General features: G+C 36.6%; 1 protein-coding gene across 1 annotated transcript; it reads left to right on the top strand.

Moving 5' to 3' along the window:
• Positions 1 to 34,493: 34,493 nt before the first annotated feature.
• Positions 34,494 to 89,016, top strand: LOC101712253 (zinc finger protein 705B-like). Its single transcript, XM_087216727.1, has 5 exons — positions 34,494 to 34,616; positions 35,330 to 35,389; positions 54,651 to 54,733; positions 78,737 to 78,787; positions 88,939 to 89,016. The coding sequence occupies exons 1-5, from the start codon at positions 34,502 to 34,504 to the stop codon at positions 89,014 to 89,016; spliced, it is 387 nt and encodes a 128-aa protein (XP_087072853.1). The 5' UTR covers positions 34,494 to 34,501.
• The last annotated feature ends 48,438 nt before the right edge of the window (positions 89,017 to 137,454 follow it).

The raw sequence follows: 137,454 nt of genomic DNA, 5'->3' as shown, positions 1-137,454 counted from the left end.
CAATGATGATATTAAATACAGTTCTTTGAAAGATGAGAAAACTAATCTTACAATTCATCAGCAAAAGACACACATGCACACACACACCCAGATGCAAGCCTAAGCAAAACAATCATCAGAAAGTTGAGGAAAGCTAAAAATCAGTGCAATATTAAATATCCTTGTATTAAAATGAAAGTACAAATACTGACAGAATATTGCCATAAACAGAGACAGAAGCAATAGACTGGAGGACACTGAAAGAAAATTACATACTAACAGCTATCATTTTCCTGAAAAGAAGACAAGCATATGTATTGAATAAAAACTAGTGTGATAAATATTTTCAGAAAACTGGACCTTCATAAATAGATAATTAGAAGTGGATTCCAAACTTTCACAATGTAAAAAATGTCCACTGAAAGTATATCAAATACCCAAGTATATTGCCACATTTATTTGAACAAGAAGATAGGAGAAGGAATTGGTTTACTCTGCAAGCAAATGTAAAAGTTTCCTGAAAAGGACTCCATTAGAAAATAAACAGGATAAATAATCAACAAATGGGGTAATATCAAACAAAAAGCTATTGCACTGCAATAAAAACAATGCCAAATGAAGACATGAACTATACAACAGAAAAAACTCTTTGAGAACAATCCTTAGTACAGAGCAGTACAATCATATATCTATATACATATGAATACATAAGCAAAATTAAAATAAAATACATATGCATCAATAGAAAAGAAAATGATGTACATAGTCATTTCTCCAAAGAAGAAATGAAAAGAGAAGAAATTAAGTGAAAATAATTTCCACATCATTACTTATCTTTGAATTACAAATCTAAACTCCCTTGAGATTTCATCTCACCAATGAGAATGAGGATCATATAAAAGCAATAATAAATTCTCTTGAGTATTTGAAGTAAAACTAGATATAAATTTCTCTTGTAAATGATTAAAGTCATTATTAAAATCACTGTGAAGATTCCTGAAAAGACTAAATTATGACCTACCATTTTATCCTACTTCTTAAAAAGTTGATACATTTCCTAAAGAATTCCTAAAGTATTCCTACTCTTTAAATATCTTTATTCCAGAAAAATACTTATCTTCCTAGCTATGAAAACTTCTTAGGTGCACAAAGGAAAATGGAGGAAGGCAGGGAATGTGTATTTATGCATAATGAAGTATTTGTTCGACACACAAACTAAACAAAACCAAATATGCTATGATTAAACCTGAGATCATGTTGCATAAAATGAGTCAGATTAGTAAGGTAAAATACCATGTTTTGTCTCATAAACAGAATGTGGAAGAAAATCTGAGATCGGATTGGCATGTTAGTAAAGGGAAAATCATTAGAGAAGTAGAGGATGAGAGGAAGGAGAGAGGAAAAGGCAAATATCTAAGGGGAAAGAGAAAAGAATCAAAATGTGTTGTATGCATATGCAGGTTTTATAAAATGAAATGTATTAGTGCCTCAAATTAACATACAACTAATAAAAACACCAAAGATTGTCACTGAAATTGAGTAAAAATGGCAAGTGTCAAATTATATGCTCTAGGCATTAGTCAAATTATAGGTTGCAGGTATTTGTCCAATTATAGTTCATAGGCATTTGATATTGTAGAATTCGGTAAAAATTAATCACACAAATTAAAATGGAAACAAAAATCTGTGCTGGTACACAGGGAAAATCTTTAGTGAGTCCTATAACAAAATCAGATATACACAAAATTAATTTCAATACATACATATTGTTGTCTCCCAAATCTGAAACAATGATAGGAAAGCACATCACTTGTGATGTTTCACTAAATTAAATGATAACACTTGTGACATTTTTCACAGGGTCCTCAGTTACATTTTAGGAAACATCATTCCCTTCACCAAAGCCACATCTCACACATGCCCTGGCCAGGCTCCCATCTGTATTGAAGCATGAGTCTGTGGTTCTCACCTGGACTGAAAATTTGGGCAAATCTTTCTCATCCCATCACCCACAGCAATGGAGATGCCTTGAAAGGGATTTGGGAGAATATTGGGGAAGAGGAGGTTGAGGGGAAGGAGAGAGGAAATGTTAAGGAGGAAATGAGGGGCATGAGAAGGAAAATTTGTGATATATGCATTTACAAATAGGGTTAAATGAAACATAATTTTCTGTATGAGTAATACAAATCAATTACAAAGAAACAAGTGATAACAAAGTCTGTCACTTAAACTGAGTACATACGTAAACAGAGGTCCAATGATAAATTGTACAAATATAGAGCAATGGATACTATAGAAGTTTGTAAAGATTAAATTATGGAAAATTAAAATGGTGACAAGAGCCTGTTCAGGCACAGAGAGAAAAATCTTTAATGGAATCTCTGAGGACAATAGCCCCTATATGAAATGGTAACTCCAGTGTATACATAAATCTTCTATCCAACTGCAGCAAAAGAAAAGATAGATACACATTCTGGAGATGGTCATGTAAAATAAATCCTGAGAAAACTTGAAAAGCTCATGCATGTCCTCTCCCACAGTGTACACAGCATCACTCACTTTAAAAGCCTTCACTTTGCATACTGACCATGCTGCCACCTGCACTGAAGCACCACTCAGTGGTTCTTACCTGGACTCTGAAGTTGAGGAATAACTCTTCTTTCCACCATCCACAGCATTTCTTTGTCCACTGAAAGAAAATTTAGATCTGATTCACAGAGCTGGTATCCTGTTCAGGGAAAAGCAAGGAAGCACATTTTTATTTTTGTGTCAACAAAAATATTTTGATCAGTACATGAAATGCAATTGAGAAGAAATAAGGAACTAGAGGTTAGACCTAGGAAATATGTTCAGAAAATGTCATTGAGTGAATTTTTGAATATTAAAAGGAAATCTAGCCTGTTGCAGACAGACAGGTCTGTGCAAGCCCTACCGAGGTCCCAAGTCATGCAAAAGGTGCCAAATCACCCTGCTGAAGACAGGCAGCCACCTGGTTCCACACTTCAAAGATGCAGAGGGCACCAGACCACCAGACCACAGTACTGAGTCCTGCTGCTCCCGGCCCAGAGGTAAGGGCTTCTGAGCCGCCATCCCAATGCTCCTGGTCCAGAGGAAGGGGTATCCCAGTCACCATCCCTCTAGCTGCTCCCAGCCCAGAGGAAAGGGCTTTTGGGTCACCTTCTGTCCCACTGCTCCTGGCCCAGAGGAAGGGGCTTCCCGGTCACCATCCCTCATGCTGCTCCCAGGCCACAGGAAAGGGCTTTTGGGCCACCATCCCTACCACTGCTCCTGGCCCCTGTACCACCTCTCCCAGCTCAGAGGAGGTATTTCATGCAGGTGCTAACAGCCCCCCGCCCCAGTCAAAATGAGAAAACATATAAATAAGTCTCAAAACCAGACTTCCAGATCACCTACAGCAACCCCAAAGGGAAATGAGATGGAACACTCTGATACTCAACCACCTGGACCCACTGAACTGGCAACAAAAGAGGATCTGGAAAAAATGAAATCAGAAATAATATCTCAGATAACAGGAGAAACTGTGCCCCTAGTGCAAGACATGATAAATAAATCTAGAGAGGAGCTAAGGAACATGATGGAATCCCAACATAAGAAACAAATGGAATCCATAAAACAGATGCAAATAGATTTCCAGGGCATGAAAAACTCCATTGAAAGTCTACACAGCAGAATGAGCCAATGTGAGGACAGAATTTCACATATAGAAGATAAGATTGCAATTAGTGACCAGGAAAAGAAAAATTGCTTCAAAATTATATGGGAACATGAGAAATCAATCCAGCAGCTGCTATATGATGCAAAGAAGAATAACATAAGACTGATTGGGCTCAGTGAAGAAACAGGAGAGAGTGGAGATGACATAAAAAATATCTTCACAGAAATAATGGCAGAAAACTGCCCAAGCAGGGGAAAAGAGCTTGACATACAGATAAGTGAGGCACATAGGACTCCAACCTTGATCCAAAAAAATCTACACATAGGCATATAATTGTTAAGATTCCAGAAACACAACAGAAGAACAAAGTTCTCCAGGCAGTCAGAGAAAAGAAACAAGTCACATACAAAGGAAAGCCCATCAGAATCACAGCAGACTTCTCAACACAAACCATCAAGGCAAGAAGAGCTTGGAGTGACATATTCCAAGCCCTAAAAGAAAACAGCCTCCAACCCAGATTGATGTACCCTGCAAAACTATCTTTCAAAATGGATGGAGAAATAAGATACTTTCATGACAAAGAGCACCTTAGGAATTTTGTGAATATCAAACCAGCACTCCAAAGAATTTTACACAATATCCTAGGAGCAGACATTGAGCATTACAACCCCAGGAAGCAAAGCAGAATGAACCCATCTGGCATGACAAGAAATTAAATGTAAAGGGGGAGAATCCAACAAAAAGAAAAAGTCATGGCAATGACAAAACACGTTTCAGTTATAACCATCAATGTTAATGGTCTCAATTCACCAATCAAAAGAAATAGACTGACAGAATGGGTCAAGGATCAAAATCCAACAATATGCTGCATATAAGAAACACACTTAATTCAAAAGGAAACTCATAGACTGAAAGTTAAAGGGTGGAAAACAATACTGTATATGACAGGAACCTGAAAAAAAGCAGGAGTAGCTATCCTCTTTGCAGATCAAGTAGATTTCAAACCAACACTGATTAAGAGAGACAAAGAAGGACACTACATCCTTGTGAAGGGGAGAATCCAAGAGGAAGAGATGACAATCATAAATATCTATGCACCAAACACTACTGCACCCAACTATATAAAACAAATACTAAAGGACATGAAAAGTCATATATGCACTAATACAATTGTAGTGGGGGACCTCAACACCCCACTGTCACAAATAGATAGATCAACTAGACTAAAAATAAGTAATGAAATACTAGAACTCAATTGAACTCTTGAACAAATGAACTTAACAGATGTTTGTAAACATCAGAATACACATTCTTCTCAGCTGCACATGGGTCATTCTCCAAAATAGACCACATACTTACACATAGAACGTGTTTAAGTGCAAAGGAATTGAAGTTATCCCCTGTATATTATCAGACCATAGTGCCATGAAATTGGAGATCCATAGCAAAAGAATCTCAAAAAATTTCATAAACACGTGGAAATTGAACAACACACTTCTGAATAACCAATGGGTCACAGAGGAAATTAAAGAAGAAATCAGACTGTTCCTTCAATTAAATGACAATGACAATGCAACATATCGGAATCTATGGGACACAATGAAAGCAGCCTTATGAGGGAAATTCACAGCACTGAATACGCATATTAGGAAAACAGAACGAGCCCAATTAAACAACCTGATGCTGAACCTCAAGCTTCTAGAAAAAGAAGAGCAGGGCAACCCCAAAACTCATAGAAGGGAGGAAATTATAATGATCAGAGGAGAAATCAATGCAATGGAGACTAAGAGAATGACACAAAAAAATCAATGAAGCCAAGAGTTGGTTCTTTGAAAGAATCAACAAAATTGACAAACCCTGAGCCAACCTTGTCAGAAAAAGCAAATAAAAGGCCCAAATCCACGCAATTAGGAATGAAAATGGTGAAATGACAACAGACCCAGCAGAAATCCAGAGGATCATCAATACCTACTTCCACAACCTATACGCCAATAAGATGGACAACACAGAAGAAATGGACAGATTCCTAGATACATATGAATTACCAAAGTTGAACGAAGAAGACCTAAAAATTCTGAACAACCCAATATCAACCAATGAAATTGGAAATGCAAATTAAAAACTTATCAACTAAGAAAAGCCCGGGCCATGATGGCTTCACTGCTGAATTCTACAAGATATTTAGAGAGGAACTGCTGCTACTACTATTTAAACTCTTCAGTGAAATTTAAAGGGAAGCAGTACTCCCAAATTCATTCCTGGAAGCAAGCATCACCTTGATCCCCAAAGCAGAGAAAGACCCAAATGAAAAAGAGAACTATAGGCCAATCTCACTAATGAACATAGATGCAAAAATCCTTAATAAGATAATGGCAAACAGAATGCAGAAGATCATCAAGAAGGTCATACACCCGGATCAAGTGGGATTCATCCCAGGGATGCAGGGATGATTCAATATATGAAAATCAATCAATGTAATACACTATATCAATAGAGCCAAGGACAAAAACCATATGATTATCTCCATAGACACAGAAAAAGCATTTGACAAAATCCAACATGCATTTATGATAAAAACCCTACACAAAATTGGAATAGATGGTCTCTACCTCAAACTGATAGAAACCATCTACGAAAACCCAACAGCCAATATCATACTAAATGGTCAAAAACTGATATCCTTCACACTAAAATCAGAAACAAGACAAGGATGTCCACTATCACCACCCTTGTTCAATATAGTTCTGGAAACATTAGCCACCACAATTAGACAAGAGAAAGAAATAAAAGGAATAAAGATAGGTAATGAAGAAGTCAAATTGTCATTATTTGCAGATGACATGATACTCTATATAGAAGACCCCAAGAACTCCACCAAAAGTCTTCTAGACTTAATAGCCAAATTCAGTCAAGTAGCTGGTTATAAGGTCAACACACAAAAATCAATACTTTCCTCTACACCAATGACAGACTCACTGAGAGAGAAATAGGGCAAATAATTCCTTTCACAATAGCATCCAAAAAACTGAAATACCTAGGAATCAACCTAATGAAAGAAATCAAAGACCTCTTCTCTGAAAACTATGGCACTCTGAAAGGAGAGATTGAAGATGATATCAGAAAATGCACAGACATCCCCTGCTCCTGGGTAGGAAGGATTAATATAGTGAAAATGGCCATACTTCCAAAACTGCTATATAGATTTAATGCAATTCCAGTTGAGATCCCAGCAGCATACTCCATGGATCTTGAGAAAACAATCCAAAAATTCATTTGGAACAAGAAGAGACCCAGAATAGCAAAAGCAATTCTAGGTAACAGAGACATAGCGGGCGGCATCACAATCCCCAATGTGCAACTCTCCTACAATCTACTGTGATAAAAACAGCATGGTACCGGCACAGAAACAGACCTGAGGACCAGTGGAACAGATTAGAAGATGCAGAAACAATGCCAGACACACTCAGCCATCTCATCAACAGAGCCAAACACCCTCACTGGAGGAAAGATAGCCTCTTTAATAAATGGTGCTAGAAAAATTGGGCGTCAACTTGCCAAAGATTAAAACTGGACCTATATGTCTCACCATGCACTAAACTAAAATCAAAATGGATTAAATATCTAAATATTAAAATAGAAACTCTGAACCAGTTGGAACAGAAGTTAGGTAGAACCCTTGAAGACATCGGTGTAGGATAAGATTTTATGAACAAAACCTCATTTGCCCATGAACTACCACAAACAATCAACAAGTGGGATCTCTTCTTATTAAAAGTCTTCTGCATAGCAAGAGAAACCACCAGCAGTGTGAGGAGACAACCCACAATGTGGGAAAAATTCTTCACCTGCTCTTCCTCAGACAAAGGTCTACTATCTCGAATCTATAAAGAACTTAAAAAGATCAGACCTCCCAAATTTAAAGACCCAATCCAAAAATGGGCATCTGAAATGAACAGACATTTCTCAGACAAAGAAGTAGAAATAGCAAATAAATACACGGAAAAATGTTCAGCATCACCTGTCATTGGAGAGATGCAAATGAATCAACTCTGAGATTCCACTTCATTCCAGAAAGAATGGATGCTATCATGAAATCAACCATTAACAAATGCTGGCAGGTCTGTGTGGAAAGAGGAACCCTGCTCCACTGCTGGTGGGAGTGTAGACTGGTGCAAGCACTGTGGAAATCAGTATGGAGATACCTCAAAGAACTAGGACTGGAAGTCCCATTTGACCCCGCTATTCCACTGCTGAGTATCTTCCCCAAAGAATTAAAAGAATCATACCACAGTGATATATGTGCACCCATGTTCATAGAAGCACAGTTTGTAACAGCTAAAACTTGGAAACAGCCCAAATGCCCATCAACTGGAGACTGGATAAAGAAAATGTGGTTTTTAAAATAAAATGGAGTACTACCCAGCCATAAAAAATGAGAAATTGGAGACATTTATAGCTAAGTGGATGCACATTGAGGTGATACACTTAAGTGAAATAAATAGGACACATATTTATAAATACCAAATGGTTTCTCTGATTTGAGAAACTGAAAGTGTAAATGAGGACTAAAATGTATGATAGGTAATGTGAAATAGGAAGAAAAGGGGCAAAGGGGAAGGAGGTGGGAAGGGTAGGGGAAAGGAAAGAAGGGAATGGAATTAATATGAGAAAATGGGAAAATAGGAACAAAATCTTTGTAAATAGGGAGGAATGGAAGGGTTGAAGGGAGGGGTGGGCAAGGGTGAAAGATCGGAACCAAGAGAGATTACGTAAAGGTGCAAATTTCCAATGATGAATGTCACTAAAATGTATACCTAAAGTGTACCAATGATTAGAATGAATAATAGATAATGCAAAATAGGAAGAAAAGGGCCAAAGGGATAGGGGTAGTGGGAGGGGTGGGGAAAGAAAAGAAGGGAAAGGAAAAATGATGAGAAATGGAAAAAATGGAAATAAAGTCTTTGTAAATAGATAAGGGTTGAGGGGGTGAAGGGAGAGCTAGGAATGGGAAAAAATAAGAACCAAGATACCTAATGTAAAGTTACAAGTTTCCAATGAGAAATGTAATTGTGTTGTACACTTAAAATGTACCAATAGAAGAATTTAAGAAAAAAAATATAAATAGATGGAAATCTAGAATGTGTGCCAAAAGAGGATTCTTTGTCAGGATTCTTATATTCATTCTTGTATTTTAAATAAAATGCAGAATTATCAATATTTCAAAAATAATAAAATACATATGTCCATTGTAAAATGAATACTATTTAAATAGAATCTAACACAAACCGTTCAAGGATACTCACATTTACTTTCATGTCTGGGTCAAAATTCAACATGCTGAGTTGAGTATAATACGTTTCCCATTATTTAGTGAATTTATAATTTTGAAAACATGCATTCAATACACAGTTTTACTCTGCGTTTTGCACAAAATAGTGATCAAGTCAACATTCAAGGTTGTTAAAAACATCTTGTAAATGAATATGATTGAAAACTTTCTTTCATGAAGGTGTATGGTTTATAAACAAATTCAGACAGAGGTTGATTTGGGTATGCATCACACATTCTAGAAAACTAATGGTAGAATACTTGCATGACTGAATATAGATAGAGACAATGGTGGACTCACCAAGGGATAGGAGATGATTAATGTTCTCAACCATCACATCTCTGTAAAGCTCTCTCTGAGGTGTGTCCAGTAGGGCCCATTCCTCTGAGGTGAATTTTATGCTCACATCTTCAATGGTCAGTAACTTCTAGAAGATCATAGACACTACACTTTAGATAGAGGAATAGCGACAAAGTTCTTTGCATGAAAATTCAGATAATAGCCCAGAGGCAGAGGAAAGCCTGGATACAGAGAAATTGAATTGTTTAGGGCAACAGTATTGTTTCTCTTTACAAACCCACTCTGAACTCATAAATTCATTGTTATGAAGGATAATAATTACATTATGAGAAATTTTACATATGTGGTATTGAAAACCTTTGACATTTGTCAATAGAATGGTAGTTATAACTTTTATGAAGGTTGCTATGAAATATTCATTTTCACAATTTCACAGAAAAATATCTGCCCTGATCATTTTGATTAACATTCTTACATAAAGAATTGAATTATTGTTATCACTGTTTTGGTTTCCATTAGTGAGAGTGACTATGGTTGTTTCATTTTCATTCCTATACCTCACATCCCTCATCTATTTAACCAATTTTATACTGATGTGAATGTGGAACAATCCACAGAATGTTTGTCCTATCTCAAAGACAGTTATTATAATTGTTGTTTGTATTATTCATAAGAAGGTCAAGGACAGTGAAAGGATTAACCACCATCCCTGATCACTGGCTGAATTGCATGACTGTCACCATCTGTGGCTGTGTTCTGTCTGTACTGGAATGGAATCAAATTTGCAGAGTGAGGTTCAGGACAAATGCCAAGCAGGACTCATCAGAAATCCTCCTGTTTGGGGTATTGTCCTTTGTTCTAGATGAACTTTCCTGAGCTGTGAGGATTCTCACTCTTCTCTGAAAACTCCCAATATTATTCTTGAAGGTCTCCTTTATGAATGTTGTCACTATATTCACATGTTCAAGAAGCTTAGGTGAGGTACCACATGTTCAGTTCTTCAAAAAATTTCCAGAGCCTTTATTTTCATTCTATTAATTCCCTTACTACACTATTGAGTTAAGATTACAACCAATTAAGTTAATAATAATATCTAATAATAACATGCCTCCATCAAATATAAAAAATTCTGCATTATTGACATGAAAGTACTATGACTTTGGTCCAGAACAATAAATTATTTTAGGTTATACTTTGAAGACTTTTCCACACTGAAGTAGGTACTATTCAATTTATTAAGTGTAAAATTACTTAAATGATTGGCAATTGCAAACCTTCCTAAACATCTTTCATTATTTTTACAGAGCTTACAGACTTGATATCAAAATGTTTGCCTCCCTTTTGATTGAATTCACCTGGAGAAATATTTAACTCCCTCACTGCCATGGGCTGCAGTGCCCTACTTCTCACAGATATCTATGCCCTGCATTCAGCACAATTCTAACAGCACTACAGTTAGCAGCACAGGCAAGGAAGTCAATAGTTCTATAAAAAGCAGAAGGAATTCAATTAGGGAGGAAATATCTTACATTTCTTCTATAAGTACAAAGCCATAGTGTAGATTCACATACACAAAGATACTGAAACCCATAAGCAAACATGTTTATATAATAGCATTGTATGCATATTATATAGTAAATAAGGCATTATAAGTTTACAACCATTAAAATTACCTCAGTGGGAAGAAAATCGTGCCTGAAATATAGATGCCTTAATCCCACCTACTTGGACTTTAGACTTAGTATCTGCTCTCAATGAGCTTGTAATACCAGTAGAAAAACACATTCTTATGCACCTGCACGTTCAATGCCATTCACAGAGTTGTCAGATGCCTTCCAGTACAGATTCTGTCACAGGCTAAAACCTAAGCGTTGAATCTGTGGATAGAGATAAAAGTTATTAAGACAGCAGTCTGTGCTGAGGATTTAAACTCTTCTGTTAGGAAGTCACAGATATTCATGGAAATGTGAGGCTACTGCCAAGCAGCAGAAAATGCAGTGCACTTGGACAAAAGAACATGGGTCTCAGCTTTTCTGAAGTAAAATTTGAGTGTGTAGTTCTGGTTAAAAAATAAGGTACAAATGCAGTCATCTCATAGATTGGAACATGAAAAGCATTGTGTCTATTGTTCATTAGCCTATTCAGCCTTTTACTTTAAATGGAAGGAATTCCTTCCCTCATCACAAAACAGAGATAGCTATGAGCCATCCCCATGTGGGACTTAGTTTCCATCTTTAGATAAATATGGTAGAATTTTTCAAACTACACTAGATTTGCATCATTTGGTAGCAATGATCCCTCGACCTCCACCATATTTCCCAGATGTCTCTCTGCATTCTCAGCCATGAAGTTAAACCTTGCTCTCCAGGAATGGATGCCAATCTTGGTAAGATGTTGTATAAAGGGAGGAATTGACACAGACTCTTATTCACCTGGGGGCTCATTCACTGACACCCAACCTACATAGGTGACCCTTAAAATCTTCTGCTTCAGAAAGTAACAGAACTACACATTTTTCAGTCTGCTGGCACTTACTCCCACAATTACTTAAGACAATACTGCTCAGAAGTAGTGCACATGTAAATTATGAGGATCATCCCTAAAACTCCTGGCTTAATGGGACATTTCATTTAAGGTTTCGCTGTAGCCCATGCAGTTCAGTTTTGTGTTACTCATCACTTCCATAACACACCTACCTTACATTTATATGCAGACCTTTGCTTGTATGTGAGAAAAACTTTAGCAATTGTAACATCTCTCCAAAACCCTCCATAATAAGTGTACTGGCAACTGTATTTCATTTATAAATAATATTTGTTGTGAATAAAATTATAATCAATTGACATGTTTATATGGGTATTTGAATAAAATAAGACATTACAATATATGAAACTGTGTTTCCAAATATACAGACATAAAGTTTTATCAGTTTAATCTTTACAAAATATCTGATCTTTTAGACCTTTAACCAATTTATCTCATAACAAATATAAGTAGGCAAAAATTTAATACAACCAAGTACTGCACCTTGGTAGTAAGTTTGTTACATGTTCTGCCTGGGTTTTGATTCATATTTTATAAAATGGACACATGATTTAAATTCAGAATGACATTTCTAATGTTAATAATAGAAACAAACATTGCAAGTACAATGTCTTCTAGTTTTTGCTTTATCAAGAAATTACTAGCCCAGCCTCTGAGCACAGAGTGGATGCGTGAGGAGCTGAGCTGTGTGGAGCTGGGCTGCTACACCACCCCTACCACAGCCTCTGAGTAGCCTGCAGCATCACCCCAAAACTGAACCCGATGGACTTTGGCCTCCTGTCAACTCTGCTAGCTGGACCAACACCACAGAGGCATAGGGAGTCCTAAAGGCCATTGTCCTGAGCTTCAGAAGATAGAGTGGAAGGGAAAAAGAGGACGAGGGCCTTTCTCAAGCCCCTTGATAAAAATTAAAGCCCACTAGAAAAGTGAAGGGAATCTCTGCAATGAAGGCACTCCAGACCATTTTAGTTAGTAAGTCAGAGGGATCACCATCTCCTATCAAAACCTGGACTATTTTCAGGGTAAGGGCATCTGGAACCTGCAGTAGAAACTTGCAGAGTTCAACCCTGAAGGAGGTCAGGGAGCTCAACTAGGGACACACAGCCAAAAATCAGCCTGAATATCAGGGGTTTGCTGCTGGCTTCCTGAGCCTAATTGACTTAGAGCTGCCTACTGCTGCCCATGTTGTCTATTGTGACAGCAGAGACATACCCTGAAGAAAGCCCTTCATTTTTATTTTTTATTTGTTAAATTACTTTTATCTCTTATATTTAATTTTTATTTTTTTCTACTCTTTCCAAACTTTTCTTTGTTTCTCTCTTCTTTTTCTCTCTGTCTCACTCTCTCATTCTCCCACATTGTTCTTCATGTCCCCTTTATTCCTGCCCTGATTCAGATTTATTCTTTCTCTTTTCTTCTTTTTCCTCCTTCAATTCTCATTAGTTTTAAAGAAAAATGAATACAATTTCTAGCCTCTCTATTAGTTAAGTTGTTCTGTTCTTGTCTTTTTTCTTTCATTCTGTCTTTTCTTTTTGTCTTCAACAGTTTCCTAGAGTTTGCATGATCTTCCTGTGTTCTCTGGCCTCACTGTAAATATTTGTCTGTACTTCTACCAATTTATCCCTTCATCCCCAACTCTTTCTGAGGGTAAATTTGCAATACTGAAGAGGTTATTCACTATAAGTATATTTTGGGCTGGTCCTCGATTTTGATTTAATTCACATGGTTAAAGGTGATAGGTTAATAACTAACACACACACACACACACAAAAATAACTAACACAAATTGTCATTTCCTAACATGTGCTTGATGCTATCTTGTTGCTAACTGTATCACTTGGGCTAAGGTGTTGTGATTGATCTAATCAGTTTTCCTTCCTGGTATAATGAAAATATGATTGCCTCAGAGTTATTAGAGACTCAAATCCTAACAACTGGCTATATCTGGAAGACACTCTGAGAAGCATTCATGCCATAAAGGTTCTAAATACAAGCAACAAATGTACTTACAATAAGCAATATTGAAGTATCAACTCAGGAATTAAAACAAGGATAGTACAACAACAAAATTAAGAATGATGAGATATTTAAGCAGGGCACAAACCCACACTTCCAGCTCAGCAAAGGCAGATTGTGTGTGTGGGGGGAATTGAGGTGGAAAAGTCTGATAATCAACCACCTATTCATCTTGAATTGATGGCACAGGAATTAATGAAACAGATGAAGGAGGCTCTAGAAAAATTCAAGACAGAAATAATATCGCAGATAAATACAGAGATGGTGAGCAGAGTGAAAGGCATGAGTAGAGACTCTAGAATAGAAAGAGATAAAAAATAGATGAGTTCAGGACCATGATGGAAGCCATGAATACCCAGAACACAAAAGAAATGGAAACCATGAATGCCCAACATAGGAAAGAAATGGAATCCATGAAACAGATTCAAACAAATATCCAGGAGATTAAAAACTCTATTGAAAGTATACACAGCAGACAGAGCCAATCTGAAAATAGCATATCAGATATAGAAGATAGGATGGTGGTCAGTGACCATAAAAATGGAGATCTCTTAAAAACAGTAAGAGACCCTGAGAAATCAATCCAACGGTTCCTGGGTGATGCAATGAAGAATAATATAAAACTGATAGAATTCCAGGAAAAAGCAGGAGAAAGTACAAATTACATAAAAAATATTGTTCACAGAATTAATGACAGAAAACTTCCCGAATTGAGCAAAACAATTTGACATACAGATAAGTGAGGCATAGAGGATTCCAACTAGCCATGATAAAAAAACCCTTTACATAGACACATAATAATCAAGACCCCAGTAACCCAACGAAACAACAAAACAGTACAAGCAGTTAAGCAAAGAAATAAATCACATGCAAAGGAAAGTCCAGTAGAATCACAACAGAATTTTCAAAACAAACCCCCAAATCAAGGAGAGCCTGGAGTGTGGTATTTCAAGCCCTAAAAGTAAACAACCTCCAACCAAGACTGATGTATCCTGCAAAACTATCTTTCAAAATTGATGGAAGCATAAGATAGTTCCATGACAAATATACCTGAGAAACTTCATGAATAGCAAACTAGCACTCCAAAAATTCTAAAAAATATCCTAGAAAAAGAAAATGAAGGTCACAACTCCATGAGGTCCAACAGAGCAAATCCATCAGGCAAGGCAGCAAATCAAGGGGTGAGGGGGAAAATAAAAAAGAACCAACAACAGGAAAATAACACGACAATGAGAAGTCAATACATATCAGTTATAACCATCAATGTTGGTGGCCTCACTTTACCAATCAAAAGAAACAGACTGGTGGAAGGTTTAAGAAGCAAAATAAAAAAATATGCTGTGTAAAAGAAACACACCTATTTCAAGAAGAAACTCATAGAATGAAAGTAAAATGATGGAAAACAGTTCTCTATGGAATAGGAATCTGGAAAAAAGTAGCGGTACCTATCTTACCACAAAGTAAATTTCAAACCCAAACTAATTAAGAATGACAAAGATGGTTACTACATCTTTGTAAATGGAACAATTCAAGAGGAAGAGACAACAATCATAAATATATATGTACCAAATACTAATGCCCCCAATTATACAAAACAAATATTAAGGGATATGAAAAAGCAAATAACCCCTAATTCAATTGTAGTGGGGGAACTCAATATTGCAGTGTCACAAATAGACAGATCATCTAGACAAAAAATCAACAATGAAATTCTAGAACAGAACCAAGGTTTTTAACAAATAGACTTAAAGACATCCTCAGAGTGTTCTGCCCACAAAATTAGAATGTACATTCTTTTCAACAGCACACAGGTCATTCTCCAAAATAGACCAAATACTAGTTCTTAGAACATGTTTAGGTAAATGCAAGGGAATTGAAGTTATCCCATGCATATTATCAGACAACTGTGAAATTAAACTGGAGACCAATATCATAAGAATACGCAAGAACTTCACAAACACATGGAAATTGAATAAAACTTTCCAGAATAACCAATGGGTAACAGAGGCAATTAAAGAAGAAATTAGATAGTTTTTATAAATAAATGATAATCCCAATACAACATACAGGAATCTATGGGCCAAAATGAAAGAAATTCTGGGTCAAGGATTTACCTCAGTGGTTTCACCACATGCTGTGCAAGTGCAAGGACCTGAGTTCAATCCCTGGTACCAAAAAAAAGAAAAAAAGAAAAAAACAACAAAAAAAAAATAAAATAAAAAAAGAGAAAGCTGTTCTATGAGGGAAATTCATAGAAGTGAATGCCCACAGTAGGAAAACCGAGTGAGTGCAAATAAACAACCTAATGCTCAATCTTAAGCTCCTAGAAACAGCAGAGTAAGACAAACACAAAGCTTGCCCAAGGAAGAAAATTATAAATATCAGAGCAGAAATCACTGCAATGGAAACCATGAGAATGATACAAAAAAAATCAATGAAACAAAGAGTTGGTTTTTCAAAAGTATAAATAAAATTGATAAACCTTTAGCCAACCTTATTAAAAAATAAAGAAAAGGCTCAATTAAGAATAAAAAAGGTGAAGTCACAACAGATGGAGCAGAAATCAGAGGATCATCAATACCTTCTTTGAGAAACTGTACTCTAATAAAATGTAAAACACAAGCAAAATGGGTAGATTTCTACATATATATAAATTTCCAAAGTTAAATGAAGAAGATATAAAAATTCTAAACACTCCAATTACAATCATTGAAATTGAAAATTTAATTAAAAATTTACCAACAATGAAATGTCCAAGTCCTAATGGCTTCACTGCTGAATTCTACAAGACATTTAGAGAAAATCTATCATCACTACTCTTTAAACTTTTCAATGAAAATGAAAGGAAAGCAATACTTTCAAATTCATTCCTGGAAGAAAGTGTTACTTTGATTCCAAAACCAGGGAGAGACCCAACCTAAAAAGAGAACTACAGGTCAATCTCCCTAATGAACATAGATGCAAAAATCCTCAACAAGATACTGGAAAACAGAACACAGAGGGTCATCAAGTAGATCATACACCCTGACCAAGTCAGATTTATCCCAGGGAAGCAAGGATGCTTCAACATTAATAAATCAATAAATGTAATACACTATATAAACATAGTCAAGGAAAAACCATATGATCATCTCAATAGATGCAGAGAAAGCATTTAACAAAATCCAACCCCCATTTATGATAATAACTCTACTGAAAATTGGAACAGGAGGTCTTTATCTCATCCTGATTAAGGATATATATGAAAAACCAACAGCAAAAAGCATTGTAAATGGTCAAAAACTGAAAACCTTCATGCTACAAATCAGGAACAAGACAAGAATGTCCACTATCACCATTCCTATTCAATGTAATTCTGGAAACATTAGCCACAGCAATTACACAAGAGAAAGAAATAAATGCAATAATGATAGGAAAGAAGAAGTCAAAATGTCATTATTTGCTGATGATATGATACTCTACACAGAAAAGCCAAAAAACTGCCAAAAGAAATCTAGACTTAATTGGCAGTTTCAGGAGAGTACCTGGATAAAGGTCAACTCTCAAAAAACAATAGCCTTCTTGCACACAAATGACAGACTCACTGAGAGAGAAATTAGGGAAATAGTTCCTTTCACAAGAGCAGGCAAATAAAGAAATATCTTGTAATCAGTCTAACAAAGAAAGCAAAAGAACTCTACACTGAAAACTACAGCACTCTGAAAAAAGAGATCAAAGAGGATATAAGAAAAAGGAAAGACATCCTTTGTTCCTGGGTAGGAAGAACAAATATAGTGAAAATGGCCATAATTCCAAAATTGCTATACAGATTCAATGCAATCCCAATGGAAATTTCAACAATATATTTCACAGAAGTAAAGAAAATAATCCAAAAACTCATTTGGAACCAGAAGAGACCTAGAATAGCAAAAGCAATTCTAGACAAGAGAGACATGGCAGGGCATATCACCATCCCCAACTTAACACTATACTACAAAGCTACTGTGATAAAAAGAGCAAGGTACTGGCAAAGAAACAGACCCAAGGATCAGTGGAATAGATTAGAAGATGTAAAAACAACTCCAGTGATACTCAGCCACTTCAAAGTTGACAAAGGATCCAACCATCATCATTGGAGGAAAGATAGCCTATTTAATAAATGGTGTTGGAAGAACTGGATTTCAACCTGACAAAGATTAAAACTTAACCAGTATCTATCACCGTGCACTAAACTAAGATCAAAGGGGATTAAAGATATAAGTATTAAAAGAGACACACTAAACTTGCTGGAAGATAACTTAAGTAGAACTCTTGAAGACATTTGTATAGGAAAAGTCTATGAAAAAACCTCAGTAGCATAGGAACTAACACAAACAATCAACAAGTAGTATCTCGTCTTATTAAAAAGCTTCTGCACTGCAAGAGAAATCATCAACAGAGCTAAGACATAACGTACAATGTGGAAAAATTTTTTAGCAGCTGTGCCTCAGACAAAGTAGTACTATCTAAATATATAATGTGCTTTTAAAAATCAGATCCAATAATTTAAAGACCCAATTCAAAAATGGGCATCTGAAATGAAGAGACATTTCTCAGACAAAGAAGTAAAGTAGCAAAAAAAGAAAAGGGCAAAGGCAGCAAATAAAAGTAGGAGAAAATGTTCAACATCACCCATTATTTGAGAGATGCAGATGAAAACAACACTGAGATCCCACCTCACCCTAGAAAGAATGTCTGCTATCAAGAAATCAACCAATAACAAATGCTGGTGGGGTTGTGGGGAGATAGGAACACTTCTCCATTGTTGGTGGGAGTTCAGACTGGTACAACCATTGTGGAGTTCAGTATGGAGATACCTCAAAGATCTAGGAATATAGGTCCCATTTGACCAAGTTATTCCTCTGCTGAGAATCTTCCACAAATAACTGAAAGAATCATACTACAGTGATATATGTGACCTATGTTTATAGTAGCACAGTTTGTAATAGAGAAAGCTTGGAAACAGCCCAAGTGCCAATTAACTGGAAACTGGATAAAGATGTGATATTTTTATAAAAAGGAGTACTACTCAGCTATAAAGAATGAGAAACTAGAGATATTTATAGCTAAATTGATGCATATTGAGGACAGACTCCTAAATGAAATAAATAGGACAAACAAGTGTAATTAACAAATAGTTTCTCTAGTGTGAGAAACTGAAAGTGTAAATAATGATTAAAATGATTAATTAATAATGAGAAATAGGAAGAAGTCCAAAGGTGTTAGGGAAATTGGGAGGGGTTGGGGAAATGATAGAAGGGAATGGAAAAATTATGAGAAAAGGAAAAAAATGGAAAAAGTCTTCGTAAATAGGGAAGGGTGGAAGGGGTGAAGGGGAGACAGGAAATGGGGAAAAAATAAGAACCAAGATACATCATGTACAGGTACAAGTACCCAATTATAAATGTAAATGTATGGTATACGTATAACATATGAATAAAAAATCCAAGGAAGAACAAATAATTTACCAACAAGCAAAGCCCACATCCTGATGGCTTCTGCCACTAATCTTTAAACTTTTCAATTTAATTAAAAGGAAAACAATACTTCTAAATTCATTCCTGGATGCAAGTTTCACTTTGATTCCAAAACCAGGGAAAGACCCAACCCAAAAAGGAGAATTACAGGCCAATATCTCTAATGAAAATAGATGGAAAAATCCTCAACAAGATACTGGTAAACAAAATACAGAGGGTCATCAAGAAGATCATACACCCTGATCAGGTATTATTTTTCCAGGGATGCAAGGATGGTTCAACATACACAAATCAATAAATGTAATACACTATATTAACAGAGTCAAGGACAAAATCCATATGATCATCACAATAGATGCATAAAAATCATTTGACAAAATTCAACACCCACTCATGATAAAAAACCCAGCAGAAAATTGAAACAGATGGTCTTTATCTCAATAGTTTCTCTGGTGTGAAAAACTAACAATGTAAACAAGAATCAACATGTATAATTCATATTGTGAAATAGGAAGAAAAGGTCTAAAGGAGTAGGGTAAGTGGGAGGGGTAGGGGAAAGGAAAGAAGGGAAAAGAAAATATATGAGAAAAGCAAAAAAATGGAAACAAAGTATTTGTAAATATGGAAGGGTGGAGGGGGTGAAGGCAGGGCTAGGGAATAGGGAAAAAATTAAGAACCAAGATACATCATGTAAAGGTACAAAATCCCAATAATGAATGCAACTGTACTGTGTACCTAAAATGCACCAATAAATTTAATGGAAAAAAAGATATTATTAAGCACATGAAATTTGTACCATTTGGCAAATAACTGGATATTCTCCCCATTTCCTAAGAATGAAACCCTCTCTCCTCATTTTGCTGCCCATTTGAATACACAATAACCAATTCAAACACTCATAGAGATTTGCATTTTTATATTTTCTTGGACATTTTTTACATATTTTCCTAAGCATCAGCAATGGAGGATCCTCCAAGGAACCCTTCTCTTGATGCTTGCATCTGCTAGCACAGGATCATGATCCTGATCTTTGTCAAACTACATGATCGCTAGTGACAGATCCTGTCCATGTGTTCAGCAATTTCATTATGTCTTTTTCAATGAGATTCTTCCTTTTTCCATAAATATTACAAACTTTAAACTTGTCTCTTAAATTTCATACTTTTTCTTTTGCGCTATCAAAGATAATTGGATATAGTTTTAACAATATTGTTCTAATATACAATTATTCAAATGCCAGCAGGGCTGCCATGTCAAAGTGTAAGAGTGAGTGCATAGAAACTAGAACTATTTTTTACAATTCTGAGATGAAAAGTTCTATAGACCTTGTTTGTCTAGGAACTGGCTGACTGGCTCCTGCATGCTGGTTTCTCCTTCTGTTGCTATGTGGTCTTCCCTGAGTACATGGGAGTGCTCTCCTCTCCTTTTCTCAAAAGGACACCAGTCACACTGGACTAGCACCATGTTAATGACTCCATTTCACTTTATCTCTTCAAAGATGGCAAAACAAAGGAAATCACATGAACACTTTTGGGGTAAAGGAGTGGTTATTCATGTATTTCAAATATCAAGTATAAGATCATAGTCATTGTCACCCAAATGATTACAAACAACGTTTTTAAAGTGATGAAGTAACTCAGTTTAATACACCATCTAGAAATATGCCTGCATTATTATCCCATGGGATACCTCACTGCAATTGATCTATAGTCATTCCACAGTCTCCCTTGTCCAGAGATTCTAAGGAAATCTTCTATACTTCTTATGAACAACAGATTCTTTACTAGGACTTTCCATTTCTCAAAATTCAATGCTCTAATCATTGAAGCTCATGAATTCTCTTCTGTTTTAAAGGTGAAATTCCTTGGAATTGATACCCCTGGCTTTCTTGATCCTCACTGTACAATTTACAGTAGAGAAAAGTTGACTTATCCTATTTCATCTACCAAAATGGGAAGATGAACAGTGATGTGAAAGTCTGCTCACTGGGGACATGTATAAGGCTATTTGGAATCTGAGAATCCTTATATATATGTGACACAGAAGATGTTGAGTAGAAAGGAAGGTTCTATTCCTGACAGCTGTAGAAATACCTATATAAAATACTTCCAGAACCATGATTGCCAAATTTAAGATTCAAAGTATTTCTCAGAGTGAATGTGAGGTAGCCCAGCAGGACTTTCCCTTCCTAGAAATACCCATACATGGCTTACAAAACCTGCACCTATTCAAAATTTATAGTTGTTAGTGAGCCAGGAAGACTTCTTTTATCACATGACACATACATGAAGTTTTCTTGAAATGATACATTGGCTGAAGAGAAGTCAAGTAAATGGGCATAAAGAAAAACACAGTCATAACTGTTGAGAAGCTAAAGTAAAAAATGTGAAGTTGTGAAACTTTTAGAAGATTGATCAGAAAGCCATTATACTGAATCAAATTTCTAAAATTCCATTTCCAAATTTTAGAATGAATTATAAGTTAATAAAATTGTGAAATAGAATATGAAAATGTTTTCAAAATGTAATTCAATATTTAAAAAATTAAATACAATTCAACAGAACAAAATCTATTTTCTTCCATTTTCTAATATCTTCATTTTATTTTTTCAGAGTGCTATATTTTTCAGAGTAGAAGTCTTTGATTTCTTTTCTTAGGTTGATTCCTAGGTAATTCAGTGTTTTGGATGCTATTGTGAAAGGAATTGTTTGCCCCACTTCTCTCTCAGTGAGTCTGTTTTTTGTGTATAGGAAAGCTACTGATTCTTGTGTGTTGAACTTGTATCCCACTCCTGCACTAAATTTGGTTATTAAGTCTAGAATACTTTAGCTGGAATTTTGGGAGTCTTCTATATAGAACATCATGTTATCTGTAAATAACAACAATTTAACTTTGTTTTGTCCTCTCTTTATTCTTTTTCTTTCTCTTGTCTAATTGCTGTGGCTAGCGCATACAATCAACAAGTGGGATCTCTTCTTATTAAAAAGCTTCTGAAAAACAAAAGAATTCAGCACACTGGGAAGAGACAATGCACAAGGTGAGAAAATTTTTATCAGCAGTTCTGCAGACAAAGATCTACTATTTAGAGTATATAAAGAACTTAAAATAATCAGACCTCCCAAACTTAAAGACCCAATCCAAAAATGAGCACCTGAAATGAAGAGACATTTCTCAGACAATGAAGTAAAAGCAGCAAATAAACATATGAAAGAATGTTCAACATCACTGGTCATTTGAGAGGTGCAAATCAAAACAACCCTGAGATTCCAACACACCACAGGAAGTATAGCTGGTATCAAGAAATCAACCAATAACAAAGGCTGGTGGGCTTCTGTGGAGAAAGGAACCCCTCTCCATTATCGGGAACGCACACTGGTGCAACCACTGTGGAAATCAGTATGGAGGTACCTCAGAGAGCTAGGATTGGAAACCCCTTTTGACCCAGCTATTCCCTTGCTAGGTATCTTCCCAAAGAATTAAAAGAATCATATCACAGTGATATATGTGCACCCATGTTCATTTAAGTCCAATTTGTAATAGCTAAAACTTGGACTAGCCCAAGTGCCCATCAGCTGGAGACTGGAAAAAAAATGTGGTTTAAAAAAAATAAAATGGAGTAGTTTTCCAGCCCAGAGGAAGAGGCTTCTGGGCCGCCATCTGTCCCACTGCTCCTGGCCCATAGGAAGGGTCTTCTGGGCTGCCATCCATCTTGCTGATCCTGGCCCAGAGGAAGGGGCTTCTGGGCCATGATCTGTGCCACCACTCCCAGACCATGGGAAGGGGCTTTTGGGCTGCTATCCATCTCATTGCTCCCAGCCCTCAGGAGGTGATCCATGCAAGCTCCAACAGCACACCTCCTGCTAACCAGAGTTGAAATAAGACTCATAAACAGTCTCAAAACCAAACTTCCAGATCACCTACAGCAACCCCAAAGGGAAAAGAGATGGAACACTCTGATATTCAATCACCTGGACTCCCTGAACTGGCGAAAAAAGAGGATCTGGAAAAAATGAAATCAGGAATAATTTCTCAGATAACAGCAGAGGTTGTGCTCATAGGGCAGGACATGATTAATAAATCTATAGAGGAGCCGAGGAACAGGATGGAATACCAACATAGGAAACAAATGGAATCTATAAAGCAGATACAAATAGATTTCCAGGAGATCAAAAACTCCATTGAAAGTCTACACAGAAGAATGAGCCAATATGAGGACAGAATTTCAGGTATAGAAGATAAGATTGCAATTAGTGATCAGGAAAAGAAAAATTGCTTCAAAATTGTAAGGGACCATGAGAAAGCAATCCAGCAGCTGCTAGATGATGCAAAGAAGAATAACATAAGATTGATTGAAGTCAGTGAAGAAACAGGAGAGAGTGCAGATGACATAAAAATATGTTCACAGAAGTACTGGCAGAAAAGTTCCCAAGCAGGGGTAAAGAACTTAATGTACAAATAAGTAAGGCATATAGGAATCCAACTAGCCTTGATAAAAAATATCTACACCTTGGCATATAATTGTTAGGATTCCAGAAACCCAATTGAACAAAATTCTACAAGCAGTGAGAGAAAAGAAACAAATCACAAACAAAGGAAAGTCCATCAGAATCACAGCATTCTTCTCAACACAAACCCTCAAGGCAAGAAGAGCTTGGAGTGATGTGTTTCAAGCCCTAAAGGAAAACAATCTCCAACCTAGATTGATGTACCCTACAAAACTATCTTTGAAAGTTGATGGAGAAATAAGATACTTTCATGATAAAGAGCACCTTAGGAACTTCATGAATACCAACCTAGCACTCCCAAAAATTCTAGACAACATCCTAGGAAAAGACAATGAGCATCACAATGTGAGGAAGCCCAGCAGAATGAATCTGTTGGGTGTGACAAATTAAATGCAAAGGGGGAGAATCCAACAAAAAGAAAAAGTCATGACAAAGCTTTTAAAACTTTTAACTTCATCTCCCTAGTGAGTGTGTAATTCAGTCTTGTTATTGCACTGATTAGTATTTTTCTGATTCTAATGTTGCACACCATTCCTTGTGCTGTTCTGGCTATTTATCATCTTGTTGTGTCTACTTTTTAATTGGGTTGTCTATGAATGAGCTGTAAGTGTTCTTTTTATATTCTGGTCGTAAGTTATATGCATTGTGAAAATGGTCTGTTTAAGGACTACTTTTCATTTTAACAATGTCATTTAAAGGTCTAAATTTTGATGGAATCTCTTTTATCAATTTTTTTATACATCATGTTTTTTACCCTAGGAAGTTCTTGCCTATCCTAAATTCATAAACATTTTCTCTTATAATTTCTTCCTAAAGTTTTATAGTTTCAATCTTTCATTTTTAGGTTCATAGATCCTTTCAAGTTATTTTTATGTATGTTAATAAATGGTCAAGGTTAATTTTGTATATACCGACAGCAGGTGTTCTAGTGCCATTTGCTAAAAACACTGTCTTTTCCTCAGCTCTTGAATTCAGCTTATATTCTATAAAATGTTAATGTTTAATAATCTTTCAAAACTCAGTGGACCATATATGTGTGGTTCTATTTGTAGATTATCTGTCTTATTCCAGTGAGCTACATGTCTTTCCTTATACCAACAATGCCTTGATTACTGTAGCTTTAGAGAAAGTCTTAAAATTAGGTACTTTTACAACATTTTTTCTTTTTCTTTTTAGTTTTCTAGGTCTTTGTACTCTTACATAACTTTTATTTTTTTCCTCCATAACTTTTAAATTTCAATGTCCAATTCTTCATTTATAGCAAGTATACATAGACCTGAATTTTTATATATACCTTGTGTTTTCTAATCCTGCTAAATTCAGATATAAGTTTTAGGGGCTCCTAGAGATTTCTTAGTATTTTCTCTGTACATGATCATTTCATCTACATATACAGATTTTGCTTCTACCTTGCCAATCCTATCCTAATTCTGTCATTTTATTGCCAGGCTATTTTGATTTAGGCCTATGTTTCAAAATTTAATGGACAGATGAAGAGTAGACATATCTGCCCTTGTTCCCCAATTTAGGGAGAAAGCATTGTATCTTCTCAATTCATATAAGGCATTTTTGCTGGAAGTATGGAGAACAAGTCTTTGATCTGTTGAGAAAGTTCTTTTCTACTTCTAGTTTCCTGATACCTTTTACCATGAACAGGCGTAGAAATTAGTCTGATACTTTTTCTCCAACTACTGACAGGATCGTATGGCTTTTTCCTTTACTCTGTTAAAAGGATGACTTTTGGGGGTGGATCTTCCAATGCTGAACCAACACTGCCAACCCTATAAGAAAACCACTTTCTACATACTACCAGTACTACTTCTATGTATTACTATATGGTAGTATACTGTCTATGTTCATATTTTTTCATCTATTATCTTTATCCATTTTTAGGATTTGAACAATGATAATTTCCTAAAATGTGGGTAGAAGTATTCCTTTTTTTCTGCTTTAAATGTTTGATATACTTTATCAGTTAAAATGTATATGAGCCTATTGTTTGCATATAGGTAGATTTTCAAGCTAGGACTATACTTTAATAGGTGCTTTTCAAATTTTATATTTCCTCCAGAGTTAGTTTCATTAATTTTTCTTCCAAGGTAGTTCTTAGAAGTTGTCAAATTTATTTCCAAAAAGATTTTTGTAATATGTTTTCTATATCCTTTTAAATTCTGTGAAATCTGTGGTAATGTCTCCTAGATCTTGATATTGTAATTTTCAAAATGTATAATTGATATTGTATAATATGAAGAAACGTTCTAAAGGAGTAGGGGAAGTGGGAGGGGTAGGGGAAAGGAAAGAAGGGAAAACAAAAAATATGAGAAAAGAAAAAAATAGAAACAAATTCTTTGCAAATAGGGAAGGGTGGAGTGGGTGAAGGGAGGGCAGGGGAAGGGGAAAAAAATAAGAACCAAGATACTCATGTAATGGAACAAGATCCCAATGATGACTGTAACTGTATTTTATACCTAAAATGTACCAATAAACAATGGTGGGGGAAAATAAAAAAGACAAATGAGACTAAAAGAAAAAAAAGATTACAAATCAACACAAACATGGCATGAATTTCCAACTCCAAATTTTTCAAAGCAATTCATGATGAGTGAAAGCAATATTATGCTCATATTACAGAAATTTATATGTAAAATTCCCTTACCTAGAAAAAAAATCTAGTTTTCAATGTTTAAATTATTCTCTGTATAACAGATGTGGTTACAAGCTTGGAGGAAAAACTCATCTTCATAAGAATGCTGATATGCAATACAGAAACACATCATAAAACAACCCTAGTAAATTATTTTTGTGATACAGGACAAAAACTTTCAAATAATACATTGTATAAAAAATAACCAGGAAAATATTTTTAAACAAATTTCAAAACAGAAATTATCACTTTGTATTACATTATATTAATACTTAAATGAAGCAAAACTCACACAGTCTTCTGAGAAAAAAATCTATGCCTTTATCAGATTAATATTAATAAAGCCCTTAAATATGTTATAGGAGCACTTATACCCAAAAGGTAAAGTAATAATCAAGAATCACAATAATACACATAAAAATAACGAATGCAAAGAAGGAAAGACATTATTGCAAGCACAAATTAGAAAAGTGACAGAAGGTGTAGATCACAGAAACGCAGGACATTTTAAGATAAAGAAAATGTGCTCTCTACATGCTATTTAGTACAGCAGCTGCCAGATATGTGTGCATAAGGAAACCTTGAAATTGAACATCCCAATTGAGGGCTTGAAACTTAGTCATAAAAATTTAAGTATTATGAAACCTTATTAATGTTAAATACTCTAGAGGACAAAATGCATCCACAATCATGGAGGAAGCAAATTCTTGATATACATTTGAGACAGTGAAAGAAGAGGGACAAAACCATCAAATTTAAATTAGAGTCCTTTGTAAGAAAATGCATGCAACTTGAGACCATTATGCTAAAGAAAATAAGTCAGACACACAAACTGAAATATCAAACTATAAAATAAGAGCAAAAGAAAGAGGAGACACTGGGAAGTAGAGAGAAACTCTCCAGAGATGGAGGAAGGGTGAGGGAAGGCAGGGGTAGGGGATGAAAATGGTGCCCAGCTGTGCTGTGCATGGCCAACTCCACACAGGGAACCAAACATGATGATCTGCAAACATGGACTCATAAACATTTTAAAAATTTAAACAGATAGGGAATGGGACTGGCAAGAACTGCTGATAAAATAAATTTACCATAAAACTTAAGCACCAGAAGAGAGTGATTCATCTAACAAGAGGCAGGAGCTGCTATAAGCGGGGCTCACATCTAATTGTTTGGTGACCTCACCAGGAGCCAAGGCTGCAGACAGTGAAGCCCTCTAGCTTCTCAGGAGCTTTCACAGGCAGGCAGCAAGTCACTCTTCTCCCAAAGTGGTGAGCACTGCAGCTCCTCCTTCCTGGGAAAATGCTTCTTCTGCCTGAGCTCCCTTTATATAGAGACCACTGTGCCAACTCAATCAGGGCCACAGGCCAGGGGATGCATCCTGATTGCACACACTCTGCACCTCATCAGGGCTTCCTTTCTGAGTGCACAGGGTTCACTTTGACTGCATCCTCCAGACACATAAAAGCTATAACCTCACACAATGGAGAACAAAGAGGAAAGACCAGCAGAATCTTACATGAGCAAGACACAATCTGCCTGCTATTGTTTTCCAATAATCTCAATTGTTTTCTATGTTCCAGGAAAGATTGTACATTTTGAAGTTGTTGTAGAGAATCATACACTCAGGAACACATGCACAGGTAAATGAAATTTGAGGGAGGCCACAGATTTGGAGCATGTGAGCTGAGTTCCACAGTCCATGTCAAAATAGAGTTGATCACAGGGACTGAGTTGTAATTAGTTTCAGGAGCCCAAATACCTAGTGAGCAACTGCAGGTGGACTGCATTAATTAAATCAGCTGCACCCACTTCATAGGTTCTTTAACTATTATTTGTCCAATCAAATCATATTTTATGTCTCCATTTTGTAAAAGATGAAGGATTACAATCCTTTTAGTATCTCTCTGGACCTTCTTTGGTTATGAGGGTTTCCTGAATCTCAAATTTTTTTTGTACATCCTTTAAATTCTGTTACAATTCATTGGTCAAAGGTAATTTCCTTTTTTGAAAGGACTTAGAGTTGGAATAGTGTGTAGTAAAGGTGAGTTAATATTGAAAGTTAGAGAAATGTAAAAAAGACAGTTCGAATGATTACTTCAGAGGAATGAAAGGTAATTAAGTAAACAATAATGAAAGTAATAAATCATGATGTTGCTGTATGAGGAGCAGATGATGGAATATACCTGGGGCTGAATCCAGATTGGATCAGGAACGAAAATGGTGCAGTCTGGGATAATGTAGAGCATGCAGGAATGGACTGAGTCTGGGTGTGATCTCTCGTGTGGATGTTGGAGGTCAATACTAGCCATCTGGGGTAGGGAGATTCTGGGTCATTTGGTTGACACCTTTGTTAAAATTCCACTTCTACTTGGAGCAGCCTGCAGAGATTGGAAAGCTCCCCATTCAGGTCCCCTGTGCTTCCCTGGAAAGGTTGGAGGGGGCTGAGCTTCTTTTCTGTGGGGATTCAGCCAAGTGAGGTCGAGGACCAGCACAGGTCTCCTCCTGCCTCCTGGAAGCTGAGTTTGAGTCTTGCCTCTTTCTCTGTGTCATAGGCTCAGGCAGAGCTGTGTGTTTCCAGTAGACTTCTTGCCTGGTGCTTGAGGAATGGACACATGTCACAAGTTATGGATTTAGACACAGTTTGGAGAAATTGTAGGGAGAAATCCTGTGACTTTGCTTTGTCAGCCTCTCAAGGAGGGAAGTGACCTGATCAGAGCACTGTAATGATGAGCAGGTGCCAAGGGTTAGCCTGGAAGAAAAACTCAGCATTGAGTCAGGGAGAAGCCTTCCCATGGGACAGACACCAGAGGCTATGAAATCCTGCAGTGTAGCTGTGTCTCTGGGGCCCTATCAGGATAATCCTGCATGAGAGAGAGCCTTCCTCTGCTGCTCTTCTTGCCTGAAGAACAGATGGGGCTAAGAAGACACATGGATGCCTGCTTGGAACTGGAGAACAATGTAGACTGACCCCACCCCCCACTGTGCCATGATGTGGGCCCTGAAGCTCTGTGACCCTGACCTGGTCTGTCCCCTCCTCAGTGCAGCCTTTCCCAGCCCAAAGCAGCCCTTCTCCTCTCCCTCAGAACCTTAACCCAGACCCACTGCTTTCCTTCCTTTCCTGTGCAAAGTTGCTAGATGGGCCCTGAATCCTCCTCTAAAGTGACCCACCAAGACTGGAAGGAGGTCTCAGGCTGACCTGGAGGGAGAAGGAACTGGAGCCAATTTCTCTCCAGTTCCCTGTGGTTGCCTGAACATGACCTGGGTACAGGGCACAGACACAGAGAGAATCTCCTGATCCTCAGAGTGAAGTGTTCAGTTTCTTCCCAGAGCTCCCCATTGCCACTGCTCCTTGCTCTCTAGTCATTAAAATGAACTCTGCTCTGAAGACTTAGGGTCTTATTTGATGCCACTTCTCTTCCTCCTTATTTAAGTGGAAGACTGTGGGGAGAAGGCTTCACCACTGCAGCATAGTGAACACCTCTTGTTGCTGCTTCTGTGATTGAATTTCCCGCAGTCCTTCAACATGAGCTGTGTGGGGGAGTAGACTCCTGAGTGATCAGCAGAAACTAATTAAGCCTTCAACTATCATAAGCACAGAATTTTAATTTAGTCCATTATTTAAGATATTAGTGCAGATTTTGCCAATTAACAGTTAAAATGTGCAAGATGACATGGTTTTAATTAACATGATTATTAGAGGCCATACATGCATGACTCTCCCATTGGGCTGCCTGTGCCACACTGTGCGATGGTCACGTGCCACTCACTGGAGAGTCATGGATGAGAAACAGATGGTACGAGCTCCCTGATGGAAACTGGTTGATCCTGCTGTGGGGGTAGGCTGGCTCTCCCCTCCCTTCAGTCCCAAAGAGAGTTCGACCTAGGCTTGGGTCTCAAACCTAGTTAACCAAAACCAACAGTAGTTAAGCCAGTGGCCATGTATTTAAAGGTCACAAAAGAGAAACCAAAGTGTGAATATATTCATTAAAATATTAGAAGAAGAAGGATTCCAGGAATTAGCCTAAAATGATTAAAGTACTTTTTTTTTACTTTATTTTATTTATTTTTTGGTACCGGGGATCGAACTCGGGTCCTTGAGCTTGCTAGGCAGGCAGCAAATCCACTGAGCTTAATTCCCCAGCCCTAAAATGATTAAAGTATATTGGTTACTTTAAGAAAAAAATATTAAACCTAAACACAAAAGCCAGAATACAAACACACACAAGCCATTGAGGAAAAGTTGGGTGACTCACTACACACAGAAGAGTAATTTCATCATAGTCCAAATACTTCTAACTTGCAAATTAAAGCCCAAATAACAAAAGAGTAATGGGCTAATGCCAAGGAGAAATATGCACAAATAAGAGAAAGGCTGCCTACTGCACTGATAATTCCCAATTTCATAAAAACAACACAAGAAGTACAAAACTCTGACTTCTCTTCCAATTTTGGGGGGTTTTTTTGGTACCAGGTATCAAACTCAGGTCCTTGCACTTATGCAGCAGGTGGTGAAACAACTGAGCTTAATCCCTGGCTGATCTTTTCTCATTTCTCAGAGACAAATCTTACTTCTTTGCTCAATACATTTCTGTACGGAGCCAAATGTGGTGGAAAGGGCCCTTTCACATCCTTGGACCAATTAAATGTAATGGAATTTAAAGAGTGTACAAAAGAAACTTTGAGATTCAGGAACCCCTCATAACCAAAGAAGTCTAGGGAGATCCTACCAGTGCTGTGATCCTGCATCATGTATAAAATGGAGACACACAATACAATTTCATTGCACAAATATTAATCAAACAACCTGTCACTTAGGTACAGGAGAATTAATTAAAAATTTCCCCTGGATTTACTCATTAGCTATTTGGGCTCCTGCAACTAATCAAAACCCAGTCCCTGTGATTAACTCTACACTGCTGTGGTCTGTGGACCCAGCTCACATGCTCCAAATCTGTGGCCTCCCTCAAATTTCATTTACCTGTGCATGTGTTCCCTGTGTGTGTGGTTCTCTACTATAACTTCAAAACCTAGAATATTTCCTGGAACATGGAAAGCTATTGAGATAATTTGGAAAAGAATAGCAGGCAGATTGTGCCTTGCTAATATAAATTTCTACTGGTCTTTCCTGTTTGATCTCCATTGTGTGAGGTTATAGCTTTATATCTGTCTGGAGGATGCAGTCAAAGTGAACCCCGTGTGCTCAGAAAGGAAGCCCTGATGAGGTCCAGAGTGTGTGCAATCAGCATGCAATCCCTGGCCTGTGGCCCCAATTGGGTTTGCTCAGTGGTTTCCTCTATATAAAGGGAGCTCAGGCAGAGGAAGCAAAGCATTTTCCCAGGAAGGAGGAGATGCAGTGCTCACCACTTTGGGAGAAGAGTGACTTGCTGCCTGCCTGTGAAAGCTCCTGAGAAGCTAGAGGGCTTCACTGTCTGCAACCTTGGCTCCTGGTGAGCTCGCCAAACAATTAGATGTGAGCCCTGCTTAAAGCAGGTCCTGCCCATTGTTGGATGAATCGCTATCTTCTGATGCTTAAATTTCATTGTAATTTTCTTTTATCAGCATTTCTTATCAGTCCCATTCCCTACCTTTTTGAATTATTCACAAGGTTTATGAATACGTGTCTGCACATCGTCATGTCTCCCTTCCTGTGTGGAGTTGGCCATGCACAGCATAGCTGAGTGCCTTTTCTGCCTCCTTCCCTCCCAATGATGATGACAATGACATGCTCATTAATATAGTATTTGGAAATGCATTAATGTCCACTCCTCTGCCCAAAAGCTGTACATGTGACTGCCTTTGGCATTTAGTCTTGAAGAGGCAAAGAGAAGCAGACTCATCCTGGTGGCCCTGACCCAGTATGAGGGGCATCCCTATGAGAAGGGGGTTAGAGCACTCACATGGCCTCAGGGAAGGCCAGGTTGGAACACAGGGGGAAAGCAGCACGCAGGAGCTGGCAGCCAGTGACCTGACAGGCAGTGCCTGCAGGACTTTTCCTCTCAGAATTGTGAGAAAGTCATCTTTATTTTAATGCACCTACTCTGAACCAATTTGATAAGGCAGCCCTGCTGCCATTTTAAAGACTGTATGTTAAAACAATATTTTTAGAATAATGTACAATTGTCTTTTATAGTTAGAATCAATGAGATAGTAAGAATTTTCAAGGTCATGTCTAAACTTTGTAATATTTATGGAGCAAGGATGTAAGTTCACTTAAAAGCACATGAGAAAATTACCAGCACATTGCAAGGATCTGTGAGCCGTGATCATGTAGTTTGACAAAGGTCAGCATTGTGATCCTGTGTCTGCAGATGCAGTCACGGCAGGCAAGTGTTCCTTGGAGGATCCTCCTTTGCTGATGTTTAGGAAAAGATATAAAAATTGTCCAAGCAATAAGAAAAATATAAATCTCTCTGAGTGTTTGTTTAAATTGGTCCCTATGTATTAAAATGGGAAGTGAAATGAAGACTGTTTCAAGCTTTAGAAATGAGAATAAAAAAGAAAAGAAATGAGATTATCCTGTTATTTGCCAAGTAGTATACAATTTCATGTGATTCATAATTTCTTGATAAAGTAAAAACTAGAAGACACTGTAGTTGCAATGTTGACTTCTTTTTCTATGCACAGATTCATTGCTTACTTCTCAGCCTGAGAGACAATCTGTACTGGAAGACAACTGACAGCTCTGTGAATGGCACTGAATGCTCAGGTGAGTAAGGATGTGTTTTTCTACTGGTATTACAAGCTTATTGAGAGCAGAGAGTAAGTCTTAAGTGCAAGTAGGAGGGATGAAGGCATCTAAATTTCAGGGAGGATTTTCTTTTTTAAAAAACTTTATATTTTATTGGTACATTTTAGGTATACAATATAAATGACATTCATCTTTGGAAATTTGCAACTTCACATAATCTCTCTTGGTTCTTATTTTTCCCCCTTACCCTGCCCTCCCTTCACCCCTTCCATCCCTCCCTATTTTCAAAGACTTTGTTTCCATTTTTCCATTTTCTCATATTAATTCCATTCTCTTCTTTTCTTTCCCCTACCCCTCCCACTTTCCCTTCCCCTTTGCCCCTTTCCTTCCTATTTCACATTATCTATTATACTAGGCAGGATTTTCTTGACACTGAGGTAAATTTAATGGGATGTACACTCACCATATCTCATTTAGTATATAGTATGTAAATATATATGTTTTCATATGCATGCAGGTGTCATTGTCCATATGTATGTATGCAAGTCTACACTATGGCAAGGACAACACACCAGTCAGAGTTCTTTGATAAGTTCTGCTTGACCTTTGTCCTGAACCTTGTTCTGCAAATTTGGTTCCTTTCTAGTGGACAGACCACACCCACAGATGGTGAGAGTCATGCAATTCAGCCAGTGATCAGGCATGGAGGTTAGTCCTTCCAGGGTCTGTGGCCTTCTCATGAATAATATAAAGGACAATTCTAATAAATATCTTTGAGATAAAAAATATTCCTTGGATCATTCCACATTCACATCAGCATATAAAATGGTTTAATAGACGAGGAACGTGAGGTATATACATGAAAATGAAATAATCATAGTCATTCTAAATAACAGAAATCAAAAAACTGATAAAATAGTTTCCTTATTTTATATAAGACAGTTCCTTAGAATGAAGAGGGAAGACATTTTTACTTAAAACTTTGAAACTGAGTGTTTCATAACAACCTGTATAAAGGTCATAATGACAATTTTGTCAAAAATTTTCAGATTTTCTATACCATATATCATGTAAAATTCCTCATAATATAATTATTCTTCATAATAATGAATTTATGAATTCAGAGTGAGTTTCTACTGGAAAGTTTCTGAAATTTAAATCTCTGGTTTGTGATGAGAATGAAGAGTGTTGCCCTAAACAATTAAATCTGTCTATCCTGAGTTTCCTCTGCCTGACAGCTTTAATCTGAGTTTTAATAAGAGGAGCTTTGTCACTATTCCTGTGTCTAACCTGTCGTGTCCATGACCTTCTAGGATTTACTGACCATGGAAGATGTGACCATAAAATTCACCCCAGAGGAATGGGCCCTACTGGACACACCTCAGAGAAAGCTGTACAGGAATGTGATGGTGGAGAACATTAATCATCTCCTATCCCTTGGTGAGTCCGCCATTGTCTCTATCTATATTCAGTCATGCAAGTTTTCTAGCATCAGGTTTCTAGAATACCTGACCCATATCCCAATCAATCTGTCTGAATTTATTCATAAACCTTACACCTTTGTGAAAGAAAGTTTTGAATTACATTCATTTACAATTTTCTAACAACCTTGAACTTTGACTTGATCAATATTTCATGCCTTTATTGCAAACATATCTTCAAAACCCAGAACAAAACTGTGTATTGAATGAATGTTTTCAAAATTATAAATTCACTAAATAATTGGAAAAGTATTACTTTAAAGTCAGCATGTTGAGTTTTGACCCAGACATGAAAATAAATGTAATGTGAGTATTCTTAAGGGATTTGTCTTAGATTCTATTTAAATAGAATTCATTGTCCTTTGGAATATTCATTATTTTTGAAATATTGATAATTCTGCACTTTCTTTAAAAAGAGTAATATATATAAGAATACTGATGGCTGTACTTTTTTGATATACATTCTAGATTCCCTATTTATGTAGAAAATACACAGTATTTGTTTTCTGAATTTATTTCATAGGTCTAACCTCTGGTTCTTTACCTCTTCTAAGTTGCATCCCATGTATTTGATCAAAATCTGGGTTTGACACCACAAAAATAAAAATATGCTTGCTTATTTTCCCTAAGCAGAATACCAGCTCTGTGAATCAGATCTAAATTTTCTTTCAGTGGACAAAGAAATGCTGTGGACGGTGGAAGGAAGAGTTATTCCCCAACTTCAGCATCCAGGTAAGAACCACTGAGTGGTGCTTCAGTACAGATGGGAGCATGGTCAGTATGCAAAGTGAAGGCTTTTAAAGTGAGTGATGCTGTGTACAATGTAGGAGAGGACATGGGCGGTTTTGTCACTATTTCTTTTATATGAACATCTCCAGTCATGTGCATTTATCTTTGCTTTTGCTGTGGTTGAACAGATGTATGTATACACTGGAGTTACCATTTCATATAGAGGTCATTTTCCTCTGAGATTCCATTAAAGATTTTCTCTCTACACATGAACAGTATCTTTTCACCATTTTAATTTTTCATAATTGAATTTTTATGAACTTCTATAGTAGTCAATGTTCTATATTTCTACAACATATAATTGGACCTCTGTTAAAATATCTGCTCTGTTTAAGTGACAGTCTTTGTTATTATTTCTTTCTTTTTAATAACTTTGTATTGCTTATAGAGAAAAGCATTTCATTTAACCCAATTTGTACCTGCATATATCACACATTGGCCCTTCACATGCCCCTCATTTCCTCCTTAACATTTCCTCTCTCCTTCCCCTCATCCTCCTCTTCTCCAGTATTATTCCAAATCCCTTTCATGGCATCTCCATTGCTGTGGGTGATGGGATGAGAAAGGTTTGCCCAAATTTGCAGTCCAGGTGAGAACCACAGACTCGTGCTTCAATACAGATGGGAGCCTGACCAGGGCATATGTGAGATGTGGCTTTGGTGAAGGGAATGATGTTTCCTAAAATGTAGCCTAAGACCCTGTGAAAAATGTCACAAGTGCTATCATTTTATTTATTTGAACATCACACATCATGTTTTCCTTTCATTGTTTCAGATTTGGGAGAGAAGAATGTGTGTGTATTGAAATTAATTCTGCATAGAATCCTTGTTGTCTTCATAGAACTCACTGAAGATTTTCTCTCTGTACTACCACAGATTTTCATTTTCATTTAAATTTTTTGTAATTAATTCTTACAAACTTCTTCAATATCAAATGCCTACAACCTCTAATTTGACAAAGGCCTACAAACTACAATTTGACACTTGCCATTTCTGCTCAATTTGAGTGACAATATTTGGTGTTTTTTATTAGTTGCATGTTAATTTTAGAGACTAATATCTTTCATTTTATAAAGCCTGCACATGTATAGAACAAATTTTTTCTTTTCACACCCCCTTAGCAATTTATTATTTTGCTCTTTCCTTTCCCTCATCCTCTTCTCTAAAAGTTTTCTTTTACTAACATGTCAAGCCTATGTTGGATTTTCTTCCACACTGCACATATGATAGAAAACATGCTATTTGACTTTATTAATCAGGCCTATTTTACAGAAAATGACCTCATGTTTAATCATGCATATATGTTTTGCAAAAAATACTTCATTGTGCATAAGTTCACATTTTTTCACCTATTCATTTTTCCATGGTCACTAGGAAGTTTTCATAGCTAAGAATACATGTAATGTGCTGCAATAAATTACAAGAATGAACATATCTCAAGAGTACATACTCTTTAATTTTTTATAAAGTCAATCAATTATTTGAAAGTTGAATAAAATAGTAGATCGAAATTTACTCTTTTTTTGGTACTGGGGATCAAACTCGGGTCCTTGTGCTTGCAAGGCAAGTAGCAGAACCACTGAGCTAAATCCCCAGTTCTAAATTTACTCTTTTGAGTAACCTTCACAAAGATTTTCATACTGTATTTAATAAATTACAAGAAAAAAATATATAGTTTTTTCTCACATCCTCGAAAGAAATTATTATTCTTTGTATATGATAGTCCTGATAGGTGAGATGAAATCTCAAATAAGTTTAGATTTGCATTTCACAGATAAGTAATGGTGTGGAAAATATTTTCATTTACTTTCCTCCATTTCCATTTCTTTTTTGGAGCAATGACTACTGAATTCATTTTCTCATGCATTGAGGTGTATGTATATCTAGGCTTAATTTTGGATATATGTATACATATGTGTATATACATATATGATATTAATGCCCTATCTTCAGCATTGCTGTCAGAGAATTCCTTCTGTTGTGTAAGTCGTGTCTTCAGTCTGTTGATAACCCCTTTGCTGTGCAGTAGATTTTCTGTTTGATATCATTCCATCTGTTGATCATTTCTGTCATTTATTTTCTATTGGAGTCCTCCTCAGAAAATTTTTACCTCTGCTTGTGAAGTGATATATTTCTGTAGAGTATCTTCCAGTTCAAATAAAATTGAGAAATACACCTGGGTATTTGATATATTCTTAGTGGACATTTTTCACAGTGTGACATTTTGAGATCTACTTCTAATAATCTATTTACAGATGTCCAGATTTCTGAAAACATTTGTTGATGAGACTGTTTTATTCAATATATATTTTTGTTTCCTTTTCAGAAAAAAAATGAGCTGTTATTGTGTTTTTGTTTTAGTGCCCTCCAGTTTATTGATGTTGTCTCTATGCTAATAACATGCAAATTTTTGTTTTACTACAGAGATATCTAATGATGCACTGATTTTAGCTTTCTTCAGATTTCTGAATATTGCTTTAATTATTATTGGATTGTTTCTGTGTGTGTGTGTGTGTGTGATTTGCTGATGAATTTGGGGGTTGTTTTTCTCATCTTAGAAAGAACCATTTTTAATATCTTTATTGGAATTCACTGAATATATAGATCTATTTTCATAACAAGATCATTAAAACAATATCAATCCTGTAGCCTCATGAACATGGAAGACGGCATTAGTCACTGTTCCTGTGCCAAAGTATTTAAGGCCAACAATTTAGAGAAAGAAGTTTTACTATAATAGACAATTTCTGAGGTTGCACTTTATTATTGGCCAATCCAATGCAGAACAGCATAACAGAATGGCCTGATAAGCTGCACACATCATGGAAGGTCGGGTTCAAAAAGAGAAAAGAGGTGAGAAGAGAGGGTCAGGTGGAGAGGAGAGCTTTCCCAGTCATGTCCACATGGCCTCCACATTCTAATCAGGCCCTGTGTCCAAAATTCTATTAAAAATATCTTTTAAATGATTTAATCCAATAATGTCAAATTTCATGTCATTATCACCTCACTTTACCATATACACCCCTCTTTCCATGTAGGAATAGTAGGTGACATTTTAATCTGAATTATAATGGAGTTCTTTCTATCATATAGTATCTTTTTTGATGTCTAAGCCATGCTCGTAATTGTAATTATAGAAATAACAATATTTGTTTGAAGTAATATTTTGATAATGGTGGGAAAATACTATGGGTCAGAGAGAAAATCCCTGAGGTCACAACAGAACAAAATAAAAATCTTTAAAAAATTTCAGCAAGGCTTTACTTCTCCATATGGGAGAATGGCTAGGATAGACACTCCCAGGCAGCACACTGAGCAATCACTCCACATAGCTTTATTTCTTGATGCACCCTTGTCACTGTGCCGTGCTCTATTAGTGGAAACATGACCTCACATGTTAACCTGATTCCATAGTTCTTAAGGAGTTGTAGTGCTGGGGAGAACAGATGCTGTGACCCAGAAGAACCTTTGTTACAAAGTTTCATGCAGGTGGACTAGCATAAGGCCACTTTGTCACAGGTCATTGTCCTAAGGAGTGGTGAAACATTTACAAAATGAACCTTTTACAAAATAGCATTTAAATTTTATAAAATTTATAAAATTTTGTCATATAGAGATTCTTATAAAATGAAGTTATCCTAAATATCTCCTTTGATAGAAAAAACTAATTTTCCCTTTCTTTATGATACACTGTTATTCTTTTATTCAAACTGGACAAACATTCCTTGACTCTCATCATCTGGGTCTGAGGTTTATAATAGAAGTAGATTGGTTTCATAGGTAAGTGGGGATGGCTTAGTAAGGGCTGCCTCTATCAGGCTTTGCACTAATCATCTTACACAGGGAACAAGGCAACATCCCACTGGAGTCACTGCCCTGAACCCAGTGATAGGAAGACTCAAGACTGAGGTTATTATCCCTTCCTTTTCCAAACCATTGTTCCATTAGGTTAGAGAAAGGGTCATCTACTCCTGAATTTTTCTACTAACTGATTAGGCAGTGTTGTTAGACCCTCTAGCACAGTGCTAATAATACAACCTGGAGCTGTATTAATTGGAATTCAAGTACAGCATTGGCTGCCTGTCACCACACATGCTCCTCCTTTTTGCCAAGATCATGTCTAAAGCCAGAATATTTTCCTAGGCCATTTTACTTTTGGGGCCTATTTCTTTGCCAATTCTTTAACAGCATCTTTAGTAGAGTTAACGAAATTCAGCTAGAGTAGATCTAGTTTGGCCAATTTTTGTTGATGGTGCATCACCAGAACAATATTGATGCCAATGCTGCTGCTATTTAATTTCTAGCCTTATATTCTCTGGGAACTCCCTTAGGGACTGCTCTGGTATCAATGTAAAGTGAGAATCAAATAATCCCTCCTGTGGTGAGTTTTCTCCCTTGGTGCATTATAGATTTTGGATGGGTTAGGGTGTCCAAATGCACGGTGAAAGGGGTGGCCAAATGAACTAATGCACAGGTTCTACTCCAGTTGGCTGTAAAGGTCTCAAATATTGGAGTCTCCAAATACCAGCAGAGAACTTTGTGCCCCACAGTCCATGATGCCTCATTGCCTAGATTCTCAAAAGACCATCCTTCAGTACATCTCCATGCACTTCCTAGGAATTCTAATTGCCCCCTGCACCAGGAGAGACATGAGGAATATTAGTCCTCCAGGACTGAGTCCTTATGATTCTTATAGGCTTAGTCCAATGATCTCTCATCATGGGAATAGTAGTGGCAAAGTCATGCAGGACTCATTGGCCCCAACCATCTGGTCTTGAAAGATGGCTATCTTACATTCCACCATGACAGAGTCTGAGGTCCATCCTAGTGCAAACAAGACTGAGCCACTGGCTGACCTGCTGCACATGCATAACAGTTCTTTTTCTTTTAATTAAGTGTGTGAACAGGATACTTAATCCATTTCAGGCAGACATTTGTTTCCATGTATCCAGTCTAAATTGCCACAGGTGGTTGAAAGGATTTATCTTCTGCCAGTGACCTTAGCAGGGTCATTGCTGGCCATAGATGTGGCATTAAGCTGATCTATAGGGGCACAGCTACTAGAGTGGAAGGAGAGTGTGTGTTTGGGGCATTTTTGACCAGCTTTATATTGAAGGAACCCAGCAGGTAATATCCCCAGACTGAAGCACCCAATCCATAAGTTCTTACAACTCTAGGATCTTGATTCATGGTTCAAGGATTATCAGTAACCAGGAGTAGGGGATTATACCCCAGGGGCTGGCACTGGTAAGAACGGTTTCCTCATATTATATTATTATTCCTCATATTATCTGTAATTATTAAGGCTTGGGGTGAATTTGAAGATGGTAGATTTTCAGTCCACCCCTTATACAGAGTAGTCCACCACATGTCATTCCAATCATTAGAGGGACCCTTTTAAGCACTATATTTTTGTGTCTTTTTGCTCTAGGGGCAGAGATATTTCTCAGCTCCAGGATGCTGCCTTTGGTGGTGGAAGTTTCTACAGGAAGGGAGAAGATGTGCAGCAAACACAGTTAGAGGAGAGGGAACACAATTACATTGATAGTGAAGCTACCATGGGGATCTCAGCTGAATGGTCCAAGTCCCACTATAGTATTTTAAAGTTTACTTTGGTATATCTGGAACTTGGAATTGACCTCTACTTTCCTTAGTTTCATATTTGGGTGTGTGCTTAAGTGGAGTGTGTGAGTCCAATCTTTTCCAGCCTTGGGAACAGTGCTGTCAATTATAAATAGCAGTGCATAGGGTTCTTCCCAAGTTGGTCTGATGTTTTCTTCTTTCCAGGTCTTGATCAGGGTATAATCACTGGGCCCATGGGGGTGTACAGAGAACTCAACACATGGAGTCTGTACAAGAAAAGCTTGTTAAAGGAGAGAAAGCAGAGTATAGGGGAGGCTGAGAGCATGGTTTCTATGGAATTGGTCTTTTGTTTCAAAGATGAAGATGTCTGTTGCTGGCCTAGGTAGGGAAGACCATAGAGGATCTCATAAGGGGACAGACCAATATCTTCTCATGAAGCAGCTCTGATTTTTAAGAGCATAGTGGGAAGCCTCTTTTTCTCCAGGGTAGGCTAGTTTCTAGTATGAGTTTAGTTAAGTGACATTTTGGAGTTTGATTCATCCTGACTTCTTTATCACAGGATGTCATGGTGTTTGAAATTCCCACATGATTTTTACTCAACTCTTGTGTGCTCTAAGCATGTTAGCAGTAAAATAGCACCTGCTGTCTGAATCTGTGTGTTCAGTTAGCCCAAATCAGGGAATAATGATTTCCAATATTTCTTTTCCCAACACTGTTGGCTCTCATGCTAGGCAATGGGATGGCCTAGACTCAGTGGGTTGAATGATCTAGCACAACAGGCAAATGTTTCAGACACCCTAATTTGGATGTTTCTGTACAATTTAGATACTCTGGAATGGCCTTAGTGCAGGGTTACTTCCCCCCAAAACTGTTTTCTTAGTGTCTGTTGATCTTTTTGCAGATCTGACAGCCTTCCATAATGTGTTTGACTGTGGTTATATACTCATGCACCCCTAGGTCCTAGGAACCATGTCACACACAGTCTGGAGGTCCCCAGGTCTTTGCTGTAACTGGGCTACAAGTTCTTTCATGAAGGGCTTTGAAAGCATCTTTATGCCATCTAGTAGGAGACATCTTCCTTCAGTGGATTTAGAAGGCCCTGATCTAATTAGATTTTCTTCCTCCCAGGAGTGAATTTTGAGGTAATTCATGTTGAAATCAGAATAAGATGAGGTATAAAAACAGAGGGATGTGATTGGAGGGCTGCCTTTTTATCACCCACCTGCTAGCCTGTTTCCCTGGCTTCCATTGAACATACTCTGGTGTCCTGGTACATGTGTTACAGTGATCTCTTCAGGCACCATTAAACTTTCTAAAACATGAATGATTAATTCTTTATGGGCTAGGTGAGGTGTGTCCTTTGCTATTAATCAGCCTGTGCAGCCCAGATTTTTCACAGTATGGAGTCAGTGTAAACAGTTGCTTCCCTGCCCTTTAAGAAGTTCAACACCTGATTTAGTGGGAATAACTCAAATGTTTGAGCCAACTAATTTTGGGGAAGTCTTCTTGATTTGACAACTGTGAGGTGTTCCCTATTTATAACAGAGTACCCATTATGCCTCTTTCTTTTCTTTTCTTTTTATTCATTGGTACATTTTAGGTATACAATACATTTACATTTCTCATTGGGAACTTGTACCTTTTCATGAGCATCTTGGTTCTTATTTTTTCCCCATTCCCAGCCCTCCCTTCACCCCCTCCACCCCTCCCTATTTACAAAGACTTTGTTTCCATTTTTTCCATTTCTCATAATTTTCCTTTCTCTTCTTTCCTTTCCCCTGCCTCTCCCACTTCCCCTAACCCTTTGGACCTTTTCTTCCTATTTTGCAATATCAATTATTCATTCTAATGATTGGTGCAATTTAGGTATACAATATAATGGCATTGATCATTGGAAATTTGCACCTTTACATAATCTCTCTTGGTTCTTATTTTCCCCCTTCCCCTGCCCTCCCTTCAACCGCTCCATCCCTCCCTTTTTACAGAGTTTGTTTCCATTTTTGCATTGGCTCATATTAATTCCATTCCCTTCTTTCCTTTCCCCTATTCCTCCCATTTCCCCTTCCTCTTTGTCTCTTTTCTTCCTATTTCACCTTATCTATTATAACTTTTAGTCCTTATTTACACTTTCAGTTTCTCACACTAGAGAAACTATTCAGTATTTATGCATGTGTGTCTTATTTATTTTACTTAATAGTATCACCTCAATGTGCATCCATTTAGCTATAAATGTCTCTGATCTCTCATTTTTTATGGCTCAGTAGTACTCCATTTTATTAAAAAACTACATTTTCTTTATCCAGTCTCCAGTTGATGGGCATTTGGGCTGTTTCCAAGTTTTAGCTATTACAAATTGTGCTGATATGAACATGGGTGCACAAATATCACTGTGGTATGATTCTTTTAATTCTTTGAGGAAGATACTCAGCAGGGGAATAGCTGGGTCAAATGGGACCTGTAGTCCTAGTTCTTTGAGGTATCTCCATACTGATTTCCACAGTGATTGCACCATCTACACACCCACCAGCAGTGGATCAGTGTTCTTCTTTCCCCACAGCCCTGCCAACAATCGTTGATTTCATGATAGCAGCCATTCTTTCTGGTGTGAGGTGGAATCTCAGTGTTGTTTTCATTTGCACCTCTCCAATGACTAGTGATGTTGAACACTTTTTCATGTATTTATTTGCTATTTTTATTTCTTTGAGAAATTGTTCACTTCAGATACCCAATTTTGGATTGGGTCTTTAAATTTGGGAGGTCTGATCTTTTCAACTTCTTTATAGATTTGAGATAGTAGGCCTTTGTCTGAGGAACAGCAGGTGAAGATATTTTCCCACATTGTGGGTTGTCTCTTCACACAGCTGGTGGTTTCTCTTGCTGTGCAGACGCTTTTTAATAAGAAGAGATCCCACTTGTTGATTGTGCTAGTTCACGGGAAAATGAGGTTTTGTTCATAAAATCTTTTCCTACACCAATGTCTTCAAGAGTTCTGCCTAACCTCTGTTCCAACTGGTTCAGAGTTTCTATTTAAATATTTAGATCTTTAATGCATTTTGATTTTAGTTTAGTGCATGGTGAGAGTTATAGGTCTAGTTTTTAATCTTTGGGAGGTTGAAACCCAATTTTTTCAGCACCAGTTGTTAAAGAGGCTATCGTTCCTCCAGTGAGAGTGTTTGCCTCCTTTATCGAAGATGAGATGGCTGAGTGTTTCTGGAGTTATTTCTGCATCTTCTAATCTGGTCTACTGGTCCTCATGTCTGTTTCTTTGCCAGTCCCATGCTGTTTTTAACATGGTAGATTTGTAGTATACTTTCAAGTTGGGTATTGTGATACCCCCTGCCTTGTCTCTGTTTCCTAGAATTGCTTTTGCTATTCTGGGTCTCTTCTTGTTCCAAAGGAATTTTGGGATTGTTTTCTCAAGGTCTGTGAAGTATTCTGTTGGGATCTCAACTGGAATTGCATTGGATCTATATAGCAGTTTTGGAAGTATGCCCGTTTTCACTATATTGATCGTTTCTACCTAGGAACAGGGGATGTCTGTCCATTTTCTGATATCATCTTCAATCTCTCTTTTCAGAGTGCTATATTTTTCAGAGAAGAGGTGTTTGATTTCTTTTGTTAGGTTGATTCCTAGGTATTTCAGTTTTTTGGATGCTATTGTGCAAAGAGTTGATTGGCCTATTTCTCTCTCAGTGAGTCTTTTGTGCATGTAGAGGAAAGCTACTGATTTTTCTGCATTGACCTTGTATCCAGCTACTTTACTGAATTTGGTTATTAAGTCTAGAAGACTTTTGGTGGAGTTCTTGGGGTTTTCTATATAGAGTGTCATGTCATCTGCAAATAATGACAATTTGAGTTCTTCATTTCCTATCTTTATTCCTTTTATTTCTTTGTCTTGTCTAATTGCTGTGGTTAATATTTCCAAATGTATATTGAACAAGGGTGGTGACAGTGGACATCCTTGTCTTGTTCCTGATTTTAGTGTGAAGGAGTTCAGTTTTCGACCAGTTAGTATGAGACTGGCTGTTGGTTTTTTATGGGTGGATTTATCAGTTTGAGGTAGAGACCATCTATTCCAATTTTTTGAAGGGTTTTTATCATAAATGCATGTTGGATTTTGTCAAATGCTTTTTCTGTGTCTATAGACATAATCACATGAATTTATGTTCTTGGCTCTATTGATATAGTGTACTACATTGATTGATTTGCATATGTTGAACCATCCCCACATCCCTGGGATGAATCCCACTTGATCAGGGTGTATGATCTTCTGGATGATCTTCTGCACTCTATTTGCTACTATCTTATTAAGGATTTTTGCATTTATGTTCATTAGTGAGATTGGCCTATAATTCTCTTTTTCAGTTGGGTCTTTCTCTGCTTTATGGATCAAAGTGATGCTTGCTTCCAGAAATGAATTTGGGAGTATTTCTCTTTCAATTTCATTGAAGAGTTTAAACAGTAGTGGCAGTTGTCCCTCTCCAAATGTCTTGTAGAATTCAGCAGTGAAGCCATCAGGACCTGGGGTTTCTTTGTTGGTAAATTTTTAATTATGATTTTTATTTCATTGGTTGATATTGGGTTGTTTAGAATTTTTTGTTCTTCTTCTTTCAACTTTGGTAATTCATATGTATCAAGGAATCTGTCCATTTCTTCTCTGTTGTCCATCTTATTGGCATATAGATTCTCAAAGTAGGTATTGATGATCCTCTGGATTTCTGCTGAATGTGTTGTAATTTCATCCTTTTCATTCCTAATTACATGGATTTGGGCCTTTACTTTCCTTTTTCTGATCAGGTTGGCAAAGGGTTGATTCTTTGGAAGAACCAACTCTTGGCTTCATTGATTCATTTGTATCATTCTCAGTCTCCATTGAAACGATTTGTGCTCTGATCTTTATACTTTTTCCATTGTATGAGCTTCGGGGTTGTCCTGATCTTCTTTTTCTAGAAGCTTGAGTTTCAGCATCAGGTTGTTTAATTGGACTTGTTCTGTTTTCCTAATATGCATATTCACTGCTATGAATTTCCCTCATAATACTGATTTCTTGTGTCCCACAGGTTCTAATATGTTTTATTGCAATTGTCATTTAATTGAAGGAACTGTCAGATTTCTTCTTTAATTTCCTCTGTGACTCTGGTTATTCAGAAGTGTGTTGTTAAATTTCCAAGTGTTTATGAAATTTTTTGAGTTTCTTTTGCTATGGATCTCCAATTTCATCGCACTACAGTCTGATAATCTACAGGGGATAACTTCAATTCCTTTGCAGTTACTTAAACATGTTCTATGTGTGAGTATGTAGTTTATTATGGAGAGCATCCCATGTACAGCTGAGAAGAATAAGTATTCTGATTTTGTGGGGTGGAACACTCTGTAAACATCTGTTCAGTTCATTGATTCAAGAGTTCAAATGAGTTCTAGTATTTCATTACTTATTTTTTTCTAGTTGATCTATCTATTTATTATAGTGGAGTATTGAGGTCCCCCACTACAATTGTATTAGTGCATATATGACTTTTCATGTCTGTTAGTCTTTGTTTTTTATTATTGAGCACACTAGTGTTTGGTGCATAGAAATTTATCACTGTCTTTTCTTCCTGTTGGATTGTTCCCTTTATAAGGATTATAGTGTCTTTCTTTGTCTCTCTTAATCAGTGTTGGTTTGAAATCTACTTGATCTGCCAAGAGGATAGCTACTCCTGCTTTTTTGTGGTTCCTGTCACATGGAGTATTGTTTTCCATCCTTCAACTTTCAGTCTATGAGTTTCATTTTGAATTAAGTGTGTTTCTTGTATGGAGCATATTGTTGGATTTTGCTTCGTGACCCATTCTGCCAGTCTATTTCTTTTGATTGGTGAATTGAGACCATTAAAGTTGATGGTTATAAATGATATATATTGACTTATCATTCTCATAACTTTTTCTTTTTGTTGGGTGCTCTCCCTTCACATTTAATTTCTTGTTGTGCCCAATGGGTTCATTCTGCTTTGCTTCCTGGGGTTGTGTTCCTCATTGTCTGTTCCTAGGATATTGTCTAAAATGTTTTGGAGTGCTTGTTTTGTATTCATGAAGTTCCTAAGGTGCTCTTTTCCATGAAAGTGTCTTATTTCTCCATCAATTTTGAAAGCTCACTTTGCAGGGTACATTAATCTGGGTTGGAGACTGTTTTCCTTTATGGCATGGAATACATCACTCCAAGTTCTTCTTGTCTTGATGGTTTGTGTTGAGAAGACTGGTGTGATTTTGGTGGGCTTTCCTTTGTATGTGATTTGTTTCTTTTCTCTAACTGCTTATAGAACTTTGTTCTTCTGTTGAGTTTCTGGAATCTTAACAATTATATGCCTTAATCTTAACAATTAGATTTTTTTTGATCAAGTCTATTTGGAGTTGTATATGCCTCACTTATGTGTACGTCAAGTTCTTTCCCTGCTTGGGATGTTTTCTGCCATTACTTCTCTGCATTTATTTTTTATGTCATCTGCACTCTCTTCTGTTTCTTCTTTGACTCTAATCAGTCTTATGTTATTTTTCTTTGCATCGTCTAGCAGCTGCTGGATTGATTTCTCATAGTCCCTTACAATTTTAAAGCAATTTTTCTTTTCCTGGTCACTAATTGAAATCTTCTATATCTGAAATTCTGTCCTCACATTGGTTCATTTTGCTGCATAGACTCTTAATGGAGTGTTTGATCTCCTGGAAATTTATTTGCATCTGATTTAAAGATTCCATTTGTTTCCTATGTTCATATTCTATCCTGTTCCTCAGCTCCTCTCTAGATTAATCATGTCTTGCACTTTGAGCACAATCTCTGCCATTATCTGAGATATTATTTCTGACTTCATTTTTTCCAGATCCTCTTTTGTTGCCAGTTCAGGGAGTCCAGGTGTTTGTGTATCAGTTTTCCATGTCATTTCCCTTTGGGCTTGCTGTAGGTGATCTGAAAGTTTGGTTTTGAGATTTGTTTACATATCTTCTCATTGTGACCAGGTGGGGGCAGTGCTGTTGGCACCTACATGGCTCACCTCCTCTGAGGTGGGAGTGGTGGGATGGTGGCTCAGAAGCCCCTTCCTCTGGGGTGGGAGTGGTGGAATGGCAGCTCAGAAGTCCCTTGCTCTGGGCCAGGAGCAGCAGGATGGATGGAGGCCTGGAAGCCCCTACCTCTGAGCTGGGAACAGTAGGATGGTGGTTCAGAAGCCCCTTCCTCTGGACCAGGAGTGGCAGGACCCATTATGTCTCTTTCTCTGGAGGAACCACCTATGAAAACCTTAAATATGGAAGAAAAGGAATTTCTCTAAGACAAGCTCTAACCTTTGTCTGATCATCTCTTAAGTCCATACAGCAGTGATCCACAGCACTTTGGGTGTTAGCACCAGGGAGAATTCAGCAAGGTTTAGGAAGCTAACAGAGGTAAGGCTGATATCATCTTTCTTCAACAAGGTGGATTCATGCTTTAAATTTCAGGAGTCCTTTAGCCATCTTCCCACCTTTTGGTAAAGAATCATCCAGACTTGATGTTGTTTGCTGACCATCAAGGCCCCGTCAAAGTCAGTTTTCTGTTTTCTTTAGTCAGTATGGTGACTGTGGCAAATGACTGGATACATTCTGGCCAGTCCCAGGTTAGTGAGTCCAGTAACTTGGCCAAGTAAGCCACTGGTTGCCTTTTTCCTTCATGTTCCTGAGTTAGAATGCTAAGGGCCATTCCCTTTTTTACAGTGACAAACAGATGGAAGGGTTTTTTGAGCATGGGCAACATCAGTACTGGTGCAATGACGAGAGGCCTTTTAAGGTTTTCTATGTATTGGATTTCCTTTTAATTCTGGAGCAGTGGGCCAGGTTCCTCTTCTAACAGTTTAAGATTTAAAATTTTGGTTTTTAGGGCTTATGAATCTATCTATAGAAAGTTATACTCAACCAGTTCCTGAAACTCTCCAAGTTCCCTTGTAGTGCTGGGTAGAGGCATACTGGTAATTTCCTCCACTGACTTGGGAACTAGTTTCCATCTCCCATCACTAATTAAGTGTCCCACATGTATAACTTCATGTTCATTTTCAAGAAATTGTACTTTAGTGCTAGTGACTCTGAAGTTCTGCCAGCCCATGAAATTAAGTAGGTTGATAGTGGCATCTGTCACTTCCTCTTTCAGAACACAGGAATATAATAACAAATCCACGTATTGAATTAACTTAATCTGGGGAGGGAGAGTGAGTTATTTAAGGACTTGTTCTAAGATCTGTCCAAATAATATAGGTGAGTCAATGAATCCTTGTGGGAGAACAGTATATTCATATTGTTTCTTTGCATCTGGTGACCCTTACACTAAAAAGCAAATATGTCTCTATTGTCTTTGGCCAAATTCATTTATTAGATCTCTAACACTGAATCACTTGCAGTCATTTGTGACCATATAATGTCTACTCTGGACTTTCTAATTTACTGTTCTCCACTCCTGTATTAATCAGTAAGTGCTGTCATGTTTCTTTGTTGTTGTGGTTTTATTTTATTTTTTAGCAGTGTCAGAGTATTAAAAGGTGACATAAGATTCAAGGACCCTGTCTTTTATGAGTCCCTCTATGTTGGGGTTGAATTGTAGTCTCCCTTCTAGGGATACTGGATATTGGTTTCTCCTGAATAATTATCTGCTCTCCTTTAATTCATTAGGAACTGGGGCAATATCTAATCCTCTCCAATTCCCATCTATAGTCCAGACTTCAGAGAGAATGCTGTGTTCAACCTGAGAATTCAAGAGGATAAGCAAGACTTGCAACATCTTTTTGATAGTGTTTAGGCCTCTCCATAACTTAGACATTATATCTAGTCCTAGCAGATTTCTTCCTCAGGGACAATGAAGAATTTTACCCGAACTGTTTAATTTTTAAATTTGACCTATGTTTCTTCAAAAATAGGAGCCATAAGTCCTTCCCATTCTATTTCTGATATTCAAAGGCTCTCTGAAGATCAGAGTAATCCGGGAAGATGATCATAAAATGAGGTTTGAGTTATTCCAATGTACACTAAAGTAAATTTTTCACCCTTGTTGGTCCTACATCTACATTTAGCAGGGGCTCTTGGTAGGACACATCAACATGAAAGATCCCCTGACCCTCAGTCCCCAGTAGCTGGTCAACAGTTGTGAGGGGTATCACCTTTTCATTCCTCTTTCATCTGGGCTTTCCTCATTTTAAAGTTTTTCCCCATGTTTATAACACTCATTCTGCCCTTTTCCTTTTGATGTCCTTTGGCCCTGGAGCCACTTCAGATGGCCTTGCTGAAGAGGCTTTCACCTTTGGGCTGCAGGATCAGCCTGTTCCTTTTATCCATTCTATGGTAGAAAGCACTGTCTTAGCCTTTTGTTTTTATTTTTCTCAGCCCTCTTTACACATATTGTTGTGCTTCTCTCAGCAATATATCTGGTTATTTATCTTTCAAATCCTCAATCTTTTGGAGTTTTTTAGAGATATCTGGTCAACGGTGTTTAACAAAGTGGGGCTTTAACATGTCTTGATGTACAGGATCCTTAAGATTTAGTCCAGAGCACGTTCTCACAGTATATTACTCTGTTATGAAAGTCAGCTGCTCCCTATTTTCCAAGTTGGATGTTAAAATCTCTAGCTATGGTTTGGGACCAGGGAACTGACTCCCTTATTCCTTTTACAATCCAGTTTCTGAGGTCTCTCATGTGCTCCCACTGGGTCCCATTATTACCCCATCAGGGTTCCTGATTAGGAAATTTAACATCTGCAGTGAGGATGTCAGGGGAAGCCAGAGGTTCTCACTCCCAAAGGCCATGTCCACTCTCTGGACCATTATTCTCACACTAGGAAATAGAATTCCTAGTACAGACAGTAGTTAATTCAAGTGTACAATTGTGGCTCCAAACATTGTATTAATTGTTCATCCACCTTATGCAGATCCTTTAGTATGGGCATTAGTTCCCTTTTTAAACTCCATACTTTTGAACTGGATACAGCAGCAGTGAGGAATCTTACCCACACACCAGAGGAACCTCCATGATGGGGTAAAATAACTATGGTTTCTCTTCATCTAGAGAAGAAAAGGGTCAGTTTGAACACCCTTTTCTCCTTGCTCCAGCTCCTCTTTCAGTCCAGGCACAGATGGTTAATGAGACAGGCGGGGGTTGAGGTTGCTGCCAGTGGCTCAGATTGTGGAGCAGACAATGAGAACTGAGTGGTTATGTCATCTTAGGGCTCACATGTGAAAGGGGAGAGAAAGAAGCTGCAACCAGGGACTTAGGCCATGGTAGAGATAGAGGAATCCTAGCAGTTATGTCATCCTTTGGGCATGAATATGAGAGGAGGATGGATATAAGCAGCTGATGCTGTGGTGGCCTGCTCCACCTCATTCAGAGCTGAGTCCTCCCTACTTGACTTGCCTGCTCTGGTAGGGTTGGCCCCTGCTTAGAGGAAGGAGGTAAGCAAGTTGGAAGATTAGTTACTCCTTTTCTCAGTTTTTAAGGGATAGAGCCTCGCTGAGTCCCTCCTCCAACCTAGGACGTTATCAACCTCTTCCCTGGAGACAGAGCTCTTATCATTAAATTACCCATCAAAGTTGACAGAGCCAGTCTTCATTGCACTCAGAGTTGGACCTGAAGAGAGAGGGGCTGAGGACAGGTTCTTGAGTCCATTGAAAGCACATTTTATCATTTCTTGTTTATTTTTACTTTTAGTTTTCTCACTGTCATTCCAGTGATGGGCCATTTGGTCCGGGACTACCTGGGGGAAATTTATTATTAGTTTTTTTCTTGATAGCTGTTTTTAACTTGTTTATTACCCATTTTGGCTTTTTAAGTAGAAGAAGTTCCCTAGAGACTCAGCCTCCTTGAAACTGAAGAATTCTTGCTCTCTAGCCCAAATGCTTTGTCCATCTCCACCCTGCTCTCATGGGGGAACTGCAGATCAGGTTTCTGCATTTGTTTTGTGTCTGAGACATGTCTTACCCTCACACAACCTCCCCAAGGATGACCTGATCAACAAGAAATAAGTTGTCCTCATCCCTGACATTTCTTATCTTGATCTGTGCACAGAGCTGCCTGGTCAACTGAAGCAGTTGGGCCTTTCCCACATTGCTGAGAACTTTCCTACCCTGGGGGCTGCTTGCAGAATCCAGCACTGGCCACCTGCTATCTTGGAATTCACTACATAGTATATGTAGGCCTAGGATATGTCTCCTTCCAAGGGGGAGGGCGCAGGAGCCTTCCCAAGCTGATTGAGGGCTGTATGTTGGGGAGCAAGTTGCCAGACAAAAATTATCCAGTGTTGCTAATGGACCTTGATACTATCTCAGCAAGGCTTTACTTGTTCAGAAGGGTGTGTTGCTAGGCCACACAAAGCCAGCCACACACCAAGTGTCCAGTCAGCTCTGCTTTTATTTATTGATGCTGTCACCACTGTACAATGCTCTGTTAGTGGGATCATGGCCTCACATTGTAACCCAGTTGGCTAGTTCTTCAGAAGTCATACTTGCTGGGCAGAACAGATCATGTAACCCAGAAGTATCTTGTTTTCAAAGTCTTATTACAGGTGGACTGGCATGTAGCCACTTTGTCTCAAGTTGTTCTTCTAAGGAATGGTGACACAAGTATGTATGCATTTAACTAAAACACAAGTTTTCAAAAGCAGGCATTCATATAAAATGGACTATGCTCTACATTCTCCTTGAGAGAAAAGACTACATTTACTCACATTGTGAAAAGAATGATTAACTGGGCCAGGTGTGTTGGTGTACACCTATGATCCGAGCACAGTGGAGGCTGAGGAGGAATGTTTGTGTCTCAAAAAAAAATAATTTTCAGTCAATTGTTTGTGTATAGAAAACCTGATTAAGGTATTTTAATATTTGGATCCTGTCATTTTAATAAATTTGTTTTCAAATTCAAATTTTTCTGGTGTTGATTTTAGGGTCTTCTAAGGAAAGAATCATAACATCTTCACAGATGAATAATTTGACTTAATTTTATATTGGACATCTTCCATTATTCCTATTCCTATTTTTATTACTTTGAATTTCCTAATTAACTTAGATAAATATTTCAGTAAAATATTCAACAGAAGTTTTGAGGAAAATCTAAATTTTTTGTTATTGATTGTGCAATAAATGTTTTTATTAATTTTTTCATTTACTTTGATTTTGTGTATTTACTGAAATTTACTGTTATTAATACTGACATTTGATTTTCTTTATGTAGTTTTTGCATGTGTTTTAAAGATTAAAACAGTTTTAATTGTGAGGAAGGCTTTCTGTGTATCAAATGACATCTTTCTGGGATTTTTGTTATTGACTCTATTTATGTGGAGAATTATATTTTATTTGTGATATATTGCACCATTCTTGCGTACCATGAGTGAATGAATGGTTATGATATACCTGTGTTCTTGAACTCTGAATTCTGATTCTAAGAATTTTATTCAATAATTTTGCATCTATATTTGGGAAAATATTGCCCTATAATTTTCTATTCTTGAATTCTATGTGCTTGTTGTTAGTATGATACTGGGTCTATAAAATAAATTAAGAAGTATTCCTTCCTTTTCTATTTTGTGCAAATCTTTAGCAACATTATTGTCCATAGTTCCTGTGCAATCTGCTAAATTTCAGCACAAGTTCCACACTAATGGGCTTCCTTGGGGGGAGAGATTTTCAAATGCTTTGATGTTATTATTTGTCATGGATTTGCATATATTTTCCATATCTTGTAGATCCAGTTTTGGTAGATCATATGTGTCAAGACATGTATCATTTTTTTTTTCGTATGTTGCTGTTTTCTTTCTTTCTTTTTTTTTGTTACCAGAGATCAAACTCGGGACCTTGAGCTTATGAGGCAGGTGCTGGAACCACTGAGCTAAATCCCCAGCCCTCCTTACAGTTTTCTTATGTTGGTGTTTAAAATGTTTCATTGTGATCTTCGGTATTTCAATGATTTCAGTTTGAACATTTACTTTTTCATCTAAATTTGAATAAATAAGGCTTGAGAATTCTTTATGTATGTCATGGTTTCACAGTCTAACTTTTCTAAGAAAATTACTTTTAAATGATTATTTTATTGCTATTTGTATCTAATTAATTTCAGCTTTTCAGGCTATTATGTATTTTCTGGGTTTTGGAATTGCATTTTCTTTGTTTTTGTTATTTCAAAGCATTGACAATATACAATTGTAGAGTTTGTTGAGATCTCTTCAATTTTTAATCCAGTCACTTATATCTATGGATTTCTGTTTACAAGTTCCTGCAAGATACCAGAGATACAGAATTTTTTTTGTTTCAGATTACATTTGATTCCAGGAATATTACAATGTATTCCTTGATATTTTGAATAATTCACTGATCAATCAATACCTTATATTTCAATCTTCATAAGTTTTTCTAAGGATTTGGATTTTTCTGTTCAGTGAAATCTAATTTTATTACACAGAAGTAACTGACATTTGAAGAGCAACAAATCTTCATAAGTTTTTCTAAGGATTTTGATTTTTCTGTTTGGTGAAATATAATTTTATTGCACAGAAATAACTGCCATTTGAAGAGCAACAGCTACTGAGCCATGGTGCACTTTATCATTTCCATTTTCTTAAAATACTGTTAATTCTTTGTTATTTTAAATACCACAGAAAGAAAGATTGCTCCTAACATACAAGAAAGGATAAGGACTCAGCCTATTGGAAAAAGTGACACACCCACCATCAAGGTAATGGTAAGTTTATATACAGGAACACTTGTTATCTAATTGAAAGAAGTTTTATTTGGATAAATTAATAATTGAGCTCAATGGCCTGACTGCAATTTAGAGGAGATTAACCTCTCTCTGTGGTAGAGGTGCTGAGAATTTTGTACTTAGTTACAATTAACATGAGTTTAGAACCAAATACAAACTCAGGAAAAGATAAAACCATTGCAGATACACTTGCAAATGTATTCAAGATCCCAAATGAAGTGAAAAGGTGATCATACAAATAGAAAATACTTTACATAACTGATAGAAATATTGCATGCACATTCAAGGAAAAATAAAAATCCTTTTCTCTAGATTTCAATGTTTATTTGGGAATACTCATATAGAGAAAATAGCATAGAAATATACCTGGTTATATTATAAACAATAAGGAATTTTCTCTCAAAAGATAAGATTTTATCAAAAAGTCCTTTCAATTGGTATAATTGAAAAATTTTAATCACTGCTTGGCCTTGATTCCTCACTTCTTAATTCTCACTATAAATAAACATTTCATAAACATACTGTAAGAATATCCTCATAGTACTCATACATTGACAGAAAAATGAAAAATTCATTTTGTCATATTTATATAAATATCTATATGAGAAATATATTAAAATCTATTCACATATAAGAACAAAGTGGAGAGTAGTGATATGATTTTTATCTATTTGAGAAAGTGCATACTCCAAGTTCTGGTCTTATGAATCATGACCTATACACACTAGAAAACAAATGTTCTTATGTAATTTATGTGCCAAAGACATTAATCAAACTCTAAAACTTATACTACAGGAATGGAAAAATATTCAGAAAAATACCTGTGAAAATCATCTGTGTTGCAAAACCTGCAACCAGGAATCCCTGCATAGAAGAAACAAAATGACTGAATATGGAAAAGGTTCAAACAAATGCCATCAATGTGGTAAAGGCTTTAGAAGTTGTGCTGAGCTTAGAGGTCACACACAAAGTAATATAACTGAGAAGCCATATGAAGGTTGCATGTGCAGAAAAACTTTCAGTCCATTTCTTAAACATCAGCATGAGAGAACACAGACACATGAGAAACAGTATGAATACCAGCAGTGTGGGAATACTTTCACCCATTTTTCTAACTTCAGAAGGCATAATTGCACACACACAGGAGAGAAACCATATGCATGTCATCTATGTGGGAAAGCCTTCACTGATTCATCTAACCTTAAAAATCATAAGCGAACACACACAGGAGGGAAACCCTATCGATGTGATTTGTATAGGAAAGCTTTCACACAGTCAAATCACTTGAGTGGACATAAGAGAACACACACAGGAGAGAAACCATATGAATGTCATCTGTGTGGGAAAGCCTTCACTCATTTATCTAAACTTAAAAATTATAAGCGAACACACACAGGAGAGCAATCATATGAATGTCATCTGTTTGGGAAAGCTTTCTCTGATTCATCTAACCTTAAACAGCATAAGAGAATGCACACAGGAGAGAAACCATATGAATGTCATCTATGTGGGAAAGCCTTCACTTTTTCATGTAACCTTAAGAGGCATAAGAGAACCACACAGAAGAGAAAAACCATAGGAATGTCATCTGTGTGGGAAAGCTTTCACTCAATCCAGTCACCCTTAGTAAACACGAGTGAAAACACAAAGGATAGAAACCATATAAATCTCAATGCTATTGGAAACCCTTCACTCATTTATCCAGCCTTGGGCAACATGAGAAAACACACTCTAGAGAGAAATCTTCCATATTCCCTGTGTTGGAAAGCTGTCAGTAAATTATGTCACTTAGTCTTCCTGAGAGAACTCACACAAGAGAGAAAACACATGAATATACTAAGTGTGGGAATGACTTCAGTGTTTTAGACTTAATATTCATATGGGATAGTGTGATTACCTAGAAATTTTAAATAAGGATATGTGCAAAAAATTCATTAACTTTCCCAAAACCAAATTCAATACAATTTATGTACAGAATAACAACTGTGATTTTAATTAAACTAATAAAACATTAGGAAAAAATCTGAGAGTTCTTTTGTAATACTTAATGCAATTTTAATGCATGAATTTAGGTGTATAAACCTTCTGATGAGCATAGATTTTCAGGGTCGCTTAAAAGTCTTAATTTTTAGAGAATTTCTTCCACCCAGGTGGCTTTGTCTCTCTCAATGGCTTCCTACCAATTTTAGCAGATTACATACATGCCATGGGATGATATGGGAAGGAGCTTGACTTTCCTCTCCATTTTTATCAGGTTACCAAGGCACAAGGTCCAGGGTCAATTACTTAATTACTATTATTTGAAGTGTTTTTGCTGTCCTGTGACCCTTGCCTTTTCCTACAAGTGCAGTATGAGGATAGATGGAGGGATCTCTCACTTTTTATCTCATAGGATACCTGATATTTCCATCAAAATGTACAGAATTGAATTAAGCTTGTTCAAAGGCACATTCACAACAATTTTTATCATCTATTTTTTTTTTTGGTGCCCAGGATCAAACTGGGTGCATTGCACTTGTAAGGCTGGCAACAGCACCACTGACCTAAATCCTCAGCTCTATTTTTATCATCTAAATAGAGCCAGTTCTTTGATTACAGATACTCAATATGTCACAACATTTTCTTTATTACAAGAAGAACAATCAGTATGTAAATAACTTACAAAACTTGTTAGAGTGAATATCTGGTATAATATTTTTTAAAAATGGAAAATAAACCCTTTAATGAATCAATGTTCTGTTTTTAAAAATGTCATGTTTATTAGAGTTCTGTAACCAATGTTATAACAAATAATAATTAAATTGAAAGATTTCATTAAATGCAGTGTGCTTTCTATATTCAAAGAATCCTAGTTTTCGTCACATTTGAATATATAAATATGAAATACAATTTTAAGCCATCTGTGAATAAAAGCACAATTTAATTTTTTGAAGGGACATTAAATTATCAAATTTCATAATAGAGAAAAGCAAATATATATGGATATATATTGGCCAGGATTCTGATAGAGGCAACAAAGAAATACATAAATAATTTGAGAGAATTTTAGTTTTTATCATGAATTCAAATATTTCACTTCAAGATCAACTGGGTTCAAGGAAGAAATTTCACAATGACACTGTGTGGTGGATCAAATGTGCTCACTTATAGCAGAAGGGAACAGAAGTGGGGAATCACAGCCATGAGGATTTCTCCACTAATCACATGCAGTACACAAAGCCATGACACAATCATTGACTCGTATACACTGAGCCATATGCTCTCTGATCCCCTCAGCAAGTATCTCACAAACCAATTTCACATTTCTACTTAGCCACCATATTTTATAACTGGTCTTTCACATCCAAATCCATCTCCCTAAAACACAAAGTAAAAACAATCATATGTTCATCCATTCATCTTAAATGATAAAAAATTATGCACACTATCATAGAATCAAAACTTCTAATTGTGATGGGTCACCTTCCCCTTCCCCCTTGGGAGTTCCCTCAATTAATGTATAACAGACCAGTGCATCCTGTGTGAGTCTGGTAATATATGTTACAACAATCTTCGTGATTTTTTTTTAGAGTAGTCTCCAACTATGTTATCTTTGCTATCTTGTAAACAGAGGACTACTGCACCTGTGGGACGTTTTTTAACTAAAGTTTGTGGAACTTCCCCAACCCCCACTAGCTTAGCAAAGTTCTGCTCCTGTGAATCTCTGCTTGTGCTCCCCTCTCCCTGAGCCCTCCCCAAATAGAAGAGCCCTTCAAAGGACCCTGCAAACTGCCTTTCCTTTGTCCAGAGTTTTTGGAGGCCCGAGCCCACTCTGAGTCAGCCTGGTTATAATAAAGGATTCCATTTAATTCAGAGTGTGGTGCATCTCTATAGTTCCAACTTGCCTGGCCCTGTTATATAATTATGCTCAATATAACAAGCACAATGTGTCCTCTGAGAATCAACAGAAAGTCAGTTGTAAACAACTGAAACTAAAGAACTAAGTTGTGCTCATGTACACACTCCACACAATGTATCTAAGCATTTTGTAATACCCCTACATAATAACCCAAATTTTAAAAGTATACTATATATGTAGATATAACTTGGTAATCATTAGCATTTCTTAAGTAGAGCAAAGAAAGTCTTATCAATGAGAAGTACCAATCGAGCTTATAAATCTTTAGATTTTATAGTCCTGTGTGCAGTCCCTGGATAGATCTAGGTGATGAGTACAGCAGTGTTGGCCTCTTCACTATGGCTTTCCCAGATGCAGCGTACATTGCCGGACTTGGACACAATCTCCTCTCTGTTTCCTGCTTTCCTTATGGCACACACCATGTTCCTTGCAGCTTTGACTTCCCCCATTAACTTTAAATGTATTCTCAACCACCTTTAATCAGAACATCTCCTTTCATCGCAGACCTTGTTTAGGAATATGCTGGAATCATCTATCATCTCACAACTCTTTCATTCTTTGTGTCAGTAAACCCAGCATCACATGGTAAATACATAGCTCTGCTGCTAGTTCCACCAAGAGCCAGACACTGCCGACCTCCCCTGTGAAGTCTGTGCCTGACCTGATGAGTAAACACAGTAGAACAAATCCTATGGAATCAGGACTGTACTCAGCTGTCACAGTTCATCTCTTGTCTATATAGAGAACCAGTTTTCTCCATGTTCCATCTGAGCTGGGCCCTCACTGACATTATTCCTAAATGAATTATAATTTTGCATAGTTGAGTGTGGAACTTGTGGGACCTATAGTGTTTCTGTGATGGTTAAGATACAGGAGACGTACCCTGTTTTCAACCAAATTCAAGTTGCCTGAATGCTTTTTAATGTCTTTAATCTATTCAGTACCATATTTATTTTGGGTGAAACATTTCATTGGAGATTTTGTGCACAATATTTAAGTTTAAAAATATTTCAGCTCTATTCTTTAATCTCTATATTGTACAAAACTTGTTAAATGCAAACAGGAATACCCACACCACAGTTTGAATACTTAATTGAATCCTATTTTGGATGAGTAAGTTGATTGACTTTACATGTAGCCATCTACAAAATTTCGTACAATGGAAGCAAAAAAAATAAAATGTTGGTCAGAGCACACCATGCTTTCTCTTTAGTGTAATTTCTAAATAAGCCATGATTTGAATTGGAAACCTTATGACATTTACCTTTCTTTTCAAATTACTGCAAATATTTTGCTGTTCTCATTTTTCAACAGAATCTCCTACAAGCCTCTGCATACTGCATTCGAGTTTTCTACACTACATTTCCAAACATTTCTAAACCCTTAGACAATCAATCTCCAGAGGCTGCTCAATCACAAAGTCTAGTGCAGTCTGAGAAGTTACCTCACTTTCTGATTTTATTTACTCTGCTGCTATGCTTTCTTATTGCTCAGGAAACAAAACCAACACTCGTACCTTACATGATGAGTGATAAAACTTGGCTAATGTTGTTATAAGCCTTAGTCCAGGGTTCTCTTGCTCCGATAAGTAAGCATCATGGTAAAAGGGCATAAGGTGCCAAAACTACTCACTTCTTGCAAGGTGGGAAGGAGAACAAAGAACAGAACTGGAGAAGAATGGGCCAGAGACCCATGAAGTTACCTAATTTTGCACACCCAGCACTCTTCCAGGCACACATAGAAATGTCCTTTAGTAGATCTCCAGTAGGTTGTCAGGCATATTAAATTAATAATCCATTTCCACTGTCAGGGAGGTGCTGGGCTTGATTTCCAGAATTTAAATCAAAATGAATTTATTAGTGTTTAGAAAATGCATTGCCAAGAATAATTATATAAGTAAAATAAAAATGACTCTGTGTTAAGATGTATTATGTGTCCCATTTTCTGAGGGAAATTACCAGTGAATCTTTTATAGTGTTCAAATATCCATCACAACCAGGCCTGCATACTTACGGTAACTTGTGTAGATATCTAACAAGGAGCTAATGGTTAAAAATTGTCTCTGTGATGTACATCAAAAATTTAAATTGGTTTATTTCAGAAGTGAAATCGGGTCAGAAATACTCAAATAAGTAAAAGAAAATGATGCTACATTGTTCATTATATGAGAAGTAACTAAGCAAATAACTTCTAGTTATATTGAATCTTCTGCTTAAAATTACTCCCAATAGCTATAAGCAACATGTGCTGAACTCATGGCAATGAAAGTAATATTGAATATAAAAGGATTTGGAATATTATGAATGCAAATATTGTCTTTGACATTAAAAGACACATAGGTTGAAATACGATTTTGTAAAATCAGAACAGATCTATCTGGGATCAAAGCCAGCATATTCTTCACATAAGACATATTTTTCAATGATCCATGTCTGATTCAAACTGTACATATGCAGATTGGATATATTTTTGAAATAATATGCAATGTGGATGTACATATATTTGAAGAAAAATTGAGCACATGGATAACCTAAAATGTTCCTGAAATTTACATTACAGACTTGTAAGTTTGTCCACTGAATTTCAAGTCAGATTTAACCGAGGAAAAATATATGCAATTTTAAAGTATTTATCATGAAACATATTTATTAAAATAAATAAAACATATACAAATTATTACAAAAACATTTCACATATATTGTAAAGTTTTATTAAATAAATTTTAAAAAACTAAAGCAGGTTCCTTGAAGTAGAGTGCATATTTTAGGGCTAAATAACATTTGTATGATGTCATTTCAATGTTAGAAGTTCAAACTGTCCAAAGAAACATCGTTATATTATTTAAGACTGCATGTCTATTATACAGATTATTTACCCACAAATAATAGCTAGTAATTTTAGAAGTATGCTATTAAACAAAAAACTCTACAAATATATCAAAGTATTTTTCCAATACATATGTAAAATAATGATATTAAGAGTTGCATGTATCATTGAATGAGTATAAAGTTCTATGGGAAATATATGTATACACACAAGGATATTAGTGGCATAATCACAAATGTAGACATTTGTCAGTAAAAATTGCATTATATGAAACCACAACATCCCTTCTTTCTGTTATATGAAGCATTAATCTGCCTATATTTTTCAAATATTTTTTCAGAATTGGAAATTTAACAATCTAACACAGCCTGGCAAAGTGAATAAGGAAAGATGGAAAATGTTGAATAGTATTAAAATATCATGTATTTTGGTAAAATATCCTTTGGTGATTTTCGAGGTATTTGTCTTGAGGTTGTCCATTGATAATAGATTGAAAAAATGATTAATTGATAATTTGAAATAGGAAAAGGTCCAAAGATGTAGGGGTAGTGGGAAGGGAAGGGGAAGGGAAAGAAAGGAAAGGAAAAATTATGAGAAAAGAAAAAAATGGAAATGAAATCTATGTAAATAGGGAAGGGTGGAGGGGGTGAAGGGCACACAGGTAATGCAGAAAAAAATAAGAACAAAGATACATCAGGTACAGGTACAAGAAACCAGTGATAAATGTAAATGTATTGTATACCTAAAATACACCAATGAAATAATTTTCAAAAAATGAATTCATAGATTGAGCAGATTTCTTTTAAAACAAATGCATCAGAATTTTGTCTCAGTATAGCACAATAAGAAAAAATGAACAGCATATGAAAATGGTACGTCATAATAAAGTTGTTTTCATCTGAGGCATAAAAATGATTCTTATAAAAACACAAACATAAACAATGAACAAAGAATCCATAGAGGAAATGAGGAAATCCATGTTTGTCAGTGTGAGCTGAGAATTACATGCAGGATTTCTATTTCAGCACTGGCCTTTCTTGACACCAAAGTTGTCCTAGAATATTTGCTACTGGAGCCAGAGTATGTATGCATGTTAGTTTGTTTGAAGGTTTTTATGCCACATTAACACAAGATAGTATCAGCTAGAACATATAAAAGAACTGTGGATGTAGCTTCCTGTGAAATCCTCATACTCCATCCCTAGAATTATTAAGAAAAAGCAAAACCACCAACGAAAAAATAGCAATGGTTTAAAATCAGTGCTCAGGTGACTGGAACAATTTACTTTATATTCTCATTATAGAACAAATCATAGAGAAGAGGTCACTCATGTAATTGCTCACAGACAGCACCACAATCCTTGAAATCTTGTGAATACTGAGACAATTTTGAAACTAGCTAGTGGTGCTGGTTTTCACTACAAAACTCATTGTTCCTTGAATACTGCTATAAAAGGTGTTTTGACTGAACAAGAATATGTAATATTTTAGGACTTAGTGACCTTCAACTACTGAATGTGAGCTCTGCTAAGGATTTCCAGATGGTCTGATCTTTTCTCAGAGGACATGGAGTAGTTAGGGTTAGTATCTTAGTAGGTCTTTTGTCCCCATGAGCCCAGGAGACTTCCACAGAATGAACTGAAGGTGATTCCTGGTGCTGTGTCTGGGATTCTGAAATGTGTCTAATGGAGAGGTGCATGTTATCAGCCAAGGTATTGCCAATTCAGCCTTACTGGATATATGTTCCTGTTTCCTGACTAGGTCACAATTTTTATAGGTGAAGATAAATCTATAATATCTTTCCTAACATTTTTATGAATAAAAAATAGGACTGAGTTATCTCAGAAAATCTCACAAGGTCATGAGCAAATTCAAATATGATCATATATGATTTTGAAAATGAAGTGAACTTAGAAGATTTATTATAGATACATCATGGATACCATCAGCAAATATAAAGCCTGGGAAATAAAATTATAGTAGATATTGACATGAAAATATTTAAATATTCATAAATTTGATCATGATTTTATATCTGATTATTATACAAGTTTTATATATATTTCAAGAGTTCTTATATTGTGAAAATGGTTAACCAATGGAAAATTGGAAAGCAGACATTCAAATATAATAAATACTAAAATGTGATTGTTTACACTAGCATGTATTAAACATTTAAGGAAAAAATGTTTCATTCTCTGTATGGTATCTATCATTTACATGAATAAATGTTAGCTATAAGAAAATCTACTAGGTTTCCCCACTCCCAGCCCAGAGGATGGGGCCTGTAGGCTGCTATTCCACTGCTCTCATCCCAGAGGTAGTGGCTTCCAAGCTACTGTTCCACTGCTCCTAGCCTAGAGGAAGGGGCTTCAGGGCCACCATTCCACCTCTCTCAGCCCAAAGGAAGGGGCTCTAGGCCTCCTGTTCCACTGCGATCAGCCCAGAGGAAGGGGCTTCTGGGCCACTGTTCCACCACTCCCAGCTGAGAGGAGGTGAGCCATGCAGGCCCCAACAGCATCCCCTCCCCCATGTCGAAATGAAAGGACACTTAAGGCTCAAAACCAAACTTCCAGAACACCTAGAGCAACCAACTCCAAAGGAAAATGAGCTGGAACACTGTGATACTCAACCACCTGGTCTCCTTGAACTGGCAACAAAAGAGGATCTGGAAAAAATGAAATCAGAAATAATTTCTTGGAATAAAGCAGAGATTGTGCTAATAGTGTAAGACATGATTAATAAATCTAGAGAAAAGCTGAGGAACATGATGGAATCCCAACATAGGAAACAAATGGACTCCTTGAAACAGATGCAAACAGATTTCCAGGAGATCAAAATGCCATTGAAAGTCTACACAGCAGAATGAGCCAATGTGAGGACCGAATTTCAGACATAGAAGGTAAGATTGCAATTAGTGACCATGAAAAAAAATTGCTTCAAAATTGTAAGGGACCATGAGAAATCAACCCAGCAGCTGCTAGACAATGCAAAGAAGAATAACATAAGACTGATTGGAGTCAAAGAAGAAACAGGAGAGAGTGCAGATGACATAAAAAAAACTGTTCACAGATGTAATGGCAGAAAACTTCCCAAGCAGGGGAAAAGAACTTGACATACAGATAAGTGAGGCATATAGGACTCTAAATAGCCTTGATCAAAAAAAATCTACACATAAACATATAATTGTTAAGGTTCCAGAAACCCAACAGAAAAACAAAGTTCTACAAGCAGATAGAGAAAAGAAATAAATCACATACAAAGGAAAGCCCATCAGAATCATAGCAGACTTCACAACACAAACCCTCAAGGCAAGAAGAGCTTGAAGTAATGTATTTGAAGGCCTAGAGGAAAATAGCCTCCAACCCAGAATGATGTACCCTGCAAAATGAACTTTCAAAATTGATGGAGAAATAAGATGGTTTCATGACAAAGAGCATGTTAGGAGATCATGAATACCAAACAGCACTCCAAAAAATTTTAGACAATATCCTAGGAACAAACAATGAGGATCACAACCCCAGGGAGCACAGCAGAATGAACCCATCGGCTGTGATAAGAAATTAAATATAAAGGGGGAGAATCTAACAAAAAGAAAATGTCAGGAGAATGATAAGTTAATGTGTTTCAGTTATAACCATCAAATTTAATGGTCTCAATTCACCAATGAAAAGAAATAGACTGGCAGAATAGGTCAAAAAGCAAAATCCCACAATATGCTGCATACAAGAAACACACTTAATTCAAAAAGAAACTCATAGACTGAAAGTTAAAGGGTGAAAAACAATACTCCATGTGACAGGAACCCGAAAAAAAGCAGGAGTAGCTATCCTCTTTGCAGATCAAGTAGATTTCAAACCAACACTGATTAAGAGAGACACAGAAGACACTACATCTTTGTAAAGTGAACAATCCAACAGGAAGAGATGGCAATCATGAATACCTATGCACCAAACACTAGTGCGACCAACAATATAAAACAAATAGAAATGGACATGAAAAGTCATATATGTATTAATAAAATAGTAGTGGGGGACCTCAATACCCCACTGTCACATATAGATAGATCAACTTGACAAAAAATAAGTAATGAAATAAGAGAAATCAATCAAACTCTTGAACAAATGAACGTAGATGTTTACAGAGTGTTCCACCCCACAACATCAGAATACACATTCTTTTCAGCTGCACATAGGGTGTTCTCCAAAACAGACTACATACTTGCTCATAGAACATGTTTAAGTAAGTGCAAAGGAATTGATGTTATTCACTGTATATTATCACCATAATGTGATGAAATTGGAGATCCATAGTGAAAGAAACTATAAAAATTTCATAAACCATGGAAATTGATCAACAAACTTCTGAATAACCAATGGGTCACAGAAGAAGTTAAAGAAGAAATCAGACATTTCCTTCAATAAAATGATATTGACAATAAAACATATTGGAATATATGGGACACAATGAAAGCAGTCTTATTTGAGAAATTCATACCAGTGAATACTCATATTAGGAAAACAGAAAGAGCCCAATTAAACAACCTGATGCTGAACCTCAAGTTTCTAGAAAGAGAAGAGCAAGACAAATGCAAAGCTCATACAATGGAGGAAATTATAAACATCAGAGCAGAAATAAATTCAATGGAGACTAAGTGAATGATACAAAAAATTAATGAAACCATGAGTTAGTTTTTCAAAACAATAAAATTGACACACCCTTAGCCAACCTTATCAGAAAGAGGAAAGAAAAGGGCCAAATCCATGTAATTAGGAATGAAAAGGGTGATATTACAACAGGCCCAGCAGAAATACAGAGGATCATCAATACCTACTTTAAGAATCTATATGCCAATAAGATGGAAAACACAGAAGAAATGAACAGATTCCTAGATATATATGAATTACCAAAGTTGAAAGAAGAAGACCTAAAAATTCTAAACGACCCAATTTTTTTTAGTATATATGCTGCCGAAGTGAGCACCTGAACAACCCAATATTAACCAGTGAAACTGAAAAAGTAATTAAAAACTTACCAACTAAGAAAAGCCCAGGTTCTCATGGCTTCACTGCTGAATTCTACAAGACATTTAGAGAGGAACTACTGGCACTATTGTTTAAACTCCTCAATGAAATTGAAAGGGAAGCAATACTCCCGAATTCATTCATGGAAGCAAGCATCAACTTGATCTCCAAAGCAGAGAATGACCAATCAAAAAATAGAAGTATAGGCCAATCTCACTAATGAACATAGATGCAAAAATCCTTAATAAGATACTGGCAAATAGAATGCAGAAGATCATCAAGAAGATCATAGACCCTGACCAAGTGGGATTCATCCCAGAGATGCAGGGATGGTTCAACATCTGCAAATCAGTCAATGTAATAGACTATATCAATAGAGCCAAGGACAAAATCTGTATGATTATCTCCATAGATGCAGAAAAAGCATTTGACAAAATCCAAGATACATTTATGATAAAAACCTTTCAAAAAGTTGGAATACATGGTCTCTACCTCAATCTGATAAAAGCCATCTATGAAAAACCAATAGCCAGTATCATACTAAATGGTCAAAAAATTAATTCTTCACACTAAAATCATGAAAAAGACAAGGATGTCCACTATCTTGACTCCTATTCAATATAGTTTTGGAAACATTAGCCATGGCAATTACACAAGAGAAAGAAATAAAAGGAAGAAAGATAGGAAATTAAGACGTCAAATTGTCATTATTTGCAGATGACATGATACTCTATGTAGAAGACCCCAAGAACTCCACTAAAAGTCTTCTAGACTCAATATCCAAATTCAGTAGAGTAGCAGGTTACAAGGTCAACCCACAAAAATCAATAGCTTTCCTCTACACAAACAAGAGACTCACTGAGACAGAAATAGGGCAAAGAATTCTTTTCAAGATAGCCCCCCCAAAATTGAAATACCTAGGAATCAACCTAACAAAAAAAATCAAAGACCTCTTCTCTGAAAATTATAGCACTCTGAAAAGAGAGATTGAAGATGACATCAGAAAATGGATAGACATACCCTGGTCCTGGGTAGGAAGGGTTAATATAGTGAAAATGGCCGTATTTCCAAAACTGCTATATAGATTCAATGCAATTCCAATTGAGATCCCAGCAGCATACTTCATGGAACTTGACAAAACAATCCAAAAATTCATTTGGAACAATAGACCCAGAAGAGCAATAGCAATTCTAGGTAACAGAAATGTGGCAGGGGGTATCACAATCCCCAACTTGCAACTATACTACAAAGCTACTGTGATAAAACAGCATGGTACTGGCAAAGAAACAGACATGAGGACCAGAGGACCAGATTAGAAGAAGCAGAAGCAACTCCAGACACATTCAGCCATCTCATCTTTGATAAAGGAGCCAAACACCTTCACTGGAGGAAAGATAGCCTCTTTAACAAATGGTGCTGGAAAAATTGAGTTTCAACATGCCAAAGATTAAAACTAGAACTATATCTCCAACCATGCACTAAACTAAAATAAAAATGGATTAAAGATCTAAATATTAAAATATAAACCCTGAACTGGCTGGAACAGAGTTTGGGTATGTGGGACTGCATAACCTTTGCCCCTTTTTCTCCAGCCCCATTGTGATTAAAATGTGAGTTAATAGATGGAGATGCTTGTTAGTCTAAGGACACTAGATCCTCCAGCCCCATTGTGATTAAAATGTGAGTTAATGGATGGAGATGTTTGTTAGTCTAGAGATGCTAGATAGGGATCTGTAACTGATCTAGGGTCCCAGAGTAAACTACTCAACTCTTTGTTTATCCAGAACTGATATTCCAGGCACCACAATTGTTAGAACAAGCTGCAGATGTCTGCTAACCATCAATATGTGACAGTCGACCACTAACCTTTGTCCCCTTTTCTTTGATATGTTAACTTCCCCCTCAACCCCCTATAAAAACAGCCTCGGATTCTGAGCCAGTTGCCTCTCTAAGCTATTTTGCTTCGGGAGTGCCTTCTGGCCAGACTAATAAAGGTCTGTTTCCCAACTTGGCCGGTGTGTTCCTTCCCGGGTGTTCTTCGCTGTAGTCAGCTCCTTGGAGCATTTGGTAAGGCTCTTGGTCTTACATTCTGAAGGCACCGCTAGGATTCCTGGGTGTGCTTCACTAGTCAGCTCCTCGGAGCATTTGGTAAGGCCCTCAGTCTTACAGGTATAACTCTTGAAGATATTGATGTAGGAAAAGATTTCATGAACAAAACATCAGTTGCACAAAAAATCAACAAGTGGGATCTCTTGTTTTTAAAAAGCTTCTGCACAGCAAGAGAAACCACCAACAGTGTGAAGAGACAACCTACAATGTGGGAAAAAATCTTCACTTGCTGTTCCTCAGCCAAAGGCCTACCATCTCGAATCTATAAAGAACTTAAAAAGATCAGACCTCCCAAATTTGAAGACTCAATCCAGAAATGGGTATCTGAAATGAACAGACATTTCTCAGGCAAAGAAGTAGAAACAGCAAGTAAACATATGAAAACATGTTCAACATCACTGATAATTCGAGAGATGAGAATGAAAACAATGATGAGACTCCAGCCCTCTCCAGAAAGAATGGCTGCTATCATGAAATCAACCAATGCTGCTGGGGCTGTGGGAAAGTGGAACCCTCCTCCACTACTGGTGGGAGTGTAGACTGGTGCAACCAGTATGGAAATCAGTATGGAGATACCTCAAAGAAGCAGGACTGGAAGTCCCATTTGACCCAGATCTTCCCCTGCTGGGTATCTTCACCAAAGCTTTAAAAGTATCATACGACAGTGATATATGTGCACCCATGTTCATAGCAGCACAATTTGTAATAGCTAAACCTTGGAAACAGCCCAAATGCCCATCAACTGGAGCCTGGATAAAGAAAATGTTTTTTAAAAAATAAAATGGAGTACTACTTAGCCATAAAAAATGAGAGATCAGAGACATTTATAGCTAAATGGATGCACATTGAGGTGATACTATTAAGTGAAATAAATAGGACACACATGTGTAAATACTGAATAGTTTCTCTAGTGTGGGAAACTGAAAGTGTAAATAAGGACTAAATGTATAATAGGTAATGTGAAATAGGAAGAAAAGGGGCAAAGGGGAAGGGGAAATTGGAGGGTAAGGAAAAGAAAAGAAGGAAATGGAATTAATATGAAAAAATGGAAAAAAATGGAAACAAAGTCTTTGTAAAAAGGGAGGGATGGAGGAGTTGAAGAGAGTGCAGGGGAAGGGGGAAAAATAAGAACCAAGAGAGATTATGTAAAGATGCAAATTTCCAATGATGAATGTTATTACATTGTATACCTAAAATGTACCAATGTTTAAAAGGTATAATTGATAATGTGAAATAGGAAGAAAAGGTCCAAAGGGTTAGGGGAAGTGGGACGTGTAGGCGAAAGTAAAGAAGGGAAAGGAAAAATTATGAGAAATGGAAAAAATGGAAACAAAGTCTTTGTAAATAGGGAAGGGTGGAGGGGGTGAAGAAAGGGCAGGGAATGGGGAAAAAGTAAGAACCAAGATGCATTATGTAAAGGTACAATTCCCAATGTCAAATGTAAATGTATTGTATACCTAACGTATACCAATAAAAGAATTTCAGGAAGAAAAAAAAGGAAATCTAGTAGCTCAGTGGCCAATTAAGTTAAAATTACCTTAATATTTGTATGTAAACATAATGATTTCTAATTACATGGATGGGTTTAGACTGAACCTGTATACTTCTGACATTTCAACTGCATTAAAATTCTTGTGGAAAACACATTTCCTTCCTCTTTAGTCTTTGTACCTGCTGTTACAAAGGAGGACCCTTAGATTACATGCTGTTTTTTTCTACCGATTCATATTTCAGAAAATTTTTCAGAAGATATTGCATTCATGACATATTGATTTATGTATCTTTAATTGGTTGGTTTAATATTTTATCATTACAATGAACATTTCATGCACACAAAAGGAAAAATCATTTCAATGCTTATTAATACTAGAAGGGCTAAATTTTAAGTAAATATGCCTCAGCTGTGAGATATCTGTTAGGAGGTAGAAAAATAGTTATGAAATCCAGGTATATTTATATAGAACACAGGCAGGATTGTTATTTTATTTATTTATTTCCTCAAATAAGCCATTATTTTTATTCTTGTGACTTAGGGAATTTCAAGAAATAGAAAATGAAGACTCCTGACCTGACAGCAAGAACACAAAGCCAGAGTGTGGCATTGTGCACAGCCTCCTGGGGGCCATAGGCAAGCCCCACTGGGAAGCAGTGTCTGAGAGGAGCACTGAGCAGGATCTCCCTTGCCAGGTGAGGGAGGACCCAGGAGAGTGGAGGCTTCACTCTGTCTGCAGCAAGCATGACTCCATAAAGCAGGGACACTGGGCGTGATCACATTCTGCCTCTGGCAACTCATTTATTTCCCTTTTCAGGAGACAGCTTGAGACCAACACAACAGGCAGACAGGCCCATTCAGAGACTCAGAGGTGACACTGGCATAAATTTGAAGTGGCTTTCTGGGGAATAAACAGCAGATATTTGCAAATTTGAAGATAAGAAAGAAGAGATAATCAAGCTGTTAGTGTGTGTAAACCAGCCTCCGGGGGCCTCAGGCACACTGGCAGGCACTAGTGCGATCAAACTCATGATGGTTTTCCCATCATCTGACCCTACAGTACACAAAGCTCCATTCTGGAACTGGGATTCCAGAATGACTCATGACATTCCTCTGAGATACACAGAGACTAGGCTATGCTCACACTGAAAATCCTTTATTCTTTTGGCCATCTCCATCTTAACTTTATAAGTATTATATTGAAATTTGTACCTAGGTCTAGAGAGATCCTACCAGGACTGTGATCCTGCATGGTTTTTAAAATGGAGACATAGAATGCAATTTGATTGGACAAATAGCAGTAAAAGAACCTATCAAGTGGGTGTAGCTGAAGTGATTAATGCTTTCCACATTCAGTTGATCATTAGCTATTCAGGCACTTGAAACTAATTACAAGTCACTGGCTATGATCAATCTACACTGCTGTGGTCTGTGGAACCCAGCTCACATGCTCCAAATCTATGGCCTCCCTCAAATTTCATTTACCTGTGCATGACTTCCTCATTGGTGTGGTCCTGTACTATTACTTCAAAACTGAGAATATTTACTAGAACACAGAAAACTATTGAGATTATTTGTAAAAGATTAGCAGGCTGATTGTATGTCCTAACTTAAATTTATAATGATCTTTCCTCTTTGTTCTGCATTGTGTGAGGTTATAGCTTTATATCTGTCTGGAGAATGCAGTCACAGTGAACCCTGTTTGCTCAGAAAGTAAGCCCTGTTGAGGTACAGAGTGTGTGCAATCAGGGTGCATCCCCTGGCATGTGGCCCCAATTGGGTTTGCTCAGTGGTTTCCTCTATATCAAGGGAGCTCAGGCAGAGGAAGCAAAGCATTTTCCCAGGAAGGAGGAACTGCAGTTGTCACCACTTTGGGAGAAGAGCAACTTGCTGCCTGCCTGTGAGAGCTCCTGAGAAACTAGAGGACTTCACTGTCTGCAACCTTGGCTCCTGGTGAGGTCGCCAAACAATTAGATGTGAGCCCTGCTTAAAGCAGGTCCTGCCTATTGTTAGATGAATCGCTATCTTCTGGTGTGTAAATTTAACTTATCAGCATTTACTACCAGTTTGATATTTCACTTTGTGTGTCTGATTTATTTTCTTTAGCATATTGGTCTCAAGTTTCATCCATTTTCTTATGAAGGACTCTAATTTAATTTTGATTATTTTGTTGCTCTTCTATCACTGCTCAAATCTACATTATTTGCTCCCTAATGATTATAGATACATTTTGTCTTATTATTCACAATATTTATATATATATACCTTTGATTAATTTGCCAATTTGAAGTATCTTATATAAAGATTTGTAAACACTTTTCAATAACTTCATGTCAGTAGGTTCCCATATTTGTTAGTTGAAGTACATGAGAGTTTTTTATGCAACTTCTGTAGTTAGATTTTATCAGTGCAAAAATGATGATGGTTTTTGTCTCAATTATATAGCTTTCGGTATATCTTTAGTTATTTCCTGTTTTAACTTAATAATTTCTATTTTTCACTATTTGTAATTCTGTCATACACATGGAAATTTGAGGAATTTTCCATTTCACTTTCTTTTATTTGATAATATATTCATATTTTACTCTTTCCTTTATGGATATCATTTAACTTCCAAGGTAATAGATTTTGTGTTTTTTTATTTAATTAATTTTATTGGTATATTTTTAGGTATATAATATAATGACACTCATCATTGGAAATTTGCATCTTTACATAATCTCTCTTCCTTCTTATTTTTCCCCCTTCCCCTGCCCTCCCTTCAACCCCTCCATCCCTCCCTATTTACAAAGACTTTGTTTCCATTTCTTCCATTTTCTCATATTAATTCCATTCCCTTCTTTTCTTTCCCCTATGGCTCCCATTTCCCCTTCCCCTTTGCCCCTTTTCTTCCTATTTCACATTATCTATTATACCTTTCAGTCCTTATTTACACTTTGAGTTTCTCACACTAGAGAAACTATTCAGTATTTACACATGTGTGTCCTATTTATTTCACTTAGGAGTATCACCTCAATGTGCTTCCATTTAGCTATAAATGTCTCTAATTTCTCATTTATTTGTCTGAGTAGTACTCCATTTTATTTTTTAAAAACCCCACATTTTCTTTATCCTGTCTCCAGTTCATAGGCAATTGGGCTGCTTCCAAGTTTTAGCTATTACAAATTGTGCTGCTGTGAACATGGGTGCACATATATCCCTGTTGTATGATTCTTTTAATTCTTTGGGAAAGATACCCAGCAAGGGAATAGCTGGGTCAAATGGAACCCCTAATCCTAATTGTCTGAGGTATCTCCTCATTGATTTCCACAGTCATTGCACCAGTCTTCTTTCCCATTAATGAAGAAGGGATCCTTTCTCCCCACAACCCCACCAGCATGTCATTGGTTGATTTCATGATAGCAGCCATACTTTCTGGGGTGAGGTGAAATCTCAGGGTTCTTTTCATTTGCATCTCTTAAATGACCAGTGATATTGAACTTTCTTTCATATGTTTATTTGGTGCTTTTACTTCTTTGTCTGAGAAATGTCTGTTCATTTCAGATGCTCTTTTTTGGATTGGGTCTTTAAATTTCAGAGGTCTGATTTTTTAAAGTTCTTTATATATTCTTGACAGTAGAATTTTGTCTAAGGAATTGCTGGTGAAAAATTTTTTCACCTTCTGTGTTGCCTCTTCCCAGTGTTGGTGGTTTCTCTTGCTGTGCAGAAGCTTTTTAATAAGAAGAGATCCCACTTGTTGATTGTTTGTGCTAGCCACGGCAATTAGACAAGAGAAAAAAATAAAAGGAATAAAGAGAGGAAATGAAGAAGTCCAATTGTCATTATTTGCAGATGACATGATACTCTATATAGAAGACCACAAGAACTCCACCAAAAGTCTTCTAGACTTAATAACCAAATTCAGTACAGTAGCTAGATACAAGGTCAATACACAAGAATCAATACCTTTCCTATACATGAACAACAGACTCACTGAGAGAGAAATGGGGCAAACAATTCCTTTCACAATAGCATCCAAAACATTGAAATACCTAGGAATCAACCTAAGAAAAGAAAGCAAAGACTTCTACTCTGAAAACTATAGAACTCTAAAAAAAGAGATTTAAGATGATATCAGAAAGTGGGAGGAAATAGAATTTGTTCTGTTGAACTATTTTAGATTTTTTAAATATTGATTTACATTTTGTAACCATTTTCATATTCTATTTATAGTTTTATTAACTTATAATTCATTCTAAAATATGGAAATGGAATTTTAGAAATTTGATTCAGAGTAATGGCTTTCTCATCAATCATCTAAAAGTTTCACAACTTCACAGTTTTTACTTCAGCTTCTCAATAGTTATGTCTGTATTTTTCTTTATGCTCATTTCATTGACTTCTCTTGAACCAATGGATCATTTGAAGAAAAATTTATGTATGTGTCATGTGATAATGGAAGTCTTTCTGGCTCACTAAGAACTATAAAAGTAGAACATGTGCAGGTTTTGGAAGCCATGCTTGGGTATTTCTAGGAAGGAGAAATCCTGCTGGGTTGCCTGTCATTCACTCTGAGAAATAATTTGAACCTTAAATATTGCAATCATGGCTATGGTAGTATTTTATATGAGTATTTCTACAGTTGTCAGGAATAGAATCTTCTGTTCTATTCACCATTTTCCATGTCATATATATGCAAGGATTCTGAGATAAGAAATAGCCTTATACATGTCCGCACTGAGCAGACTCTCACATCACTGTTCATCTTCCCATCTTAGCTAGATGAGTGTGATAAGTCAATTTTTCTCTACTGTAAATTTTATAGTCAAGATCAAGCAAGTTAGGGGGTATCATTCCAAGGAATTTTACTCTTAAAACAAAAGAGAATTAACGAGCTTCAGTGATTAGAGCATTGGTTTTTGAGAGATGGAAAGTCCTAGTAAAGAATCTGCTGTTTATAATAAGTAAAAATATTTCCTTAGAATTTCTGGACAAGGGAGACTGTGGTATGACTGTAGAACAATTGGTCAGAAGTAACCAATGGGTATTTGGAGATACTCTATTAAACTGAGTTACTTCATCACTTTAAAAAATTTGTTTCTACTCATTTGGGTAACAATGTATATGGTCTTCTATTTCATTTTTGATATGTGAGAATAACCAATAGTTTACCCAAAAGGTGTTCATGTGATTGCATTTGCTTTGCAGTGTTTAAAGAGGTAAAGTGAAATGTAGTCATTAACTTGGTGCTAGCCCAGTATGACTAGAGTCCTTTAGGAAAAAGAAGAGTACTCACATGTGCTCACTGAAGGCCAAATAGAAACAGAAGGAGATTCCAGCATGCAGGTGCCACTCAGCCAGTTCCTAGACAAACAAAGCCTATGGAACTTTTCATCTCAGAATTGTGAAAAATAGTTTTTATTTCTATCCACTCACTCAGAAACACTTTGATATGGCAGCACTGCTTGCATTTGAATAATTATATATTAGCCCAATGTTGTTAAAACTATATGGAATTGTCTTTGATAGTTAGAGCAAAAGAGAAAGTATGAGTTTTAAGAGACACATTTAAATGTTGTAATATTTATGGAACAAGGGAGAAAGTTCATTTAAAAAGACATAATAAATTTTCACAAAACATGGACAGGGTCTATCACTAGTGATCATGTAGTTTGACAAAGATCAGCATCATGATCATGTGCTTGCAGATACAGGCCTGACAGGCAAGGGTTTCTTGGAGGACTCTCCTTTGCTGATGTTTAGGAAAATATATAAAATATTTCTTAGCAAATGGAAAACCAATATCTCTATGGGTGTTTGTTCGAGATGGTTACCACATATTAAAATGGGCAGTAAAATGAGGAGTGAGGGTTTCATGCTTAGGAAGTGGGGAGAATATCCAATTATTTGCCAAATGGTACATATTTCACGTTCTTAGTAATTTCTTTTATTTCCATTAAGTTTATTGGTACATTGTAGGTATGTAATACAGTTACGTTCATCGTTGGGTTCTTGTACCTTTACAAGATGTATCTTGGTTCTTAATTTTCCCCTATACCCCTGACCTCCCTTCACCACCTCCACCTTCCCTATTAACAAATACTTTGTTTCCATGTTTTTCCTTTTCTCCAATATTTCTTTTCCCTTCTTTCCTTTCTCCTCCCCCTCCCACTTCCCCTTCTCCTTTAGACGTTTTCTTCCTATTTCACAATATCAAGTATACATTTTGATTCTTATTGACACTTTTACTTTGTCACACCAGAGAAACTATTCAATATTGACACATGTGTCCTATTTATTTCAATTAAGAGTACGGCCTCAATGTGCATTCACTTAGGTATAAATTTCTCCAGATTCTCATTCTTTATGGTTGAGCAGTACTCTATTTTATAAAAGTAAAAAACCACATCTTCTTTATCAAGTTGCTCATTGATGGGCAGTTGGGCTGTTTCCAAGATTTAACTATTACAAACTGTAAAGCTACTGGGCCACTGTACTGCCCCCGCCAGAACAGAAGAGGTGAGCCACTTGTGGGGCACAGGAGAGGCTTCCAGGATGTGTACCACTGCTGCCATTACAGAGGAGATGATCCACTCCCACCACACAGGAGCATACTTCCAGGCCACAGTACCACCCTTGCCAGCACAGTGGAGGTGAGCTGCTCCTGGGGCACAGAAGGAGGTTTCTGGGCCACAGTACCACTTCCACCAGCACAGGGGAGGTGAAGTGCATGGGCAGCAGCAGCAACCCCTGCCCATTGAAGTGAGAAGACATGTAGACAATTTTCAAAGCAAGACTTCCAGATCCCCTAAAACAACCCCAAAGGGAAATGAGATGGAACATTCTGATACTCAAGAACCTGGACTCCCTGAAATAGCAACAAAAGAGGATCTGGAAAAAATGAAATCATAAATAATTTCTCAGATAAAAGCAGAGATTGTGCCCATAGTGCAAGACATGATTAATAAATCTAGGGAGGATACAGATAATAAAATAAAGAAGCTGAGGAACATGATGGAATCCCAACATAGGAAACAAATGGAATCCATAAAACAGATGCAAACAGATGTCCAAGAGATTAAAAACTCCATTGAAAGTCTATGCAGCATAATGAGCCAATGTGAGGACAGAATTTCAGATACAGAAGAAAAGATTGCTATTTGTGACCAGGAAAAGAGAAATTGCTTTAAAATTTTAAGGGACCATGAGAAATCAATCTAGCAGCTGCTAGATGATGTAAAGAAGAATAACATAAGATTAATTGGAGTCAATGGAAAAACAAGAGAGAGTTCAGGTGACATAAAATATGTTCACAGAAGTGATGGCAGAAAACTTCCCAAGCAGGGGAAAAGAACTTGACATACACATAAGTGAGGCATATAGGACTCCAAGTAGCCATGATCCAAAAAAACTACACATAGGCATATAATTGTTAAGATTTCAGAAACCCAACAGAAGAACAAAGTTCTACAGGCAGTGAGAGAAAAGAAACAAATCACATACAAAGGGAAGCCCATCAGAATCACAGCAGACTTCTCAAAGCAAACAGTCAAGGCAAGAAGAGCTTGGTGTTGTTTCAAGTCCTAAAGGAAAATAGCCTCCAACCCAGATTGATGTACCCTGCAAAATGAACTTTCAAAATTTATGGAGAAATAAGATACTTTCATGACAAAGAGCAACTTGGGAACTTCATGAATACCAAACCAGCACTCCAAAAAATTTTAGAGAATATCATGGGAAGAGACAATGAGGATCACAACCCCAGGAAGCCCAGCAGAATGAATCTGTTGGATGTGACAAATTAGTAAACACAAAGGGGAAGAATCGAACAAAAAGAAAAAGTTGTGACAAAGATAAGTCAACACATATCACTTATAACTACCAATGGTCTCTATTCACCAATCAAAAGAAATAGACTGGCAGAATGGGTCAAGAAGCAAGATCCAACAATATGCTGCATAGATAAAACACATTTAATTCAAAAAGAAACTCATAGACTGAAAGTTAAAGGGTGGAAAACAATACTCCATGTGATGGGAACCTGAAAACAAGCAGGAGAAGTTATCCTCTTTGCAGATCAAGTGGATTTCAACCCAAAATCTGAAACACTTCTGGTCCCAAAAATTTCAGATAAGCAGTAGTCAACTTGTATGTATAAATCTATTGTGAACATGTGTTTTCATTCCTCTTAAGTAAAAACTGAAGACTAGAACTGTTGGTTCTGTGGGATTGTATGATTCAAAACTTATGTATTCCCTCAGACTTTGTTATGTCTAATGGCTAAAATGTGTTTGCTAGTCTTGAAACAGTAGATAAGATCTGTAACCTCCTTAGCAAAGCATTCAACCTCTTGTTTTAACCCCTTGTTTGTCCGGAGAACAAAAAATTCCCGGAACTACTATCAGTGAAACAAACCGTAACTAAATCTGCTGATCATGGTCACAGTGTCCTCACTGCGGTTATGCTGACCGTCAACATGTGACAATGAGCCAAACCCTTGTTCCTTCCTTCCCGTAAACCTACATGTAATCCCCCTTCAGCCCCTATAAAAACAGCCTCGAACTCTGAGCCAGTTGCCTCTCTCAGCTACCTTGCTTTGGGAGTGCCGTCTGGCCAGACTAATAAAGGTCTGTTTTTTTCTTCCCACTTGTCCAGTGTGTTCCTTCCCGGGTGAATGCCGCTGTAGCCAGCTCCTCGGAGCGTTTGGTAAGGCCCTCGGTCTTACAGTTCTTAACAGCAATACAAGAAATTTCTATATTGTTTCCCAAAACGGTTTTATCTTTTGACATTCACATTAGGAGTATTAGAAAGTTCTATCTGGTTCACACCTAAGCGGACTTTTGTTCTTTTAAAACATTTAACTTCATCTCCCTAATGAGTGTATAATTCAGTGTTATTGCACTGATTAGTATTTTTCTGATTCTAGTGCTGCACACCTTTCCTTATACTTTACTGGCTATTTATCATCTTCTTGTGTCTATTTTTTAATTGAGTTGTCTATTAATGAGCTGTAAGAGTTATTTATATATTCTGGTCAAAGGTTATATTCATTATAAATATGGACTGTTTAAGGACTGCTGTTCATTTTCGTAAGGATATCATTTAAATTCTAAATTTTGATGGAATCTCATTTATCAATTTTTTCTTTTATACATCATGTTTTTTATATCCTAGGAAATTTTGCCTACCCTAAATTAATAAACATTTTCCCTTATAGTTTCTTCTTATAAGTTTTATAGTTTTAGTCTTTCATATTTAGGTTCATAGATACTTTCAAGTTATTTTTACGTATGGAAATAAAGGGTTGAGTTTAATTTTTTACACATGGATACCAAGTGTTCTAGTGCCATTTGCAGAAAACACTCTTTTCCTCTGCTCTTGAATTGAGTTTATGATCTATAAAATGTTAATGTTAAATAATCTTTCAAAACAGTGGACCATATATGTGTGGTTCTCTTTCAAGATTCTCTGTTTTGTTCCAATGATCTATATGCCTTTCCTTGTATCAACACTGCCTTGATTACTGTAGCTTTAGAGGAAATCTTAAAATTAGGTACTAAATGTCCTACAACAGTGTTTTTTTTCTTTTTTCTTTTCTAAGTCCTTTGTACTCCTACATAACTTTTAAATTTCAATATCCAACTCTTCATTTATAGCAAGTATATATAGGCCTGAATTTTCATATATATCTTGTGTTTTCTAATCCTGCTAAATTCAAATACAAGTTCTAGGGGCTCCTAGGGATTTCTTAGTATTTTCTCTGTACATGGTCATTTCATCTACATATAAAGATTTTGCTTCTCCATTGCCAATCCTATCCTAATTGTGTCACTTTATTGCCAAACTCTTTTGGTTTGGGCCTATGTTTCAAAGTTTAATGGACAGATGAAGAGTAGGCATATCTGCCCTTGTTCCCCACCTTAAGGAGAAAGCATTGTATCATTTCCATTCATATAAGGCATTTTTACTGGAAGTATGAAGTACATGTCTTTAACCTGTTGAGAAGGTTCTATTCTACTTCTAGTCTCCTGATAGTTTTTACCATGAACAGCTGTAGAATTTAGTCCAATACTTTTTCTCCAACTACTGACAGGATCATATGGCTTTTCTTTCCTCTGTTAAAATGATGACTTTTGGGGGTGGATTTTCCAATGGTGAGCCATCACTGTTATCCCTATAATAAAACCACTTTCTACATACTGCCAGATCTGACTTGTAATAGTTTATTTTGTTAAACAAATTTTTATCTGTGGTCATACTTTTTCTTCTATTATCTTTATCCAGTTTTAGTATTGGCACAACGTTGATTTCCTAAAATGAGGGGAGAAGTGTTCCTTCTTTTTTCCACTTTAAATGTTTGATATAATTTATCAGTTAAAATGTTTATGAGCCTGTTGTTGTCATATAGATAGGTTTTCAAGCTAGGAATATGCTTTCTTTAATAGTTGTTATTGAAATTTTATATTTTCTCTAGAGTGAGTTTCATTAATTTGTCTTCCAAGGTACTTAGAAGTTGTCAAACTTATTTCAAAAAAGATTTTTGTAATATGCTTTCTATATCTTTCTTAATTCTGTAAAATCTGTGGTAATGTCTTCTAGATCTTGATATTGTAATTTTTAAAATGTGTAATTGATATTGTGTAATAGGAAGAAAAGGTCTAAAGGAGTAGGGGAAGTGGGAAGGGTAGGGGAAAGGAAAGAAGGGAAGAGGATAAAAATGGAAACAAAGTGTTTGGAAATAGGGAAAGGTGGAAGAGGTGAGGGAAGGGCAGGGGAAGGGGAAAAAATAAGAACCAAGATTCTCATGTAAAGGTACAAAATCCCAATGATAAATGTTATTGCATTTGATACCTAAAATGTATCAATAAAATAATGAACAGAAACTATTACAAACTGTGCTGCTATAAACATGGGTAAGCATATATCACTGTGATATGATTCATTTAATTCTTTTGGGAAGATACCCAGCAAAGAAATAGGTGGTTCAAATGGTGCTTCCAATCATAGGTGTTTGAGGTATCTCCATATTTTCCTCAGTGGGTGCAAAAGTCTGCACTCCCACCAGCAACGAAGAAGCATTCTTTCTCCCCTCAACTGCACCAGCATTTGGATTTGGTTGATTTCTGGATAGAAGCAATTCTTTCAGGGGTGGGGTGGAATTTCAGCAGTTTTTTCATCTGCATCTCTCAAACAACCAGTAATGTTGAAATTTGTTTTTCATATTTTAATTTGCTGCTTTTACTTCTTTTCTGAGAAATGTGTGTTCATTTCAGATGCCCATTTTTTTTATTAAATTCTTTTATTGGTACATTGTAGGTATACAACACAATTACCTTTCTCATTGGGAATTGTACCTTTACATAATGCATCTTGGTTCTTATTTTTACCCCATTCGTAGCCCTCCCTTCACCCCCTCGTCCCTTCCCTATTTACAAAGACTTTATTTCCATTTTTTCCATTTCTCAGCATTTTTCCTTTCCCTTTTTCCCTTTCCCCTGCCCCTCCCACTACCCCTACCCCTTTGGACCTTTTCTCCCTATTTTACATTATCGATTATTCATTCTAATCATTGGTACATTTTAGGTATACAATATAATGACATTCATCACTGGAAATTTGCACCTTTACATAATCTCTCTTGGTTCTTATTTTTCACCCTTGCCCAGCCCTCCCTTCAACCCCTCCAGTCCTCCCTATTTACAAAGATTTTCTTCCTATTTTTCCATTTTCTCATATTAATACCATTCCCTTCTATGCTTTCCCCTAGCCCTCCCACTTCCTTCCCCTTTGCCCCTTTTCTTCCTATTTCACATTACCTATTATACATTGAGTCCTTATTTACACTTTCAGTTTCTCACACCAGAGAAATTATTCAGTATTTATACATGTGTGTCCTATTTGGATTGGATCTTTAAATATGGGAGGTCTGATCTTTCGAAGTTCTTTATAGATTTGAGATAGTAGACCTTTGTCTTAGGAAGAGCAGGTGAATATTTTTTCCCACACTGTGGGTTGTCTCTTCATACTACTTGTGGTTTCTCTTGCTGTGAACAAGCCTTTTAATAAAAAGAGATCCCACTTGTTGATTATTTGTGCTAGTTCATGGGCAACTGAGGTTATGTTCATAAAATCTTTTCTTACACCAATGTGTTCAAGGGTTCTACCTAACCTCTGTTCCAACTGGTTCAGAGTTTCTATTTTAATATTGAGATCTTTAATCCATTTTGATTTTAGTTTAGTGCATGGTGAGAGATACAGGTCTAGTTTTAATCTTTGGTCAGTTGAAGCCCAATTTTTCCAGCATCATTTATTAAAGAGGCTATCTTTCCTCCAGTGAGGATGTTTGGCTCCTTTATCAAAGGTGAGATGGTTGAGTATGTCTGGCGTTGTTTCTGCATCTTCTAATCTGTTCCATTGGTCCTCAAGTCTGTTTCTTTGCCAGTACCATGCTGTTTTATCACAGTAGTTTTGTAGTATAGTTTCAGGTTGGGGATTGTGATACCCCCTGCCATGTCTCTCTCACCTAGAATTACTCTTGCTATTTTGGGTCTCTTTTTGTGCCAAAAGAATTTTTGGATTGTTTTCTTGAGGTCTATGAAGTATGGTGCTGGGATCTCAATTGGAATTGCATTAAATCTATATAGCAGTTTTGGAAGTATGGCCATTTTCACTATATTAATCCTTCCTACCCAGGAGCAGGGGATGTCTGTCCATTTTCTGATATCATCTTCAATCTCTCTTTTCAGAGTGCCATAGTTTTCAGAGAAGAGGTCTTTGATTTCTTTCATTAGGTTGATTCCTAGGTATTTCAGTTTTTTGGATGCTATTGTGAAAGGAATTATTTGCCCTATTTCTCTCTCGGTGAGTCTGTCATTGGTGTAGAGGAAAGCTATTGATTTTTGTGTGTTGACCTTGTAACCAGCTACTTGACTGAATTTGGTTATTAAGTCTAGAAGACTTTTGGTGGAGTTCTTGGGGTCTTCTATATAGAGTATCATGTCATCTGCAAATAATGACAATTTGACTTCTTCATTACCTATCTTTATTCCTTTTATTTCTTTCTCTTGTCTAATTGCTGTGGTTAATGTTTCCAGAACTATATTGAACAAGAGTGGTGATAGCGGACATCCTTGTCTTGTTCCTGATTTTAGTGTGAAGGATTTCAGTTTTTGACCATTTAGTATGATATTGGCTGTTGGTTTTTCACAGATGGCTTCTATCAGTTTGAGGTAGAGACCATCTATTCCAAGGTTTTGTAGGGTTTTTATCATAAATGTATCTTGGATTTTGTCAAATGCTTTTTCTGCATCTATGGAGATAATCATATGGTTTTTGTCCTTGGCTCTATTGATATAGTCTATTATATTGACTGATTTGCAGATGTTGAACCATCCCTGCATCTCTGGGATGAATCCCACTTGATCAGGGTGTATGATCTTCTTGATGATCTTCTGCATTCTGTTTGCCATTATCTTATTAAGGATTTTTGCATCTATGTTCATTAGTGAGATTGGTCTATAGTTCTTTTTTCATTTGGGTCTTTCTCTGCTTTGGGGATCAAGGTGATGCTTGCTTCCAGGAATGAATTTGGGAGTATTGCTTCCCTTTCAATTCCATTGAAGAGTTTAAACAGTAGTGGCAGCAGTTCCTCTCTAAATGTCTTGTAGAATTCAGCAGTGAAGCCATCAGGGCCTGGGCTTTTCTTAGTTGATACGTTTTTAATTACATTTTCAATTTCATTCGTTGATATTGGGTTGTTCAAAATTTTTAGGTCTTCTTTGTTCAACTCTGGTAATTCATATGTATCTAGGAATCTGTCCATTTCTTCTGTGTTGTCCATCTTATTGGCGTATAGGTTGTGGAAGTAGGTATTGATGATCCTCTGGATTTCTGCTGGGTCTGTTGTCATTTCACCATTTTCATTCCTAGTTGAATGGATTTGGGCATTTTCTTTCCTTATTCTGACAAGGATGGCTAAAGGTTTGTCAATTTTGTTGATTCTTTTGAGGAACCAACTCTTGGCTTCATTGATTTTTTGTATCATTCTCTTAGTCTCCATTGCATTGATTTCTCCTCTGATCTTTATAATTTCCTCCCTTGTATGAGGTTTGGGGTTGTCCTGTTCTTCTTTTTCTAGAAGCTTGAGGTTCAGCATCAGGTTGTTTAATTGGGCTCCTTCTGTTTTCTTAATATGTGTATTCACTGCTATGAATTTCCCTCATAAGACTGCTTTCATTGTGTCCCATAGATTCCGATATATTGTATTGTCATGGTCACTTAATTGTAGGAACTGTCTGATTTCTTCTTTAATTTCCTCTGTGACCCATTGGTTATTCAGAAGTGTGTTGTTCAATTTCCACATGTTTATGAAATATTTTGAGTTTCTTTTGCTATGGATCTCTAATTTCATGGCACTATGGTCTGATAATATACAGGGAATAACTTCAATTCCTTTGCACTTACTTAAACATGTTCTATGTGTGAGTATGTGGTCTATTTTGGAGAATGACCCATGTGCAGCTGAGAAGAATGTGTATTCTGATTTTGTGGGGTGGAAGACTCTGTAAACATCTGTTAAGTTCATTTGTTCAAGAGTTCGATTGAGTTCTAGTATTTCATTACTTATTTTTAGTCTAGTTGATCTATCTATTTGTGACAGTGGGGTGTTGAGGTCCCCCACTACAACTCTATTAGTGCATATATGACTTTTCCTGTCCGTTAGTATTTGTTTTATATAGTTGGGTGCACTAGTGTTTGGTGCATAGACATTTATGATTGTCATCTCTTCTCTTGGATTCTTCCCTTTACAAGGATGTAGTGTCCTTCTTTGTCTTTCTTAATCAGTGTTGGTTTGAAATCTACTTGATCTGCAAAGAGGATATCTATTCCTACTTTTTTTGTGTTTCTGTCTCATGGAGTATTGTTTTCCACCCTTTAACTTTCAGTCTATGAGTTTCCTTTTGAATTGTGTTTCTTGTATGCAGCATATTGTTGGATTTTGCTTCTTGACCCATTCTGCCAGTCTCTTTCTTTTGATTGGTGAATTGAGACCATTAACGTTGATGGTTATCACTCAAACATATTGACTTGTCATTGCTATGAGTTTTTCTTTTTGTTGGGTTCTCCACCTTTACATTTAATTTCTTGTCATGCCAGATGGGTTCATTCTGCTTTGCTTCCTGGGGTTGTGATCCTCAATGTCTGTTCCTAGGATATTGTGTAAAATTTTATGTGGTGCTAGTTTTGTATTCACAAAGTTCCTAAGGTGTTCTTTGTCATGAAAGTATCTTATTTCTCCATCCATTTTGAAAGATAGTTTTGCAGGGTACATCAATCTGGGTTGGAGGCTGTTTTCTTTTAGGGCTTGGAATATGTCATTCCAAGCTCTTCTTGCCTTGATGGTTTGTGTTGAGAAGTCTGCTGTGATTCTGATGGGCTTTCCTTTGTATGTGATTTGTTTCTTTTCTCTGACTGCTTGGAGAACTTTGTTCTTCTGTTGTGTTTCTGGAATCTTAACAATTATATGCCTATGTGTAGATTATTTTTGATCAAGGCTATTTGGAGTCCTATATGCCTCACTTATCTGTATGTCAAGCTCTTTTCGCCTGCTTGGGCAGTTTTCTGCCATTATTTCTTTGAAGAGATTTTTTATGTCATCTGCACTCTCTCTCCTGTTTCTTCATTGAGCCCAATCTGTCTTATGTTATTCTTTTTCACATCAACTAGCAGCTGCTGGATTGATTTCTCATGTTCCCTTATAATTTTGAAGCAATTTTTCTTTTCCTGGTCACTAATTGCAATCTTATCTTCTATATCTGAAATTCTGTCCTCACATTGGCTCATTCTGCTGTGTAGACTTTCAGTGGAGTTTTTCATGTCCTGGAAATCTATTTGCATCTGTTTTATGGATTCCATTTGTTTCCTATGTTGGGATTCCATCATGTTCCTGAACTCCTCTCTAGATTTATTAATCATGTCTTGCACTAGGGGTACAATTTCTCCTGTTATCTGAGAAATTATTTCTGATTTCCTTTTTTCCAGATCCTCTTTTGTTGCCAGTTCAGTGGTTCCAGGTGGTTGAGTATCAGAGTGCTCCATTTCATTTCCCTTTGGGGTTGCTGTAGGTGATCTGGAAGTCTGGTTTTGAGACTTATTTACATGTTTTCTCATTTTGACTGGGGTAGGGGGGCTGTTGCCGCCTGCACTGATTACCTCCTCTGAGCTGGGAGAGGTGGGACAGGGGCTGGGAGCAGCGGTGGGAATGGTGACCCAAAAGCCCTTTCCTGTGGCCTGGGAGCAGCATGAGGGATGGTGGCCGGGAAGCTGCTTCCTCTGGACTGGGAGCAGTGGGATGGCAGCTCTGAAGCTCCTCCCTCTGGACCAGGAGCTGTGGGAGGGATGGTGGCCCAGAAGCCCCTTCCTCTTTGCCAGGAGCAGTGGGACAGAAGGTGGCCCAAAAGCCCTTTCCTCTGGGCAGGGAGCAGTGGGAGTGATGGTGACTGAAACCCCTTCCTCTGGACCAGGAGCAGTGGGATGGCTGCTCAGAAGCACCTAATTCTGGGCCGGGAGCAGTGGGACTCAGTACCTTGGTCTGGTGTGGTGTCCTCTGTGTCTTTGTAGTGTGGAACCAGGTGTCTGCCTGTCTGCAGCAGGGTGATTCAGCTCAGATCCCCATGTTTGAATTGAGTCTTTATATTTTGCGGTCTGATTTTTTTTTTAGTTCTTTATATTTTCCAAATAGTAGACCTTTGTCTGAGTAACAGCTGATAAGTTTTTTTCCCACATGATAGGTAGCCTGTTAGTTCTGTTGGTGGTTTCTCTTGCAGTGCAGAAGCTTTTTAACAAGATGAGATCCCTGTTGTTGATTCTTTTTTCTAGTTCCTGTGCTATTGAAGATTAGCTCCTAAAGTTCTTTGTATGCAAATATCTTGGAGAGTTCTACCTAACTTATCTTCCAGCAAGTTTAGTGTTTCTGTTTTAATATTTAGATCATTAACCCACTTTCATTTTATTTAGTGGAAGGTAAAAGATAGGGGTCTTGTTTTAATCTTTGGCAACTTGAAATCCAGCTTTTCCAACACCATTTTTAAAGAGGCTGTCTTTCCTCCAGTGAGGATGATTGGCTCCTTTGTCAATGATGAGGCAGCTGAGTATGTCTGGAGTTGTTTCTGCATCTTCTAACCTATTCCACTGATCCTCAGGTCTGATTCTTTGCCAATATCATGCTGTTTGTATTACAGTGTCTTTGTAGTATAGTTTCAAGTTGGGAATTGTGATACCTCCTGATGTGTCTACGTTGCCTAGAATTGCTTTTATTATTGTAGGTTTCTCCTGGTTCCAGATGTACTTTTTTATTGTTTTCTCTTGTTCTATGAAATATCCTGTTGGGATTTCAATTGGGATTGCATTGAATCTGTACAGCAGTTTTGGAAGTATGACTATTTTCTCTATATTAGTTCTTCATACCCAGGAACAGGGGATGTCTTTCCATTTTCTTATATCCTCTTTAATCTCTGTTTTCAGAGTGCTGTTGTTCTCAATGTAGAGATCTTTTGCTTCCTTTGTTACATCGATTCCTAGATATTTCATTTGTTGCATGCTATTGTAAAAGGAATTGTTTCCCCAATTTTTCCCCCATTGAGTGTGTTAATTGTGCATGAGAAGGCTATTGATTTTTGAATGTTGACCTTGTATGCAGCTATGCTACTGAATCTATCAATTAAGTCTAGAAGTCTTTTGGTGGAGTTTTTGGGGTCCTCTATATAGAGTATCATATCATAAGCAAACAATGACAGTATAAATACTTTCTTTCCTATCTTTATTCATTTTATTTATTTCTCTTTTCTAATTACTGTGGCTTATGTTTCCAACACTGTAATGAACAGGAACGGTGATAGTGGACAACCTTGTCTTGTTCCTGATCTGATTTTAGCATGAAAATTTTCACTTTTGGACCATTTAGTATGATGCTGGCTTACAGTTGGTTATTCAGAGATTGCATTAATCAGGTTGAGATAAAGACCTTCTATTCCAATTTTTTGAAGGTTTTTTTTTTATCATGAATGGGTGTTGAATTTTGTTGAATGCTTTCTCTGCATCTATTCAGTTGATCATATGGTTTTGTTCTTGACTCATTCAATACAGTGTATTACATTTAATGATTTAAGTATGTTGAACAATTTTTGCATCCCTGGGATAAATCCTACCTTGTCAGGGTGTGTGATCTTCCTGATGATCCTCTGTTTTCTGTTTGCCAGTATCTTTTTGAGGATTTTGCATCTATGTTCATTAGGGAGATTTGCCTGTAGTTTTCTTTTTGGTTGAGTCTTCCTTGGTTTTGGAATCAAAGTAACATTTGCTTCCTGGAGTGAATTTTGAAGTATTGCTTCCATTTCAATTTCATTGAAAAGTTTAAAGATTATTGTCAATAGGTCAGAGGATGATCGCTACCAAATGATGCAAATCCAGTGTAGTGTGAAAAATTCTACCATATTTATCTAAAGATGGAAGCTCAGTCCTGCATGGGGATGGCTCATAGTTATCTCTGTTTTGGAATGAGAGAAGGAATTTGCTACATTTGAAATAAAAAGCTAAACAGGCTAATGGACAATTGAGAAAATGTTTTTCATGTTCCTATCTATGAGATGACTGCATTTGTACCTTATATTTAACCAGAACTACACACTCAAATCTTACTTCAGAATCATTGAGACCCTTGTGCTTTTGTCCAAGTGCACTGCATTTTCTGCTGCTTGGCAGTAGGCTCACATTTCCATGAATATCTGTGACTTCCTAACAGAAGAGTTTAAATCCTCAGCACAGACTGCTGTTTTAATAACTTTTATCTCTATCCACAGATTCAACGCTTAGTTTTTAGCCTGTGTCATAATCTGTACTGGAAGGCATCTGACAACTCTGTGAATGGCATTGAATGAGCAGGTGAGTAAGAATGTGTTTTTCTACTGGTACTGCAAGCTCATTGAGAGCAGATAGTAAGTCCTAAGTCCAAGTAGGAGGGATTAAGGCATCTATATTTCAGGCACGATTTTCTTCCCACTGAGGTAATTTTAATGGTTTAATTATAGTGTCTTATTTACTATATAATATGCATACAATGCTATAATATGAACATATTTGCCTATGGGTTTCAGTATCTTTGTGTATGTGAATCTATGCTATGGCTTTGTACTTATAGAAGAAATGTAAGATATTTTCTCCCTCATTGAGTTCCTTGTTCTTTTTATAGAAATATTGACCTCCTTGCATGTGCTGCTAACTATAGTGCTGTTCGATTTGTGCTGAATGCAGGGCATAGTGATCTGTGAGAAGTAGAGCACTGCAGCCTATGGCAGTGAGGGAGTTAAATATTTCACCAGGTGAATTCAATCAAAAGAGAGGCAAACATTTTGATATCAAGTCTGTAAGCTCTGGAAGAATAACAAAAGATGTTTAGGAAGATTAGCAATTGCCAATCATTTAAGTAATTTTACACTTAATAAATTGAATAGTACCTACTTCAATGTGGAAAAGTCTTCAAAGTATAACCTAAAATACTTTATTGTTCTGGACCAATATCATAGTACTTTCATGTCAATAATTCAGAATTTTTTATATTTGATGGATGCATGTTATTATTAGATAAAATTATTAACTTAATTGGTTGTAATCTTAACTCAGTAGTGTAGTAAGGGAATTAATAGAATGAAAATAAAAGGCTGTGGAAATTTTTTGAAGAACTGAATATGAGGTACCTCACGTAAAGCTTCTTGAACATGTGAATATAGTGACAACATTCACAGAGGAGAACTTCAAGAATAATATTGGGAGTTTTCTGAGAAGAGTGAGAATCCTCATAGCTCAGGAAAGTTCATCTATAACAAAGGACAATACTCCAATCAGAAAGATTTCTGATGAGTCCTGCTTGACATTTGTCCTGAACCTCACTCTACAAATTTGATTCCATTCCAGTACAGACAGATCACACACACAGATGGGGACAGTCATGCAGTTCAGCCAGTGATCAGGGATGGTGGTTTATTCTTTCACTGTCCTTGACCTTATGAATAATACAAACAACCATTATAATAAATGTCTTTGAGATAGGAAAATCATCCTTTGGATTGTTTCACATTCACATCAGTATAAAATTGGTTAAATAGATGAAAGTTATGAGGTATATGAATGAAAATGAAACAACCATGGTCATTCTCACTAATGGGAACCAAAACAGTGATAACAATAATTCAATTCTTTTATGTAAGAATTTTCCTGAATATGATCAGAGCAGATATTTTTACATAAAATTTTGAAATGGAATATTTCATAACAACCTTCATAAAAGTTATAACTACCATTCTATTGACAAATTTCAAAGGTTTTCAATACCAAATATGTAAAATTTCTCATAATGTAATTATCCTTCATAGTAATGAATTTATGAGCTCAGAGTGTGTTTGTAAAGAGAAGGAATAGTGTTGCCCTAAACAATTCAATTTCTCTGTATCCAGGCTTTCCTCTGCCTCTGGGCTATAATCTGATTTTTCTTGCAAAGAACTTTGTTGCTATTCCTCTATCTAAACTGTAGTGTCTATGACCTTCTAGAAGTTACTGACAATTGAAGATGTGACCATAAAATTCACCCCAGAGGAATGGGCCCTACTGGGCACACCTCAGAGAAAGCTGTACAGAAATGTGATGGCGGAGAACATTAATCATCTCCTATCCCTTGGTGAGTCCACCATTGTCTCTATCTATATTGAGTCATGCAGTTATTCTAGCATTAGATTTGTAGAATGTGTGATGCATACCCACTTAACTCTCTGTCTGAATTTGTTTATAAACCTTACACTTTCATGAAAGTTCTCAATCACATTCATTTACAAGATGTTTTTAACAACCTTGAATGTTGACTTCATCAATATTTCATGCCTTTATTGCAAGCAAATCTGCAAAACCCAGAGTAAAACTGTGTATTGAATGAATATTTTCAAAATTATAAATTCACTAAATAATTAGAAAAGTATTGTTTTAAAGTCAGCATGTAGAGTTTTGAGCCAGACATGAAAATAAATGTAATGTGAGCATTCTTGAAATGTTTGTGTTAGAATCTATTTAAATAGTATTCATTTTACCATGGACATATGTATTTTATTATTTTTGAAATATTGATAATTCTGCATTTTATTTAAAAACAAGAATGAATATAAGAATCCTGACAGAGAATCCTCTTTTGGCACACATTTTAGATTTCCATTTAATAGTCACAAATTCACTCAGTGATGTTTCCTGAATATATTTCCTAGGTCTAACCTCTAGTTCCTTACTTCTTCTCAATTGCATTCCTTGTACTTGATCAAAATATGTTTGTTGCCACAAAAATAAAAACGTGCTTGCTTACTTTTCCCTGAACAGGATACCAGCTCTGCAAATCAGATCTAAATTTTCTTTCAGTGGACAAAGAAATGCTGTGGATGGTGGAAGGAAGAGTTATTCCTCAACTTCAGAGTCCAGGTAGGGGCCCCTGAGTGGTGCTTCATTACACATGGGAGCACGGTCAGTATGCAAAGTGAAGACTTTTAAAGTGAGTGATGCTCTGTACAATGTGGGAGAGGACATGGGCGATTTTTTCAAGTTTTTTCAGGATTTCTTTAACATGACCATCTCCAGAATGTGTATTTATCTTTGCTTTTGCTGCGGTTGGATAGAAGATTTATGTATACACTGGAGTTACCATTTCATATAGGGGCTATTGTCCTCAGAGATTCCATTAAAGATTTTTCTCTCTATACCTGAACAGGCTCTTGTCACCATTTTAATTTTCGATAATTTAATCTTTATAAACTTCTATAATATCCAGTGCTCTATATTTGTACAACTTACCATTGGACCTCTGTTTACGTATGTACTCAGTTTAAGTGACAGTCTTTATTATCACTTGTTTCTTTGTAATTGATTTGTATTACTCATAGAGAAAGTAATGTTTCATTTAACCCGATTTGTAAATGCATATATCATACATTGGTACTTCTCATGCCCCTCATTTCCTCCTTAACATTTCCTCTCTCCTTCTCCTCAACCTCCTCTTCTCCAATATTCTCCCAAATCCCTTTCATGGCATCTCCATTGCTGTGGGTGATGGGATGAGAAAGGTTTGCCCAAATTTGCAGTCAAGGTGAGAACCAGAGACTCGTGCTTCAATACAGATGGGAGCCTGGCTATGGCATATGTGAGATGTGGCTTTGGTGAAGGGAATGATGTTTCCTAAAATGTAGCCGAAGACCCTGTGAAAAATGTTACAAGTGTTATCATTTAATTTAGTGGAACATCACAAGTCATGTGTTTTCCTATCATTGTTTCAGATTTGGGAGAGAACAATATGTACTCATTGAAATTAATTTTGTCAATGTCTGTTTTCTTCATAAGAGTACTAAATGTTTTCCCTGTGTACCAGCACAGATTTTTGTTTCCATTTTAATTTGTGTGATTAATTTTCACCAAATTCTACAATATCAAATGTCTACAACCTATAATTGGACAAATGCCTAGAACATATAATTTGACACTTGCCATTTTTACTCAATTTGAGTGACTATTTTTGGGGTTTTTTATTAGTTGTATGGTAATTTGAGGGACTAATATGTTTCATTTTATAAAACCTGCACATGCACACAACATATTTTGATTCTTTTCTCCTTCTCCTTAGATATTTGCCTGTCCCTGTCTCCTTCCTCTCATCCTCTACTTCTTTAATGATTTTCCCTTTGCTAAGATGCCAATCCAACCTCAGATTTTCTTCCATCTTCTGCTTATGAGACAAAACTGATATTTTACCTAACTAATCTGACTCATTTTATGCAACATGACCTCAAGTTTAATCATAGCATATTTTGTTTAGTGTAGATTGTGTGTCTAAAAAATACTTCATTGTGCATAAATACACATTCTCTGCCTTTGTCCATTTTCCTATGTGCACTTAGGAAGTTTTCACAGCTAGGAAAACATGTATTTTGCTGGAATAAAGATACTTAAAGAGTGGAAATATTTTAGAAATTCTTCAGGAAATGTATCAACATTTTAAGAAGATAAAATGGTAGATCAATATTTACTCTTTGAGGAAACTTCACAGTGATTTTAATAATGAATTTAATCATTTATGAGAAAAATTTATATCTAGTTTTACCTCAAATGCTCAAGAGAATTTATTATTACTTTTATATGATCCTCCTTCTAATTGGTGAGATGAAATCTCAGTGTAGTTTAGATTTGTAATTCACAGATAAGCAATGATGTGGAAATTATATTCATTTAATTACTTCTCTTTTCCTTTCTTCTTTGAAGAAATGACTATGTACATCATTTTCTTTTCTATTGATGCATATCTATTTTATTTTAGTTTTGCATATGTATTCATATATATATATATATATAATCATACTTCTCTGTATTAAGAATTGCTCTCAAAGTGTTTCTTCTGTTGTATAGTTTGTGTCTTCATTTGGTATTGTTTTTATTGCAGTGCAATACTTTCTGTTTGATATTACCCCATTTATTGAGTATTTCTCCTGTACATTTTCTAATGGAGTCCTGTTCAGGAAACTTTTACATTTGCTTGAAGACTGAAACATTTCCTTCTCCTATCTTCTTGTTCAAATAAATGTGGCAATATACCTGGGTATTTGATATACATTCAGTGGACATTTTTTTACATTGTGAAAGTTTGGAATCCACTTCTAATTATCTATTTATGAATGTCCAGTTTTCTGAAAATATTTATCAGACTAGTTTTTATTCAATACATATGCTTGTCTTCTTTTCAGGAAAATGATAGCTGTTAGTATGTAATTTTCTTTCAGTGTCCTCCAGTCTATTGCTTCTGTCTCTGTTTATGCCAACATTGTGTCAATTTTTGTACTTTTATTTTAATACATGGGTATTTAATATTGCACTGATTTTTAGCTTTCCTCAACTTTCTGATGATTGTTTTGCTTAGGCTTGCTTCTGTGTGTGTGTGTGTTTGCATGTGTCTTTTGCTGATGAATTGTAAGATTAGTTTTCTCATCTTTCAAAGAACTGTATTTAATATCATCATTGGAATTCACTGAATATGCAGATCTCTTTCATAACAAGATCATGAAAACAATATCAATTCTGTAACCTCATGAACATGAGAGATGGCATTAGTCACTGTTCCTCTTCCAAAATATTTAAGGCCAACACTTTAGAGAAAGAAAATCTTTACTGTAATACACAATTTCTGAGGTTGCACTTTATTATTGGCCAACTCCAATGCAGAAAAGCATAAGAGAATGGCCTGATAAGCTGCACAGGTGGCGGAAGGTGGGGTTCAAAAGAGAAAAAGAGGTGAGAAGAGAGGGTCAGGTGGAGACGAGAGCTTTCCCAGTCGTGTCCACATGACCTCCACATTCCAACCAGGTCCTGTCCCCAAACTCCTATTGAGCAAAGTACTTGTCAATGAACTAATCTAATAATGTCTACTTTGATGCTGTTATCCCTTCTGTTTTCTATATTCAACTCTCTTTCCATATATGAATAGTAGGTGACATTTCAACCTGAGATATATTAGAGTTCTTTTGATCTTATAATATCTTTTTCAATCCCTATATCATGTTGCATAATTCTAAATGTAGAAATAATTTAATATTTGTTTGAACTTATATTTTGATAGTTTTTGGAAAATACTGTGTCAGAGAGAAAATCCCTGGGTTCACAACAGAACCAGTTAAAAATCTTTGAAAGTATTTCAGCAAAGCTTGACTTCTCCAGAGGGGGGAATAGCTAGGATAGACACTGCCAGGCAGCACACCAGGCAGTCACTCCACATGGCTTTATTTCTTGACTCACTGTTTTCACTGTGACATGCTCTATTAGTGGCAACATTGCCTCACATGTTCACCTGATTCCATAGTTCTTAAGGAGCTGTGGTGCTGAGCAGAACAGATCCTGTGACCCAGAAGAATCTTTGTTACAAAGTTTTAGTGCAGGTGGACTAGCATATGGCCATATTGTCCCAAGTTATTCTTGCAAAGATTGGGAAAATAACCATGTGCACATTTACAAAAAGAGAATTTTGGCATAATGAATTCTTATAAATGGAATTATTCAAAATATCCCCCTTGATAAAAAAGTTTACTTTTTACAAAAAATTTGCCCTTCTTTGTGACACATTGTTATACTTTCCTTCAAACTGAATAATCATTGACTTTTGTCATCTTGGTCTGAGGTTTATAATACTAGTAGTTTGATTTTGTAGGCAGGCAAGGATGGCTTAGTAAGGGCTGTCTCTCTCTGGCTTTTCACATCCCTCTTACCCAGGGAATGATGCAGCATCCCACTAGAGCCGCTGCCACAAATACAGTGATAACAGGACTCAGGATGGAGGTAGTTATTCCCTCCACGATCTAAAGCATTGATGCATTCCATTAAAGAAAGGGTCACCTAATCCTGGGTTTGCTACTAACTCATTAGCAAGTGTTGTTACACCCTCCAGCACCTTGATAATAATAGCATCTGGAGCTGTATTATTTGGAATGAAAGTACAGCATTGGCTGCCTGTCAGTACACAGGCTCCTCCTTTTTTTCCAAAATCATTTCTAAAGCCAGACTATTTTCCCAGGCCATTTTGCTGCAGGGGCCTAATTGTTCTGCTATTCCTTTAGTAGATTCTCTAATACACTTTACAGACCTCAGTTAGTTATAGTATTTCTCATTTGGTCCATTTTGTTGATGGTGGACCAACAAAGGGTACTGAATCCAGTCCTGCTGCTATTTTATTTCTAGCCTGAAATTCTTTGGGTACTCCCTTAGGGAATGCTCTGTAGTCAATGTCCATATGAGAATCTGATGATCCTCCCTGTGATAGGTATTTTCCCCGGTGCAGAATAGATTTGGGGGTGGATTAGGGTTTCTAAGGGTAAGGGGGAAAGGGGTGGCCAATTGCACCAAAGCACAAGTCCCACTCCAGGTGGCCACTAAGTTCTTGAGTAATGGAGCCCTGAATAGCACCAGAGAAGTGCCTGAGCCACAGCCCATGATGCCTGATTGCCCAGGTCCTCAAAGAACCTAACATCAGTACATCTCCATGCACTACCCTGGAATTCTCACTGCCCCCACCTTATACATGAGGTGTAATTAGTTATCCAGGACTTGGGTCTTATGTTTATTGTAGGCTTATGTCTATGATCTCTCATCATTTTCAGCAGAAATGACAAAATCTGGCAGGAATCATTACCCCTGGCCACCTGGTCTTGAAAGATGGCTGTCATAGATTCCAACATGACTGAGGTCTCTCCTATGGGAAATCAGACTACCCGAGCCTCTGGCTGACATGCTCCACCTGCATAGCAATTCTTTTTATACTTGAGGTTGTTAAGAGGATATTTAATCCATTTCAGGAAAACATATGATTTCTTGAATAAAGTCTAAATTGCCAATGGTGGTTGAACATCTTTAACTTCTACCCCTGTTACATTAGCAGAGTCATTGCTAAACCATAGAGGTGCCATTAAGCTAGTCTGGAGGGTGACAGCCATGATGGTGGAAGGAGAGGGTGTGTTGGGGGTGTTTTTGACCAGCTTTAAAGCAAAGGAACTGAGCAGGTCATATCCTGAGGTTTCTGTACCCAATCCATAGTTTCTCATAATTCCAGGTTCTTGATTCATAGTTTGAGGATCATCAGTAACCAGGAGTAGGAGATTACACTCCAGGGGCTGGCAGTTACTGAATAGTTTCTCTGTTGTGAGAAACTGAAAGTGTAAATAAGGACTTAAATGTATAATAGGTAATGTGAAATAGGAAGAAAAGGGGCAAAAGGGAAGGAAGTGGGAGGGCTAGGGGAAAGGATAGAAGGGAATGGGATTACTATGAGAAAATGGAAAAGTAGGAACAGAATCTTTGTAAATAAAAATAGGAACCAAGTGAGATTATGTAAAGATGCAAATTTCCAATGATGAATGTCGTTATATTGTATACCTAAAATGTACCAATTATTATAATGAATAATCGATAATGCAAATAGGAAGAAAATGTCCAAAGGGGTAGGGGTAGTGGGAGGGTCACAGGAAAGGAAAAATGATGAGAAATGGAAAAAATGGAAATAAAGTCTTTGTAAATAGGAAAGGGTCTAGGGGGTGAAGGGAGGGCTAGGAATGGGGAAAGAAATAAGAACCAACGTGCATTATGTCAAGGTACAATTCCCAATGAGAAAAGTAATTGTGTTGTATATCTAACATGTACCAATAAAAGAATTAAACAAAAAAAATTAAAAAAGAATGAGAACTGAAAGCAATAAAGAATTTTTCATTTAGCAAAAAAAAGCATTTCCTCATATTATCTATATTTTTAAAGGCTCACAGTGAATTTGAAGATGGTAGGTTATCAGTCCAAACCTTATACTGAGTAGTCCACCATATGTCATTCCTGTCATTACAGAGACCTTTTAAAACACTATATTTATATCCTTTTAGCTAGAAGGGCAGAGATATTTAACAGCTCCAGACTGCTGCTTTTGGTTGTTCAAGTTTCTAGAAGGGACAAAACATGCATGAATTGTGCTATTCTGAGGAGAGGGAACCACAGTTACATTGATAGTGAAGATACCTTGGGAAACCTCAACTAAATGTAAAAGCCCCATTATAATACTTTAAAGTGTACCTTGGTATCTGTGGAATTTGGAATTTGCCTCCATTTTCCCTCAGTTTCAGATGAAAGTAACATTTAAACTGTAGTGTAATGAGTCCAAAATTTATCAGCCTGTGTACAGTGCTGTCAATTGTAAGTAACAGCTGAGAGTATCTTTCCCAAGTTGGTTGGAGGTTTTCTTCTCTCCACATCTTGATCAGGGTATAATCAGTTGGCCAGTGGGATGTGGTGTACAGGAAGTCAAGAGGCAAAGTCTGTACAAGCAAACCTTGTGTCAGAGAGAAAGCAGAGTAGAGAGACTGAGTACATAGTTTCTATTTAATTGGTCTTTTGTTTCAAAGATGAGGATGTCAGTACCCTGGTCTAGGAAGGGAGGCCATAGAGCATCTCACAGGGGGACAGACTAATATCAATTCTTGTAGCAGCTCTGATTCTGAAGAATGCAGTGTGAAGCCACTTTTGCAGGGTAGGCTAGTTTCTAGTATTACAGTAGCTAAATAACTTTTTAGGAATTGATTCATCCTGTGTTCTTTTGCAGAGTATGAAGGATGTCATGGTATATACAATTTTCAGAAGGTTTTAGGTCCCTCTGTGTACTCTAAGGATGTTAACAGTAAAATGGCTCCCATTGTCTGAATCTATATTTTCCGTTTGCAGAAATAAGGGAATAATGATGAAATGAGAAAGGAGATGAGGTGGAATACAGGGGCTTCTGATTGGAGGGCTGACTTTTTCACAATCTCATCTGCTTGCATGGTTCCCAGGCTTCCATTGAACTCCCCCTCTGGGGTCATGGTACCTGTACTACAGAAATATCTTCAAGCACCATGAAACTTTCTTAAACCTGCATGATTAATTTTTTATAGGGGAGGTCCAGTTCTTTCCTGTTAATCAGACATCATTCAACCCTGATATTTCAAAGTATGGACCATAGCAAAAGCACATTTTGAGTCTGTATAGTTGTTGCCCTTCTCTTTAAGAACTTTGTTCCCTGTTTATAACAGAGTACCTGTTATGTCTCTTTCTTTTGAGGAACCACATATGAAAAGCTTTATATAGTAGCAAATGGAGTTTCTCTAAGGTTGGTCAAAGTTTGTCTGACCATGTCTGAGATCCATACAACATGGTCCACAGCACTTTGGGTGTTATCCTTGAAGAAGAATTCAGCAGGCTTCAGGAAGCTATGAGAGGAAAGGCTGATATGATCTTTCACCAAAAAGGTGTCTTTATGCTTTAATATCTGGTAGTCAGTTAGAATTCTTCCCCCATTATTGTGAAGAATTGCCCAGACTTGATGTTCTTTGCTGACCATAAAGGCCCCATCAAAGTCAGTTTTCTGTTTTCTTAGTCAGCATGGTGACTGTGGTAAAGGACTGGATTCACTCTGGCCAACCCCAGGTTAGTGAGTCCAGTAACTTAGACAAATAAGGTACTGATTGCCTTTTACCTTCATGTTCCTGAGTTAGGATGCTGAGGGTCCTTTCCTTTTATGACAAGACAAATAGAGGGATGGATTTTTGATCAAGGGCAACACAAAGACTGCATCAGTGATGAGAGGTTATTTAAGGTTTTCTACCTGTTCGGTTTTCTTTGAATTCTGAAGATGAAGGCCAGGTTCCTACAGTAATAGAGTAAGATTTAAGCCTGTGGTTTTTCAGGGCATATGAATTTATAAATAGAAATTCTCAGATGATCTCTGAAACTCTATGATATATTTTAGTGCAGGGTAGAGGCATGTTGGTAATGCCCTCCATTAACTCAGGATGTAGCTTCCATCTCCCCTCACTAATGAACTGTTCCAGTCATTTAACTTCATATTCAAGAATTTGTAATTTAATTCTAGTTACTGTGACATCCTGCCAAGCTAGGATATTAAGTATGCTGTTAGTGGTGCCTGTCACTTCCGCTTTGAGAACCCTGTAAACTAATAAGTCATCCACATATTGAATCAACTTAATCTGGGAAGGGAGAGTGAATATTTCAAGAAATTTTCTAAGATTTTTTTCAACAACGTAGATGTATCAGTGAATCCCTTTGGGAAGACAGTATACTGATATTTTTATTTCTTCCCCTACCAGGATCTTGAAATTAAAAAGAAAATATGTCTCTACTATCTTCAGCCAAGGGAAAACCCCACAAGGCAGCTTTTGCATCTCTAACCCTGAGGCATCTGTGGTGATAGAGAATTTTGCTAAGGAGAGGATCAGGTTTTCAGAGCATAGAATGCCTGTTCTGGATCGTCTAGTTTACTGTTCCCAAGTCCTGCACTAGTTGATAAGAGCTGTCCAGTGTCTTTGTTGTTGTTGTTAGTGCAGTGTTGAAGTTTTAAAAGCTGACTTACAAGATTCCAGGAGCCTGAGTTTTATTGGTCCTTCTCTGATTGGGTTCAGTTGAAGGCCCCCTTCTAGGGATATTGGGTAGTATTTTCTACTGACTAATTCTCTCCTGTTCTTTAATTCATTTGTCATCAGGGAATTATTTCATCCACTTGGATTCCCATTTATATTCCAGACTTCAGGAAAATATTGTATTTAGAGTGGGGAATCAAGAGGTTAAGGGAGACTTTGATCTTCATTTTCATAATGTTTAGGCCTGTCTCTAACTTAGATATTAAATCTCTGCCTAGGATATTTGTTCCTGTCTCAGGGACAAAGAGGCATTTTCCATGAGCTGTTCAATTTTGAAATTTGACCTATATTGCTTCAAAAATAGAAGCCATAAATCCTTCTCATTTTATTCCTCATATTTAAGGGCTCTCTGATTACAGTGTAACCTAGGAGGTTGATCATAAAATGAGGTTTGGAGCAATCCAAAGTCTCTAAGAATCTAATAAATCTCCATTTTAGGTCCTACATCTGGATTTATCAGAGTCATTTGGTAGGAGCCATCAACATGAAATATCCCCTGACCCTCCTGTTTTTGTCATCATCATGTTTATCACTTCCCTTCCCTCTTCCGTTCTGTTCCATTTCTTTAAAAGTGACCTCATTTGCCACCTTTACAAGAGTTGTTTCCCATTTTCCTTTTTCAGTCCTTGACAATGGACCCCTTCAGATGGCCTTGCTTCACTTTTGACCTACTGGATTGGCCGGTTCCTTTTCTATCTGTTCTATGGTAGAAAACACTATCTTGGGTTTTTTTTTAAATCACACTTTGGATATATTTTTGTGCTTCTCTTTTAACTTCACTAGTTATTAGTCTTTCCAATCCTGAATATACTGGAATTCTTTGAGATATCTGGCCAGATGTGTGTAACAAAGTGGAGCTTTGCCTTGAGTTAGGGGGTCCTCAAATTTAGTCCAGACCATTTTCTCCTTTGGTTACTCTGTTATGAAGTTAGTGGATTGCTATATTCCCAGGTGGATGTTAAAAACTCTAGTTATTGTTCAGGATCAGGGAACTGACTTCCTTATTCCATTTACAATCCTGTTTCTGAAGTTTCTGATGTGCACCCATTGGGTCACATTATTATTCCACCAGGATTCCTGATTAGGAATGTAAACATCTACAGCCAGGATGTCAGGGGAAGCCAGAGGTTCTCCTCCCCAAAGGCCATCTCCACTCTCCTGACCATATTCTCTCACAAGGGAATAGAATTCCTAGTACAGACAGTAATTAATGCAGGTGTACAATTGTGGGTCCAATCACTGGTGTAATTGTTGAGCCACCATTGTGGATCTTCTGATATGGGCTTTAGTTCCCTTTTAAAGTCCGTACTTTAGAACTGGATACAGCAGCAGTGAGGAATCTTACCCACACACCAGAGGAACCTCCAGGAGGTGGGAAATAACTATGGTTTCTCTTCACCTAGAGAAGGAAAGGGTCAGTTTGAACATCCTTTTCTTCTTGCTCCAGCTCCTCTTCCAGTCCAGGCACAGATGGGTAATGAGACAGGCAGGGGCTGAGGTTGCTGACAGTGGCTCAGTTTGTGGTGCAGACAATGAGAGCTGAGTGGCTATGTCATCTTAGGGCTCAAACATGAAAGGGAAGGGAATGAAGCTGCAAAGAGTGACTTAGAACTTTGCAGATAAGATGATATGGTATTGGCTGTGTCATCCTTTGGGTGTGAATATGAAGAGGGGGAAGAAAGCAGCTGATGCTGTGGTGGCCTGCTATACCTCATTTAGAGCTTAATCTGTTCTGCTTGATTTGCCTGCTTTGGTAGGCTTGGCCCCTGGTTATAAGGCAGAAGTAAGCAGGTGCAGAGGGATCACATTACTTACTCTTTTTCCTCTCCCTTTTCTGTTTTTATGGGATACATGCTCACTGAGCCACACATCCAACCTCAGACATAATCAACCTCTTTTCAGGACACACAGGTTTTATCATTAATGTGATCATTCTATCAAAAGTTGAGTGACCCAATCTACATAGGACCTTAACTTGAAAAGGTTGTGAGCAGGTTCTTAGGTCTATCTGAAACCACAGCTTTTCATTTCTGGTGTATTTGTATTATTAGTTCTCTCACTGTTGTTCCAGTATGGGACCACTTCCCCCAAGGGACTACTTGGAGGAAATTTACTTTTAGTTTCTTTTTCTTTAAAGTGGTTTAAATTTGATTATTATACATCCTACATTTTCCAAGTATAAGATGTTCCCTAGAAGATTAAGCTCCTGAAATCTGGAGACTTTATGCTCTCTAGCCCAAACACCATGTCTGTCTCCAACTGAGTTTCTTGGGGGAACTGCAGGTGGATCCGGGTCCTCCATTAGTTTTGTGTGTGAGACATGTCTTACTCACACACAGCCTGCCCTTGGAATGACTCAACGACCAAGAAATAAGTTGTCACTGTTCTTGAACTTTTTACCTTGACCTGTGCACAGGGCTGCCTGTTCAGTTGCAGCAGTTTTTTGTTCTGAGCCCTCCCCTGCATTTCTGAGAAATTTTCTACCGTGGGGGCACTTGCAGAAATGAGGCACTGACCACCTAGGATCTTGGAATCCACTACAACTCAGCAGGGCACACCTCCTTCCAAGGGGAGGGTGCAGGCCTTTTCCAAGTGCATTGAGGGCTCTATGTTGGTTGCCAAGTTGTGAGACAAAAATTTTCCAATGTGGCTAATGGACTTTGAAACTATCTCAGTAAGGCTTTCCATGTTCAGAAGGGTGTGTTCCTAGGCTACACAAAGCCAGCCATGCCCCAAGCAGTCAAGTAGCCCAACTTTTATTTCTTGATTCACTGTCATCACTGGGCCATGCTCTAAAAGTGAGGGCATGACCTCCCCTTCTATCCCAATTGGCAAGCTGTTAAGAAGTCATCATTGCTGGGCAGAACAGATCCTGTTACCAAGAAATATGTCTGTTACAGTGTTTTATTGCAGGTATACTGGAGGATGCTGAGACCCTCAATCAACTGACCAATGGTACAGTAGTTGGATTAAAGAAAGAAAAGACAGTATATTAATGCATACATAGGGGACCCAGGACAGTCAAAGCTCTTATCTGCCTAAGACAACTTCTCCTCGAGCTTGGCACTATTTATTGAACACACAGCTTCTAGAAGGGATAAGGGGTGGTGCAGGGAACACTAAAGTGGAGACCACTGACATGAGCAGGCTCCTGGCAACCAGGGAACAAGATATTCTAGTAAGATCATATCATTCATTAATGGGAATTTTGGTTTTTACCCTGGATTAATTTTGCCCCTGTAGGAGTTTTCTGTATGAGTCATGCTGCCCTCAGCTGCACTATTGTCTTGCCATCCAAGACATCAGTGTCCCGTATCATTGAGACCTTTGCCATAACCAGTGGTGTGGGGAGTTATTCCTTTCCCAGACACCAACTGCTGACTCTTCAGGCAGCCACTGTGGGCTAATAGGCAGACTCACTTTGAATATGTGAAGCCAATGTATGAAGTTGCAGCTTACTCAAGGTGGACTCCATCACAGGTGGACTGTCCTGTGCCTGCTTTGTCTCAAGTTGTCCTTCTTAGGAATGGGGAAACAAACATGGTTATATTTTACTAAAGTAGGATTTCTCAAAAATAGAGATTCATATAAAATAGAAGTATGTTCAATATGCCCTTTGTAGAAAAGACTACATTTCCCCTCATTTTGTAAAGATTCATTACCTGGGCCAGGTGTGTTTGTGCCCACCAGTAATCCCAGCATACTGGAGGCTGAGGAGGGCTCATGGGGAGGGGGGTTCAGAGCCAGCTTGGGATGACAGCCTCAGCTTCAGGGTAAGATCGTGTCTTTAAAAAAAACAGAATAATTTTTCTGAATTATTTTCAGCTAATATTTTGTGATTAGAATAATTAAGATGTTTTAATATTTGGATCCTGTTGTTTTCTTTTGTTTTTGTTTTTGTTTTTGGTACCAGGGATTGAACTCAGCTCCTTGCACTTGCAGGGAATTTGCCAGAACCACTGAGCTAAATCCCCAGCCCCTCGATCCTGTTGTTTTGATAAATTGGTTTTTCAATCCAAAAGTTTTCTGTTGTTGATTTTAGGGTCTTCTAATGAAAGAATCAAAGCATTTTCACATAGGAATAATCTGACTTCATTTGATGTTGGACATCTTACATTATTCCTATTTCTATTACTTTCAATTTCCTAATTACTTTGATACATATTCCACTAAAATACTGAACAGAACTTTTGGAGGAAAGCAAATATTTTTCTACTGATTATAATGTAAATTTTTTTTGTTTTCCCATTCAGTTTAATTTTCTGAATTTACTGAAATGAACTGTTATTAATATGGACATTTGGTCTTCTTTATGTAGTTACTACATGTGTTTTGATCATTGAAGATATTTACTATTGGAAAGGCTTTCTGTACATCAAATGACATCATTTTGGTATTTTCATGATTGAATCTGTTCATGTAGTGAATTGTGAATTTTTCTTTGTGGCATTTTGCACCATTCTTGCATACCATGAATGAATGAGTGGCTATGGAATATCTGTGTTCTTGAATTTAAATTCTAAGAAAAATTAAAAATAATTTTACGTGAATATTTGCAAAAATATTGTCCTATAATTTTCTATTCTTCAGTTGTTATGTCCTCTGTTGTTAGTTTGATACTGGCTCTAGAAAATGAATGAAGAAGCATTTCTTTCTTTCCCATTTGTGCAAATCTTTAGCAACATTCTTGTCCATAATTCCAGTGCAGTCTGCTAAATTTCAGCAGATATTTCATGTTATTGGTCTTTCTTTGAGGAGAGACAATTGTCTGATACTTCAAGCTCATTGTTTGTCTTGGATTTGCTTATATTTTCCATATCAGGTAGATCCAGTTTTGGTAGATCATATGTGTTGAGACATGTATGAATTTTTATCAAGAATTACCCGAGTTCGATCCCCAGTACCAAAAAAAAAGAATTACAGTGTTTGATGTCTGTTTTTAAAATATATCATTGTGATCCTTGGTGTTTCAAGGATTTCAGTTCTAACATTTACTTGTTCATCTAAGCTGGAATAAATCAGGCTTGAGAATTCTTTATGTATGTCATTGTTGCACAGTCTGACTTTTCTAAATAAATTACATTAAATGATTATTTCATTGCTATTTGTATCTCTAATTAATTTCAGCTCACCAGCTTATTACATATTTTCTATTTTTGGGATCTGCCTTTTCTTTGTTTTTGTTATTTCAAGGCATTGGACATGTACAACTGTAGTGTTTGCTGAGATCTCTTGAATGTTTAATCCAGTCAGTTATATCTATGGATGTCTGTTTACAACCTCCTTCAAGATGTCCTGCATTTTGAAATTTTTTTGTTTCAGTTTCCATTTGATTCCAGGAATATTTAAATTTCCTCATTGATATCTTGTATAATCCACAGATCAATCAATACCTTATATTTCAATCTTCATAAATTTTTGTAAGATTTTGATTTTGATTCTTTGGTGAAATCTAATTTTATTACACTGAAATACCTGTCATTTCAAGAGCAACAGATACTGAGCCTTGGTGCCTTTCATCATTTCTATTTTCCTAAAATATGATTAATTATTTGTTATTTTAAACACCACAGAAAGAAAGGATGATCAAAAAATACTAGAAAGGATAAGGACTCAGAACATTGGAGGAAATGACACACCCACCACCAAGGTAATTGAAAGTTTATATACAATAACACTTATTTAAATGAAAGAAGTTTTATTGGGATAAATTAATAATTGAGCTTAATTGCCCCATTGCAATTTAGATGAGATTAAGCCCCTCTGAAATAGAGGCTCTGAGAATTTTTCACTTAGCCAAAATAAGATGAGTTGAGAACCAATTTGTGAACTCAGAAAAAAGTAAAAATATTGTAGATACACTTGCAAATGTATCGAAGATGCAAAATGAAATAAAAATGTCATGCGATTTGACAGTATAAATTAAAAATAATTTACATAACTGACAGAAATGTCACATGCTTATGTAAAGAAAAACAAAAACCCATATCTCAAGATTTCAGTGTTTATTAGGGAATGCTCATATAGAGAAAATACCATAGAAATATACCCAGGTATATTATGTGATTTTCTACCAAAAGATAAGCTTTTGTCAAAAAGCCCTTTCAGGGCCAGGGGTTTAACTCTGTGGTGCCCTGCCTGCCTTATAAGAAAAAGGTCCTGAGTTCTATCTTTGGTACAAAACAATCCTCTGAATTTGGTGTAAAGGAAGACTTTAATCGCTGCTTGGTCTTGACTCCTCACTTCTTAATTCTCACTGCAAATAAACATTGCATAAACATACTGTAACAATAACCTCATGGTCAGTAGTCATACATGGACACAGAAAACAAAATTTCATCATGGCATATTCATATGAATATCTAATGAGAAATATATTAAAAGCTGGTAACACCTTAGAAAATGTGGTATGATTCACAGTGGAGAGTAGTGATATGATTTTTTTCTATGTGAGAAAATATTTCCTCCAAGTTCTGGTCTTATGAATCATAAGCTTTACACACTAGATAACAAATGTTCTTATGAAATTTATGTGGCAAAGACATTAATCAAACTTTAAACTTATACTGCAGGAATGGAAAAATATTCAGAAAAATACCTGTGAAAATCATCTGTGTTGCAAAACCTACAACCATGAATCCCTGCATAGAAGAAACAAAGTAACTGAATCTGGAATACATTCAAACAAATGTCATCAAGGTGGTAAAAGCTTTACATGTTATGCTGAGCTTAGAGGTCACACCAAAACTAACATAGTAGAGAAGCCATATGAAGGTTACATGTGCAGAAAATCTTTCAGTCCAACTTCAAATTTTAATCAGCATGAGGGAACACAGACACATGAGAATCAGTGTGATTGCCAGCAGTGTGGGAAAATATTTAATTATTTATCTAAATTCAGAAGACATATTCGAACACACACAGGAGAGAAACCATTTGAATGTCATCTGTGTGGGAAAGTCTTCACTCAATCATCTACCCTTAAACAGCATAAAAGAATCCACACAGGAGAGAAACCATTTGAATGTCACCTCTGTGGGAAAGCCTTCACTCAATCATCTAACCTTAAACGGCATAAAAGAACTCACACAGGAGAGAAACCATTTGAATGTCATCTGTGTGGGAAAGCCTTCTCTGATTCATCTACCCTTCTACAGCATAAAAGGACACACACAGGAGAGAAACCATTTGAATGTCATCTGTGTGGGAAAGCCTTCACTAAATCATCTTCTCTTGCCCAGCATAAAAGAACACACACAGGAGAAAAACCATATGAATGCCATCTGTGTGGGAAAGCCTTCACTAAATCCAGTCACCTTAGTGAACATGAGAGAACACACACAGGAGAAAAACCATATAAATGTCAACTGTGTGAGAAAGCCTTCAAAAAATCATCTAGCTTTAGGAGACATGAGAAAACACACTCTAGAGAGAAATCATGAACATTCTCGTTTTTTGGGAAAACCTTCAGTACATTATGTTACTTAGTCTTCCAGAGACAACTCAAAAAACAGAGAAAACATGTGAGAATCCTATGTGTGGGGAAAACACCAATCAATAGTATAGACAATACTCATTAGAGAACACAGTAGACAACCAATCATGTTTCCTCTAATTATAAAAGTCTTCATGTATTCATCTAACTTTAGTGGACATCAGAGAAAACTCACAGCACACAAATCATACTGAGAATATATGTCTGGGGAATAGTCACCTACTCATAACAATGATGAGACAGTTCATATACCAAAGAAAATACATAAATGTCATCTGAGTGGAAAAGTCTTAGGCCAATCTTATAACTGATAGAAAAATCTTACAATGGAGATAAACTCACCATAGACATAATAATCTCGCCTGCATGAAAAAAAGATTCTACCATCATTCTGACCTTTGTTGTTGTGACAGACTGCTCACAAAGTACTGCAATGAGTGCGTGCAGCACACAGTCTCCCCTGTTGTGCAAAAATATAAATAAAATGAATAAGAAATCTACTTCAGTGTTACCTGCAAAATGTGAAACTGAACAAACACACAACCTCAGTTAATGATATGGAAAATTCTTCAGTGCCTGTGCTCCTCAATCAGCATTACTAAGAACTTGGGGAAAGTAATTATATATGTCATGCCATGATGCAACATCTCAGATATTTGTCTGATGAGGCTTCAGATATTTCAGTCTAGAACCTAACATTTATAGAATACTTCAACCATATATATCAGATTACGGCACAGTAGAAAATATGACTGGAAAATTTCTATCTGTAATGAATGTCGCTAAAGTTCCGTTCATAATTGTTCTTTAAATAATAGTGAAAAAGTTCATTTACAAGAACTTCTACATCTCCAGTCATCACTAAGGACTATTATTCTAAGTACAATGCTTAGTTTACACAAGAACATGTGTGAATAGATAACAATTTAATAGCTGATAGGCAGTTAAATATTTTTGAGGACTATCAAATCATTAACCTAAGGAAATGATTTCTTACAAAATAATGATCATCTCTTTACTCAAACAGCAGCATCTATGGAAATGTGATCATGCACACAGGACCAGATGCTCCATGTCATGTATAAAGCAAAGTTCAAAATGAACACTTGCTCCTAATCACATGAAGGTTCTCACCAAGAAAAGTTACCTACTTTATAAGCCATTGGAAGAAATATTAGAGAGCTTTTACTTAGAAACTCTTTTAAAATATATCTCCACTCTGAAATACAAAACAAACTACAAGGCAGATATTTCAGAATACTGACATAATTATTTATGAATAATGTTGTATATTAACATAGGGTAGTGAGATTACCTAGAAATATCAAGTATGGAAGTGGGGGAGAAAGCAATTAACTTTCCAAAACACTAATTCAATACAACTTATGTACAGAATAAAAAACTGATTTTAATTTTTTAAGTAATAAAACATTAGGAAAAAACCTGAGAGTTCTTTTGTAATATTTAATGCGGTTTTGAATGCAGTTTTGAATTTAGACCCAAAAACCTTGTCATGGCCACAGATACTGAGGTTCACTTACTAGCCTTAATTTTTAGAGAATTTCTTCTACCTAGGTTGCTTCACCACTCCATGGCTTCCTACCAATTTCAGCAGGTCACATACATTGCACGGGATGATATGACAGAGAGCTTGACTTTCCTCTCTGTTTTCCACAGGTCATCAAGGCACGAGGTCCAGGGGCAATTACTGAACCTACTGATTGGAGCATTTTGCTGTCCTGTGACCCTAGATTTTCCTATGAGTACACTGTGGGGATAGATGCAAATTTCTCATGTTTTATCTAAAAATACCTGAGATTTCTCCCAAAAGGTACGGAGTTGTATTAGTTTGTTCAAAGTCACATGTACAACCATTTTCATCATATAAATTGAGGCAATACTTTGATTATTGTTATTCAATATCTCACAACATATTTGCTAAAAAAAGAGCAAGCTGCACATAAAAAACTGACAAACCTTGTTAGAGTGAATATTCAGTATAATATTTTGAAAAAATGGAAAGTAACCCTTTCATGAATCAATTTTTTATTTTATAAAATTTCATGTTTATGAGATTTGTATTATCTCATATTATCTGTATCTCATATTATTTGTATTATCTCAATATTATAACATATAATAATTCCTTTGCGAGCTTTCATTAAACGCATTCTGTGCTTCCTATATTTGAAGAATCCTTATTTTCATCATATTTGAATATCCAAATTGGAAAGACAATTTTAAGCCATCTGTAAATGAAAGAAGAATTTAATTTTGTGAATGGACATCAAATTAGGAAATTTTTGTAATACACAAAAGCATTTAAAATATATATGGGTACATATTGGCCAGGATTCTGGTTGAGGCAAAAAATAAATACATGAATAATATGAGATAATTTAAATTGTTCTAAAGATTTCAAATATTTCACTTGAATATCAGCTGGACTCAAGGAAGCAATTTTAAATCAAATGTGCTCACTTCATCGCAGTAGGGGAAAGAAGTGGGGAATAACTCCCATGCAGAATTCCCTACTGAGCTGTGTTCATATTGCTCCACACACACAAGTAAGAATCAGCAAGTCCAATACAGTGTGATGTGTGTTTTATTCACTATCTCATCTAATCCGGCACACTGAAGCACTGCAATTCTTGCTAAACTATTACATGAGGCCAGAACAAAAATACAGTAAGTTAAACTTGATCATGAAAAGTTATTTCATGCTGTATGGGAAAATCTTTCAGGAGAAGCCCAGTAAAGCCTCCACCTCAGGCCTCAGGATAGGAACCAGAAGAAATTTCTAAGTATAAATGCTGTCCTAAGTAGTCCATAGTTCAAGAGGAAGCTGCCTTCGAGGGGTCCTGTAGAAATCACATTCCTGTTTTCCCTGGGTCACCATGGTCCACTTACTGGCATAGCTCAAAGCTTGTGCTTCAGAATGGTCTGAAAATTCAAGTTCGCCGGCTCCTGCTCTCTGTGATTGGGAAGTGCAGGTGAGGGCTCCTGATGGGAGGGACCTGAGGCTGGAAAGTGAAAGGTGAGAGGTCAGACAAGAGAGGATAGAGTGGTCCATGTGTTAATAGAGTTGGAGACAGTGGTGTGAAATATTCAGTTATATTGACCATAAATGAGTCCACTTTGGTGCATTACTCTATGTGACTGTCTTGATCTATGTCTATCTATTGATAGAAATATCTATCATCTGTGATAGTAAAGTGTGCATACTAAGGTTAGTTTAACTCAGTTTAACTCAGTCTCCTGAGTGAGTAGCAGGGAAAACAGTCCCCCTTGGGAATGGTAGGATGGGCAGTGCTGCATTGCCAACAGAAACATGATACTGAATGCTCTTCTGATCTGTATTGTCAATCACATTGGCCCTCCATCCCTCTTATGACATCAGTGGTGATGAATATGACACAGACCTGACATTCTCACCCATTGCATGAGGGGAGGATTTTAAGTTCTGTCCTAGAGGATGGTAAGTCCCAGGCAGGCCCATTCAATGCAATGCAGCTAAATGGCTTCACAGAGAGAGGGGAGAATAAAATCCTTACATTCCCCCATTCAGATTAGGCACCTCTTGCTCCATTGTCCATGTTGTGTGAAACACATAAATAAATGGACCAGCCACCAGGACAGGCTGGTGACCAACCACCAGGACAGGGTGAGGAGGACGCCCCTGTGCAGGACCACCAGCTGATGGCCTGGCAATGCGGATGCCTCCAAAAACACTCCCTCCCCCACCTGTCCTCTAGCATTTTGGCTGTGCAACTACATGGTTACACAATGCAGAGGCACAAGGAGACATAAAAGCCATTTTCCTGAGCACCAGAAGTGAACAACAGAGAGAGCACCTGTGTCAGGCTCCCTGATGAAAACAAGTCCACTGGAAAAGTGAAGGGAATCTCTGCAATAAAGGCACATGAGACCACCATGATTGGTAATTTTTAGGGATCATCAGTTCCCATCTGAAGCTGGACTTCCTTCAGGGGAAAGGCAGCTGAAACCTGCAGTAGAAACTTGCAGAGTGAAACGCTGCAGGAGGACAGGGAGTTCAACTTGTGATTTGCAACCAAAAATCTGCCTGAATCTCATGGGTCTGGGCCTAGCTTCTGAGAATCATTGACTTATAATTGCAAACTGCTGCCCATGTTGTCCATTGGGATAACAGAGATGCACCTTGAAGGAGGCCCATTATTTTTTAAAGGTGATAGATTTATAACTACCACAAATTGTCATCCTCTAAGTGGTCTTTGATGCTATGGTGTTGCTGATTGTATTCCTTGGGCTAGGGTGTCATGATTGATCTAAACTGTTTTCCTTCCTGGTATAATGAAAATGAGATAGCCTCAGAGGCATTAGAGACTCAAATCCTAAAGACCAGCTATGTCTGGAAGACACCTCTGAGAAACAATCATTCCATGAGGGTTTTAAATACATCAACAAATATACTTATAATAAACTTCATAATAAAAACCCAGGAGCTAAACCAAGGACAGTACAAAAAACAAAAATGAGAAGGCATTTAAACAAGTCACAAACCCAGACTTCCACCCCACAAAAGGCAATTTCTGGGGGAAATGTGGTGCAAAAGTCTGATAATCAACCACCTGGACACCCTGAACTGATAGCACAGGAAGTAACAAAACAGATGAATGAGGCTCTAGAAAAATTCAAAGCAGAAATTATCTCCCAGATAACTACAGGGATGGTGAGCAGAGGGAAAGACATAATTAGAGGCTCTAGAACAGAAACTGAAAAAAAATAGATGAGCTCAGAAACATGCTGGAAGCCAGGAATAACCAACACAAGAAAGAAATGGAATCCATGAAACAGATTCAAACAGATATTTGGGAGATTAAAAACTCCATTGAAAGCACACAGAGCTGATAAAGAGAATCTGAAGATAGAATATCAGATATAGAAAACAGGATTGCGATGAAGTACCATGAAAACAAAGATTTCTTAAAAATGGTAAGGGACCATTAGAAATCATTTCATCAGCTGCTAGATGATGCAAAAAACAATAATATAAGACTGATAGGAGTCCACAAAAAAAGAGGAGAAAGTACAATTGGCATAAAAATACTGTTCACAGAAGTAATAGTAGAAAACTTCCCAGACAGATGTGGAGAATTGGACTTACAGGTAAGTGAGGCATATAGAACTCCACCCAGCCATGATCAAAAAAAATATGCACCTACACATATAATAATCAAGATCCCAGGAACCCAACAGAAGAACAAAATCCTACAGGCATTTAGAGAAATGAAACAAATCACCTATAAAGAAAAGCCCATCAGAATCACGGCTGACTTCTGAACACAAGCTCTCAAATCGAGGAGAGACTGGAGTGAAGTATTTCAAGCCCTAAAAGAAAATAACTTCCAACATAGACTGTTGTATCCGGCAAAATTATCTTTAAAAATTGATGGGGAAATGAGATACTTCCATGACAAAGAACACCTGAGAAATTTCATGAACACCAAACCAGCACTCCAAACAATTCTAAGCAATATCCTAGTAAAAGGCAATGAAGCTCACAGCTCCATGAGGCTCAACAGATGGAAGCCACTAGACAAGGTAAGAAACTAAACGGAAAGGGGGAAAAAGAAATAAGGGCCAACAGCAGTAAAACATCATGACAACAATGAGTCAATATCTCTCAATTATAACTATCAGTGTTAATGGCCCAATTCACCAATCAAAAGAAATAGACTGACAGAATGGATTAAGAAGCAAAATCCATCAATATACTGTATACAAGAAACACACCTAACTCAAAAAGAAATTCATAGACTGAAAGTAAAAGGATGGAAAACAGTTCTCCATGCAAGTGGAATCCAGAAAAAACAGGGGTAGCAATCTATTTTGCAGACAAATTAGATTTCAAACCAAAACTAATTAAGAGAGACAAAGATGATCATTACATCCTTGTGAAGGGAACAATCCAAGAGGAAGGGTTGACAATCCTAAATATATATGCACCAAATATGAATGCCCCCAACTATACAAAACAAAGAGTAGTGGACATGAAAACCCAAATAAACACTAATACAGTTGTAGTGGAGGACCTCAATAACCCACTATCACAAAGAGACAGATTATCTAGAAAAAAATAACGAAATTCTAGAACTGAACTAAGCTATTGGACAAATGGACTTAATAGATATTTACAGAGTGTTTCACCTCACAAATTTAGAATACACATTCTTTTCAGCTACACACGGGTCATTCTCCAAAATAGACCACATCATAGCTCACAGGACATGTCTAAGTCAATGTAAAAGAATGGAAATTGCCCCCTGTATATTATCAGACCATAGTGCAATAAAATTGGAGATAAATAACATGAGAAACTGCAAAATTCAAACAAACACCTGGAAATTGAATAACACCCACCTGAACAACTAATAGGTCACAGAGGAAATTAAAGAAGAAAGTAGGCAGTTTCTACAAGTAAGTGATAATGCCAGTACAACATACAGGTATTTATGGGACACAATGAAAGCAGTTCTATATGGGAAATTCATAGTAGTGAATGCCTATATTTGGACAACAGAGAGAACTCAGTTAAATAACCTAATGCAGAACCTCAAACTCCTAGAAAAAAAAGAGAATAACAAACCCAAAGCCTGCACAAGAGAGGAAATTATAAAAATCAGACAGAAATCAATGCAATGGAGACTAAGAGAATGATACAAAATTAATGAATCAAAGGGTTGGCTTTTTGAAAGAATAAATAAAATCGATAAACCTTTAGCCAACCTTATCAAAAAAAGGAAAGAAAAGGCTCAAATCCATGCAATTAAGAATGAAAAAGGAGAAGTCACAACAGAACCAGCAGACATCCAGAGGATCATCAATTCCTACTTCGAGAACTTTTACTCTAATAAAATGGAAAACACAGAAGAAATGAACAGATTTCTAGATCCATATGAATTGCCAAAGTTAAATGAAGAAGATATAAAAATTCTAAACACCCCATTTACAATGAAAGAAATTGAAAATGTAATAAAAAATTTACCAACAAAGAAAAGCCCAGGTCCTGAAGGCTTCACTGCTGAACTCTACAAGACATTTAAAGAAGAACTAACACCGTTACTCTTTAAACTCATCAAAGAAATTGAAAGGGAAACAAGGCTTCCAAACTCAATCCTGGAAGCAAGTGTGACATTGATTCCAAAACCAGGGAAAGACCCAACCCAAAAAGAGAATGACAGACCAATCTCCCTAATGAACATAGATGCAAAAGTCCTCAAGAAGATACTGGCAAACAGAATACAGAGGGTCATCAAGAAGATCATACAACCTGACCAAATCAGATTTATTCCAGGGATGAAAGGGTGGTTCAACATATGTAAATCAATAAATGTAATACACTATATTAACAAAGTCAAGAACAAAAACCATACAATCATCTCAATAGATGCAGAAAAGGCATTTGGCAAAATCCAACACCCATTCATGATAAAAATCCTATAGAAAATTGCAATAGAAGGCCTTTATCACAAACTGATTAAGGCTATATATGAAAAACCAACAGCCAACATCATAGTAAATGGTGAAAAACTGAAAACTTTCACGGTACAATCAGGAACAAGAGAAGAATGTCCACTATCACCACTACTGTTCAGTATAGTTTTGGAAACATTAGCCACAGCAATTAGAAAAGAGAAAGAAATAAAATGAATAAAGATAGAAAAGGAAGACGCTAAACTCTCATTATGTGCTGATGTTATGAATCTTATATAAAAGACCCAAAAAATCTCTACCAAAAGACTTCTAGGTGTAATTGACAGATTCAGTAGAGTAGCTGGGTGTAAGTCAACACTCACAAAACAATAGACTTCTTATACAAAATTAGCAGGCTCATTGAGTGAGAAATTAGAGAAACAATTACTTTTGCAATAGTATCCAAAAAAATGAAATATCCAGGAATCAATCTAACAAAGGTAGCAAAAGACCTCTACAATGAAAACTACAGCACCCTGAAAAAGGAGATCAAGGAGGATATAAGAAAATGGAAAGATATCCCTTCTTCCTGGGAAGGAAGAATCAATATAATGAAAAGGGCCACACTTCTGAAACTGCTATATAGATTTAATGCAATGCCAATTGATATTCCAAAAATATACTTCACAGAACTAGAGGAAAAAAATCCAAAAATTCATTTGGAGACAGAAGAGACCTAGAATAGCTAAAGCAATTCTGGGCAACAGAGACATGGCTGGGGGTATTACAATCCCCAATTTGAAGCTATACTACAAAGCTGCTGTGATTAAAACAGCATGGTACTGGCAAAGAAACAGACCTAAAGATCAGTGGAATAGATTGGAAGATGAAGAAACAAGTTCAGACATACTCAGTCACCTCATCTTTGATACAGAAGCCAACCACCCTCATTGGAGGAAAGATAGCCTATTTAATAAATGGTGTTAGAAAACTGGATTTCAACCTGCCAAAGATTGAAACTAGAGCCATATCTATCACCATGCATTAAACTAAGATCTAAGTGGATTAAAGATCTGAATAGTAAGACAGAAACACTAAACTTGCTGGAAGATAAGTTAGGTAGACCTCTTGAAGATATTGGCAAAGGAAAAGACTTTATGAACAAAACCTCAATAGCACGGGAACAGAAAGACTCAACAACTGGGATTTCATCTTATTAAAAAGCTTCTGCACTGCAAAAGAAACCACCAACAGAGCTCACAGACAACCTACAATGTGGGAAAATAATTTTAGCAGCTGTATCTCAGACAAAGGGCTACTATCTAGAATATATAAAGAACTGAAAAAAATCAGACCCCCGCAAATTCAAATACCCAATTCAAAAATCGGCATCTAATATGAACAGACATTTCTCAGACAAAGAAGTAAAAGCATCAAATAAACCTATGAAAAAATGTTCAACATCACTTGTCATTCGAGAGATACAGATGAAAACAACACTCAGATTCCACATCACCCCAGAAAGTGTGGCTGCTATCAAGAAATCAACCAGTAATAAATGCTGGTGGCATTGTGGAGAGAAAGGAACCCTTCTCCATTGTTGGTGCAAGTGCAGACTGGTGAATCCACTATGGAAATCAGTGTGGAAGTACCTCAAAGAACTAGGGCTGGAGGTCCCATTTGACCCAGCTATTTCCCTGCTGGGTATTTTCCCAAAAGAATTAAAAGAATCATACCACAGAGACATATGTGTACCCATGTTTATTGTGGCACAGTTTGTAATTAGTAAAACTTGGAAACATCCCAAGTGCCCATCAACTGGAAACTGGATAAAGAAGATGTGTTTTTCTAATAAAATGGAGTACTACTAAGCCATAAAGAATGAGAAACTAGAGTCATTTATAGCTAAATGGATGCATATTGAGGCGAAACTATTAAGTGAAATAAATAAGACACACATGTGTAAATACCAAATAGTTTGTCTAGTGTGAGAGAGAGTGTAAATAAGGACTAAAAGGATTAATAAATAATAATTGATACTTTGAAATAGGAAAAAGTCTAAAGGGGTAGGGGTGGTGAGAGGAGATGGGGAAAGGAAAGAATGGAAAGGAAAAATTATGAGAAAAGAAAGAAAAATGGAAATGAAGTATTTAAATAGGGAAGGGTGGAGGGGTGAAGGATGCACTGGTAATGGGGAAAAAATAAGAACCAAGATACATCATGTACAAGTACAAGCACCCAATGATAAATGTAAATGTATTGTATACCTAAAATGTACCAATAAAAAATTTAAGCCACAAAAATTAAATAAATAAATAAAATAAACAAATGGATGGAACAAACAATAACTTCAAAATTATAATCATATAAACTTGAAGCAGCACTTTTCTAGACAACCAGTAGTTCAGTAGAGAAAATTCTGTAAGTCCTCCATGATCAGAGAGAAACTCAAGACCTGCCCTGTCTGTCCATTCCACCCCAGACAATGCCCCCAAGCAGAGACTGTCCTGATTCTCTTCAGAGGCAGAATGGAATCAGCCTGGTCTGGGGCCCCTGTGTGAGGATCAGTGCGGTATGCTGCTGTCCCTGTTTCTGTCCTGTGGAGCTCAGCTCATAATGCCCCTGGCCCAGGGGTCCTAGGAAGGAAATGCTTCAGTCCTCTGCTGCCCACCCCTCACCTCCTCCCTGTTCCTCACCTGACCCTGCTACAGGACCTGAGGGGAACCAGCAGAAGGGCACTGTTTTATCCTTGATTGTGTTTTAGTGTGTTGAAATTATTCATGTTTGGTACTTCTGATAGATTGATTTTGGACCGCATATTATCTTTAACATATTTTTTGTATCAAAAAGATTTCCTCTCCTTTCATTTACATTTTCTACACAAATAAAATCCAGCTAGTAGCAAGTATTCATATTTTATTTCCTACTACATGCGGTGCAGTCATTATTCTTCCATTGGTGACCACACTCTGTGTATCACCTTGTCAGAATGACAGGGACATGTGTGCCCCTCATTCATTCCTCTGTCTACAGGCTCAGAGCAGTAATGGAGAAGCTTTTTGAAACCCAGTGCCCACACTGCAAACCAAAACCCCACTTATAGATCACAAAGTGCCAACACTGCAATTGAACCTGAATCCTAAGGTTTAATGCAGAAAAAGCAACTCACACATAAATATATTTTTTCATAAAAGAAAAAGACACAACACACTTGCCATAGATTCTCCATATGGCCTTAGAGTTTTGGCTTAAGAAATCTCTTGTGGTACAAGAACACACAGTGAGGAGTTTCCTTGGCCACCATTCCACCACTCCCAGGGCAGAGGATGTGAGGCATGCGGGTGCCAGCAGCATCCCCATCCCCCAACGTGAAAATGAGAAGACATGTAAACAAGCCTCAAAAACAGACTTCCAGATCACCTACCACAACCCAAAAGGGAAACGAGATGGAACAATCTGATACTCAACAACATGGACTCACTGAACTGGCAACAAAAGAGGATTTCAAAAAAAAGGAAAGCAGAAATAATTTCTCCAAAAATAGCAGAGATTTTGCCCATAATGCAAGACATGATTAATAAACCTAGAGAGGTTACAGGTAGAAAAATAGAGAAGCTGAGGAACATGATGGAATCCCAACCAAGGAAACAAATGGAATCCATAAAACAGATACAAACATATTTCCAGAAGATTAAAAACTCCTTTGAAAGTCTACACAGCAGCATCAACCAATGTGAGGACAGAATTTCAGACATAGAAAATAAGATTGCAATTAGTGACCAGGAAAAGAAAAATAGCTTTAAAATTGTAAAGGACCATGAGAAATTAATCCAGCAGCTGGTAGACGCTGCAAAGAAAAATAACATAAGAAGAATTGAAGTCAATAAAGAAACAGGAGAGATGCAGATGACATAAAAAAACTGTTCAAAGAAGTGATGGCAGAAAACTTCCCAAGCAGGGAAAAAGAACTAGACATACAGATAAGTGACGCATATGGGACTCAAACTAGCTTTGATCAAAAAAAAAATCTACACATAGGCATATAATAGGAATCCAGAAACCCAACAAAAGAACAAAGTTCTACAATCAGTGAGAGTAAAGAAACAAATCACATACAAAGTAAAGCCCATCAGAATCACAGCAGACTTCTCAATGCAAACCCTCAAGGCAAGAAGAGCTTGGAGGAAGCTCTTCAACCTCTAAAGGAAAACAGCCTCCAACCCAGATTGATGTACCCTGCAAAACTATCTTTCAGAATTGATGGATAAAGAAGATACTTTCATGAGAGCACCTTAGGAACTTCATGAATACCAAACCAGGACTCCAAAAAATTTTAGACAACATTCTAGAAAATGACAATGAGGGTCACAACACTGGAAACCCAGCAAAATGAATCCACTGGGTGTGACAAATTAAATGCAAAGAGGGAGAATCCAACAAAATGAAAAAGACATGACAAGGGTTTTAAAACTTTTAACTTCATCTCCCTAATGACTGTATAATTCAATCTTGTTATTGTACTGATTAGTATTTTTCTGATTCCATTGTTGCACACCATTCCTTGTTCTGTCCTGGCTATTTATCATCTTCTGGTGTCAACTTTTTAATTGGGTTGTCTATTGATGAGCTGTAAGAATTCTATAAATATTCTGGTCATAGGTTATATGCATTGTAAATATGGTGTGTTAAAGGAATACTTTTCATTTTAACGATGCTGTTTAAAGTTCTAAATTTTGATGGAATCACATTTGTCAATTTTTTTCTTTTATACATCATGTTTTTGTATCCTAGGATGTTCTTGCCTAACCTAAATTCATTAATATTTTCCTTATAAATTTTTCTTAAAGTTTTATAATTTTAGTCTTTCATATTTAGTTTCATAGATCCTTTCAAGTTACTTTTATGTATAGAAATAAAGGGTTGAGTTTAATTTTTTATATACAGATACCAGGTGTTCTTGTGTCATTTGCTGAAAACACTATCTTTTCCTCTGCTCTTGAAATGAGTTTATGTTCTATAAAATGTTAATGTTTAATAATATTTCAAAACTCTTTGGACCATATATATGTGGTTCTATTTCTAAATTATCTGTGTTATTCCAATGATCTATATGTATTTCCTTACACCAATACTGCCTTGATTACTGTAGCCTTTGAGGAAGCCTTAAAATTAGGTACTAAATGTCTTCCAACACTTTTTTTTTCTTTGTCTTTTTACTTTTCTAGGTCCTTTCTATTCCTACATAAGTTTTAAATTTCAACATCCAATTCTTCATTTATAGTAAGTATATATAGACCTGAGTTTTTATATATACCTTGTGTTTGCAAATCCTGCTAAATTAAAATAAAAGATCTAAGGGCTCCTAGAGATTTCTTAGTTTCTTCTCTGCAGATGATCATTTCATCTACATATAAACATTTTGCTTCTCCCTTGCCACTCCTCTCCTAATTCTTTCATTTTATTGCCAGACTATTTTGGTTTAGGCATATGTTTCAAAGTTTAATGGACAGGTGAAGAGTAGCCATATCTGCCCTTGTTCCCCACCTTAGGGAGAAAGCATTGTATCTTCATTCTTATAAGGCGTTTTTGCTGGAAGTATGGAGTATATGTCTTTGATTTGTTTAGAAGATTCCGTTCTATATCTAGTCTCCTGATAGCTGTTACCACAAATAGCTGTAGAATTTAGTCCAATACTTTTTCTCCAACTACTGAAAGGATCATATGGCTTTTTGCTTTCCTCTGTTAAAGTGATGACTTCTAGGGGTGTATCTGCCTATGCTGAACCAACACTGACATCCCTATAATAAAACCACTTGCTACATACTGCCAGATCTGACTTGTAATAGTTTTTTTTGATAAACAAGTTTCTATGTTCATACTCTTTTCTTCTATTATCTTTATCCAGTTTTAGGATTAGCACAATGTTGACTTCCTAAAATAAGGGGAGAAGTTTTCCTTCTTTTTCTGCTTTAAATGTTTGATATAATTTATCAGTTAAAATGTATATGGACCTTTTGTTGTCATATATATAGGGTTTCAAGCTAGGAATGTACTTTCTTTAGTAGGTGCAATTCAAATTTTATGTTTCCTCCAGTGTTAGTTTCATTAATTTGTCTTCCATTGTAGTTCCTAGAAGTTGTCAAATTCATTTCAAAAAAGACTTTTGTAATATGCTTTCTATATGCTTTTAAATTCTGCAAAATCTGTGGTGATGTCTCCTAGATCTTGATATTGTAATTTTGAAAATGTAAAATTGATATGGTGTAATAGGAAGAAAAAGTCTGAAGAAGCAGGGGAAGCGGGAGGGGTAGGGGAAAGGAAAGAAGGGAAAAGAAAAAAATATGAGAAAAATAAAAAAATGGAAACCAAAGTCTTTGCAAATAGGGAAAGGTCAGAGGGGTGAAGGGAGGGGAGGGGAAGGGGAGAAAAATAAGAGCCAAGATACTCACGTAATGGTCCATGATCCCAATGATGAATGTAAATGTATTTTATACCTAAAATGTACCAATAAACTTAATGGGAGAAATTAAAAATAAAAGGACTGGGATGTAAAAAAAAAGAGCATACAACGGATTGCTCATGTGTATTTCTATTAATTTCAGATATTAATTTGGACTTCATGAGTTTTTCAAATTTTACCTCTGGTAAGTTGATTCTTTTTGCCTATAAATTTACAATATAGAACAAACCATGGCAATATTATATATCTTAGTCTTCAAAGTTTTAATTCACTTAGGAACAACTTTATCTTTAGGGAACAAATTCCAGCAACCCAAAGGAGAGACTATGGAAATGATTTATGAGAAGAATGATAAGATCCCATGTTTGTGTGATAGAGTTGCAGGTATATAATACAGTTACATTCATCGTTGGGTTCTTGTGCCTTTACAGGGTATATCTTGGTTCTTAATTTTTCCCTATACCCCTGACCTCCCTTCTCCACCTCCACCCTCCCTATTTACAAATACTTTGTTTCCATGTTTTTCCTTTTCTCAAATATTTCTTTTCCCTTCTTTCCTTTCCCCTACTGCTCCCACTTCCCCTTCTCCTTTAGACATTTTCTTCCTATTTCACAATATCAAGTATACATTTTGATTCTTGTTTACACTTTTACTTTTTCACACCAGAGAAACTATTCAGTATCGACACATGTGTCCTATTTATTTCAATTAAAAGTATGGCCTCAATCTGCATCCACTTAGGTATAAATTTCTCCAGATTCTCATTCTTTATGGTTGAGCAGTACTCTATTTTATAAAAGTAAAAAACCACATCTTCTTTATTAAGTTGCTCATTGATGGGCATTTGGGCTGTTTCCAAGATTTAACTATTACAAACTGTGAAGCTACTGGGCCACCATACTGCCTCTGCCAGAACAGAAGAGGTGAGCCACTCCTGGGGCACAGGAGGAGGTTTCCAGGATGCTGTAACACCCCTGCCATTACAGAGGGGGTGATCCACTCCCAGCACACAGGAGCATACTTCTGGGCCACAGTACCACCTTTGCCAGCACAGTGGAGGTGAGCTGCTCCTGGGGCACAGAAGGAGGTTTCCAGGCCACAGTACCACTTCCACCAGCACAGGGGAGGTGAGGAGCATAGGCAGCAGAAGCAACCCCTGCCCATTTGAAATAAGAAGACATGTAGACAAGATTCAAAACAAGAATTCCAGATCCCCTAAAACAACCCCAATGGGAAATGAGATGGAACATTCTGATACTCAAAAACCTGGACTCCCTGAACTAGCAACAAAAGAGGATCTGGAAAAAATGAAATCATAAATAATTTCTCAGATAAAAGCAGAGATTGTGCCCATAGTGCAAGACATGATTAATAAATCTAGGGAGGATACAGATAATAACACAAACTGAGGAACATGATGGAATCCCAACATAGGAAACAACAGGAATCCATAAAACAGATGCAAACAGATGTCCAAGAGATTAAAAACTCCATTGAAAGTCTATACAACAGAATGAGCCAATGTGAGGACAGAATTTCAGATATGGAAGAAAAGATTGCTATTAGTGACCAGGAAAAGAGAAATTGCTTTAAAATTTTAAGGGACCATGAGAAATCAATCTAGCAGCTGCTAGATGATGCAAAGAAGAATAACAGAAGATTGATTGGAATCAATAAAAACAAGAGAGAGTTCAGGTGACATAAAATCTGTTCACAGAAGTGATGCCAGAAAACTTCCCATTCAGGGGAAAAGAACTTGACATACAGATAAGTGAGGCATATAGGACTCCAAGTAGCCATGATCCAAAAAAACTACACATAGGCATATAATTGTTAAGATTCCAGAAACCCAACAGAAGAACAAAGTTCTACAGGCAGAGAGAAAAGACACAAATCACATATTAAAGGAAAGCCCATTAGAATCATGGCAGACTTCTCAAAGCAAACACTCAAGGCAAGAAGATCTTGGAGTGATGTTTCAAGCCCTAAAGGAAAACAGCCTCCAACCCAGATTGATGTACCCTGTAAAATAAACTTTCAAAATTGATGGGGAAATAAGATACTTTCATGACAAAGAGCACCTTGGGAACCTTATAAATACCAAACCAGCACTCCAAAATTTTTAGATAATATCATAGGAAGAGACAATGAGGATCACAATCCCAGGAAGCCCAGCAGAATGAATCTGTCAGGTGAGACAAATTAGTAAACACAAATGGGGGGGATCAAACAAATGAAAAAGTTGTGACAAAGATAAGTCAATACATATCACATAATTATCAATGGTCTCTATTCACCAATCAAAAGAAATAGACTGGCAGAATGGGTCAAGAAGCAAGATCCAACAATATGCTGCATAGATAAAACACATTTAATTCAAAAAGAAACTCATAGACTGAAAGTTAAAGGGTGGAAAACAATACTTCACATGATGGGAACCTGAAAAAAAGCAGGAGAAGCTATCCTCTTTGCAGATCAAGTGGATTTCAACCCAAAATCTGAAACACTTCTGGTTCCAAAAATTTCAGATAAGCAATAGTCAACTTGTATGTATAAATCTATTGTGAACATGTGTTTTCATTCCTCTTAAGTAAAAACTTAAGATGAGAACTGTTGGTTCTTAGCAGTAATACAAGAAATTTCTTTACTGTTTCCCAAAATGGTTTTATCTTTTGACATTCACATTAGGAGTATTAGAAAGTTCTATCTGGTTCACACCTAAGCTGACTTTTATTCTTTTAAAACTATTAACTTCATCTCCCTAGTGAGCGTATAATTCAATCTTGTTATTGCATTGATTAGTATTTTTCTGATTCTAGTGCTGCATACCTTTCCTTGTCCTGTACTGGCTATTATCATCTTCTTGTGCCTATTTTTTAATTGAGATGTCTATTAATGTGCTGTAAGAGTTATTTATATATTCTGGTCAAAGGTTATATTCATTATAAATATGGACTGTTTAAGGACTGCTGTTCTTTTTCAAAAGGATATCATTTAAACTTCTAAATTTTGATGGAATCTCATTTATCAATTTTTTCTTTTATACATCATGTTTTTATGTCCTAGGAAATTCTGCCTACCCTAAATTCATAAATATTTTCTCTTATAGTTTCTTCTTAAAGTTTTATAGTTTTAGTCTTTCATATTTAGGTTCATAGATACTTTGAAATTATTTTTATGTATGGAAATAAAGGGTTGAGGTTAATTTTTTACATAAGGATACCAGGTGTTCTAGTGCCATTTGCAGAAAACACTATAGTTTCCCCTGTTCTTGAATTGAGTTTATGTTCTATAAAATATTAATGTTTAATAATCTTTCAAAACTCAGTGGACCATATATGTGTGGTTCTCTTTCTAGATTCTCTGTTTTGTTCCAATGATCTATATGTCTTTCCTTATACCAACACTGCCTTGATTACTGTTGCTTTAGAGGAACTCTTAAAAGTAGGTACTAAATGTCTTACAACACTTTTTTTTCTTTTTACTTTTCTAGGTCCTTTGTACTCCTACATAACTTTTAAATTTCAATATCCAACTCTTCATTTATAGCAACTATATATAGGCCTGAATTTTCATATATACCTTGTGTTTTCTGATCCTGCTAAATTCAAATACAAGTTCTAGGGGCTCCTATAGATTGATTAGTACTTTCTCTGTAGATGATCATTTCATCTACATATAAAGATTTTGCTTCCACCTTGAAAATCCTATCCTAATTGTGTCATTTTATTGCCAGACTCTTTTGGTTTGGGCCTATGTTTCAAAGTTTAATGGACAGGTGAAGAGTAGGCATATCTACCCTTGTTCCCCACCATAGGGAGAAATCATTGTATCATTTCCATTCATATAAGGCATTTTTACTGGAAGTATGAAGTACATGTCTTTAACCTGTTGAGAAGGTTCTGTTCTACTTCTAGTCTCCTGATAGCTTTTACCATGAACAGCTGTAGAATTGAGTCCAATAATTTTTCTGCAACTACTGACAGGATCATATTGCTTTTCTTTCCTCTGTTAAAATGATGACTTTTGGGGGTGGATCTTCCAATGGTGAACCATCACTGTCATCCCTATAATAAAACCACTTTCTACATACTGCCAGATCTGACTCCTAATAGTTTGTTTTGTTAAACAAATTTTTATCTGTGGTCATAATTTTCCCCTATTATCTTTATCCAGTTTTTGTACTGGCACAATGTTGATTTCCTAAAGGAGGGGAGAAGTGATTTTTTTTTTATCCACTTTAAATGTTTGATATAATTTATCAGTTAAAATGCATGTGAGACTGTTGTTGTCATATAGATAGGTTTTCAAGCTAGGAATATGCTTCCTTTAACAGGTGTTATTGAAATTTTATATTTCCTCTAGAGTGAGTTTCATTAATTTGTCTTCCAAGGTACTTCTTAGAAGTTGTCAAATTTATTTCAAAAAAGATTTTTGTAATATGCTTTATATATCCTTTTAAATTTTGTAAAATCTGTTGTAATGTCTTCTGGATCTTGATATTGTAATTTTTAAAAGGTGTAATTGATATTGTGTAATAGAAAGAAAAGGTCTAAAGGAGTAGGGGAAGTGGGAAGGGTAGGGGAAAGGAAAAAAGGGAAAAGGATAAAAATGGAAACAAAGTGTTTGGAAATAGGGAAAGGTGGAGGAGGTGAGGGAAGGGAAGGGGAAAAAATAAGAACCAAGATTCTCATGTAAAGGCACAAAATCCCAATGATAATTGTTATTGCATTTGATACCTAAAATGTACCAATAAAATAATGGAAAAAAACTATTACAAACTGTGCTGCTATAAACATGGCTGAGCATGTATCAATGTGGTATGATTCCTTTAATTCTTTTGGGAAGATACCCAGCAGAGAAATAGGTGGTTCAAATGATGCTTCCAATCATAGGTGTTTGAGGTATCTTCATATTTTCCTCAGTGGGTGCACCAGTCTGCACTCCCACCAGCAATGAAGAAGCATTTTTTCTCCCCTCAAATGCCCCATCATTTGTTATTGGTTTATTTCTTGATAGCAGCAATTCTTTCAGGGATAGGGTGGAATTTCAGCCTTTTTTTCATCTGCATCTCTCAAACAACCAGTAATGTTGAAATTTGTTTTTCATATTTTAATTTGCTGCTTTTACTTCTTTTCTGAGAAATGTCTGTTCATTTCAGATGCCCATTTTTGAATTGGGTCTTTATATTTTGGGAGGTCTGATATTTTTGAGTTCTTTATATTTTCCAAATCGTATACCTTTGTCTGAGGAACAGCTGATGAAAATTTTTTCTCACATTATAGGTTGCCTGTTAGTTCTGTTGGTGATTTCTCTTGCAGTGCAGAAGCTTTTTAACAAGATGAGATCCCTGTTGTTGATTCTTTGTGCTAGTTCCTGTGCTATTGAAGATTTGCTCGTAAAGTTCTTTGTATGCAAATATCTTGGAGAGTTCTATCTAACTTATCTTCCAGCAAGTTTAGTGTTTCTGTTTTAATATTTAGATCATTAACCCACTTTCATTTTATTTAGTGGAAGGTAAAAGATAGGGGTCTTGTTTTAATCTTTGGCAATTTGAAATCCAGCTTTTCCAACACCATTTTTAAAGAGGCTGTATTTCCCCCAGTGAGGATGATTGGCTCCTTTGTCAATGAAGAGGTAGCTGAGTATGTCTGGAGTTGTTTCTGCATCTTCTAACCTATTCCACTGATCCTCAGGTCAGATTCTTTGCCAGTACCATGCTGTTTTTATTACAGTGGCTTTGTAGTATAGTTTCATATTGGGAATTGTGATACCTCCTGATGTGCCTACGTTGCCTAGAATTGCTTTTATTATTATAGGTTTCTTCTGATTCCAAGTGTACTTTTTTATTGTTTCCTCTAGTTTTGTGAAATATCTTGTTGGGATTTCAATTGGAATTGCATTGAATCTGTATAGCAGTTTTGGAAGTATGGCTATTTTCACTATATTAGTTCTTCCTACTCAGGAACAGGGGATGTCTTTCCATTTTCTTCTTTCCAGTTAAATCTCTGTTTTCAGAGTGCTGTTGTTCTCAATGTAGAGATCTTTTGCTTCCTTTGTTAGATTGAGTCCTAGATATTTCATTTGTTTCATGCTATTATAAAAGGAATTGTTTCCCCAATTTCTCCCCCACTGAGTCTGTTATTTGTGTATGAGAAGGCTATTGATTTTTGAATGTTGACCTTGTATCCACCTATGCTACTGAATCTGTCAATTAAGTCTAGAAGTCTTTGGCTGTAGTTTTTGGGGTCCTCTATGTAGAGTATCATATCATAAGCAAACAATGACAGTATAAATACTTTCTTTCCTATCTTTATTCATTTTATTTATTTCTCTTTTCTAATTGCTATGGCCAATGTTTCCAAAACTGTATTGAACAGGAGTGGTGATAGCAGACAACCTTGTCTTGTTCCTGATTTTAGCATGGAAATTTTCACTTTTGGACCATTTAGTATGATGTTGGCTTACAGTTGGTTATTCAGAGATAGCCTTAATCAAGTTGAGGTAAAGACTTTCTATTCCAAAATTGTGTAGGTTTTTTTTTTTTTTATCATGAATGTGTGTTGAATTTTGTTGAATGCTTTCTCTGCATCTATTCAGTTGATCGTATGGTTTTGTCCTTGACTGGTTCAATATAGTGTATCACATTTAATGATTTAAGTATGTTGAACCATCCTTGTATCCCTGGGATAAATCCTACCTGGTCAGGGTGTGTGATCTTCTTGATGATCCTCTGTTTTCTGTTTGCCAATATCTTTTTGAGGATTTTGCATCTATGTTCATTAGGGAGATTTGCCTGTAGTTTTCTTTTTGGTTGAGTCTTCCTTGGTTTTGGAATCAAAGTAACATTTGCTTCCTGGAGTGAATTTTGAAGTATTGCTTCCATTTCAATTTCATTGAAAAGTTTAAAGATTATTGTCAATAGGTCAGAGGATGATTGCTACCAAATGATGCAAATCCAGTGTAGTGTGAAAAATTCTACCATATTTATCTAAAGATGGAAGCTCAGTCCTGCATGGGGATAGCTCATAGTTATCTCTGTTTTGGAATGAGAGAAGGAATTTGATATGTTGGAACTAAAAAGCTAAACAGGCTAATGGACAATTGAGACAATGCTTTTCATGTTCCTATCTATGAGATGACTGCATTTGTACCTTATTTTTTAACCAGAACTACACACTCAAATCTTACTTCAGAATCATTGAGACCCTTGTGCTTTTGTCCAAGTGCACTGCATTTTCTGCTGCTTGGAAGTAGGCTCACATTTCCATGAATATCTGTGACTTCCTAACAGACGAGTTTAAATCTTCAGCACAGACCGCTGTCTTAATGACTTTGTTCTCTATCCACAGATTCAGTGCTTACTTCTTAGACAGCCTGTTAAAGACTCTGTGCTGGATGGCAACTGACAACTCTGTGAATGTCATTGAATGCTCAGGTGAGTAGAAATGTATTTTTCTACTGGCATTGCAAGCTTACTGAGAGCAGATGGTAAGTCTTTAGTGCTAGTAGAAGGGATTAAGGCATCTAAATTTCAGGTGGGATTTTCTTCACATTGAGGTGATTTTAATGGTTTTAATCTCATAGCATCTTATTTACTGTATAGTATGTATATAACACTATAATATAAACATATTTGCCTATGCATTTCAGTATCTTTGTGTAAGTATGTGAGTCTACCCTATGGCTTAGTACTTATAGAAGAATGCAAAATATTTTATCCCTCACTGAGCCTCTGGTCCTGTTTTTAGAATTATTGGCATCCTTTCCTGTGCTGCTACCTGTAGTCCAATTATAATTGGTGCTGAATGCAGGGCATAGCAATCTGTGAGAAGTAGAGCACTGCAGCCCATGGCAATGAGGGCATTAAATATTTCACCAGGTGAATTCAATCAACAGGGAGGCAAAGATTTTGATATCAAATCTGTAAGCTTTGGAAGAATAATGCAAGATGTTTAAGAAGAATAGGAATTACCAATCATTTAATTAATTTTACACTTAATAAATTGAACAGTACCTACTTCAATTTTGAAAATATCTTCAAAATGTAACCTAAATACTTTATTGTTTTGGACCAAAGTCATAGTGCCTGCATATTAATAAATAAGAAATTTTTATATTTGATAGATGCACATTATTCTTAGATATAATAATTAAATTAATTGGCCATAATCTTAATTTAAGAGTATAGTGAGAATATGAATACAATGAAAATAAAAGGCTCTGGAAATTTTTTGAAGGACTGGATATGCAGTACCTAATCCAATGCTTCTTTAACATGTGAACATAATGACAACTTTCATAAAGGAGACCCTCAAAAGTAATATTTGGAGTTTTCAGAGAAAAGTGAGAATGCTCATAGCTCAGTAAAATTAATGTAGAACAACGGACAATACCTCAAGCAGGGAGATTTTTGATGAGTCCTGCTTGACCTTTGTCCTAAGCCTCATTCTGCAAATTTGATTCCTTTCCAGTGCAGACAGACCACACCCACAGATGGTGAGTCATATAATTCAGCCAATGATCAGGGATAGTGGTTAATCCTTCCAGGGTCTGTGACCATCTTATGAATAATAGAAAAGAAAATTATAATGAATGTCTTTGAGATAGAAAAAATATTCTTTGGATTATTTCACATTCACATCAGTATAAGAAATGGTTAAATAGATGAGAAATGTGAGGTATATGAATGTAAATGAAGCAACCATTGTCATTCTAAATAATGGAAATCAAAATAGTGATAATAATAATTTACTTCTTTAATGTAAAAATATTCCTTAAAATGATCAGGGCAGATATTTTTGCATAAAAGTTTGAAACTGAGTGTTTCATAACAACCTTTATAAGAATCATAACTACCATTTTAATGAAAAATTTCAAGTGTTTCCTATAACATATATCATGTAAAATTTCTCATAATATAATTATTCTTCATAATAATGAATTTATGAATTTAGAGTGTGTTTCTAATGGATGGCTTTTGAAATTTAAATCCATTGTTTGTTTTGAGAGGAAATAGTGTTGACCTAAACAATTTAATCTCTGCATATCCAGGCTTTCCTTTGCCTCAGGGTATAATTTGGATTTTCATGCAAAGAAATTTGTCACTATTCCTCTATCTAAACTGCAGTTTGTATGATCTTCTAGGAATTACTGAACATTGAAGATGTGACCATAAAATTCACCCCAGAGGAATGGGCCCTAATGGATACATCTCAGAGAGAGCTGTACAGAGATGTGATGGTGGAGAACATTAATCATCTCCTATCCCTTGGTGAGTCCACCATTGTCTCTATTTATCTCCAGTTGTGCAAGTGTTCTAGCATCAGTTTTCGAGAATATGTGACTCATATCCAAATCAATCACTCTATGAAATTGTTTGTAAACCTTACCCCTTTCTGAAAAAGTTTTCCATCATATTCATTTACAAGTTTTTTTAACAGTCTTCAATATTGACTTGATCAATATCTCATGCTTGTATTGCAAGTAAATCTGCAAAACCCAGAGCAAAGCTGTGTATTGAATGAATGTTTTCAAAATTATAAATTCACTAAATAATTGGAAAAGAATTATGTTAAACTCAGCATATTGACTTTTGATCCAGACATGAAAATAAATGTAATGTGAGTGTTCTTGAGGGATTTGTGTCAGATTCTATTTAAATAGTATTCATTTTACCATGGACATATATATTTTATTATTTTTGAAATATTGATAATTCTGCATTTTCTTTAAAAAGGGGAATGAATATAAGAATCCTGACAAAGAATCCTCTTCTGACACACATTCTAGATTTCCATTTAATATTTAAAAATTCACTCCATGATATTTTCTAAATATATTTTGCAGGTCTAACCTCTAGTTCCTTATTTCTTCTCAATTGCATCCCATGTTCTTGATGAAAATCTGTTTGTTGCCACAAAAATGAAAATGGCTTGCTTCCTTTTCCCTGAACAGGATGCCAGGTCTGCGAATCAGATCTAAATTTTCTTTCAATTGACAAGGAAATGCTGTGGATGGTGGAAGGAAGATTTATTGCCCAACTTCAGAGTCCAGGTAGGGACCACTGAGTGGTGCTTCAGTACAGATCAGAGTGTGGTCAGTATGCAAAGTGAAGGCTTTTAAAGTGAGTGATGCTGTGTACAATGTAGGAGAGGACATAGGTGATTCTTTCAGTTTTTGTCATTATTTCTTTTACATGACCATCTCCAGTCATGTGTATTTATCTTTGCTTTTGCTGTAGTTGAGATAGAAGATGTATGTTTACATCAGAGTTACCATTTCATATAGGGGCTATTGTCCTCAGAGATTCCATTAAAATTTTTCTTTCTATACCTAAACAGGCTCTTGTCAGCATTTTAATATTCCATAATTTAATCTTTACAAACTTCTATGATACCCCATGCTCCATATTTGTACAACTTACAATTGGACCTCTGTTAACATATGTACTCAGTTTAAGTGACACTCTTTTTTATCCTTTCTTTGTAAATTATTTGTATTACTCATAGAGAAAGTTATGTTTCATTTAACCAAATTTGTACATGCATATATGTGGAGAGCGAAAGATTGAAATAACCTTGAGAGACCTCTGAGTCTCTTGAGAACATAATGAATCCTGGATATGCAGTTGGCACAAAAACAAGGATGGTTACTTGCAAACGAGAGTGGTTAAATAGAAAGAGTTCGAATGTCTGTAATGCAAGGGAATGTTATTCCCGGAGTTATAAAGATACATTTGACCTTTTCCCTGGAAAATAATTAGTCACCCGAATTATGTGCTGAGGAGAGGTTGGGGGTTGTGGAAAAGGTATATAAAGGGCAATAAAGTGGGAAGAGGGGTCTCTCCTCTGCCTCTGTCCTTTTTCTTTTCCTCAGAGGTTTTGTTTTTCTTTCATCCTCTCCCCTCCTCTCAGGTACTGTTCGACTAGTGACGGCTGGCACCGTCACACATATATCACACATTGGTCCTTTGCATGCACCTCATTTCCTCAACATTGTGAAAAATTTCACAAGTGGCATCATTTAATTTAGTTGAGTAACACAAGTCATATGTTTTTCTGACATTGTTTCAGGTTTAGGGGAGAACAATATTTACATATTGAAATGAATTTTCCTTATAATATCTGTTTTCCTTGTAGAACTCACTAATAATTTTCCCTCTGTCTAAGCACAGATTCCTGTGTCCATTTTAATTTGTGTAATCTACTTTTTACTGACTTCTGCAGTATCAAATGCCCGCAGGCTATAATTTGACAAATGCCTAAAACATATAATTTGATACTTGCCATTTCTCCTCAATTTGAGTTACAATTATTGGTGTTTTGATTAATTGATGTTAATTTGAGGGACTAATGATTTCATTTGATAAAACCTGCACATGCATACAACACATTTTGATTCTTTTCTCTTTCCCCTTAGATATTTGCCTTTTCCTCTTTCCTTCCTCTCATCTTCTACTTCTCCAATAGTTTTCCCTTTACTATAATTCCAATCCAATCTCAGGTTTTCTTCCACATTCTCCTTATGAAATAAACTGTGATATTTGACTTTACTAATCTGTCTCATTTTATGGAACATGACCTCAAGTTTAATCATGGCATATTTTTGTTTTGTTTAGCTTGTGTGTCTAAAAAATACTTCATTGTGCGTAAATACACATTCACTGCCTTCATCCCTTTTGCTATATTCACCTAAGAAGATTTAATAGCTAGTAAGACATGTATTTTGCTGGAATAATTTACAGGAATGAAGATATTTCAAGAGAGTATATGCTTTCATTGTTTAGGAAATGTATCAAGTGTTTAAGAAGTAGGGTAAAATGGTGTCAAAATTTACTCCTTTTAGGAAACTTCACAGTGATTTTAATAATGAATTAAATCATTTACAAGGGAAATATGTAGCTAGTTTTACCTCACATCCTCAAGAAAATTTATTCTTACTCATATATGATTCTCATACTTATTGGTGAGATGAAATCTCAAGGGAGTTTGGATTTGCATTTCACAGATAAATAATGATGTGGAAATTTTCATTTAATTTCTTCTCTTTTCATTTTACCTTTGGAGAAATGACTGCTCACATCATTTTCTCTTCTATTGATGTGTATGTATTTTAGTTTCAAGTTTGCATATATATATATATATATATATATATATACACACATATATATGATAGTACTGCTCTGTACTTAGCATTGCTCTCAAAGAATTTCTTCTGTTGTGTAGTTTGTGTCTTCAATATGAATTATTTTTGCAGTGCAGTAGATTTTCTGTTTGATATTACCCCATTTGTTGATTATTTCTGCTATCCATTTTCTAATGGAGTCCTGTTCAGAAAGCTTTTATGTTTGCTTGCAGAGTGAAACATTTCCTTCTCCTATCTTTTTGTTCAAATAAATTTGGCAATATACCTGGGAATTTGATATACTTTCAGTGGACATTATATATATTGTGAGAATTTGGAATCGACTTCTAATTATCTATTTAGGAATGTCCAGTTTTATGAAAATATTTATCAGGATGTCTTTTATTCCACATATATGGTTATGTTTATCTCTTTTTCAGGAAATATATAGCTGTTATTGCATGTTTTTCCTTCCGTGTCCACCAGTCTACTATTTCTGTCTCTATTTATGCCAATAACATGTCAATTTTTGTACTATTATTTTAATACATGGATATCTAACATTGCACTGATTTTAGCCTTCCTCAACTTTCTGATGACTGCTTTGGCTAGGCTCGCTTCTGTGTGTGTGTGTGTGTGTGTGTGTGTGTGTGTTTTGCAGATGAATTGTAGGATTGATTATCTCATCCTTCAAAGAACTGTATTTAATACATTCATTGCAATTCACTGAATATAAAGGTCTGTTTCATATAAAGATGATTAAAACAATATCAATCCTGTATCACCATGAGCATGGGAGATGGCATTAGTCACTGTTACTGTGCCAAATATTTAATGCCAATATTTTAGAGAAATAAAAGTTTTACTATAACACACAATTTCTGAGGTTTTGATTTATTATTGACCAAATCCTATGCAGAAGAGCATAAGAGAATGGCCTGATAAGCTGCATAGGTCATGGGGTTCAAAGAGAAAAAGAGGTGAGAAGAGAGGGTCAGGTGGAGAGGAGAGCTTTCCCAGTCATGTCCACATGGCCTCCACTTTCCAACCAGGTCCTGTGTCCAAAATTCTATTCAACAAGGAACTTGTCAATGGATTAATCCAATATGTCTACCTTGATGCCATTATTACTTCTCTTTCCCACACACAACCCTCTTTCCATGTATGAATAGTAGGTGACATATTAATCTGAAATATAATAGGGTTCTTTCTATCTTGTAATATTTTTTCAGTCCCTATACCATGTTTGCATAATTCTAATTGTAGAAATAACAGTATTTGTTTGAATTTATATTTTCAAATTTTTTGGATGATGCTGTGTGTCAGGGAGAAGATCCCTGGTGGCACAACAGAACAAAAGAAAAATCTTTAAAAGTATTTCAGTAAGGCTTAGCTTCTCCAGAGAGGGGAATGGCTAGGATAGACACCCCCAGGCAGCACACCAGGCAGTCACTCCACATGGCTTTATTTCTTGACTCACTGTCGTCACTGTGACATGCTCTATTAGTGGAAACATGGCCTCATATGTTAACATGATTTCATAGTTCTTAAGGAGTTGTAGTGCTGAGCAGAACAGATGTTGTGACCCAGAAGAATCTTTGCTACAAAGTTTTCCTGGAGGTGCACTAGCATATGGCCACTTTGTCCCAAGTTATTCTTGTAAGGATTGGGGAAACAACCATGTGCACATTTTACAAAAAGAGAATTTTAGCATAATAAATGCTCATAAAATTGAGTTATTTGGAATGTCCCATTTGATAGAAAAGTTTACTTTTTAACCAAAATGTCCCCTTCTTTATGAGTCCATGTTATACTTTTCTTCAAAATGGACACTCATTGACTTTTGTCATCTGGGCCTGAGGTTTATAATACAAGTAGATTGATTTCATAGGCAAGTGGGATGGCTTAGTAAGGGCTGTCTCTATCAGGCTTTGCACATCCTTCTTACCCAGGGAATGATGCAGCATCCCACTAGAGCCACTGCCACAAACACAGTGAGAACAGGACTCAGGATGGAGGTAATTATTCCCTTTGATGACCTAAATCATTGATCCATTAGGTGAGAGAATGGGTCATGTATTCCTGCATTGCTACTAACTCATTAGCAAGTATTGTTGACCCTTTAGAACCTTGATAATCATACCATCTGGAGCTGTATTATTTGGAATGAAAGTACAGCATTGGCTGCCTGTCACTACACATGCTCCTCCTTTATGGCCAAAATCATGTCTAAAGCCACACAATTTTCCCAGGCCATTTTGCTGCTGGGGTCTAATTGTTCTGCTATTCCTTTAGTAGAATTGTCAGTGTAGTTAACAAACCTCTTTTAGTTACAGCAGATCAAGGTTGAGAAATTTCCTTAATGGTGGGCCCCAAAATGTCTACTTTCAATGGTACTGGGGATCAAACTTGAGACCTTGCACTTGTGAGGTATGTGGTGGAACCGCTGATCTAAATCCCCTTCAAGAGTACTGATTGAAATCCTGCTATCTCCTTTCTATCCTGAAATACTTTGGGAATTACTACCCTACAGACTGCTCTGGGGTCAATGTCCATATTAAAATCAGATGATCCTCTTGTGATAAGTTTTTTCCCTGGAGCAGAATAGATGTGGGGGTGGATTAGGATGTCTAAGCATAAGGGGAAAAGGGTGGCCAATTGCACCAAAGCACAAGTCAGACTCCAGGTGGCCACTAAATTCTTGAGTAATGGACCCCAATTACCACCAGAGCACTGCCTGAGCCACAGCCCATGCTGCCTGATGGCCGAGATCCTCACAGGACCTAACTTCAGTACATCTCCATGCACTACTCTGGAATTCTAATTCTAAGTGTCCCCACCTTATACATGAGGTGTACTTAGTTATCCAGGACTTGGCTCTGATGTTTCCTGTAGGCTTATGCTTATGATCTTTCATCACCTTGAACAGAAGTGACATAATATGGCAAGACTCATTTCCCCAGGCCATCTGATCTTGAAACACACTGGTCATAGATTTCACCATGACAGAGGTCTATCCTATGGGAAATCAGACTACCTGAGCCTGTGGCTGACCTGTTCTGCTTGCATAAAAATCCCTTATATACTTGAGGGTGTGAACAGGATGCTTTGTCCATTTCAGGCAGATATTTGTTTCCTTGAATCCAGTCTAATTTGCCAAATGTGGTTGAAAGTCTTTAACTTCTACCACAGTGACATTAGCAGGGTCGTTGCTGCACCATAGAACTTCCATTAAGCTAGATGTTAGGGTCACAGTTATGATAGTTCAAGGAGGGGGTGTGTTGGGGTGTTTTTGACCAGCTTGAGAAAAAATGAACTGAGCAGGTCATATCCTGAGCCTTCTGTACTCAATCCACAAGGTCTCATAATTCTGGGTTCTTTTGTCCATAGTTGGAGGATCATCAGTAACCAGGAGTAGGAGATTACACTCCAGGGTCTGGCAGTGGCAAGAAGCATTTCCTCCTGTTATCTGTATTTTTAAAGGCTCGTAGTGAATTTGAAGATGGTAGCTTATCAGTACGAACCTTATACTGAGTAGTCCACTGAATGTCATTCCTATCACCACAAGGACCCTTTAAAATACTATATTTATATCCTTTTTTTTTTTACTAGAAGGGCAACGATATTTATCAGCTCCAGACCACTGCTTTTGTTTGTGCAAGTTTCTACAAGAAGGGATGAGATGTGCATGAATTGTGATGTTCAGAGGAGAGGGATCCAAGTTACAATGATAGTGAAGATACCATGGGAAACCTCAGCTAAATGTAAAAG

Source organism: Heterocephalus glaber, unplaced genomic scaffold (assembly GCF_053883595.1).
Source record: "Heterocephalus glaber isolate CG9 unplaced genomic scaffold, H.glaber_assembly_v1.0 deba00001460, whole genome shotgun sequence".
Lineage (NCBI taxonomy): Eukaryota > Metazoa > Chordata > Mammalia > Rodentia > Bathyergidae > Heterocephalus > Heterocephalus glaber.
The sequence above is the reverse complement of the archived record's forward strand: the minus strand, read 5'-3'. Positions and strand labels throughout refer to the sequence as shown.

What these genes read in the sequence shown, in the direction of transcription:
- LOC101712253 (XM_087216727.1), top strand. Translation starts at nt 34,502, where the DNA reads ATGGAAGATGTGACCATAAAATTCACCCCAGAGGAATGGGCCCTACTG. An exon ending in CACCCACCATCAAGGTAATG is followed by an intron (nt 54,734 to 78,736) that starts GTAAGTTTATAT and finishes CCACTTGTCCAG; the next exon opens with TGTGTTCCTTCCCGGGTGAA. An exon ending in CCAGCTCCTCGGAGCGTTTG is followed by an intron (nt 78,788 to 88,938) that starts GTAAGGCCCTCG and finishes CTCTATCCACAG; the next exon opens with ATTCAACGCTTAGTTTTTAG.